This window comes from Elephas maximus, chromosome 9 (genome assembly GCF_024166365.1).
Source record: "Elephas maximus indicus isolate mEleMax1 chromosome 9, mEleMax1 primary haplotype, whole genome shotgun sequence".
NCBI classification, from domain to species: Eukaryota; Metazoa; Chordata; class Mammalia; order Proboscidea; family Elephantidae; genus Elephas; species Elephas maximus.
In genome coordinates, this window is record NC_064827.1 from 106,856,798 (window position 1) to 107,000,976 (window position 144,179).

Consider the following 144,179-nt stretch of genomic DNA (forward strand, 5'->3'; position numbering starts at 1 on the left):
AGAGTTTGTACATTTTCGCCTTCCCAGGGTTAAAAAGAACCACGCTAGGTCACAAATGGTAACTAACACACATTTCACAATTGCCCAGATAGTCACTTGTTCACTCTCTTAACACTGTTTAACGTTTTCTTTTTCTCACTGTAATTGACAATGAAAAGTGTGCCCCACTTATGTCTCAGCAAAGTTCCAGACATTATGGATTCATCACATATAAATTCTTTAAAAATATACTTCTGTCCAAAGACTTGATGACTACTATGTACACTACAAAAATAAATTTTCATATAAATAAATTATATGGCATACTTTTTATCTTTGTAACTGAAATGACACAAACCCATTTCCGCCCACCTTGGCAGACAATGAGACACAGTTTGAATATTTATTTCCTTTAAACTCCTTACACGAAAACCTACCGTGAGTTCCTTAACGTCAATGTTATATACTCTGAACTATTTAACATTAGTAAGCACTCTATACAAATAAAAATTCTGTTCAAAAGTAAAACACAGCTGTAATAGTGTTTCCAATAGAAATAAAATCCCTGCATTTTTTTTTGTTATAAACTGGCATGACAAATACTGTAGGAAAACATTCTTATGATACAAAATTATAAATATCAGCAAAGATTAAAAAAAAAAATTAAAACATCCAAATGAACAAACAAGACAGACAAAATTAAAAAAAAAAAACAAAACAGAAATTCTAGTTGCCCGCCAGCCCAAGTTCTCCCTTTGCCAATGTGACTACAGGAGAAGAGTTCTACGCTGTGTAGAAAGCAAGGGCTGGGAGGGTCGCACGCACCACACAAGCTGTGCTCAGGAAAGGAGCGAGGACACACCAAGAACTAAGGAGAAGCCAATCTCAGAATTTTGCATCATCTCCCTCCTCAATGCAGAGGCAGGTGTTAGGTAGACCGACAGTGTGGCTGGTGGAGAGGTACCAAAAACAGTAACAATGGGGATGGCCAGGGCCCCTCACTCTCACTCTCACACTCGCACATACACACACACTCCTGATAGCTGCAGGTGGCTTCCAATGAGTAGCTTGCAGTTTTGTTGGCGAGTTTCAGGGTCTGAGGTCACTATACTGCCAGTACTACTGGGCGCCTGTTGTCTTTCTATTAGGATTTTCCATGTAAAACAGGAGGAAATAACGGAGTTGCCATTAGTGCACTCCGAACAGTAGCTTAAGGTTCTTTCATGTGGGGAACGGGCCCTTCCCTTTGACTTCCCTCATGTCTGTAAACACGTGGCCAGCATGGATTTGCAAGGGGGCTGGTCTCTGGCCACGAGGTGAGAAGATCAAACCTCAGAGCAAGGGAACAGCACCCACACAGAAGCCAATCTTTAAAAATAAGTGATGCCTGGTTGAGAGACAGGCCTCCATATATGGTGCTTGAGTAGGGTTTATGCAATTAGCATCTTGCTGCTCTTCAATAAGTGTCACATGGAACCAGCGGTAATAACGGCAAGTGGAGTGAGCCCATGTTTCCCATTTCTTTAGGAAGTGTGCATTCCATAATTAACCAGCTGAGAAGGATCCTTCTGAAACTCACATCCTATACAATTTCTGACTCTGTATCAGTGTGTTGTTTATTTTCCAAGGAAGTTCCAACCAACTGCTTGATTTAGGAAGAGAGGAAGTTTCAATCTGAAGGACTCAAAACGCCATCTCTGGTTGTATTGTAGGCCCAGAATCAACAGATTTTCTACCTGTAGCAGGACCATGGGCTGCAAAGGATGTTCAGTCTACTGGTAACTTTGGGGGGTACGGGTGTGTGTTGGTCCTGATAAAGAGTATAACGAGGCTGCACAATTTGTTACAGCATGCACTCAGGACCTAGTCAGACACATCATTAGGCATGCTATCCAATTCTTTAATACCAACGAAGACGGACAGATGGTAGCTCTATGCATGGAGGTTCCAATGTCAATCACAACGACCCATGCGGAAAAAAAAAACAAAACTCATCTCCTTTGCAGCACCAGGTGGGGTATCTGGGTGACAACAATGACCTTATGAGATGCCACAGACTAGCAGCGAGTCCAGCTTTTCCTCTGCCATTTCCAAAGGATAAAGCCTGATGTTTAGGGCTGGCCCTCCACAAGCACTGAGCAATAAAGAGATCCTGACTCTTCCAGCCTGATTAGTTCAGAGACCACTAATGGTTACAGATGGTGAAAAAAACAAAAAAAGAAACAAACAAAAAATCACAGTACAGTACAAAAAAAAACCCAAAAACCACACGTGTTCACACTCACAGCCAAACAAAAGAACCGCATAGAACTACACCTAGAAAAGCCACCGAGATTAACGTGCTTTCTTCATATCTGCTCATTAAACAACAAAAAAAATTATCACGCATAGCGTGTTTGAAAGTTAACAGTAACGTTTCATACTACCACAGGGTTGTGATATGCAAACTTCAAATATTTTAAACAGAAACCTTTACAAAATAATCCTATTACACAAGCAATATTTGCATAGAATTATACAGGTAAATTATACAATATTTGAGCAGCAGCAACATATGCTGAAATTTAAGACTAAGTTAAGCTTGGTTGTGGCACAGAGATCAATGTACAAACGAGAGGGACCCACTATAGCCTCCCCACTCTGGGACAGGAGTGAAGAAACCCTCTACTTTACACGGTTCGTATATTACATGTGTACACCTCTTAAATATTTATAGGAATATTTAACAAAATAATACAATTGGTTACAGTAACAACGAACTGCTCTCCTGGGCAGTACACCTTTCCCATGTCTCCACGTTCTCTTCAAGCAGTTCTGGAAAGAGGTGGGGTGGGGTGGGGATGGGGGTTTCCAATCTTTGGCCTCTTTGCTTCAGATTTTACTCACCCTTTAAAAGAAGAAGAAGAAAAAAAAAACAACAAAGTCATAATAGGTACAAGGTGCAGGAATCCATATTTATAAAGTACAAAAACCTAATCTATGGTGCTAGAAATCTGGATAGTGACTGCCCTTTGGAGGGAGCTGGGTGAAGGTACTGGAGGGGGCTTTTGGCGGCTGCTCATGTTCTGTTTCTTCCTCTGGGGTTTGGCTACCTGGATGTGTTCACTTTGTGACCATTTTTTGAGCTCTACATTTACGATACTTACATGAATGTTACACTTTACAATTTTTTTCTTTTTTGTTTCTTCTCACGTCTATAACCCTTTAATAAAGAATACATTGACAGGCAAATGGTTTCCCTCAACAGCTTAATAATGGTGAGAAAGAGACGCTATTTAGAACCCAACTGGTTTCCCAAGGATGACAATACTGGAACAGGTTAGATTAGCCTTGGCCTTGGGGTCCTTGGGTGTTGCATAAAGTTAACATGTTTGGCTTCTAATTGAAAGGCTGGAGGTTTGAGTCCACCCAAAGTACCTCAGAAGAAAGGCCTGGCAATCTACTTCTGAAAAAATCAGCCACTGAAAACTCTGTGGAGCACACTTCTACCCTCACCTATGGGGTTGTCATGAGTCAGAGTTGGCTCGACGGGAAGTGGTTTGGGGATATGGCTTATTCTTCTAAAGGTTCACTCGGGTTTCATTTGGGCTATACCCTTGCCCAGGGCCCTCTAGAAAGTGCAGCCTAAGAAACCCCAAGGAGTTTTTCTGTCTCTGGTCCCTCAGTGGCTACTAAAGAGCAGAGACTCCCAAACCCTGCTCACCCGCCTGCCCAAGCCACACACCTCAGTTGGAGCTGGTTCCCCGGGGCCTCTCCTCACATTCCACATCTTGCAGCTCTATGACTTCCACTTTCGAATCCCTTCTCTCACACCGGACATTAAAAGGCACATGGGGGTCCTCAAACAGCCCGTGGTCAGTTTCGGGGTAGTCCTCATAGCCCGGGCAGAGCCCCCCCCGGGGGTTCCGGCTGTGCCCAGGCCCTGGTCCAGGTTGGGGGTGCACAGCAACTGTCACGGAGGCAGAAGCAGTCACAGTGGTGATGGGTTGGCAGTATCCGGGCACGGAGCTGCCCATGGCAGTGAATGCTGGGTTCCGAGGCTTGTGAGAACGGGCTCCTCGGGCGCCCATGCGGTCCCTATTGCTAGGACCAGAATGCCCTTCAGTAGGAATTTCAAAAGCGTCCCTGCGCGGTCTGTAGGGGGGCGGCCGCAGCCCTTCTCTGGGGGCGTCCCTGCGGGACTGCTGGCCTGGCCGTCCTGGTGGCAAGGTCCCCGAGTCCAGGTGGGACTGCTGGCGAGGGTTGGAGGGTGGGTGGTGTCTGGAATCGGGATGGACCACCTGTGGAGAGTGCGGGCAGGTTAAAACAGGCAAGGTGCTCACCCAGGCTGGGCACGGGCACCCCCAATCCTGCCTCTCCCACCTTGGCTCCCGCTCACACGTTGCCACCCACATGCAGCACTTTCTTAATCAAGATCTCAGTCGACCCAGCCAAAGCAAGAGTAGAAGGGAGGGGCTGGGGAGCCCAGGGGGACCTTCAACCCACGAAAGAAAAACCGGTTCTTTTAAGAACCTGCAGGATGTGGCAGAAAAGCCCTTCTTTCAGGTCCTATCTGTAGGCTTTCTCAAACACAGCCAGTTGGACACGTGTGGCAGCTGCCCATAAATACAGGGCAGCTTCCAAGCCGCCGCCCTGCCACAGTCCACCTCCCTGCCCTGTCCGGGCTAGCCAGAGCCCAAGCTCCTCTTCTCCTAGAACTGTGAAGTGTCTGGCCCTGGCTTGCCCAAACGCAGGACGCAAGCAGGACTGACAATACCTAAGCCGTCTAATAACGGAAGCCGTGAGGTACATGTGGCTATTTAAGTTTAGGTGAACTAAAATATAAAATTCTGTCCCTTGGTTGCACTAACCACATTTCACGCGCTCAGTAGCCACGTGTGGCCAGTGGCTACTGTACTGGAGAGCGTAGTCAGAGAACATTTCCATCCTCACAGAAAGTTCTATCGGGCAGCATGGCTCTATCTGATTGTTAGGAATCTGGTTTCTGGGTCTCTATACAAAGCGCAGAGCAGCACAGTGGCCACATCAATCAAAAGGACCGTGACCAACTTCAAAGTCGTTTAGCTTGTACCTATTTTTAGGCTCCCGCTGAACAAAACCAGATTCACACTGTAGCTCAGCAGGCATCGTCACGGGGGGTAAGAGGAGGAAAATTTAGGTTATTTGGTTGGCCTCTCATGCTTTCATGGACGGGCTGCTTTGGCCTGGGACTGGAATACCCATTTCCTAGAGGGACAGCAGGAGGGCTTCCCTTGGAGCAAAGTGAGCCTTAGAACCCTCCTTGGGGTTTTTTTAGCAGCCCCTGCCAGAGACCGCCGTGTGAGCACACGGCCTCTGTGAAGGGGCTGTTCCCAGCCTGCCTCTTAACACTTTCCTGAATTACTGGAAGCTAAGAACTCAGGGGTGCTTCTCAGCTTCTCTGCTCCCCTCAGCCACCTGGAATACGAGCTTAAAGCCATAAAAGCTTAGTCAAGTCTTCAACAATAATAATTAAGTTCTAAAGGCACTTCGAAATTGGTTATTTTTATAATTTAAGAAGCATCAAATATTGGCAATTTCATATGATCTGACCCAAGATATGCTTAGGAGTCCCTGAGTGGGACAAACTGTTAACGTGCTTGCTGCTAACCAAAAGGTTGGAGGTTCAAGTTTATCCAGAGGCTCTCCTGGGAAGAAAGCCACTAAAAACTCTGTGGAGTACCGTCTGCTCTGACACACATGGGGTTGCCATGAGTTGGAGCTGACTTGACGGCAACTGGTATACAGGGTATGGTATGTATCCTGTCTCTGGGACTGGCAGCTTGGAGCAGTAAGGGGCTGCCCTGGATACCCTGTGAGCACTGTGCCCATCGCCATGGGTGGTAATGACCCTTTCCCCCAGCCCTGAGGGGGACTCACAGTGGAGCGGGCGAAGACGGGGTTTTCTGTGGCTTCCACAATCACCTGGTGGGCAGGGCTGCCGCAGCCCTGCTGGGCCTCATAGTGCCGCAGCTCCTCGCTGATGCCGGACACCGTCGTCTGAGAACTGTACTCCGAGTCGGAGGAATCGGACCCGTTGTTCGTGTGACTGGGGGGAACAGCAAACCTGACAACGCTGGGGGGCGGCTCAGGGGACGGAGTAGGTAGCCGGTTCAGTCCGCTGGCTGGAGACACCTATTAAGGGGATTGCGTATTAACAGAGTTCCTGGCCATTGTTGGCCACACTCAGAGTTCAAAGCACAGTATTTATCCACAGGCTCTGACGATACACTGTATCCACCTCCCCCTTTCTGCCACGTTGAGGACCATCAGGTGAAAAAATTACCCTTTGCTTTCAGACGCTGAAAAGGCAGGGTTTGCGCTTTTTACTTCCCCAAGCCCAACATCCTTCTGCAATAAAGTGTTTCATGTGCACTTGCCTACAAGATTCAGTCTGCCTATCGGTTGGTTTTAAAAAACAATGAAACAAAACCAGTGCTACATCCCTTGAAACTATTAAGTTGAAGATAAAAAGCCATACTTATTGAGACATTTACTGGAAACGTAAACGATCAGCAAATATGCATATACCCAAGTATCTACATGAAGAGTGACACCAGGAAAAATAACATTCAGGTGGCCCGTGGGTTTTACCTTACACGAGTGTAACCACTGACCTCAGGATATGGCCCAAAGAAGGACAAAAGGACTGGGAGCAAAACCAATCCATTCAGAACACCCAGGATTGTTAAGATGGCCAGAACCGCAAAGAAATACCTGGAAGATAAAAGGGGCATGGGAATGTTGACTGAGATGAACGGGAATTATGCTACCCTTCATGCGACCAAATACATCTGCACGTCAAAACCAAAACTGAATAAAAACCACACCACTGAAAAGGCTGTTGCAAAAACTACAGTTCTAATTCAGCACAAGATTCTTTTTTTTTTTTTTTTACCTTATGACTTTGAGGACTATATTCCACAACCCAAAGTGTGAGTTCAGGGAGGGAAGGAAAAAAAACAAAAAACAATGAGTTTGTTAATTTGCTGAAATCTCCTGGCATGTAACGTTACTTATGAATGTGTAACACAAACACAAAAATATGGAATGCAGGCTGAATGCCGCACAGACCGAGAGCACAAACACAAAGCAGGGGGAGCCCCTCACACGAAAACCCAGCAGAAGCAAACAAATGAAGCAAAGGGCGTAGAATTTAAACAATTTAGCCCAGGAGGAAAAGAAGCCCACTTTTGCAGGCAGCTAATCCACTGTGAAATGCGTCTGCATCTCAGAGCAGAATCTCTAATTAAAGTCTCCGGCGTCTCAGGTAAGGCTTTCCCTGGGCTTTCATTAATCACAACGTGCTGCCTAGAATTCTGGGAGTTCCAGTTTTACCAAATAGCTCCAATTGCAACCTTTTTAGGACACAGGAACCAGCTTTCTGCAAAGAAAATGCTGCCCATTCTGTGGGAGCGCGGGCATTGTGCTGGGTGAGGGCGCTCCACAATGGCTGGGCTGCTCGGCGGGCTAATCTTTTGTTGAACAATTTAGCATCTCTGAATACACTTGTTTTGCGTCAGCCAATTCAAACATAAAGGCCACAGCACCATGGAAGAAGAGGAAAGTGCACAAGTGGCCCCGCTTTCCCACCATTGAGGGCTAAGGTCTGGGATCCTTCATGAATACCAAGGTAAACCTGGCAGCCGGGCGAGCCTCTCGGGCAGACACTCTGCACACCTGGAGTGAGCGGACTTCGAGCAAGAAGGCATTTCTGTAACTAATGATTTCTAGGGCCATTTGGATGGAAGTGGGCTGGGGTGGGGGAGAGGCTTCTGATGTTCTAGGAAGAAGAAGGGCATGATATCTATCTGCTAATAGTCCCACTGATGATAAAACGGAGCAGGCACCCAGCTTTGCCATGTCTATGTATGTTTCGCTGTTGGATTAAAGGGGAGAGGACCCCTATAAAAACACAAGTACTTTGCAGCTCTTGTAAACACCAGAGACTTCTGAGCTGCATTAGCAAAGACCAAGCAGCCAATGGCTTGCTCTAATGTAAACTGCTGGAACTTTCGGCTGAGACATATATCAGCAGCAGGCATTAAGACATTTTCATTCCATCCATCTCGCGGTAGGATAAACAGGGCAATTAGATTTCTGACGGCTTAGTGTATACAATGTCTGCTCATGGATTCGACCTCAGTGAGGACTTTATCAGGTTAATCTATCCAGTTCTAGAAAATGGGAAGTCCTTTTAAGTGCTTGAAACAGGAACCCTGATACCTCTGGGAGGAGAGGACAGTCACGGGTAAATGAGAAAACTGGAGTTCTGGCCTCCAGGTTCCTGGCCTGGTTGCTCTAATTCCACTGAAGTGTTCCTCTCTATGGCTCATGGAGCATCCTCCACAAGGCCAAGTGAGAACCTCCAAGATCCCATCAGCCCCTGTGTTTCCCACAGTTCTGGACTGCCTGTAAACTTGTCTCTCCCCTCACAGACCATAAGCTACATGACTGGAATGCTGCGTCCCTGGTACTTGGTTGCACGAAATGGCACTTAAGAGGTGCTTAGTACATTTGTCTTGAATGAGAATGGAACTACACGAAAGAAATTCTATCTGACACACGGTTTTTATACCGTGAAGAAATAATACTAATGTCTGAAAAAAATGCAGACTTAGGAAATAAAGGAAAAGTCAAATTCAGAACTTAACAAAACCAAAACCTTTATCTAAATAGGCAAATACCTATTTGGCACTAGCAGCCAAGAATTACAAATTGGCTTGTTAATTTATCAGTGTAAGGGCACCATGCTGATTAAAATGTGGGTAGAAATGCAGACACTCTGCCCTACACCAGACCTACGGAATCCGGTCTGTATTGAGAGAGTGGGCCTCAGGTGGTGTACTGAGAGCTTCATATTAAAGTTTGAGAAGCGATGGTCTACACTCAAAGCCATTCCACCTCTTCATTCCACCCTACACCAAACCACAGCGAGCAAACCCAGGTGCTTATTTTAGGAAGGCTGAGTCTCCATGATGCTGAATGGCCCAACTGGGTTTGCCATAAACCAATGAGTTGATCCTTGAAGCTTTGGCTAAACTTTGTAGCTCAAAGACACACACACACACACACAAATATATACCCTACCCAGGAAAATCTGTTTAGATGATCTCTCCAGATTGAAGTGTCCCAAACAATCCAGTCATTTCTCACATTTGGTTCTGCCCTACCATGGAGCTCTAATTCTGGGCAATCTTGTTAGCTACTCAGAGATTTTGGCCTTGCCCCTCCACAAAGTAGCAGTGTTTGTCCAAGATTAGCAACTTCAGAAACCACAAAGGCTATTTAGGAGTAGAAATGGTCTCTTTCCCTGCAGTTCTTAAATTCTTTTCAAAAGGAAAACTTGCTCTCCGTTTATACTTCATGAAGTTACTTTCTTAATTAAATTCACTAGCAACCCCTTGCCTTTAGATCCAAGAAGACTCTAAGACAGGCTTGGATTTCTAAAATCTATCACCAAAGTTGTGCATTCAGTGCTTCCTAAGTCTTAGGGAGGATGTAATAGGTAAGCTGGGCATATTACTCTTCACTCCTTAAGAGAATAAGTAGGTATTCCTGAGTTTTTCTTTCTACAGTTTTGAAGGAGATGAAGCGAAGATCAAACTGAGTTAATTAATGGAACCATGGGCTACCTCTTCCTGTAGCTATTTCAAACCTGGCATATTAGGAACTGCAATACTGGGTGATTCTTTGGCCTCACCACGTGGCTTTGCTGCTAGCCGCAAGCCCTCCACCTTCTAAGACACTGTACACGACATCTCTAGAATAGAGCTCATCTTTATCTACCTCTCAGTGTATCTCTGAGTTAGTAAGTTCAAAAGAAAGTATAGTCATAAATGAAGACCTGACTCTACTTACCTACCAGATACCGAATGACATAAGCAATGTGGGATTTTCATACCATAAATAAATAACACTAATGTCTACCAAAGAGAGAAGCAAATACACAACAAAGGTTGCACGAGCAAATAATAGTGGTTTAAAAGAACAGTCCTCTCTCACATACACTTACCTGACAATGAAATCAAATTCAGACCCTGCAAGCATCAGGACCCCAAGGAGAGTGGACACAGCACCATCCAGAACGGGTGCAAACATGTGCTCCAGGGCGAGCACTGCCCTGCGGTTCTTATCACCAATGGCTGTGAGAAAGGCCTGTGGAAGGAGCAGAGTCATAGGATCAGAATCCTTCGCTTTGGTCAAATGTTCGGCTTCGTCTTAAGTGTGAAAATTGGGTGCCAAATACATACTTTCTGATGATTATGCTCAGGTGAGATTTTTTGTCACTGTGTTCAAACTAATGTGTTGGCATTACATCTAAACATTATAAAACTTTAACATCAAAAAATGCAGGACTGTATATTCAAAGTAAGCCTATTCTATGTATGGACATATCCCTGCCCCCTTCACATTTCTAGAGCTCTTCTAGGTCAAGAATGGTGTTGATACCAAATGGGAACTCTACTGAGTAAGTTCAGGTAGATCAGACAGTTGGTTTGAGAGTCTGACCCCAGACCATTTTAATGTGAGTTAGTTATTGCTATACCCTGTCTGGTCCTACAGTGGGACCCCAACAGGGAGAGTTGAGCCTGACAGGACTTCTTCCTTTACATGAAAGTTCACGCTGCTCTGGAATATGCTGAGAGGAGAGAGCCCAGAGCTTCTGCAGGCTGCAACTCCTGCTGTCTAGTATTTTACCCTTAAAAAAAAAAAAGGGCTAAAATACATTGCAGGGTACAATCCTATCCCTTATCTACCCGCAGACAAACAGGAATCGTTATTCTAAAAGAAATAAATGAATACATAAATAAAAGATGAATAAATACATGTATACAAATGCATGCCTCAAGTTTTCATACTTCTCTCTAGCACAGGTACCTCTTCTAAGACGGGTCCTACTTATATATTTACTGTGTCAACTGGGGAAGGACATTAAGGTCAATCTAGTAGTCGTTTTCTCTTGAGATGAAAGCACCAAGATGGTTTGGAACCATATTATTCTGTGCCACATTCGGGCCATGAGGTTCAAGCTGTGTTTATCCTACTGCACACAACTTATACGTTGCTGAAACCCATCAAGCTGACAGGAACACACTGACTTCTTAAAACCTTTCAGGGAGGATTTCTTCACCAGCCATTTCCATCATTTCACAAACCTTGTAAGAGCAACGATTTCCTACTTTAAAGAGAATTTCCCATGTGGGATAGGGTAAGAATACTGTGTCCTGTATGTGGCAGTAGTCTTGATGAATGAAGACTTGGAACAGGGCACTAAGCTAAGGCTTCCACTTGCAAAGTAAAGTTGGTTCATGAGTGGATCATCAAACTCCTTAAATTCAAGGAATTCAATCTTGTATGAGCATAGAGGCAATCCTTAACTGTTCAGTAAACACCACTGTGTATTCACGTTCACACAAACTCAACCTTTGAGTGCACAGACCTGGATACACAGTTAGCATTCCCATTGTGAAAAACCTGTTCTAGGAGGCCCTTGTTTGCAATGCTAGCTACAAAAAAAAAAAAAAAAAAAAAAAGGTGGTTTTCATTCATATCAGATTGACTTGCACATTCTTAACAGATGTGCAAATTTTGTTCCTATTTGGTGAAAGGGTATGAGAACTACGTTTTTTCTAAGCTCTAGGCCAGGGGTCTCTTCTTTCTAAAAATGCATCTTCCTCCTCCCAGCTCAATGAAGGAAAATAATCTGAACAGGCTTAAACTTGAGAGGATACTTGTTTTTTTTTTATGTTAAAAACTTTTCACACGCCTTCGACGTTTGTCAACTGCAGCCCCGACCAAGGTATTTTTGCAAGCACGCTATGCTAATTTTTTTTACAGTAACATGTAAAAAAAAAAAAATTGGCATGGGGTGCTTATGAAAATACCTCCTGCTGGGAGGGTGCAGCTGGCAGACACACGTAGAAGGTGTGCGTTCTTGGTGAAAAATATGGTATACGCTGGGGAAAATGAGATAACGTCAACAAAACAGATATTCCTTCTATAAACAAAAGTTAATAATCTCAACATTGCAGAATAATAGCCCTGAAAGAGCTCTTCATAAACCTGCTGAAGGATTACAGAGGGAACAGGCAGAAGCAAACACACAGATATGCATCTTCCCTGTGTTGAGTCCAAGGAAAATCAACGCTAGAGACTGAGAAAGCAAGGCTAAAAGTACCTTAGTCCAAATTCGCTTTAAACCAATGCTAGGATTCCTAGTGAGGGCATTCCAAGTATCAATATTCATTCAGTCAATAAATATTTATCAAATGCCTACTAACAAGCCCAAGGACTTAGACTATCAACTCAACTGTAGATAGAACATTAATTTATCCACTGCCATGAGGCTTAGAAGGAGGAAACCCCGCAAAGGAACTGATATTATATTCTCAACTATATGGATTTTTTTTTTTTATGTCTAAATAATTACATCTATATAATAATAACTGCATGTAATGGACCCGTCTCTTGAATTAAAGGACTCGGCCTAAAGCTTAATTTCCTTCAACCATGTATTCATAGGACTGGGCACAGAAACAGAAAGGGAAACATTCTCTTATTGGAAACAACACCAGTTCTCTTACTTTCTGCTGTCCTGAACTCAGAGGCTGGGAGGCTGAAGGAGTCAGGTGAGCTTCCTTGGAAACGCCAGTTCCTTGAGGCTGATCACCTGCCCCTTCAGTCATGGGCCTGAAGGTACTGCTGTGGCTGCCAGCTAGCCTCATTCGCAAATATGCCATCCTTACCAGGGCTGGAAGTGTGGTCTCACACATGCCCCCACACACAGTCTGTTTTAGGAACAAATCTGACAATTTTAGAGCCTGGTGACACTAATGACACATTCAACACCAAACAAAGTCCTTCCTTCCTGGCTCACTTGCCAACAACACTGCCAACTGCTGACAAGGCCCAGCTACTTTTCCCTTCCATGTCCTTCTGTCTAGATTCCCCAAACAGAAAGGAATCCAGAAAAATTTCAGTGACTCCTAGGAAATTCCTGTGCTCTGAAGCCTTTACACTGTGACGTGTTAGGATTGCTTCTTGAAGTCGAAGAAAATTAAATGGTTCCTACATGGAGACTGAAAGAGCTACAGGAAGCGTTAATTTTCCATCAAGTTTTTGCTTAAAATGTCTTCCATACCAAAGCAACATGGACAGTGAATTCCACTCCTATGCCGACGGACGCAATCAAGATGACCACGGGCACAGCACTCAGCTTGATTCCAATGAGGCCCATCATGCCAAAGAGCTCCACTGTCATCAAAGCCAGGACCATCACCTGTGAGGACACACACAGCAATCAGTGACCAAGTACATCACACCCTAGGTGTTGAAGACAAGGGAAAGTGTCAAAGTACTAATGTGGTCTGCTCTGCAGATCAAGAGCAGAAAAATGCCAGTGACCCAAATAGAATCAAAGTACTGGTTTACCGTGACTTTGGATAACTGTCTTTCCTTCCCAATTCAACCTCTCCCTTTGGAAATGGAGACTTTGGGAAAGGCAAATCGTTTTTCCAATATACCTGCTCTAGAAAGCAAAAATTTTTTAATTACTCCCACCTTAAAAAAACAAAACAAAAAACCCAATAACCAATGAATCAACTCTGATTCACGGAGACCCCTTGTGTGTCAGAACTGTGTTCCAAGGGATTTTCAATGGCTGACTTTTCAGAAATAGATTGCCAGACCTTTCTTCTGAGATGTCTCTGGGTGGACTCAAACCTCCAACCTTTGGTTTAGCAGCCAAGCGCATTAATCATTTGCACCACCCTGGGCCTCCAGAGTAATCTATTAAGAGATTATGCAAACATGGACTCACTGCTAGCTACAACTTTAATATAGTTTAAAACAAGACATTTCCTTCTTGCTTTGATCTTAATCATGATGGACCATCCTTCAACTCACAACTGAGTTGAAACTTGGAAATTTTTGGTTGTTTCACCCACCATCCTGAAGAAAGCTGATAGAACAGGGTGATAAAAAGTTCTTTTAAGTAAAAGTACTTTTGCTTTTGTTTGGAGAGCCCATCAGCTAAGTGAAGATGACTTGGGAGCCAGTTAAGCGGGGGGGGGGGGGGGGGGGGGGCAGGGGATGCTGTCATCAGCTGATACGTGTCAGGTTACAGGGGCCCCTTCACTTTGAAGAAATGTGGGGACCGGGGTGGACAAAGCAAACAGTTCAATCCAAGGAAAAGCTTTTCTTTGCCTTTCATCCTCCTTGTAAAAATTTGCAGGGAGAGGTAGACTTTGGAGTTTCTTGGGCAAAAGGGGGAAGAAAATACAAACAAAACAATAAACTTTGGAGAAACCAAGAGTTCTTTCTTGGGGGTGGGGTGGGGAATAGTGGCGGCGGTTCGGGGAAATGTCACAGAAGTGTCTTTTGCTTTCTTTTAATAAGCTAATGAAAGATGAACAACATCAATTACTTAAGTACCATGAGAACTCATGCAGACTAAACATTTACCTTTTAACATACCTGCTGCACACACTTTCGGTGCAGAAACAAGCCCTGGTCTATGTTTTTATAATTTTGGCATTTTGAAGGCTATACCACAGTACATGGAATTTAAACACTGCCATGAGTTTATGGACTTTCCACGAAACTGAATTCAAATCTGAAAGTATTCTGGAAAAAGGATGCAAGGGGGCGGGGGGGGGGGGGGGGAAGCTAGTAATCTTAGTTTATCATTTTCTTCCAGGAGTTAAAACCTTTCTTTTTTTTTTCTGTATACTACCGTCCTGACTTCTCTAACTACCCTCCATGTTAAATAAAGAATAACCTTCTATAGGTTAGGTCTGTGATGAAGTCACAAAATGATACTTTTGAATTATAAAAAATAAAAAAAGAACTAGTTATGCTTTGATGGTTTTACTAAATGCTCAGTGCTATTATGGCAAGTGTGTTTAAAAAGCTCTCCTATCTTTACGCAGAAATTTTCAAGCTGTAGGAGAAAGGACCCAAGATTAAGGCCATTAAAGGCTCTACCTTAACCATGAACCTCACCACCTCAAGTAGAATAAATATATTATGAATGATGCAATCTATACCCTCCTCCAGAGGCCCAGACATAAACAAAACGTCCTGGCTGCAGAAAGAGCTATGCTGAAAGGAATTTGACTTCCACAAAGACCCTTATAATAAACTCACAATGATCCCGGCAGTCCAGGGGTTCAGGAGGAAGACGGCGCACACCAGAAATGTGCAGGCCAACACCACGCTGATGGACAGCAGGAGCCAGTGGCGAAGCCCGATGTACTGCTCCCAGAAGAGGAAGGGGTAGCCGTTGGGGTAGCTGGCGACCCCCAGGCTTGTGTAGTTGTTGCAGATTGTTCGTACTTTTTCAATCGCTTCCACAAAGTCCGAGGTGTCACGCAAGCCGTTGAGGTAGAAAGGGAACTGAGCGTATTCAATGGGTTCTGCTGCCGGGACTGCACCAAGGAGACAACAAGGGAGAAGGCCTGGGGTTAAGGCGCTCCTTGCAAAGCTCAGGTATTTAGCTAGGCAATACCAGTACCAGTTGCCATCAAGTTGATTCTGACTCATGGCAGGGTTTTCAGTGGCTGATTTTTCAGAAGTAGATGGCCAGATCTTTCTTCCACCTTTGGGTGGACTCGAATCACCAACCTTTCGATCAGCAGCCAAGCACATTCACCATTTTCATCACCCAGGTGTGAGATAGTTGTGACAAATTCCCATCGGAAGTCATACCAGATTTGTGTCCATTTTTATAAATAGTGCCCCAGATACTCCATAATCACAACAAAAGAGAAAGAACTCAGCAAGGAAGTTAACTTACTGAATTGGCAAAAAAAAAACCAATAATAGTCTTTGGGTCTTTACAATTTTATATTTGGTTTAAAACATTTTCAACAACAGCCAACCTCCGATTTTTCTTTTTTTTTCGGGGGGGTGGGACGTGGGAGCCTGTGAGTGACCTATTTTTCAATCTTTGACTTTAATCTCCTAGAAACAGTCACTCTTTGTAATGGGTCTAACAACTTAAAAATGAATTTGCAGAAACCTTTTTAATACAGTGGACACAAGTGAAAACACAAAGTCCAAACGGTTTTGCTCAATCACTTTTGGGAACAAAATAACTTGAAAGTCATGCTTTACTGGGGAAAACGCTTAACTTTCTTATCCTTTTAGTGATCTCACACACTTAAACCTTCCATGCTTCTTTATTTAATGCAATGCTAAGTCTTCAGCAACAGAAGAAGAAATCCTTATACAACAAGCGTTTAGTTACTGCCGTTGTGTGTTCCGACCCTTTGGGGTCATTCAGTTGACTTGCTAAACATGATTTGCCCTATTATAATCTCAACTATAAATTTTCATTAAGACAAGCCTTGGCTGCTTGCCACAAGGCTCTGGGGTTTAGATACAGTGGAGCACAACTCACTTGCTCTCCATGTTTATAAAAGGACCCGTCTCCTTTCTCACGTCTTCCCTTGGCCCAATATCCAAACTATAAGCTACAAATATCACTCACATAATTGCAAATGAAATGCACAAAGAATCACCTTTCAAACCCTGGGCTGAGAGGGGGAAGGAAGAGGACATTGCTGTATACAGACTTTTCTGTTCCCCTTTAAACAGTTCTGACAGAGTACAGGTGCTCAATGGCTTACAGGAATGACCCAACTTGCCAAAAATCCCTTCAACGCCAAGAGTTGACAAAGTTAAGATAAACATCTAATCCCCGGCGATAAAATTTTGTGATGGTAAAATAACACTCAACCTGGAGTCTTCCCCAACGTTCACACGGAACAGCTGGCATTCAAGAGCAATGCCTGACGAACGTCTTTGCGTTAAAGCTCCAGGCGGAAATTAGAGACGCTTATTTCTCAAAGTGATAGAGCACGGGATTGTATTCCATTACACATCCTCATCTGTCTCCCCGAGTTTTAAACTAAAAGAAATATATTGTTCTGTTTATACTTTTGAACCCTGGAGAGCGTCAGTGAACTGTTGCTGGAGGACAGAGCGTGGCCACTCTGTGCGCTCCCAGCCCTGGAGACGGAGGGCTACTCACTTCGCAGCCTGGTTTCTGGCATGTAGTCAGCTTTGTCGTGGACCCATTCAGGCCGATGGGGCCGGATGTTGGCCTGGGAGGCGGCGTAAGCGACGGGGTCGTTGCTGACCCATGCAGTCAGGTAGATGTAGAAAGCACTTGGATTAATGATGCCATCTGCATCCACCAGACGCTGTTTAGTCAACTGCAAAACGAGAAGAACAGAGGCCTTTCAGAATGGGGTCTGGGAAGGGGGGGGGGGACCACACTCTTGCCCAGAGAAAAAGGCAGCAGAGCTTTGCACTAGCATTTATAACAAAGAAGAGAATACCCACTGTTGGAAAGTGTAGAAAATCCCATCAGAACACCTTCGATTTCTTTCAAAATGCACTTATCAGAGGATGCCATAATGGGTGTGTTTATAACAAACACACAGTTCTGCAGATGGCCCGGGAATTGACTGAACCAATTAAATCTGAATGCTAAAAAACTGTCTGCAGCCAAGGCGGAGAATGAACAATCTGGAGAAACATATTTATAGGAGGGGAAAAAAAAAAAAAAAACCTGGCAAGAATCCCCATACACGTCTGTGTGCAGTTAACCTCTGTTGTTAACACTGAGTGAAATGCCACCCAGTAAATGGAGGAGAGCTATAAAAATAAAACAACATCTGTATAAATTTTGCTAAAACTTGCCTCCTCTGACCTGTGTATTCAAAAAATACCCATTGCCAGAAAGTGGAAGAGACTGATGCCCGATCACGGTCACGCCAGAAACCTTATTTCTAAGAGAGGTGGTCATACCATGCGAACTGAAGGCCCTCTAAAGTGGGCCTTGTGGACTGGATCTCTCTCTCTATATACATACACATACATATATATATATATATATTTTTTTTTCCCTGTTTATTTTAGATTCAGGCCAGGCTCCAAAGCTTTGGGTCTTTTTTTAACAAAATGAAAAACACCAGTGACAGCAGTTAACAGAGAAAGAGTGAAGGAAGAAAGGGCGTGGAAGAGAGGGAGTGAAGTCGATTTCAGAGGTCTGGATTCAATTAATTCACAGGATGCTAAACAACTGTGTGTCTTCAAGCCGTCTCTGGAATTACATAGTACAGCTCACGGCCTCCGAGGATGTGGCGCGCTCTGCTCCTTCCCAGGCAGAGGGAAAGCTATCCGAAGGCCTGGCCCCATCACGTTTGTTCCATAGTGGATCTGGGCCCTAAGGCCTAATCCAGCTTCCTGGGCATCACCCCGCTATCTCTCGGATGGACTCCTCTGTCCTCGGCCTTGTCAAACCTGACAGCCAACTGCATGGTGCTATAAAGCACAGGCTTTCACACTCCATAATAACTCTGAACAATGTACTGTGTAAATCTGTCACCTTTCATGCCAGCAGAAGAGGGGAGACAATAAACAGAGCTGGGGAGCAGATCAGCGTGACGGGTTCTGCCTGAAGGTGATGCAAGGAAGCTACAAAGAGCAGAGGGAACAGGATCTGCGGAAACCAGTAGTAGCATGGGATTCATCTGAAGAGTCCAAACACACCCAGGAATCAAAAGGGATAGCTAGAATCCTTTGTCACAGAGAAGGTGCAATGAGAGTTAGAGAATGATGACCAAAGAGAAACAGCTTTTAGTTCTTAGCGGGCGGGGCAGTTAGATTGGTTAGTCTACTCAGGGTCCAAGGGTTTGCATTTCCTTTGGCTTCATTCATGACAGAGCAATTTGTCTACTCCTTGGGCCAGGGTGATACAAAGCCATCAAATACAAAAAAAAAAAAAAAAAAATGATTAGTCCTTGCACCCTTCCAGTAACTTTTCCATCCAAACAAAAAATAAAAACCAAACCTGTTGCCGTCAAGTTGATTCTGACTCATAGCGACCCTATAGGACAAAGCAGAACTGCCCCATATGGTTTCCAAGGAGTGCCTGGTGGATTCGAACTGCCAACCTTTTGGTTAGCAGCCATAGCTCTTAAATGCTATGCCACCGGGGTTTCAATTTTCACCCATCCACCCCCAAATGACTGCTATGTAATGAACCCATCTTTCCAAGTTTGAATACAAGCAAGACCAACATGGTACACATACCGGAATTTGAAAGGGAACAACAGAACACCGTGCTTCTAACATCTCAAAGAGCTTTCATTGTCTCCACTACATTTTATTCTGACAATCATTCTGGGAAGTCAGTGACATACTCATCCCTGTGACAGATGAGGAAACTGAGACTTACTCGATTCATCCCTGTGACAGATGAGGAAACTGAGACTTACTCGATTGCCTAAGGTCACGCTACTAGCCAGTGGGAGGAGGTGAGGTAAAGCCAACTCAGTATTCTTTCCGGTGTAAGGTGCCATTGAGTCGGTTTCAACTCACAGCGACCTGATGTTCAACAGAATGAAACACTGGCCGGTCCTGTGCCATCCTCACAATCGTTGCTATGTGTGAGCCCATCGTTGCAGCCACTGCGTCAATCCATCACTTTGAGGGTCTTCATCTTTTTCACTTTCCACAAGACCCTAATGCCTCCCAGAACACTGGTAGGGATTGCGTGCCTTCAAAAGGATTCTTCAATATGGTGTCTGCTCCCCACACTCTGCCTGACAGCGCCCTCCGGAGTTCCCATGTGGTGGAGCAGTGAGATTACCTGACTGATGTCGATGGGTTTATCGCGGCTGCCGGTTTGCACCAGGAGTTTGTAGGCAAGGACTCCATCATCTGATCCATTTTTGTAATTGTTGGGCATGATTTTCCCAGTCTCCCAGTCACTGTCAAATGCATCCTGAAGTCCTAGAAAAGGCAAACGTGTGCAATACGTTACAGCCCTTAACTGGTATACTCCTGGTCCTAATGAGGTAGGCTGTGAATAGCCAGCAGGACATCAACACAAACACTTGGTATTCTACCTCTGCTTTAAGTTCAAGTGATACTACTACAGTTTTCATGAATGAACTGCAAGTTGCTAAAAATCACTGCTCAAAGAGGAATGGGGGGCATGTTTATTTCTAGGAAACAAATAGACATACGTTACCTAAAACAAAACCTCTCCTTTTCTCTAATGACTATTCTGAAAGAGAGACAGAGAGAGAGAGAGAGCTCCGGAGCTCTGGCAAGAGGAATACCCACGCCGCACTCATTAACTGTTTCATGCCACCGCAGGGTGCTAAGCCACGGGTTCTTCAGTACAACCAGAAATTCCACTCAGATAGGGAAAAACACATTCAAACCTCCAACTTCAAACAGCAACTCAGCTGCTTCTCGAGCCCAGGGTGAGTGAACAGGATTCTGTCAATTTGTTCCATCTGCTCAACTTGTGGAGCTAATACAAGCTGTGGGATCCGCTGCCAGGTTGTGTAAAGATCACAGCCAGCACCTATTCACTCTCGACTGTTCTCTTCCTCTTTGCCACCCTTCCTTAGGAGAGGGGCCGCGGAGGAGAGGGGAAGGGAAGGATACTTCGTGTGCCTGCGTGCGCACCGGGAAATACCTCACAGGGTAAATTTGGATCCGATTGAGAACAGGAAGCCACAGGCCAATACAAGGAGACTCTGTGAGAACAGATGACAAACCGCAAGCCCAGGGAGGGGAAGGGAAAGAGCCTTCTAGGCTTGGGGGATGGGCGAGCCCACAAGCCCACCACACACAGCTGCGCTTGGCCTCTGTAATCAAAACCATCATTACAGACCTGATGGTTTGGCTACAGCTGTAAAGAGATAAGCGTGTTGGAAGAGAAAACATGGCCTCGGTGACCCGGCCTTAGGGTCTGAGCGGTTGCTGGTTTGCACACTCTGCTCTGGCACCACACCCCCTGCCCTCCCCCTGCTCCTCCCCAGCCACCTCCCAAGTAGAAATCCCAAGCCCCAGCAGCTCAGGAAACCACATCTTTCGAACAAAGCTGTACATGTATCGGTTAGACGTGTCTACTAAGAAGGGTTGATTTCATTCCAGGACGTGACTTCAAAGACCAAAAGAAAAAGGAAAAGAATAATCTGGTTAGGTTAGTGTGCTCGGAATGGTTAAGCTCTTGGGGTTTGAAGTGGGGGAGGGGAAGCACAGGCCCCTTTCTTTCTCGTTCTCACTTTTTTTTTTTTAAACTAAACCCTCCTTCTGACATTGCTGTGGGCATTGTTTTTATATGAACAATTTGGGGATGAGGACCATGGGCTTGTGGTGAAAGAAGGCCCTGTTACAAGGCGAGTGGGGAGGGAGGAGACCACCAAACGTGGCCAAGCCCCGAACTCTCAGACAGACTGTTTTTCATAGCAAGGCATGCACACAACAAGCTGTACTGAACAGATGTTATTTTATTACCTAAAGCCTTTTTTTTTTTTTGCCTTCGTGAAAAAAGTAAATGGGAGTGGAAAAACACCCCCCCCCCCAAAAAAGAGGAGGTAGCCTGGTCTGTTTTCCTCACCATAAAAGAAATTTTCTTCCCTTTGTGACTGGTAAAAAAAAAAAAAAAAAAACCCTACTGCCATCAAGTTGACTCATAGTGACTCTACAGGACAGAACAAAACTGCCCTGTAGAGTTTCCAAGGCAATCTTTAAGGAAGCAGACTGCCATATGACTGGTGCAGGTACCTTAACCCTTTCCCTCTTGGCCTGGTAATCATAAAGAACAGCTCACCCTTATTGAGCACCTGGCTGGTTCTAAGCATTTACCTGGATTATCCTTCATTTAATCCTTACCACAACCTTGTTAGATAGGCCTATAAGTATTATTGTTCCCACTTTACAGATGAGGAAACTGAGGCTGGGAAAGGTTAAGAAACTGGAAGGAGGTCACCTACCATGTGTTAGAGCTAAGCTTTGAAGCCAGGCAGCCTGAGAGTCAGCTGAGCCACTCATTGCTCTGCACTGCCCTGAACTCACTGGCATGCCTATGAAGTATGTGTGGAAGGAATTAAAAAGATTAGCAGAGCTAACTTAGGTACCAATCACATCTGGAAGCAAATAGTGGGTCCAAAAATCTTGAGTACAGTTTTAAGATATATATACACTAAGAATTTTGGTGCACCCTAGTGTGAAAGAAAGGGAGAAAGATCAGATTTGGGGAGGTCAATCCTGCTGGAACTCAGTTCAACTCATCATCCACGCTGCCGGCTGCCACATGCCATTCACTCTACTGGGGGTTCAAAGATGAATGAGAAACACTAGCCACCTTTACAGATAAAGTTAAGTCTTTTCATAGTTAGTATAATATTTACTAATTACCAAAAACCTCAAGTAACAATGGTTGGTCTAAGTGGGTGCACAACATATAATCCTGGATGCAAAACAAAGACAAGGGTCTGCTTCCATTGCCCTTTGCCCAACTCCGACATTTTATATCGCAACACATGCATTTTAGATAGGACTTTGCTCACTATGAGTAACTTGTACTAATAATTTTCTAGTGAAATGTTCCGAACTAAAGATAATAAACTATTCTCAAAATGTAAATTGTCTTCAGATATGGCACCTTAAAAAGAAAATGTCAGTCTAAATTTTAGTTGCGTGATTTAGTGTGAAATATAAACGAACACCATTTGTACATGATACACAGCATGGTTTTCATCTTCAACTTCATCATATGTGCACATTAATTCTTGTCTCCCACTATATAGTTCCATAAGTTAAAAAAAAAAAAAAAAAGACAAAAATTATTGGAATGTTGGTATAGACCAAGAGGATGACATGGTTTTAAATGGCGATTCCATTAAAAAATGAATGAGGGTGCGATCACTTAAAAACCACACACACAAAAAAAATGGTTTAGAGGAACGCTGATTCAAGGATTAATTGCCTCTTCGGAGGAAATGTTCAAAGACCAAATCAACCACTCAATAGGCCCGAAAAACGCCTAGGCAGTGAATGGCCCCAGTATTTGGCCATTCTTTGTCAAGTGCTTCCCTGGACATGGTAATAGTTAGACGCAGTGTTCTAGGGCCAGCTGCAACCCTGCCTTGGCAGTGTAAATGGATCTAACTTGGTCTAGGTGGGTACTGTTCATTTAGTGATCAAAACATGATTTGAACATACCTTTTAAATAGAATCTCAAGTCCAGCTGCTTTAGAGATAATTTAGAACACCCTATAACTTCTGCACTGCCTAGAGTCAGACAGTACCTCTTTGCCCCTTCCCAGGCTCTGCCTGACATGCCATACTGAACATCCAAAGGAACGGCCTACGACACTGAAATAAATTCCACAATAAAATAAATTCCACAATAATCGTCCTCTGCTCAGATGCTGGCAGTGCACAGCAGATCTCTTTGTCATTGGTGGTAAGTTATTTGCATGTCTTTGGTCAATGCGGGGGGCGGGGAAAAAATGAAAAGCAGGGTATCTCTCAACTGTCTAGTCATTATCTGACAAGCACTGCTTTCAAAACTACCGTATGAAATAAAACCCAAAGCAAAATGAAGTTAATCTCATGAGCATGTTACAAAACTAAAGTAATATTGTTCTCTTCACCTTCCTCCCAAACAAAGATCAAATCTGGTATACACGTATGAACAAAATTCTCGTAACACAAGTCAAGGCCTGCATTGAACGATTTTCAGTCAAACTCAAGTTGTTTACCATTTCATGCAAACTCACAGGGAAATTGGCTGTTTAATCTTTACATACAAATGTACTGACTTATGACCAAAGAAGGCATTTAAATCTGCATTTAAACAAGCCTAATTAAGGGGGAAATTAAGACAATCATTTGGATAACTTAAGCCAAAAACTTTTGGGGGACATAATTATTTGGGTATTTCAGTAAAAGTATCTTTGCTTAAATTGTCTGGGTAATTATCTTGATTCTCCACTTCACTTTGCATGTGTCAACACAGAATAAATGAACAGCTGTTCAGGGAATCCCTGAATACATTTGTATTCAGTCAGCTAACCAGAGCAAACTTAGACGATGTTTTTTCCTCCAGTTGACTGATATTTCCTAGAAATGCTTCTAAGAGCAAGGTAAGAAGCTAAAAAAGACATTTTAAAGCAGAATTGGATTATGTATGAAATAACGTGCAATGGGATTAAGCACTGAAAGGTTTACTTCACATGCCAAATGAAAAGATGGTCAAATATGGAATTTTAAATTATATCCACTGACAATCCAAAATCTACTGGTGTAGTTAGCTGTAATTTGGCAGTGAATCAGCCTAGACATTCCAACAACACTTTGATTTCACTTGGTCACCAAAGTGGCCACTACCCAAACGAGCACACTAGAAGCGTTGGCTCCACATCTCCTGAGATACTTTCCCATTTCCCAGTGTTTACTGGTAAATGCTTACAAAAGTGCCTAAGCTGCTTGCTAGAAGTGTTTGCATTGTTTTACAGGTAAAAGGTAGGTTTCTGAGGCTGCTGCAGAAATAGTCTACATAAAGATCCTGAGCAACCCTTAGAAGTCCATGCAACATGTCAGTGCTATATGATAACCTCACACTTTACCAAGGTGAACAAGGCAACTTGTAGAAGCTGAACACAGAAAAGACCGAAGAGTGGTTGTCTGAAAAGGATGTGAGCCCTCCAGCGGCACCTTACCTTGGAGCCAATCTCTGAAGTAGTGCAGCCACATCTTGGGCAGCTGTTTATTTTCTTCCAACATGACATACTTCACATTACTGAAACTCTTGTGCAAGTCATAAAGTAAGTGCTGGATGTTTGGGTAGTCTGCTTTCTGGGTGACTATATACATGTTGTAGAAAGAGAAGTATTTGAACTGTGCAGCAATAAAGTCATATTCTCTGGTTTCTCGGGGTACAATGTCTGTAAGGTCCAGCCCATCTCTCACTCGGGTGGTCCCATAAAGGCTGACCCCTAGCAAGCCTAAGAAAAGGAAGATCACCACAACCTGAAAGAGAGTAAGGCACAAGATCAGACCCAAAGGACATAATCGACTCTTCCTTGAGAAAGATAAGGTGTTTTGATTATACCTCACTTATTATCACTACACTGGACTCCTGGTGGCGCAGTGGTTAAGAGCTCGGCTGCTAACCAAAAGGTTGGCAGTTCGAATCCACCAGCCACTCCTTGGAAACCCTACGGGGCAGTTCTACTCTGTCCTATACGGTTGCTAGGAGTTGGAGTCAACCCAACAGCAACGGGTGTGGTTTGGTTTGGGCTCTGATTTAGCATATGGGGTGGTTGTCCTAGAGATAAAACAATAAAATCATAGTAATTGCATTTTTAAAGAAGCTCATGGAGAATAAAAATGTTTAAAATGGAAGGAGATGGCCTAAATTCACGGAAAGAATTGCTGCAGAGATTCACACCTGTGGAAGATGAACTCATTCAAACAGCCCCACGCTCTAAATGGATTGACTGTTTTGGAATCCTGAAATACATCATGCCTTAGTGTTTTGTTTTTTTTTTTAATGGAAAAAGGGAAGAAAAGTAGAAGCAATCCATTCAATTTTATAGAAATCTGCTCTGTTATTCTGTGAAGAAAAGAAGAATCTCTTGCTTTGGTAGTTACCTTGGCTTTGGGTCTCAAGAGGAAAGGAGCATAGTGCTTCTCAGCAAAAGAGGAAAGTGTCCACTTGGTACAGGGAGGCTCGAGGCAGTGGAGGCTGGAGTCAGAGAACTGGGACAGCAGGTCCCTTGTAGAGCTGGTGCTCTCGGGGCTCTGGCAGCTGAGGGTGTCCTGGGTCACGGTGACAGGCTGCACGGAGATCTCGGAGCGTGGCTCTGCAGTGGTATAGTACACGTGCGTGTGGGGGTCGTACTCTGTGCGCAGCTGGACTGTGGACTGCATGGTGATGTGTGTCTCGTGGGCAAAGCTATGGCTGCTGTATGGTGGCGGGGGGCTGTAGCGGGTGTTATCATGGGTCTCTAGGTAAGCCTGAGGCTCCACCTGAATCACTCTGCTGACACAGGGGCTGAAAGAGGAAAAATTCGTTGCAATGTTATACTGAAACAGGGAAACGATACTTTCATTTTTTTCTAATGGCCATTAATACCCGCTTTCCGTATCTCGGACGTAGGAGAAAAACATTACCACTGAACTCCACAGACATAATCTGGTTTATTTGGACATGGACATGAGTAAATTCGTGGAGGCCAAATCCCAAGTTTGGCCACCAAAGCAAGTTACATGTTAATGAACCCTTTCAAAGCCTGATTCTTTAAAAAAAAAAAAAAAAGCCAACATTTTTTTTCTAGATGTTCTGCAAGGTATGACACACTCCCAACAATTAGCAATATTGTTTCCCAATAGAAAAAACGTGTCTCAGAACTTCAAGGGCTGTGAGATTATTCAGTTGAGGGAGGGGAGAACCCCAGTGAATCAGTTATTTCCCCCAGGGAAGCAGTGTCCATCTAATATCTCCCCAACCCCCATCAGACTAATGCAAACCCCGCTAACTACTGCATTTTTATGCAAGTAATGTGCACTTTCTACGCTTGTTTGTCAACTGCTGCCCCCCAAGGTATATTTCCTAAGGGTCGCTATGCCAATTTTTTTTTACCTGTTGCTGTTAAAAAAAAAAAAAAAGCATAGCATGCTTATAGAAATACCTGGGCGGGGGGGGGGGGGGGGGAGCGGGGAGAGGGCAAGGTTGGCAAAAAAAAAAAAAAAAATAGAAGGCACTTGTTATTTGTGTAAAAAAAAAAAAATTTTTCCGTTCTAAGTTCATAGACAGAAAGAGTTCTCTCAACACTACCACTCTGTACCCAATGAATAAAAGCCAGAGCTGCCTGATAATGTACCTTGTGAAACAGCAAAAAATATCCAGTCTCCTGTCCTCACGCCGATACAGATCCATGCTGAGAATTGCAGGAAAAATAAGCAGAACCATGGCAAAATTGAACACTACAACTACAGCCGCCTAAGAGAAGGAAAGAAAATTCACATCACCAATTCAACTCTTCCCAAACAGAGGACTGCCTTGAAAAGAAACATGTTTTTAAACAACTTTCTCTCACTTTACTATTGAAGTGTTTAAACCTGAAATAGATATTGGAGTTTCCCATCATTTTACCACAATTCCATCATTAAGACACCACTGGACTGGAGTTGTTGTGTGTCACTGAGTCAATTTCAACTCATAGCGCGACCCTACAGGATAGAGTAGAACTGGCCCATAGGGTCCCTCAGCTGTTATCTTTAAGAGTAGGTTGCCAAGCCTTTTCTCTTACAGAGCCACTGGTGGGTTCGAAACACTGACTTTCTAGTCCGTAGCTGAGCGCTTTACCATTACGCCACCAGGGCTCCTTATTGGACTGGAGTAACCTCCATCATTCCGATCCTCCAACCCCAATAATTCCATGAACCCATACGTTAGAATGGAACTAAACCACTAACATCTTGCCAGTAACCTAAGCAAGCCAGACCTACAAAGGCACATCAGAGAGTTTACTTGAGATGTTTTAATTTAAAACAAAAAGAAACACTTCCCTTTCAGAATATTTCGACAAGTTTGTGCGGCCCTGACTTACCACTTAGAAAATCTGTATATAGAAATGGACTGAATATATCAAAATGTCACCTTTCAAACATGAAATAAAATTTCAAACATGTCCCCTGAGGCTTTTAATAGGCATACTCCAAATAGCCTCTGGGGTAGCCTGTGGTGTGCGTGAGCGCAGGAACATAAAAGGTCAAGGAGAGTTAAGCAGGAAAGAAATTCCTGAGCATGATTATAGTATGCAGAAAAAATAAGTACAGATTCAAAAGTCACTCCATAACCTAGAATAAACACGGGGCGAGATGCTGTAGTGCTTTGGCAAGACTCCTGCTGACCTAGTAAAAATTACAAAATTGGGCTGTTAATAGCAGAAAGTCAACAGAAGACAGGGAAAGGGCTCTCCCGTTCAGAAAACATAGAAAGAAAAAAAAACACAATAGAAAACTAACACCAGATTGCTAAGTAATCAAGAAATATATATTTTATTAAATTAAAAACTCTTTTGACGTTTTCAAAGGATTGATTAGTTCTAAAATTTTCTCAATAGGATAAATGTCTCGGGGTGAGGAAAAAAAAATGTCAATCGGTGGTATGTAAGGAAGTCAAGAGAGAACCTCACAAACGGCTTTTGACGGTAATTGTGAATTTATGTTCAAGATGCAATAACAAACCCAAGTTCTACAGAGATGCCTTCAGTCATTAATTCCCTATGAAGCCTATAAATCCGTAGCAGTCAAGTTGATTCCGACTCATAGCGACCTTACAGCACAGGGCAGAACTGCCCCATATGGTTTCCAAGGAGCAACTGATGGATTTGAACCGCTGACCTTCTGGTTAGCAGCCGAGTTCTTAACCACTGCACCGCCAGGGCTCTGTGACACCTTATAGAACCATAAAATAACCAACAGTCTCCATCTCAAAATGACCTAGCCCCTATTTCTTAATCTGCCTTAAAAATTCCTTATCAATTCAAAATACATGCAACATGTTCATTTGCTGCTGTAACGGATAAAAACCCTATGGATATCACAACAGAATATTGTACAATGTAGTGCTGGAAAATAAGGCCCCCAGGCTGGAAGGCACTCAGGATAATCGGAGGCTACAACAACAGACTCGAGTATAACAATGATTGCTAATGAATGAATGAATGAATAAATAAATGAAAACCAGGTAAAATTTCTGATGGCTGCTCAAAAGGCCATTGCTTGCTTTTCCGGTTTTATTAAATTTTCTTTCCTTTCTTTTTTGGCCAGAGAATGAGCCTGAGCGTCACAGTCAGTCATTCTTTAATAAATGAGGACTTGTGGCAACTGGAGATAGTTTACAACAGTGACCCTCCAGGGTCCTGGAACAGGAATACAAACCCAACAGTACTCATTGAGCCCAGCCAGGTGCTCACCTTGGGAGAACTTAGTGGGCTGGATTTTCTACACACGTAGCTTTCCAGGCCACAACACCAGAGGATATCATTAAAGGAGAGTTGGTCTTGATGAATCACCAGTAGGTACTGAGGAAGGCAAAGAGAAAACAAGAGAGAGAGAAAGGAAGGAAAAAAGGCATGTGAGGCAGAAAAGATAAAAGACAAGGAGGAAAAAGGCAAGCAGAAAGGAAGGGAAAAAAGAAAAAGAGACAGGGAGGAGAAGGGGCTCCACTACTAAAAGGCTCTAGAATAACTTCTCAGTACCAAGATCTGCTATATAAAAAAAAAATGGGATAAAAAAGGGTGCTGAGAAGATGTGTGCTTGTGCAAAAAGACCACCCAAATTTTAGTCATAGCAATAATTAATCTTTCACTTTCTTTGATGTTACTCCTGGCCTTACATATATTTTTGCCTTCTTTGAGCTTAGATCCCAGTTTCAGCTGAATGAATAAATGAGAACTTTAGCTTTATTCATTTAGTCACTCACAATTCATGTTTCAATGTAAAATCTATAATAAATGAATATATGGAATAAATAAAAGATATAAAATCTAAAATAAATTTACAATAAAAAGAAACCTTTTTTTAAAAGCATTTTTGGGTCTGGTGGTCACAGTGATTGGTACTGAATTTTTTTTTTTCCTGTTATAGGTACCTTACGCTAAATATTCAAGAAGTCTAGTGTCCCAAACACAGACGGATTGTTAATAACTTAGAGGTGTTTAGGCCTTTATCAGTAATTAGTGAAATGAAATACAAATACATCATTGAATTCCTTCTTATATGACAAATAAGGAGACTTTTAAAAAGCTACCATGTTAACAAATGTAAAACCAGCAACCTAATTCATGATTTGTCTGTTTGTCCTCCTGATCACTCTCCTTAGAACCCTTTTGGTGACTAAGAGAGTAAAGCAATATGAATCAGCTCGGTGAATAGAACAGTTTAAAAAGTAACAACAAAAGTAAACCAAAAACCAGCCTGTTGCCATCAAGTGGATTTTGACTCATAGCTACCCTATGGGACAGAGGAGAACTGCCCCATGGGGTTTCCAAGGAGTGGACGGTGGATTTGAACTGCTGACTTTTGGTTAGCAGCTCTTTTCTATAAAAACCAATGCTTTCGTGAATTACACACCATTCTGTAAAAAAAAAACAAAGAGAAGAAGAAACAAAGCCAATGTTCTTTTCACCTGTCTTTGAAAATGTTGATTTATCGCACAACTTCAGTAATATCCTTGAGATACCAATACCCTGAACCACTTCGGGCTTAGGAAGGCCACGCTACAAATTGGTCAAGTAGCCTTCTCCCTCAGCCGCACTAATAATTTTAGGATTCCTATGAGTTTCAAGTTGGGGTCTCTGGGTGATACAAATGGTTACTGTACTCAGCTACCAACCAAAACGTTGGAGGTTCTAGTTCACCCAGAGGCACCTTGGAAGAAAGGCCTGGTGATCCATTTCCAAAAAATCAGCCGTTGAAAACCCTGTGGAGCACAGTTCTACTCTGACACACATGGGGTCTCCATGAGATGGAGTCGACTCCATCACAAATGGTTTTTGTGAGTTCTGAGTAGCTTAGGAGCAACGTCAGTAACTTACTCTAGGCCTACTGCTGACCGTAGCAGCATGCCCATTCTAGAGAATTCTCCATCCTTGTAAGTCATATAACTCTTTGTTTAGAAAAATATCTTGATGGGTAACTGGGCATGAGAGAGCCTGGTTTGGAAGGGGAGTGCAGAAGAGTGAGGGAACCAAATTGCTCTGCATAAGATAAGTGAGAGGAATTTTGAGCTTGCTGGGCAGCCTGAGAAGGAGGTGGGGGACTAAAAAGAAGCGGGACCAGGAGAGATGTGTGGAGGTTGAAATAAGGAAGGAGAGCTGGCAAGCACAGGCTGCCCACAGAGGAACACCACATGCAGACAATTGTCCCCGGCAGAAAACAGGCAATACACCTTCATACAGTGACATCTACGCTTCAATTTTAAGTCAACTGCCTCACCTGAGTTATACTGCAGTCTGAGCTTTAGACTTCGAAAAGTGTGCTGTACACAACTGCCTTGTGTTTGGGATGCTTTGGGGAAATCAACAGGTAGGGTGTTATCTTTGGGTTGAGGTGGCCAGCAAGAGATGGGAGAAGCCAAAGAAAATGAGAGTGTGGTTTAGAAGTAGGTAGCAGCCAGAAAGCTGACTGCATCTCGAAGAATTCAGAGGACTCATGATCAACTGGAGTAGGAGCTTGCTGACTTTCCATACGGGGTGGCCTCTGCTACCATTTTAATTTAACTACAAAGGAACGGTCCACCACCCATCTGTCAGTTTGTCGTACTGTGCTGGCTTCCATGTTGCTATGATGCTGGAAGCTATCTATGCCACTGGTATTTTACAAACCAGCAGGGTCGCCCATGGTGGACAGGTTTCAGTGGAGCTTCCAAACCAAGACAAAGAAGGAAGGCCTGGTGATCTACTTCAGAAAAGGTAGCCGATCAAAACTATACGGATCACGAAAGAATATTGTCTAATACAGTGCTGGAAGATGAGCCCCCTACGTAGGAAAGCCCAGGAGCCTCAACCAATGATCGCGAAGGCCGTGCAGGATTGTGCAATGTTTTGTTCTTTTTGTTTTAAGTGGGGTCTCTGTGAGTTAGAGCTGACTTGACTGCACCTAACAGCAGCATAAAGGGCAACTTCATATAGGCCCGAAGGGAAGAACCAAACCCTGGAAAAGTTCTTTTTAGAGTGTGGGATCGAGTTATTGCTTAAAGCAGCCTCCGCCCATTTTAACAGAGCCCCAAACCCTGGGATGCTACGTTACTTCACGGCTGCAATAACTGAAGGACATTAGCAGGGAAAACTAGGCTCAGGCTGCCGAGCGTGTGAGTGCAGTGCTCACAATCAGTACACATTTCGTCCCTAGAAACTCACCTGGAGGGAAAATGCCCGCAGAGCCGGAATTGGGATCAAGGCAGCCATAAAGAAAGCCGTGACGTTGCTGATGGACGTGAGGGCCACACTGGCTCCTGTGCGCTTGAGGCACTCCCCGGTCCTGTCCTGAGGAGGGGAAACCATAGTGCTTAGAGCTGTACAGGGTAGGGTCTTCGCGGAGCACGGATCGTGCGAATAGTCCAAAAATGTGGTGAAATAACACAACTGGTATTTTATAATGCTAGTGTGTCAGGGGATAAGAAAGAAATATTTGGCTAAGCCTCTAACACCAGCATTATAAAAAAAATTCAGTAACTATCTACGTAGTCATATACTCTTCATGGTTATAACCATCCAAGGCAGGAAGCCTCGAGATAATGATTTAAATACATTTTTAACATGATCAAAAACAAAAAAAACCCCAAAAAACCAGCTGCCATTGAGTTGATTCTGACTCATGGCCACCCCACATGTGTCAGAGTAAAACTGTGCTCCACAGTGTTTTCAATGGCTGTGATCTTTGGCAAGCAGATTGATAGGTCTTTCTCTGGAGGCACCTCAGGGTAGACTTGAACCTCCAACCTTTTGATTAGTATCCAGGTGTTTAACTGTTTGTGCCACCCAGGACTCCGTATTTCTGAAGATCCCAAATAGAGAAGCTCGTGGCACCTCTTATAGCGAATACGTGTCCTGAGGTTCTTCTAGTTTACTTTACAGCCAGTCATATGTCATTGGACATGGAACTGAAAATATTTACTGGAACACACTGAGGAAAATTTAAGGCCAAATACTCAGAGAACAAGAGGGAGCTTTGGCAGTCCCCAAATCTCTCTTCTTTTGTTTTTCTATTACCTCAAAAGGGATTCTTTTATTCTGTCCTGTTTCACTAAACGCATGAGCCAGGAGGAAAACATCATCCACGCCAACACCCAGAGCAAGAAATGGCAAAACCTGGAACACAAACAGAGGACAGTGACATTAAATGTGTGAGACACCCAACTGCATTAATTCCAAAGCTATTACAAACATTGCCACCAGTGCGCCCCCAACAGCTACCCAAAAGGACAGCTTACATTAACGCACAGTGAAGATATATAATTTGAGAGTTTACATCCTCAAAGTCTAGTGGTTTCAGCTCACAGGAAGTCTTGTAGATTTTCATTTCCAATAATTTTTAAAGTTAATAGATGAAAAGAAATCTAACTCATCTAGGGCAGTGGTTCTCAGAGCACGGTCCCTGGGTTGCATCCCATTTGTTAGAAATGCAAATGCTCGGGCCCCACCAGACCTGCCAAATGACAAACACTGCAGTTGGGGCCCAGCGATCAGCTTTTGCAAGCCCTGCAGGTGGACTGCTACTCTAATAAAGGGTGAAGCATCTCGGCTAATAAACAGCCCACGCAGACCTTCTGTCCACTGCCCCAAGGGGTCCATTTAGAGACAGCATCCTCGACACATGGGACAACCAAGTGGCAAAGGCTGAGGACCCTTTGGGTAAGGTGGACGCACGTGAGGCCGGCTAAGAGGGGTGTTTGTAGACAAACAGCAAAGGAAGGGCTCCTTTAGTACCTGAGTTGTTGCAGCGTTAAAGGAAATCCCGATCAATGAGCACAGGCCCAATCCTGCAGCCACTGACAGCGCAACCAACAGGACGCCAGCCAGCCCCACGGCACCCTGGGACTTGGAGCAGTCCCAGCGCAGCATGGTTAAACAGGCATAGGCAAGCTGCAAGCAGAACAACGGGGCGGGCGGGGGGCCGGGAGGGGATGAAGAAGGGGAGAAGGGGGAGAGAGGGGGTGGGGGGAAACACAAAACAAAAGCCAAACATTAGAATGTGTAATGATTCTAATGTTTTTCTCCCACCCATCCCCCCAACTCAAAAGTAGAATTCATCGAACCTCACCACAACAAAAATGTACATTACAGACGTCACACAACATGATGGGCAAACCGCGAACGGGAAAAAACGCTTTATAGGATCACTTTTGAAACCGTTATGAAGCTGATAGGGTCTATAAGCTTTCTCTGTCTCGAGTGCATGTGTAAGTTAAGAGCAGTTAAAAAGCGGAGCGGTCACGGGAAAGTATAAACTTTTAAAAAGAAACGAAACAAACAAACAAATAACCCCAGGAGCAGGGAATTGATGGTTACCATCAGTAAGTAGCCACTGGCCACTCGGATGACGCTGACATCAGAGAAGGATTTTAGGATGTCATCCAGGGTCGTCGTAGTAAAGGAAAGCACCTTCTGAGTAGAGTTGTGAGAGACGCTTTGATGAACCACCTGTGGATACAACATGAGGGTGAATTCCCAAATAGAATGAAAGGTTCAGTGAGTTTCTGGTGATGGAGATCCCACCCAACCCCCACTTGTTTATGACGCGTTAAAAAAAAAGCTTGGGGGTGGGAGGGTTTGAACTTGGGCTAACATTAAATCACCCTGGGCCTAGGACAATGAAGTCTATAGCTAATCAAGTGAGAATGTGGCGTTGTGGTGAGCAGGGTAATTGCGCGCTTCCTCAGAGGGGTTTATTTACTCAAGTCTAAGGCCACTATTCTCCTCTCCATAACTCCACCGACCATTTGCAGTTCCACGGGTTCTCCCCTAATCCAAAACAACTCATTCTTACAGGCACTCCTCCCCCCTCCATTTGCTGGCCACTTTTAAAAGGTCACATGCAGCTCGGTAGAGGTCACTGCTTGGGAAACAAAGGCCAGCTCCTGTCACATGACCTAACCAGGGGCCTGCAGCTGTGAACAGATTCTATGCTTTGCTAATGTTTTCCAGACACCTTTTCTTGTTAGCCCAGTGTTTTTAAAACACTGGTATGCCTTTACTCTGAAGTTCAGAATTGGTTACTCCAAGTGTTTTACTGCAACCCAATTAGAATTAGTGTCCTTAAAGACAGACTTCCATGACATAAATATTCTCCTAAGATTTTCAATACCAAGGAAAGGAAAAATTTCTTTTTCATCTTGCGAAGTTCCCAGAACTATCTGCTTTGAAAATAAATTCTAATGAGGAAAAAAAAAGTTGTTTTCAAATATTGTGAACAGGTAGTGCTTGGTTACTAACAGGTAGTGCCTGGTTACTAACAGGTAGTGCTTGGTTACTAACAGGTAGTGCTTGGTAACTAGAGTTGGTGCCCAGATTCAAGGTGTTCAGAATTTACCTCCACGTAGGTCCTCTGCCAGGCTTCCAGGATGGCTGCTGCTTTGTCCTCATTCCAGTTGATGTGTGAGACATACTCATAGCCCTTGAAGTGTTCATACATTTGCTTGGGGGTCATTAACTGAAACATAGTCTGCAAGGCGTGGGCGCTGTGACGGAGTTGGCGGGGTGGGAAGGCACAGTATAAACATTCCCAGGAAGCAGTTTTCACTTTGGAAAAATCCCAAATGTATCCCCCCGACCCCCCGCCCCGCAACTCACTGGCAGAAATTCTTTTCCTCTATTTCAGCACATGTTTCCATTAAAACGGGACCTGGATGGTGATTTTGTTGACTAGATTGATGTACCATATTAAAGGTGTAACCTTACCAACCTTTTACAGATATACCCCCAAATTAAATTAATAGGCAATTTCCTTTCTCAGTTTTGATTCAATGAAACAGGAAGGGGAGAGCAGTAGATAGTTTGAGCAGATATACTGGGCTCTGTAAGGCACGGTTGCTTGTGCAGAAATCCCAGACGATGGCTTTCCCAAGGGAGACATCACAGACTAAACGCCTGACACTTGACCAGAGTCCGTCAGCGCACAAAGGATAATTCTTGCTTAGCGTTGAGTTCTTAGTCTTTCCCTCTAACAGAAGGTGACTGTACTTAGCACACGCAATTTAACTCTATAAGGCATGTTACGAGTAATGTCTCTTGCCCGCTTGACATGCAGGTTGCTTTACACTTGCCCCAATTTTCTACGTAATGGGCTGATCTTCTAAAATCCAAGTCAGTAACTAGTCTTGCTGAAAACTACAAATCCATCCTTGAAAAAAGTCCCCCAAGATGCTTTTTCAAGCTGGTCTGGTCTCCTAATATGCTATTACACCAGACAGCTAGCTAGGATAACAGTTAAGTACTAATACAAAGATACTTGCAGATGTCAGAAGGGAAGTAGTTTCTGGGGAAAGCAGGAAAAATAGATGGCTTGGATTTTACTCCGTGTGTTAGATTACCTGACCAGTTTTCCAGTGCTGTTCTTGACTGTACCACCCACAATCAACTCCTCTTGCCAGTGCATATACTTTCTGGATAAGCCATGACATCCACCGTTCAAAACAAGAGCCACATCAAGAGGCTAAAATAAAAAGACAGCCACATAATTACAGGAATTAGTAGGCAGGTCACATGCCTTGTTAAAATCCAGTACATTAAGGGCTTGTTTGTTACAGAGAGAACATTAATAACAAGGCTAATGAGAGGCATATGGCAAATCTCGCAGCAAAATTTCATTCCATAAACAAACTGAGTTCCATCGACCAAAAAAAGTTGCCGAGAACAAAATCTTAGAAATGAAAATAATCCACAGAACCAAAATTGGATTTAGAAAAACGAAAAGATTATGTTTCTGTCCCTTCTGAAAAGAATCAATGACTGTACTCACTTTGGTTGCATTTTTGTTGGGGGCGGTGACAGGGCAGTCTGGATCAGCCGGATTGAGGCAGGGGCGGTCCATGTAACCATGACCAACTTCAGCCTTATTCAGCATTTCCTCCCAGCTGTCCACTTGGTAGTTTATTTTCTTTAACTCTTCTAGGAATTCCAAAGGGTCAAAGTTGGTCCACCGCAAAGGAGGCTTACCTCTGTAAAAGAAATCAGGAGACAAAACAATGAAAAAAGGCTTCCAAACCCTCGGTACCATAGCAAGTTTGCACATATATCTGTATTGTGTGAGGCTTTTTGCTACAGTTCTGGGACTCCAGGACACAGAAAATAAATGCTGCTTTCCAGACACATCTGTCTGCAAGCCTAACACTAGGAAATACTCTTGAATGAAGATGGCAGAGAGCTTATAAATGAATGAGGGAATTAAAGAATCTTTGCTTGCATCTATTTATTTACTTATTACTAATTATGGTATTAATTGTATTCAATATTCAAAAACAAAATTAGCCAATGGGTGTGTCTAAGCAGAAGACTGAGATCCAAAATGGAAAAAAAAAAAAAAAAAAAAGAGGGACTCACAGTGTCAAATTAGCACTTGCCGGCCTAATAGATGCTTTGTAAATGTCATCCATCAAAATATTTGATCTCTATTACCTTTAATAATCCCATACTTATGAGCTCCTCTGACAGCCTGGCAATCACGCAGGCAAGCCCCCCGCTGCTTCTGCCATCACCACCATCAAGGCCACTTCCCCCCACACTCACTTTTGAATCTGTGCTGTTGACAGACCAGAAAGGCTTTTGGCTGCCTGTTATGTGGTTCAAACCACACTGTAGCTGCTTAACCAGGCTGAAGTCATTATTCAGAATCTCCCAACCAGAAAACACAAAACCCCTTATTTCCCATCTAAAACTGTACACTGAAGGCCAGGGCATGGCCACTGCAAATTGCTTTTGCAGATATGCGTAAGCCAGGACAGAAACAATAACCCAAGCACCAACTCTTGCATAATTAACTGAACACGTCTACACTGATTAACAATTACTCTTTTAAAGGTGCAGCATATATAATATCCAACTGCTCCGCTGTGAAGCATCCCCAACCACTGCCTTCAGAGACAGCAGATTTCCCCCTTCGGTGTCATTAATGTGATCCATGGAAAGGTTAGCATTTTACTTCGCAGGAAGATCTTGAACTTTAACTTGAAATATTTAATTCCGATTATCTACGTCTGATAAATTCTTTCCTTCAAAAAACAAAAAGCTAACCCTACAGAAATGACCGGTCTGCAAAACTGCAAACATTTTAAAGAGTTAAAAATCCCACATGCTCCTTGATAATTTGCATTTATTTGCATATAAATAGGTTGGTAAAAGTGAATGAAATTTAATGATGCCTACAGAACTTTTTTTTTTTTTTGAAAAGAGGAAAAACATTCTGCCTCAGTACCCTCCCCCCCCCACTATTCACCCCAAAAAAATGCACATGGAATTTCAATGTTTTTATTTCTTGTTCAAAACTGAAAGGATTAAACAATGATCAAACAACACCCAAAGCATTCTGTTCTGGAAAACCAGATCATACACTTACAGGAGATAAGCTGTCCCGGATTGTAATTTTGCCCCTTCCCAGAAGCAGTCCAAAGGTGTAATAATTAAACAAGGGTAAAGATACTCTATTATCTGTCAAAGGTAAGAAAAACACGCCATGCATTAGGCTAACACAGAACACTGGAGGTGGGTGGTTTGAGAATTTTTTAAAGAAATGTTTGTAAACAAAAAGAAAATATACCTGATCCATGTAACCTGTTTCTGTGATAAGCTCTCCTGATTTATAGCACAAATGTTCCAATTTCCACTGTCTAGAAAAAGAAAAGCAGAGAGAAAAAATTTCTCATGGTAGTAAATAAACTAAGGAAATCAGCTGCAAAATCAGAAGGCTAGTGTATGGAGAAAAAAACCGCAATTTCTATCACTTTTAACCATCTGTCCAAACGAGCACAGCTTTTGCCAAGTAGAGACCCAGCAAGCTTGCTTTAATGAATAGATAATTCTTGATTGTAATTAACATGTGGGGTGTTTATGTAAATGAATGCTACCAAAGTACTTGAAAAGTCTTGTTTTCTTAAGTTGTTCCTCCAATAATCTTGTTTACACCATTAATTTGCTTTTCTACATACATTAAGAGACTTCAGGGCAGCCCAGTTGAATTATCACAAATTCAAAATAAGTGAGGACTCAATTAGTGAGGTTTTAATGTATAAACATATATTTAGGCGGGAAAACATTACTGACTTTTTTAATGGCAGCTCTCGGGATAAAGTCCTTATTATATATAACAGGTAGTGTTCAAAATGAACTTTCTGGCTCTTAACCACAAATGCTGTAAAGGACACTTGCCAGGTAGACCAAATTCCCACATTATAATGAGATTAGAGAATTACTCTATTCCTTGTCCTATAAAAATGATATTAAATATACAAAAACAAAGAACAACCCACTGCCGTCGAGTCAATTCTGACTCACAGCAATCCTACAGGATAGAGGAGAATTGGCCCATAGGGTTTCCAAGGCTATAAATCTTTATGGAAGCAGACTGCCACATTAAATATACTGATCAACAATTAACTCAGAGTTCTGTTATCTCTAGAAGAGCACACTACACCCTTGCCTTTCTCAGTGTATTAGGGAGATAAACCTAACTTGAAAAAAAGAGAGATTTGAAAGGTGAGAGAGAGAATGGGAAATGGGGTGAATACAAGAGGGGGAAAAAAAAACTCCCTCCAAACTGCTCTATTTTATTGGTCTCCTAAGGGAAGTCTGTTTTCAACCAAAGGAGCTATCCAGACTTTGTCCTCTCCCCTGTCCCTCTTCTCAGAACCTTCCCGTCCATCCATCCCTCAGAGTCCTACTGAAACACCACCTTCTTGCTAAGCTTTCTCTGGCCAGTGCTGCTGAAAATCACCCCTTTTTCTTGAACTGTAGACATTGGCTGGTGGGCTCTCCTGCTTGGAGACTGGAGCTCATGCAGTGGGGACTGCTTGTGTGTGGCTTTGCACGTGCCTACCCGTATTGATGTCTTTCCTATGCCTAACTAGACTGTCAGCTCTTTGAAGGCAGAGACCAAGTTATCCATCTATCCGTCCGTCCATCCGTCCATCCATCCCCCATCAATTTACCCATCTACATATATGTTTATGTTTTAATTCTACATAGCATCAACACTGGGTACTGATGGCCATGTGAAGATATAGGCAGAGGCTGGAGTGATCTGTAAGCCAAGGATCACCAGCTGTCACCGGAAACTAGGGATGAGGCATGAATAGATTTAGATTCTCCCTCAAAGCCTTCAGAAGGAATCAACACAGCCAATACCCTGATTTCAGACTCCCAGCCTCTAAAACTGTGAGACAATAAATTTCTGTTCTTATAAACCACCCAATTGTATGTATAAACATATACATACATGGATAGATTTGAGTAGGTTCTCAATAAATACCACTCGATCAATTAATGCTTACTTAGGCTTTCTTGAGAGGACATGATTGTGCATTAGAAAAACCACAGGGCTTGGAGCCACAAGAACAGGTTGTAAACCTGGCTCTATCATTTAACAACAGCATGCACTTGGGGAAACGCTCGAATCAATGTAATTGCCAGCTTTCTCACCTAAAGAAATGGAATGGGTCGAACTAGGTGTTTTTTAGAGTTCATTCCAATGCATAAAATTTTCTGCTTCCTTCTCAGCTTAAGAAGAATGTAGTTTTATTGTGTAAACCCATCACATCTGCCATCAGCAATCTTTAGGTGTGTAAGTGACCAATCAGTTGCCTTCGAGTTGACTCTAACTCATGGCGACCCCATGTGTGTCAGAGTAGAACTGCTCCATAGAGTTTTCAATGGCCTTTTTTTTTGGGGGGGGGGAGATAGCCAGGACTTTCTTCCAAGGCACCTTTGGGTAAACCTGAACTGCCAATCTTTTGGCTAGCAGCAGAGCACATTAACTATCTGCACCACCCAGGGACTCCCACATGACAAGCCTCCTCAAACAGGGTCCAATGAACTATATTAAAAACATGTAGGGGTGCTTACAATGGCCTTGGGACACCCATTTCTAGCCTCTTCACAGGTCCTCTATTGCAAATTTTGTGAAGCTGCCCTTGGTAGTTGCTTCCCTTATAATACTCCTTAGAGGCTGGAGGGGTCATGCTATTAAGAGTTAGGATGTGCCCTTCAGCCAAGATGGCCTAACACTGGCACGAAACTACCTCTTGACATTTTCCAAAGCCTCTTCCTACCTAGATCTGATCTTCTCCTGGAACCACACGGCCATAAACCAAGTTTACAGTGACCCATCCAGGTGATGCCAGGCCCCTGGGATCGCACACCTCAGGCTAGAATGGGTCTTAGGGTCAATCTAGTCATATCCATGGGGAATTGGAGGCAAGCGCAGAAACAAGCATAAATCTTACTTGTACTCTCACCGCTTGTTGTCCTCTGGCCACTGAGGATGTCTATGCTGCCCCTCCTCACCTCTCCCAGGTAAAAAAAAAAATCATACTGTCAACAACTCAGTTAAGAGGAGTTTGAAACCGCAGGGAGTGGGATCGGGTTAGGTAAGTGCTGACTTAGCGGTCCCCTACAGATGGGGCTTGGTGATAGCAATCTCAACAGTTTAAACCAGCTTAAATGAATCAATCCAGGCAGTCAGTCTGCCAGTCAACAAAATGTCTACTGTTAAAAATGTCAGGGTGTGACAACGAATGAGATGGGATCCTTGCCCTGAAGTACCTTAGAGTTTAGACAGACAAGAAAAGGACTGTTGGTTTTGGTCTAGAGCTCTTCCTATGCTTTTACTATGCCCACAGCACTCTGACACTACCTATAGTTAGAGGGTGATATTTTTTAAAGGTACGTGTGTGGTGTGTATGTGTTGATGTATGTGTGTATCCACTTATTCAACATATCTGTCAGCATGAATTCATACTGGCTCGATCCCCCTTTTGCTTTGTGGTACATCAAAAAACAAAAAAAAACAAAAAAAAACAAAAAAAAAAACCCACCGCTGTTGAGTTGATTCCAACTATAGTGATCCTATAGGATAGAGTCACTAGACGGCAGCGGGTTTTTTTTTTTTTCAATAGGATAGAGTAGAACTTCCCCATAGGGTTTCCAAGGAGCGGCTGGTGGATTCAAACTGCCGACTTTTTGGTTAGCAGCCGAGCTCCTTGTGGATGTACAACTGCCAATATTTGAAGTGAAGACAAAGCAACGAGCCTTATTTTTCTCCTCCCTCCCTCCTTCCCCGACCTCCCTTTCTTTTTTTGGTTATGTCTATGAATTGACTAAACCAACCCGATTCCAACTCATAGTGACCCTATAGGACAGAGTAGAACTGCCCCACAGAATTTCCAAAGAGCACCTGGAGGATTTGAACTGCCGATCTCTTGGTTAGCAGCCATGGCACTTAACCACGACACTACCAGGGTTTCCAAATGGACTAAAGGCAATTCAAAATGCAACTGCTGCAAACATATCTTAAACAATGGAAGTGTCTTTAGAATGGGTGTAGAGTTCCCAAGTGGCTGCTTGAAGGGTCATGCTCACTCGAGCATAAGTGCCAAAACATTTATTGAAAATATACTATAACATCATGTACTTGCTCTGTTGTCAATCCTCCAAAAAAAAAAAAAGAACCAAGATGGGAAGAAGGATATAATTGCATTAGAAAACTATCTGAAGTGATACTCCAGGTGTATCTCCAGGACACCCTTATCTAGTAAAGGGGCCCACACCTGCCCAACTTACCTGTTGTACATATATACATGGACTCGGCTGGCCTGGAGGGCTGAGTCCAGGTGTTGTCGGAGGGCTTCTGTGGTCAAGACATTAGCACCTTCTTCTTTCGGGGTCTGTATCATGAGTTGAGGATTAAACATGGCCTCTTCTCCAATCTTCTGACGAGTATAATTTAATTCACGACTTACTCGTCCACCAACTGACAAATATATACAGGTTTCCATTAGAAGGGTAAAACCATGGCAAATTCACGGTCTTTTATCTCACTAACAGCTTTGTGATGCACAAGGAATGAATCCTGTTTGTGAAAATGATGGTGGGTGAAGCAACATTCACTGTATTATCGTTGGCAATGCCAGCGTGACTAATAATACACACATGAAAAATACTCACCAGAAGCAATCAAGGTGTCCTTCAATAGGTATACTGTGGTACAACCATATAATGGAGTACTACTCAATGATAAAAAGAAATGAACTATTAAGCTGTGAGAAGACATGGAGGAACCTTAAATGCATATTGTTAAGTCAAAGAAGCCAGTCCAAAAAAAGCTACATACTGTATGATTCCAACCCTATGACATTCTGGAAAAGGTACACCTATAGGGACAGTAGTGGTGGTGCAGCAGTTAAGAGCTCGGCTGCTAACCAAGAGGCCGGCAGTTCAAATCCACCAGCCACTCCTTGGGAACCCTATGGAGCAGTTCTACCCTGTCTCATAGGGTTGCTATGAGTTGGAACTGACTTGAAGGCAATGGGTTAAGGCTTTTTTATGAGGACGGTAAGGAGCCCTGGTGCCGCAACAGTTAAGCACTCAGCTGCAAACCAAGAGGTCGGTGGTTCAAAACCCACCAGCAGGAGAAAAGACCTGGCGATCTGCTCCCATAGTAAAGATTTCACCCCATAGGGCACTATTAGCAGGAAAGATTTCACCCCATAGGGTCACTATTAGCAGGAATTGACTTGACAGTGAGTGGCAACAGCAACATAGGGACAGTACAAAGATGAGTGGGTACCAGAGAAGGGGCATGGGGAAAGAAAGGGTGGAGCACAGAGTGAAACTAAAAAAAAAAAAAAATGGTATTACAAAGGTGGATATGTTACATTATAAATGTGTCAAAACCCATAGGACTGGACAACACAAAGAGTGAACCCTACGTAAACTGTGGGCTTTGGTTGATAACGATGTATCAATATTGCTTCATCAATGGTAACAAATGAACCATATGGATGCAAGATGTTAATAACTGTAGGAGAGAAAAAATACTCACTAAACCCATTAATGCCTGCCCACCAGTCACATACACAAACCTAATAGACACGCGCTTTGTCCGCATTATAACGGATATACCATATGGATAAAGAAGGAGGGAAAACTTGAGACACCTTTTCCTTGCAGACCAGACCAAATACCCCTGTTACAATTTCTTTCACTTGTATAAACAATCTGCTCCTGCAGCACATTTCAAGATCAATGGCTTCAATTTACACTCCTCTCCTAAATAATCTGGCAAAGGTAACAGAAATGTTTCTCCTCCGTCCAAAAAGAAACAAGGAAAGTTGGCAAATGTGTGTTCAGTGCAAAACTTGCCAGGAGAAGATAAATAATAAGATTCAAGTCAGATCCACGTGGGGAAGCCCCAGTGAAGAGGAACGAAACGTATGAGCCACATATCATCCCCGCCATCATGCATAGCCCCAGAACCTGGTTCTATCAGACGCACCTGGAAGCACCCAGAAAACACAGATGCCAGGTTCTGAGCCATCCCAGAAGCTCCCTAGGTGATTCCAAGCACGCAGCTCAGGCCGAGAACTGCAGTCCCAGAACCACACAGGCTCCACCCTGGTGGGCCAAAGCCAGGCATGCTCAAAGCCAACACAATTAGGCACAGGCGAGCACACCAGCAAACTTCCGACACTGCTGCTGCAAAGTGCTTCCCTCCTAGCTTTTCTTCTTGTGAAATCCTCAGGATCAAGGCTGTATTTCAATTATGGCTTTGGACCAAACCTAGCTCGGAAAGCTGCACCTGGCTGGGGCTGACTGCAGCAAGGGAGTGGCATTTTTCTCTAGGGTGGTGTGATGTGTGTTGGATGGGAGGGAGATGCTGACACCTTCAGAGAGTCCTCCTATCCAAGACTGTTCCAGAGCAAGGGGCTGTGTAAGAGTCCATGAGGGAAGGAGCAGCAAGACAAAGAGGATCCTAGAAGCACACCTTTCTCCACCACAAACACTCACACACACACACCCATATACACACTCACAGACCACACACATGCACAGACACACACACCCCTCACCCCAAACACACAACACAAACACTCCAGGGCAAAGGAAGTGAGTGTAACTGGTTCCCTCAAGTCACTGTTTACGGAGAAGCCGGCCTCCAGCTATAGTTTAGAAAGAACCGTCAGTGATCTTAGCTTTCCCACGAAGGGGAATCCTTTCTCTTCAAGTTTAGTATTCAAGGACATAAACATTTGGTTTGGGCAAGTAAATAAGTACTGGGAACAGCGGGTTGTTTAGCCCTCTTGGCATATTTTATAAACAAGGGGCAGGCTAAAAAGCAACTAGTGCCCTCATTAGGAAAACTTGCCAGATTCACGGCCTGGCTGGCGAGTCATCTGCGCAGGTCCGAGCGGACACGCATAGGCTCAGAGGAAGGCTGTGAGAAGATGTTTAGTGTGGTGTGTGGGAGGGGGCCTCTGGGTGGTGCAGTTAATGTAGTCGTTGCTAACTGAAGGATTGATGGTTTGAGTCCACATACAGGTGCCAAGGAAGAAAGGCCTGGTAGTCTACTTTCAAAAAAAAATCTGCCATTGCAGAAAACCCTATGGAGTACAGTTCGACTCTGACATATATGGGGGTGCCATGAGTCCAGGTCTGCCAATCAATTTGAAGTTAAGGAAAGAATGACCATAGGAAAACATTAGAAAACAACCTGCAGTAGAGGCTCTCGGTCCTGAAGCTGCCTGCAGACAGGGCCTTGCCCCTCCACAGGAATCACGGCACTATACCTTGCTGATTTTCAGCCAAGGAACTAGTGAACAGAAGTAAACTCAATCCCCCTCCTCTAGAGATGGACAAGCAGTTTGAGGCTAAAAAGCCAATTACTACGTCCAGAGGTCACATTGGAAAAGCTGCAGAGCTGCATACCAAGGGGCTCGAACAGCCTTTGCTCAGCACCTTCCTTTTTTCTGGCTATGTCACAACTCAGGCACCAGATCTATAAATCATCTATATTTCCAAACCGCCTCCTCAAGCCTGGGCATAAAAACAAACAAGCGAACAAAGCAAAAACCAGTCGTCATCCCGTTGACTCTGGCTCTTGGCTACCCCATGGGTGTCCAAGCAGCGCTGCGCTCCATGGGGCTTTCAATGGCTGATTTTTCAGAAGTAGATCACCAGGCCTGTCTTCCGAGGAGCCTCTGGGTGCTTCGAACCGCCAACTTTCCAGTTAGCAGCTGAATATAGTCAGTTGTACCATCCAGAGGCTCCCAGGCATTGGCATAGCAGTTTCTTTTACCTTTGTTGAAGCTTAACAATCCAGGTGAATTAAAACCATAAGATTAAAAACAAATAAGCAGGACTAGAGAAACCCCTGTCTCCCCCTTTGCAAGGTGACTCAGGTGTTGTCCAGGTGAGGAGCCGCCCTGGTGCAGACAGGCAGCCTCAGCTCATCAGGATTCTACCCCCTTCAGGCCTATGAGGGCCTCCATAATGTAACCTTTTAAAGCCCTGGTGGCGCAGTGGTTAAGAGCTCCACTGCTAACCAAATGGCTGGCATTTTGAATCCACCAGTTGCTCCTTGGAAACCCTATGGGGCAGTCAGTTCCACTCTGTCCCGTAAGGTCACTATGAGTTGAAATTGGCTTGACGGCCAGCAGGTATGGTTTTTGGTTTTTTTTGTTTAATCATATATATTTGAATAAACACACATATATTTTTATAAAGGTGCATATTTGTCATGTCTCTGGAATCGAAAACTTCTTCCTCTTCTATCGCTTGCTCCAGTGAAAAATAAGAATATTTTGCTTCTGTGACAATTGGTTTCAACCAAGACAAGACCACCATAAGTAGACTGAGCAACTAGAGTTGAAAGACTGAATTCTTTTCAAGTTTCTTCAACCCCCATGCTATATCCTGCATTTCAGCACGGTTAAAGTCAACTGATTCTTATATATTATATGGCTATTATTTCACTGAACATATCATCTTATATTTTATCAAGTTGTGAACCTGTCTTTGCAAAGCTACTCAATAGCATTTTTTAAAAGTTGAGTTGGCATCCAGCATCCATCTTATCTGACACACACAGTCTTACCATGATTCTGTCATCGAGCAAATATTTGTGGTGCCTACTATGTGCTGGAGTCCCTGGGTAGTGCAAACACTTAAGGAGCTTGGATGCTAACCAAAAGGTTGGCCGTTTGAGCCCACCCAGAGACTCCTCAGAAGAAAATCCTGGTGAGCTACTTCTGAAAAATGAGCCACTGAAAACCCTGTGGAGCACAGTTCTACCCTGACACACAGGGCATCGCCACAAGCCGAGCCAACTCTACATCAACTGGTACTATGTGTTAAGCAATGAGGATGCTGCGGTGGGTGAGATTGGCGTGTTCCTGCTCAAAGGGCCTCGTGAAGAGAACAGGCAACGGGCAAGCAAGCCAAATAAGATAATTTCACGGCATGACAAGGGCCATGAAAGAATGAAGGGTGGTGTGATTTATTGGGGTAGGGAAAGAGGAAGCCTACTTCAAACAGGGTAACCAGGGAAGGCCTAAACATTTAAGATGATTTTGCAAATAAGAAGGTACCAGCTAAGTGGAGAGTTGGAGGAATAGTGTCTTGGGCAGAGGAACCAGCACGTGCAAAGCCTCAGGTCTGGCTTGTTGCAAGAAAGGAGGCAATTGTGGCTGGAGCCTGGTGAGGCCAGGATGATGTCACTCCCTTGCTTGCACTGGTCGACTTAGCTCCTTCTCGGGTATACTTGTGTCATAAACTGCACAACATTCATATGGTCTTACATCAGTATTCACTCAGGGAGCTCTGGAGCAAGCTACCAGAAACAGGCATCCCTCTGGACAGAGGAGCTTATACACTCGCCTGTCTTTTGCTGCCCTAGCGAACGCCTATCCTAAATCACAGCTGAATGACAGCCCAAAGCTGTTCACTACCTTGCCATCTCCCACATCATCTGGTGTGAAGCTCTGCTCTCAGGAAGTCCCAAAGAACCCGTGTCGAAGCACTGAACTTGGCGGGGGCGGGGGGGAGGGGAATGGTTTTCTCCTTTCCCTTCCCTTCCCTTTTTTTTCATTTTGAAGGTCAGTGCCCTTCTTATATACTTAAAAATTAATCTCATGAAATACTGCAGAGAAAAATAACCAATATCCAATTTTGGTTACACAGACCTAGACACAGGCCACCATGTTAACAGCTGCTATTGTTGTGCGATGGTTTTTTGGATAATATTTACCTGTGTCCCTTTTTTGCGTTTATCTCTATTTCCTAATTTTTCTGCAACAAACTCGTATAATTTAAAACTATGTGACAAAATGGAGCCCTGGTGGTGCAGTGGTTAAGAGCTTGGCTGCTAACCAAAAGGATGAAAGTTCGAATCCACCAGCTGCTCCTTAGAAACCCTATGGGGCAGTTCTACTCTGTCCTCTAGGGTCACTATGAATCGGATCGACTTGACAGCAACAGGTTTGGTTTTTGGTTTACGTGACAAAACAACAGCAAAAGCCCTATAAATGTGAAAGCTACTTGGTAAGGCTCTGAATTAAAAACAAGCTCAATGCAAAACTATGCCATCTCCATCGTATCCTAAGTCCCTCTTATATTCTTCCTCTTCATCCCATGAATCCAACAACTTAATAAAGTTACACCAACCCCTTTGAACCAGACTCAGGATAAATGTTATGACAGGATCCTGGGACACAAAATAACCTTCTGCATTTGTGTGGGGATCAGAAGACCTGGGTCTCATGTCCCAGCACTGCTTCATGTAGCAGGGAGAATTTAGTACAAGTACCTTCACTGCTCCTCAGGAGATTTCTCTGTAAAATGAGAATAACAACCTACTACTAATGTCATAGGATGGGATGAGGATTAACTGACAACATATGTGAAAATTCCCAAACCTTAACCAGAAGCTGAGCAGATGTCCGTTCATTTATTCATTCATTTGCATGGTGTGCTATCACTGCCCTTATTTTACAGAGGAGGAAAAGCTGTTGCAGAGTTTGGGTGACTTGCCCAAATTTACCTGGCTAATAACTGGCAGAAGTGACCCTTTAACCCCAAGTTCAGCACTCTTTCCATCTGCCCTGCTGGCCTTGTGGCATCTGAGCGCCAGCCGAGGGGTCATGTATGGCACTGGTAAATGGGCTTATTATTGTTCATTGCCTTTGAGTTTGCCACTGACTCGTGGCAACTCCATGCACAATGGAATCGGACCTTATCGTGATCAATAAGCTTTTTACTGACTGGTTTTCAGAAGTAGATTGCCAGGCCTTTCTTCCTACTCCATCTTAAGCTAGAAGCTCTGCTGAAACCTCTTCAGCATCATAGCAACACACAAGCCTCCAGATTCAGATGAGTGGTGGCTGCCCATGAGGTGCCTTGGCTGAGAATTGAACCCAGGTCTCCAGCATGAGAGGCTAGAATTTTACCACTAAACCATCAGTACCCTCTAGGAGGTACCCTCTAGGAGGTGGGCTAGGAACACCAAATTCCATAGACCAGACCACATTAAGCTCACGTCTAGAGCTTTTGGAATGCATAAAATAATTACACAGGACAAACAATTGGGGGACAAGATTGCCTCACTGCCACTAAGGAGGTACAGCCTTTTCAATAGGGCACCATGGTGGCAGCGGACAGGTTCCAATTTCCTTGTTGTGCCCAGAGGGGTCTCTCAGAGGGAGCAGAGACAGGGACCAGAGAGGCAGGCACTAACCAAGTACAAGTAGCCCTGAGTCTCTTCGCCAACAAGTTCCACTATCTTGTCCTCTAGAAATCTGAGGCTTAAACCATTCATTAAAAGAGGCAGGATAAAAAGCATCACTCCTGAAAAAGAATTTCTTGAGCAAGCTCTGTTGATCCTCCCCTTCCCAAGTCCAGCCAAGTGTGGTTTTCCAAAGCAAAGAAGGGCCGGCACAGTTGGGCAACCAGTAGACCCAGGAGTCCATCCGCACCTCTGAGCCAGGACTATTCTAATCCATTCCAATCCATTGTGGACCAGAGGCTGCCTCCCTGAGATCTTCCCTGCTGGATGACTCTTTAGCTCAACCTTCAGCACACAGCTTAAATGTTTGTGGCATCCACGCAAAAAGCTTTCCCAAAAGCTTACTGAAAGCCACAGAAAGATGATTTGAGGGACCAACCAAAGTTTTTTTTTTTCCCCCAATACATTTCAAGTTATCTAAGGGGGGGGGTACCATCCCTGTCCACCCCCTCTGTATCTGCGGCACTTAGTGCTGCCCCATGCTAGGGGCCCATTCCCTGTCTGCTGACTGAATGAATGAATGAGTGGTCTCAGTACAGAGCCTTGGGAACAGGCAGGCATCTGTAAAACAGGATAGTAATTCCCCTCAAAGCCTCCAAAGGTCAATCAGTCCAAACAAATGGGACCCTTTCAGCCTGAAAAGTACCCACTCAGAGTCCAATTAGGAAAAAGGAGTCTGTGTGTATGCAAGTTTGGCATTTGTGTTTGATTAATCTGATGAATTATCTAACAACTTCTACAGAGATTTCCTCCCCCCTTTAGTTGCTTCTGGTCCTTCTTTCAGTGTTGTGATTGGTGATTGTGAGGGTAGAAAAGTGTAAATCTTTAAAAGGATGCAAATGCAAAATTATTGGCACCAGGCACTTTCTAAACTGAGGGAAGAAAAAAAATGAAGCTTCATTGATTTGGCCAACTGGCTGAAAAACCCATGGGCTGTGAGTTTTTAGTCACCCCTCCACCCACCTCCCTTATCTGTAATGAGCAAAGGGCTGCCGAAGCTTCTGGGCTGTTTTTCTCCTTGGGAGATTGTGCCCTTGAGTCTTGGTGTGGGAAAGTACTAAAAACGATTGCCCAAAGAGAAGTTCCCTTCATGAAGTGAGCCCAATGAGATGAAAACCACAAACCTCTGACGAGAGCAGGACCAGTCAACTTCCCTCACCATGCACAGCACAGGCCAAGAGGAGGGATGCTGGAGGTCAGGAGCCTGAGCCCACATGCTGCTCCATTCCATGTCTGCCCTGCGGCAGGGTACCCATCCCAGCTGCTTGCTGTGCCAGCTGGGACTGCCAGCTCCCTCTGCATGGCTCTCCACTGAGTTGGCTGCTGGACACAGTCAGGCCAACACTCTGCCTGTACCGGATCTGCTGCCCATCAGAGCCCCCCACCCAGGTTGTCTTATGGGGCCCACCAGCTCCCAAGGCAACCCTACATCTGTCAGAGACCCATTCTTCATCAGACAGCAGACAGCTGTGGACCACCTCACCTATGGCAGGCTTAGCGAAGTCCCAGCCCCCAGAGCCAAGGATGCTCCAGCTTCCTGCCACCTGCAGAGTGGCAATGGCCGCCATCCCTAGCTACATACTCTGCAAGCTGCAAACAGCCCCAGCTTCTACCATGACTTAACCTGAGCCCTCATGAAGTGAGCCCACTACAAGCAAGCAGGTGCACACCTATCTCCCATCATTCTGCAGAAGGAGGGCACACACGCAAAGGGTCTTCACTCTGAACAGATGGGAAAGCAAGCAACATGCTGACCTGGAGCCAAGGCTCGACCAGGCACCAGAACCCAGGTACCAAATGCTGCGTGCTTTCATCAAGCTCTTGGCAGAGGCCTGCTAAAGTCTCCATCAGGCCAGCAATGTCTGTCAGAACTGACTCAAGGCACCCAACAATAACAACAAAGTCTACACTAAAAAAATAAAAACAAAAAATAACCCGACAACAACAAAAACCCCAATTACTTGCATGGTGGGCTCTCTCCGATAGCATTCAGGCTGTTGCATAACATTAACCCCTGTTCCCTTCTCCCAACTTCAGTGGGGCTGACATCACCTCTTAGCTCTCAACAGTCTCCTCACCATTATCCTGGGCCTCTTCTGATTGGCCTCTGCCTGAGCACACATCGGAGAGAGGACAAAGGGCATCCCCACCTTGGCACGCAGGCTGCCGGGTGGAACCCCACGCTGGCCTGATTTATCTCCAGCACTGCCCCTTCCCTTGCGTCTGTGCAGGGAGACACACGTCACCGGGGACCACTTTCATGATTTTGTTGCCATCAGGATTAGCTGGATTAGGGGCCGATTCATAAGGACCCCCTGGTGCTATGAGGAAGTTTCATCACGAGGTCAGCGTAGTGTGAACTATATATTCTGTCAACACCATCACTCCTTACAGCGGACAAGCAAAAAGGGGGGGAGGGGTTCAGAAAACACCCCTGCAAATGCAAACTGTATGAACACGTTCCGGCAATCCACTCCCTCAGCGTGCATTTAAAAGGGCATGAGCTATTCAAGACTGCCCTCTCAAAACTTGAGGTCCATGTTATTATTATTATTATTTTTTTAATGCATGCAGTATTTAGTGGGTCTGGTAGTAGGGGCTGGAGCAAAGTCTATCTATACCCACAGACAAAACCACAAAGAATCTTCTAGCCCTTTTTTAAAAGGAGTCAGGTAGTGAGGGAAGACAGCCACGCTACTGAAATTGCCTATTTTGTTCAACGCTAACTAACGTCTCCAAGATGGTGAAGTTTCTATTCTTTTAAGGGCAAAACCCTATCCCATCCAGCAGGGTTTCTCTTCCCCCCATTAATTTGAAGAAAAACAATGTGGGCAGGAGAATAGCCTGGGGGGTAAGAAGATGGGGATGAAAAACAAAGGCAGAACTTCTAACTCCTTTTAAAAATCCAGGGGCTGACATTTTCCTCCCAGGAAATCATGTGGCCCATTCACCTACCCAAATCCCCCATATCCTGGCCGCAGCCTGCTTGGACCCTGCATGAAGTCGACACAATTTATAGGGAAAGTAATGGATTTCTGCCTGTGTGTGCAAGTGTGTGTGCAAGTGTGTGTGTGTGTGTGTCAGAGAACAGCCCCTCGTGCACAGAACTGAGCTGTTCCATCAAAGCCGTATCTGTTATATTTCTGTCTTTCTCTTCTGTTTGGCGTATTCACCAACAAGAAAAAGGAGGTAAGCTTTGGCGGCCCTGACCTGCAGCTGGAACACAATACTTTCGCACAGCCCTGCCGACCCCTGACATAAATTTTACACCGCAGCTGGCATTTACACACTCAGCATTACCATATGTATAGCTGCTCGGTGCTAATTATGCTAATCACCTGTCTAACTCGCTGCTGCGAAAAATGGTTGTATTTAGCAGTCCAGTGCTTACCAATGCAGCTTACTGTGTGGCTGAAATGTACATTCAGACGGCCCTGAATGGCAAGATTTTTCCACGTTGCTGGCTACATTCAGGCCTCAGAAAAATTTATTCAAGTCAACTGGTTTCGGTCCGCAACAAAAAAGTTACGAGAAAAAAGTGAGTGTGTTCTTGCCCTAACATTCTGGATCTGCTTGCAAGCAAAATGATAAATCAATTGGTGTGGGAAACAAAAAGGGAGAGAGAGCTCTTTTTGGAGCCATGTGAAACTGTAACCTATTTAAAAAAAAAGGGGGGGGGGAAGGGTCATCTTATTCCCCAAATCTCTAGAAAGAGCAGTTAATAGATATTTAGCCCTAATCCCAATTCTCTCAAATTGCAAGCTTTGTTTGCAATTAAGCAAGGTATTAAACATGTGCAACTTTTTTCTCTGGATCAAGGGCAGACTAAAACCATGGTATCATATGTACTCTTTCTTCTTCTTCTTCTTTTTTTTTTTTTAACACTTCTTATGACAACAATGCAGGAACTTCATTGGGGTTGGGGGGGAATCAGGTAAGAGGAAAGAAATAATTTCTCAGACAGCTGGGGGAAATGCTTTTGTTATTTCCTTTTAGAAAGCCCCAATTTAAAAAGACCCTGTGGGATGTTTACATTTATTCTGTGAAGAGGTTTCTGGTTTCCCCCAATGGAGCAAAGGCAGTCAGAGAATGGGGGAGGGGAAGAATTCAAAAAAGGGGGGAAAAAAGTGGGGGGGGGGCGGAGAGAGGCAGTCAAGAAGCCTATGTTTCCCTTCACCTCCAAGTTCCTGTTTTCACCAGCTCCCTTTTTTAAAACCATCTTCTTGGATCACTCTATACAACAAATATCTTAAATTGGGATGGTATTATTTGCTGGTATTTTAACAATTCCCTAAACTCAAATGAAACCCCATTTCCTCTTAATTCACAAAACATGTTCATATTGATTTTTAAGACCCTGAATTTGGACAGTGTTAGAACAGCTTAAAAACAAAGAAAAAAACAAAACCCACACCCACTGCCATCAAATCAATCCCAACTCATAGTGACCCTAGAGGACATGACAGAACTGCCCAATAGGATTTCCAAGGCTGTAATCTTTATTGGAAACCCTGGTGGCGTAGTGGTTAAGTGCTATGGCTGCTACCCAAGAAGTCAGCAGTTCGAATCCGCCAGGCGCTCCTTGGAAACTCTATGGGGCAGTTCTACTCTGTCCTGTAGGGTCGCTATGAGTCGGAATCAACTCGACGGCAGTGGGTTTAATCTTTATGGACGCAGACTGCCACAGCTTCTCCAGAGGAGCGGCTGGCTAGTGGGTTCGAACTGGCTAGTGGGTTCGAACTCGCTGACCTTTGGAGTAGCAGCTGAGCACTTAACCACTCGCCACCAGGTTTCCTTAAGGGCAGTGTAGGATGAGATTATTTGGAAGTACAGATAATGTCTAGGAGTTCCAATTTCCTTTCATCACCCACTGCACCGTAAGACAAACACCTCTGTGGGGCACCTTCTGTCAACTGCAAGGCCCAGGTATTTCTCGCCTCCAAATGATCTTCATTAGTGGCCTCCTCACTTACGAACCAGGAGCAAACTGCAAGGCCATTTATTTTGCAGCCTATCTTGGGCCACCCTCCAGTGCTACAGAACACGACTGCAGCTTTCTGGTAAGCCTTAGGTTTATGCACAGAAGGTGAGCATGGGAGGTCACGAAGAAAGCTCTGCCCCCTTGCCTTGCTTCCTACTGCCTTTCAATGGAACAGCCAGCAGATGAAATGGATGACGTTCACAGTTCACTTAAAAAACGCTCCGGTGAGGATAACAGCTTTCTTCCTTATCTGCCGCTCCCCACCCGCCCGCCCCCACCCCATTCAGCTCAACATTTTTAAACTTATCTGACCCAATGAAGCAACATTATCCAAGCCACATCTTGCTCTCTTTGGCATCCCCATTTCAGCTGCTATTCTTTGGCAGTCCAAAGTATTATTTTATCTGGGGTTTTCTGCTTCCAAATCTTGACTGTGCAGCCAACAACAGAAATGACACTACCACTACTGTGTTCTCTGCAGAGCTGGTTCCTCTTTCTCTCTCCATCTCTCGCTCTTTTTAAATGGACCACCCTGCTTCGTGGCACACAGCAGTGTTGACATTGCAATGCTTGACTGTGTAATACATCTGGCATTTTTGGGCAGGATTCCTGAGCTCGGGGCCAGAAGCCCTTAAGCAATGATTTAAGGGGGAAAAAATCATGCACATTGATTTGACAAAGCTCATTTCCAGTTCCTTTTGCTTACTTTCTACATGTTTCATCAATAACTGAGAACTATCTTAGTTGCTCCATTGGGGAGGTCTGCTGTTTCTTTTCACTGATCCTAACCGTAATAAATAAAGCTGGGGTTGGGGCATGGGGATGGCTTCTCTCTGGCCTCACCTTCACGTCCAGTGTCGTTATGAAACCCACATGCCATGGGGACTACTTGGGCCAACTCACACCTGGGTTTCTGGATGAGAAATAAGGTGTTCCCTCTACATTATAAATCCCTCCAACAACAAACTTGTCATTCGTTAGGAGGTCTTTGACTGCCCACTGATGAGACAGCTTTCCTAACACAGGACAGCTGGTTTTCCAACTTTGCACCAAACCCCAAATACAACAAAACAGAGTCTTGAAAGGATGAAGGAAAGCATGTGTTTTTCTGTGCACCAAACTCCCAGTCAAGTGAGGTTCTCAATGGCAACATTCTAATGTTTTGGAATGCTCATTATTTCTGTCAAACCCAGTTAAAATATACATGTATAAAAAATGAGATATCGTACTGTAAAGGAAAAAAAACTGGGAATATTTAAGGGTGATGGTTGAACAACATGATGAACCTAAATTCATGTCACTGAACCATATACGGGAAGGATGCTGAAATGGTAAATGTCCTTATATACATATTTACCATTACTGCATACACATATACACACAAATCACAAAGAAAAAAAAAAAAAAATCCACCCTAAATCTACTTTAAGAGAAAATAAAATCTACTAAGTATTACCATAAAGCACCCAAGCCCAGAGTTTGGAAGCAAAGAACATGTAATAAAAGTGTTTATATTTTGATGACCCTGATTATATCTGTGTAGTCAAGGAATTTTTCCCACTGAGAAAGGTCCCAAAGAGCTTTCCTCGTTCTGAACAGCCATAAATGCCTTCCCCAGCAAAGTCTGCCGCTCTCTGGGATGTCAGCTGAGAATTCCTCTGTGCTTACACTAGCTAAGGCCACAGAGTTGGCCAAAATCTGTGCTCTTCAGATCTCTATCCAAGATCCATATTTCCATTGGCTTTGGTGGGACTTCCAGCCACAGAAAGTCTGAAGGAGGGTACCTAGGTTGGAATGTCATCATTCGCCGCCTCAAAAGTGCCACTGGACCCAATTCCTCCATATTCCAAATGTTCATTAAGCAGAGGGGACCAAGACTTATTTCCCACTCGCTTGGATGATTTAGTGTAGATTGGGTGTCTTCAGTTACCTTGGAAGTCCACAATACTGCCATGATTCTTCAACAGGGGAAGCATCTCTTTGGATGACAAGACCTCATCAAAGAGTATGGTCTTTGGGACCAACCTGAAGCGAGATAAGAACCTCAGGGATGCAAATGGGAGCTCTGCACCTAACATCTCCCACAGTGGGCTGGAAATAATAAATTTTCTAATACCCTCCTGTCAGTTTGTGATTAAACAGATTTACTACCATTTTAGATTTCACGCTAGTAACTCCAGAGATCCACTTGGATGGAAAGAGTCTGGGCAGTTTAGGGGTAGGAAGGGCTGGAGGGAAGAGGGAGAGATGGAGAGAAGGGAAGAAGGAGAGGAAGAGGAGTTAAGGGCACTGAGAGAGGGAAAAGTAGAGATTGGAGGAAGGAGGAAGTAGAGAGGTTCAGGGAGCCAGGGAGGGACAAGGGAAATAGCATTACAATCACAGAATCATACATGTATGGCGATTTTTAAGGGATGTCTTACACAGCTGGAAATTCCTCACCTTTTTTGCCCAAAATAGTGTCAAAATCATGCTAAGAGTAAAATACTCTATTCATGCAAAAATGGCCTTATTAAACCTGATCCCCTTTAAAATAATTTTAAAATATCTCCACACTTATTTTAAACATGGAAAAGACCTTTTAAAAATCAAAACCAAACCAAACCAAACCCACACCTACTGCCGTCGAGTCGATTCCGACTCACAGCGACCCTATAGGACAGATTAGAACTGCCCCATAGGGCCTGTGAGGCTGTAAGTCTTTACACAGAAGCGGACTGCCACATCTTTCTCCCATAAAAATCAAACACATCCCCCTAAGTAGAAAAGAACAGAATACCCTTCAGCAACTAAATCTGGGTCGACCATAGACAAGGACGAAACAGGAGGTATCTGCGTAAGCAGCCCCTTCAATGCTGGATCGCGGGCCCCACTCACATGAGAAGGCAAAGGCAGACAAGTCACAGCCTGCCCCAAGTGGACAGAGCTCCAGGGGGTCACAGGGAGGTCAGCTTTGAAGGAGAAATCCAAATAAAATATAAACATGGCATTGTGGAAACCAGACAAATCTCCCATAGCTTGTCCAGCCAGCATTAATCTCGGCATCAGCTGTGGTGCATAACCTAAACAAACGCATCGGGCGGTTCATACATCAGGAAGCTGTCATCTGGAGCCTCCAGGCAGCGGTGTGTAGATCTGAAACACCCCACTGCATGTCCCGGCTTTTCAACTTGTTGAAGGGTCAAGAATGGCAGGCAACGCAGAGACCCTGAGGGTTCACAGTTTCAACTGCCCTGTGTGGCGGGCACCTGAGGCTACTTGTGATTTCCAAAGCAACTGTTGTTGGGTTTTAATTGTTGAATCATTTTTCTCCAGATATGAAAGCAATACAGCCGCTTCCACCTAGACTACATGTGTGTGCATGTGCGCACTTTGGGAATCTAATAAACACTTTTCCATACAAGTATCCTTTATTTCTAAAAAAGGGATAGGGGACCAGGGAGCTGAAAGGAGCTACATTTCCTTCCACGTTTCTGTCCCTTGTAGAATGTAATGAAACTCACAGTCCCAGGATGCAAAAGTGGGGCTGACTTGCAGAGCAGGTAGCAACCTTGAGAATGGCAGTAAAAGCTGAGCCCACTCTGTCTTTTTGGCTAATATGCTTCCGTCCCTCGCTGTCCAGTTCGTCTCCAGTTGTATCCTGTAAGGGCACCTCCGGGAAACGTGGTTTGTGACGGGAACATCTGGAGGAGAATAAGCCCACCAAAGAGCTACCGTGCTATGCCAGCTTCTGAAAGGAACTGTTATTTCAATATGAAAAAACTCCAGTGGCGTCTTTTATGGCTTTTTAAAACATCACCTTCATGACAAAAACTTTCAGCTGACTGTAGCTGAAGTGCAGCAAGGTCTTTCTGCAAAATTAGTTACCTGAGTTGGTAAATGTGGGGTGGGGGGGAGGTTAACTTATTTAAGGAAAAATTTAACTCTTTTACATTTATGGCAGAGCCCTGGTAGTGCAGTGGTTAAGAGCTTGGCTGCTAACCAAAAAGTCCGCAGTTCAAATCCACCAGCTGCTCCTTGGAAACCCTATGGGGCAGTTCCACTCTGTCCTATAGGGTCACTATGAGTCAGAATGCACTTGATGGAAACGGGTTTGGATTTTTGTTTCTTTGTTCGGACACTTATGGCTATGCATTTGCAGCCACAGCGCCATCATAATGAAATCCTTCCATTTGCCCGAGACAGACCTTCCATCGAAACCAGTGGTTCCCGATTTCCCATTTGAGGTGATTGCGCCCCACTCCCATCCTACCCCTTGACCTCACCCCTACCCCTGCCCACCATTTGCCAATGTCTAGGGATATTTTTGGTTGTTACAACCTGGGGCAGGGCAGGAGAGGTGTTTTATTCTCAGTGCCAGAGAGTTCCAGAGAGACCCTGGGGCAGGGTGTTAGTGGCATCTAGTGGGTAGAGGCTAGGAATGCTGCTAAACATCCTACGATGCCTAGAACAGCTTCCCCCCCCCCCACACAAAACAAGGAATTATCCAGCCCCAAACAGCAAGTGTGCTAAAGTTGAGGACACGCTGCTCTAAACGAAAAGGATGGCGAAACTCAATTATCTCCTAGGAATGCCTGGGTTCAAACCAGGACCACTGAAGTCGTAGTATCAGCAAGGTACAAGCTTGAGAGAACTTAGAGACACCAAGAATGCATTTAAAAAATAAACACACTTCTATTTCTCTTTTTTAAAAAATCAACTTCTGTCCTCCTCCCTTGATGCTGGCCTTGTGAGACGTTAATGACCAAACACAAAGGCGAGATGGGTTCATTTCAGGGCTGTTGCCTTTTTTCAGAAAAGGAGGGCAGGGGCTGGGCCAGCTTTTAGAAAAAACCAAAAAGCTCAAAGAGATAAATAAATGAACATTCTGTCACGGGAGAATCTGGACAACAAACTTGTGTCTGAGAAAAGGTTGGAGTGGGGTAAGTATGAAGGGAAATAGGTATTAAGGGAGATAGGAGAATAAAAGTGCTGAACAAAAAGGAAATGCCAGCAGAGAAATGGGCAAGGTTAAAAATAAAGCATTTCTCTTCTCTGCCCAGCAGAACGAGACTCAGATGAAAGCACCTGAGGTACCAGGGAGGCCACCAACTAAAACTCACTGCCACTGAGTTGATTCCAACTCATAGAAACCCTATATGACAGAGTAGAACTGTCCCACAGGGTTTCCAAGGCTGTGATCTTTACAGATGCAGACTGCCACATCTGTCTCCCAAGGAAGGGCAGTGGCAAACCTGGTGACCCAACCAAAGGAACCCACGGCAAGGCTTCCGGAGGCCACGCCCCTGTTCTCTGAGCCTCTGCCCATGCTGTTCCTTCTACCTGGAATGCAGCCCCACCCACCTCTCCAGTCTCTGTGCTTCCTCCTTCCAGGACATCCTGGAAGGCTTCCCTGCCATCTTTGCACTGCTGCACTGCATTCTAGCTGGTCTGTGTATGCCTCTGGATGGGGGTTCCTTGAGGGTAGGGATTGCGGCTTTTCACCAACAACTCTCTGGAACTCTGGCACTCAGAATAGGTGACCAAGGAATGTTTTCTTCTGAAATGAAAATCAGTCTCTCCCCCACCTTGCTGCCACCACCATGTATTTAATTAGTAGCAGATGTCCTGATACACTACATCATTCCCCATATTCTCTTACCAAGCCTCAATGACTCCATTCACAAATCAGCTCCATTTGGCATTTTCCACTTGCAAATATTATCACCCTAAAACCCCAGCTGGCACCCATCGTGTACTGACAACTCCTTAAAAGGCAATAATCATATAAATATTTTAACAACAGAATCAAAGAATTCTTATCACCAGTTACATAAAAAATATGTTCAGAGAGTCTTTCTTATGTAGCTCGTTTGGTCTGCACACTGTGGCTAATGTATTCAAAGGTCTTTATATAAAGTCCCATTCCCCAGGATGTTAAGCAAAGTGGGGAAGTCCAAGATATAGTCCAATAAGTGAATCCCTTTTATTTGCTGACTGTATTCAAAAGATAACACCATTTTGGCTGCTAGGAGCATATGTACAGTAAGCCTATGTGTACACATATGCACAATGGCAACTGGGTATTTTAATGTCATTTTTTTTAATCACAGGAGAACTAGCATTTTCCCAAACTGCCCCTCAGCATCTCTCTCCCCTTAAACTTACTCTTTCTATCTCCGGTTGCTTTTTAACTAGGGAAATATGCAATCCTTATTCATTTGCTTTATTTGTATAGTAAGCACCCTTGTTCATGCCCAAAATGTTCATAGTATTTAAGAAAACACCGTCTAACAGACTTCTTTGCTGACAGTGACGAGGACATTATCTAAGGGATTGAAGCACAAAATTACCTACATTTGGAGCTGCTGCTTCATTTTAATCCATTGACCTCTACTGTAATCTCTACAACAGCAGGGAATTCTTGCTCCTGAAAATAAGTACTCACACTTCTTACTGTTGACACAATGTTCGCTATCAGAAACAAGGCCTCTGCATAGCTAATTCCATTTCAAAATCATGTTTAAATTATAAAATAGTATGATGGCCTCCTTGGTGAGGTTTACTTGGATTTATGAAAGTGTTGCTTCTATAGAAGAATCTAGCATTGAATGAATGAATGATAGCTAAATCGAGGTCAAGGGAAAAGGGGGCCAAGTGACTTAAGTCATTAATTAATAGGCAAAGTGGACAAGGACAGAGAAATAGATAAGCCATAGCTTCTCATTTATAAAACGGGACATTTTAAATATTCAAACAAACAAAAAAACCCAAACCCATTGTCATCGAGTTGATTCCAACTCATAGTGACCCCATAGGGTTTCCAAGGAGTTGCTGGTAGATTCAAACCGCTGATCTTTTTGTTAGCAGCCAAGCTCTTAACCACTGTGCCACCAGAGCTATTATTAGTGCATATAAAAAACGTTATACAAACTACTGTGTTAGAAAAAAAATAAAGATAACAATAGCTACTTCACTGACTGGTAAGTGATAATGTATAATAAATGCCAAGGACGTGGCACTTGCTCAACAAGTGGTACTGTTAATATTCATTAAATCATATTCGATCCAAGAACCAGTGCACCACAAGGAAAGTGCCAACGAAGAAATGAGAAAATGCCAGCTCAGAGGCCACAGTAGGCAGAGTGCGGCTCTGTCTCAGGTGTGTTCCACATCCTGTCTCACTGAAGAAAAATTCTGCTGCCCCCCCCCACCCCCCCAAACTCACTCTCACTAAGCCAGCTGGAGCACCACAAGACAGTGTAGCATGTTTCTCTTCCTCCCAGGAGCAAAATGAGTTGTGTAATGCAGAAACAGTTGTTTCTAAAATATGCAAGGTTATGAAAATAAATCACATTACCTCTGTTTAAAAGAAAGTCTACCGAAAATTCTTGCTCAGAACAACAAAACCATCTTTTCTCATCAGCATCTACACCTGACAAGGACCAGTTGGCCCAAGTGGCGGAAAGCGCACATATGGCCAACCAGGAAGCTCCCTCTGCTCATACCCTGCTCTGTTCTAAAGCCCATGGGAGCTTTAGACATCTAGCCAATCACACTGTGTCCAGACGACAGCCCTGCTGTCCAGGCCCCACCTGAGCTCCTAGCCCTATTCCCACTCCACGTGGGGCCTCAGGCTGCCGGCCTGCTCTGAAAACAGAGTCCCTGCTGGTGCCCCTGCCTAGAACAAGTGCCTTCCTCTTCTTTCTCCCCAGGTCTCCCCAATTTGCCTTACCACCTCCAGGAATTTTTTTAAACTATTTTTTTTCTTTCTCATTTCACTGTAACAGCCCATTTCAACAGTGAATTCAAATTTAGTGCAAATCCATTCAACTCTAGTAGTTTTAAGGGCATGAATTATCCACACTCTCTTCCACTAGCCGCTCCTGCCCCTCACCCCTGGGCTGGGAGTGTCTCACACACTTCAGAGTCCCTTACAGGGCCTACTAACATAGTGCTAGGGGCATCACAAGTGCTCAGCAAACTTGTTGCTAAGGGCATTAAAAAAAAAAAAAAAAAAAGTTGCTGTTGATTTTGACTCATGTGTTAACAGAGTCAAAGTGCTCCACAGAGTTTTTGCCTTGGGTATAATCTTTAGGGAAGCAGTCTGCCAAGCCTTTCTTCTCATGAGCTGCTGGGTGGGTTGGAATTGCCAAGCTTTAGGTTAGCAGCCAATCACAAACTGCTTGCACCACCCAGGGACCTAAGTGATACTATAAAAAACCAAAACCAAAGCCACTGAGGTCAGGTCGTTTCGGACTCATATCAACCCTATAGGACAGAGTAGAACTGCCCCATAGAGTTTCCAAGGAGCGCCTGGTGGATTCAAACTACCAACTTCTTGGTTAGCAGCCATGGCACTTAACCACTACACCACCAGGGTTTCCAGTGATACTATTAAGTGCTCAATAAAACTCTTTTTTTTAAATCTACCAATGACATTGACAGGCTGAACTGAGGTAAATTATCCCACGAATTCAATTCAAAGAACACTCTTGTATTTATTATCAGGCTACTTAAGGCAGGAATGTTTTCTGGTCTTAATTATTTGGGCTACTATTTTAATTGTCCCTTCTCAATTAAAGACTCTGTCATTGGTTCGCAGAACACTGCAATGAAGCTTTATAAACAAACCAAGATTAACAAAACATTCTCCAAGGTTAGGCCCCAATTGCACCTTGAAATAAGTAACTTTAGCAATTATGCGTATAGTTCTTCAGCTTCCCAATTCTCTTAGGTAGCTTTCACTAGCCATGTCCCAGATATTTTGGTTAGAAATAGCTACATAATTACCCCAATCCTGTCCTCCCACCCTCTTAAGAGATGACTGAAGCAGTATTTAGGGGTTAAAATGTTTCCAAGCAAGACTAGTTACTTTCCAAAAAGATAATTAAGAAACAGCCAACTTAAAAAAAAAAAAAAAAAAAAGCTGTATTACTAAAGAAATGTAAAATGTTTCCATCTTCAGGACAAAAAAAAATCTAAGTTTACAACTGTTTATAAAAGCGGGGGCTCAAAAAACCCCAAATTATGGAATGTGGATAAAAGACTGGCAGAACCCCTTGGACAACTCCCGTGGCCCCTCCCTCCAAACACGCATCCTTAAAACACATTTCTTCTTTCTGCCCGTAAAACGCAGACTTCCCCCAGAATAATTCCATTAAAAAACCCCCACCCTCAAGGAAGCATTAATCCACTTTGCAAACATGCGTTCCAGTCTGTGCTTTACTATTTTTTTCCAACTCCTTCTCCCCCCCCCCCTTTTTTTTTGTATCTTGAGACAAATGTTTTTTTCCCCCAGAGTTGAAAGCTGTCCAAAAACAGGACCACACACGCGGCCGCCTCCGCAGGCCCGCGCTCCGCCCGCCCCTCCGCCCTCCCCCGCGCGGCGGCCGCGGCCGCCGGGGGCGCGCACACTCCCTCCTGCCGGAGGGGTGGCCTTCCCTCCTCCCCGCAACTCCTTTCTCTTTAGACGCGGTGGGTGGGGGTAGGGGAGGGAAGGAAGCCGAGGAGGGGAGCCAAGGCCGGAGAGTCCTTCCTCTAGCCGCGTCTCGGGGCGCTGCAGAGCCGAGCCTGGGCGGCTGCAGGCCCCCCGGGCGCGCCGAGTGGTCCGTCCCGCGGAGGGGCCCCGCGCCCCCGCCAGCCCGCCCTCGCCACTCTCTCCCACAACACCTAGCAAAGCGCAGCGCCCCGAGTAGATTACAGCGCGGGCTTTGTCGGGCGGGCCTGGCTCCCTGCCAGGAGCCCAAACAATAAACAATTCCCCCTGGTGTGGGCAGGGGGGTTTCTCTCCTTACTGAAAGGCTCTAGGTGTATTCGGGTAAATATCTTTATCAATTGAAAGCAGGGGAAGGGGAACGGGGTGGGGGTGGGGGAGTGGAGGAAAACAGGGCGCAGCAGCCAGCGCTGGGTCTCTTACCTTCCACCCACAGCTCCTCCACGTTGGTCTCGAGATTAGCTGCCTTTAATCCTACAGCAAAGGCCCCAAATATGAGGAGGCCCACAACCAAAAACTTGCCGCAGTTTTTTTGAATGTAACAACCCAGTTTAAATAAGAGTCTCTGAAACTTCGCTCTCAGCCACAGCGGCGCTTTCCGGCCAGTAGCCTTACCCTGGGGACGAAGCAGAAGGAAGGAGTGAGTGCAGGGGAGGCGCGGCACACGCACCCACACCCACCCGCTCGCGGGCTCCCGCCGGAGGAGCCCCCGTCAGCCCCAGGGTGCTGCAGCCCGGTTCTGGGTGGCTGCAGGTCGGGGACTCTCCCTCGGGGCTGGAACCCATCCGGTCCGCAAGCGGCGTGGGGCGGGGGGCGGGGGCTGATCATAAATCAAAGTCGGCCTGCACCGTGGGAGTGCATCGCGGCAACAGGCGGGCCGCCCCACGCACGTCCAGCGCAGCACCCCTGAGTGGCTTGAGGCGCTGGGGGAGGGGCTGCAAGGACAAGGGCAAAGACGAGGTAAGAGGAGAGAAATCACTCAACACTGGCAATATTTGCCAGGGACTTGGTAAGGGATGGGGTGCGTAATCTCTGCGGGTAGAGCCCAACATTTAAGAAAGAGCAAACCAAATTCCCCTTCGCCGTAAATCCTGCTATATCCTTCACCTGAGGGTGCCCTGGCGGGGACCGGTGCTAGGGGGCGAGCGCGCTTTGGGAACAATGTATTGTGGGTTTCCCTATCCGGACCCCGCCCGGCGTGGTAGTAAATGGGGATCCACGTGGTGAGCGCGGTCGCGGAAGCTCACTCGCGATGTATTTCCAGAGCGTTGGGGGACGCTGTGTGAGCTGAATTAGGAAGCGGGGGCAGCCATCTGCAACTTACGACAATATTTGTGATCGGAAGAGGGCAGCCACATAGATCTTTCCCTCCTCTCCCTTCCCTTCTGGTTAAACGTAAAAAACACCCGAATGCGTCGGGGAAGGGCCCAGGCCGGTGCAGGCGGGGGTCCCGGCTGGGCGCTGGTTGCTCCTGGCGGCGGCGTTTACCCGGCGCTGGCCGCGGCCCTAGCGGGCCCCCGTCTGGGTGTTCGCCTTCCCCGGATTCCACACATTTCAGCGAGCCTCGTAAACACAATGAACCCGGCCGCACCACGGATTTAAGGTGGCAATTTGTTTACAACTTTCCCTTTTCCCCCAGGCTCTGAGGATAGGCGGTTCAAAACCGTAAAAGAAATGAGGGTATGCCCTCGCCCGAAGATAATTTTTAAGGGAGCAGAAATTTCAGGCTCAACAAAAGCAAAACTGGCTGCCAAAAAAGGAAACCACCTTTATTTCGGTTCCCTCCCCCCCTCCTCTCTCCGCCTCCCTCCACTCCGCCTCCCCCTCCAAGATGTTAAGAAATGTGGCAGCATTATCCGGGTTTAAGCTGCAAATAGGGGCAAAGAGTGCAGGAGGAGGGGGCTCCGTGGCAGGGGGTACGGGGGCAGGGCAGTGTCGTGGACGCCCTCGAGGTGGTCCACTGGGGACCGCTTTCTAGGGCTCCAGAAAGGAAAGCCAGGGAGGGCGCGTGCACACACACACACACACACACACACACACACACACACACAGACACACACACACACCTCCACCCCCTGCGGACCTCAGACAGCCCTTTCCTCCCAGGACCGGAGGGAGGGTTTGAATTTTTCAATCCCCACTTGTCTACTTTTCCTGGAGGGGTGTGTGTGTGTGTGTGTGTGTGTGGCGGGGCTATCCCAAAGAGGAAGAGGAGGGAAGAGTGTGGGAGGAGAGGCGAGGAGAGAGTCTGAAATGCACCTTGGAAATCTGCTCCAGAGCGAAGGCGGCGTCGCAGTAGCTGGGCCGGTGCAGATAGTCCAGGTCCGGCGCCGCGGGGCGGCGCAACCCTGCGGTCCGTCTGCGCCTCCCGCCGCCACCGCCAGCCGGCCGCCCCACGGCCCCGCTGCAGCCGCTGCCGCCGCCGCGGTCCTGGGGCTCCGCGGCGTTACCAGCCGAAGCCATGTTGCCGCCGCCGCCGCCGCCGCCGCCGCTGCCGCGGGGACCGAGGCTTCCCCGGCGGCCCGGCGCGCTGCTGCCGCCGCTGCGGACTCTCGGAGCGCCCGGGCGCTCGGCTCGCGAGGACGCTGCTGGCCGCGGGCTGCTCCGGCTCGGGCTCGGGCTCTGGCTGACAGATCTGTTGCTGCTGCTGCTGCTGCTCACACGGCGGGCGCTGCTGCCGCTGCTGCCGCTGCCGGGGAGTCAGACCCTGCGCCTTCCATTGCCACATTGCGCGGGGGTCCCGAGGTCTCTGCGGCCGCCGCTGCCCACATCCAGTTCCCGGGAGGGCGAGAGCCGGCGCGCGGGGCGAGCCTGTCCCTTCGGCGCTCCCTCGGCGGTTCCTCGCGACCCTCAAGTCCCCCTACCCGCCCCCCGCCCCGCGCTCCGACCCCTTCACTGCAGAAAGCGCGAGCAAATCCCCGCCGCTCCTGCCGGCCGCTCTGGCTCCCTCGGCGTCTCCCCGGTCGCCCGAGTTGCAGCACAGGGCAAGCGCAGAGCCGCCGCTGCGGGGTCCGAGGGTGCCCGGCGGGACTCAGCGCTGCCTGGCCGGGACAGCCGCCGTCGCCGCCGCCGCCTCTGCTGCTGCTCCGGCGGTCGCTGGGGCTGCTGCTGGCGGTGGCGGCTCCTGAAGCTGCTGCTGGGGCTCTGGCTGCTGGGTTCGCGGTGGCTGCTTGGTCCCGGACTCTGCTTTCTTGTACTCCTCACCGACCCGCTGGACCATTCTGCCCCCGTGCAGCGCGCCGCTCTCGCTCCCGGGACCTGGGGACTCCGCTCTGTGTGTGTGCAGCGGGCAGCGGCCGCAGCAGCTCCTTGATTCAATAGATGAGATGGAAGAAGAAAAAAAAGAACTCTCTCCATTTGGAGAAAGAGGAGGAGGAGGGGAGGGGGTGGAGGGGGAGAGAGCGAGCGAAAGAGAAAAAGGCTGGAGCTCCCGCCCCCGGGGCTGTCAGATGGCTTGGGTTTCTGCGACGCGATTGGCTCGCGGAGGGCAGAAATTACTCAGCAAACATGACTATTATTAGCTGCTTAGCAACAGCTCACCAAAGTAGAGAGACCACCCAGGTAGGCAACCCCAGTGTGTGCATCCCCGGCTTCGGGGGGAGCCTCCAAGAGCGCCAACCCTCTCGCATGCAATACTTCCATTAAGGAATGCTCCCCCCCCCTTTCTTTCTTATTCCTTTCCTTTTTAACAGTGTCTTCTTTTTGTGAGACGCCTTTTGCGCGCACAGACCCACACACACGCACACACACGAGCGTTTACTTCTCGATAGACACGTAAAAAATGTAATTTTTTTTTTTAAGCGCTTAAACAATTTCTGAAATTCCTCAAAGAAAACCCTTTCAGAGGCACCTTGGCCTCAAGCTGCAGCAAATACTGGGAGGTCCGGCTTGAATTCCCAGGCCTGCACCAATAATGACAGGGTGGTGGATAGTGCGCCAGTGTGTGCCAGATTTTTTTTTTTTTCTCCTCTCTTTTCTTTTCTAACTAAAGGGAAGAGTTAGGCTCTCGCAGGGAACAACGCCTCGCATTAAGATAAACAAAATGGAAAGTTAAAGAGGAAAGCAAGGGCGTCGGGAAAAGCCACCCCTTTTTAAAGTTCGCCCCCCCAACCTTCTCCCCCCCCCCAAAAAAACGACCGCACAACCAGTATGAAGGAGTCAGTGTTCTTTCTATAAACGCAGAATCCAGACACCGAAGCAGACTCGTGAAGGCAGAGGCGTTTTTATTTGAATCTTAGATGTGACACAAGTAAAAGAGAAACGACATAATCCTTTTAACAGCCCGGAGTAACAGACTTGTTCCTTGAGAAAAAGTTTTCCAGCTTATTTTTTTTTTCCTTTGAACGTCTCCCTTTTTTATTAACCACATATCCTTATTTATTTAAAGTCAGTTTTAACTTTTTTTTTTTTTTTTTACAAAAACCGGTACGCATCCTGTTATATTTAATAGCAGCGTGACGTAGGGAGGAATACTTTGATGTTGGATTCTTTCGAAACAAACTGTGCTGATCCTAAGGACTTGTCCCAACACTGCGGCCAGGGTTGCCAAGACATCCCGAGGATTCGCTTCCCCTTGGGGAAGAAAACCCGGGACCCTTTGGGGTGGATCCTGGGGCCCGAGACAAATTATACTGTCTATACAGCTGTGCTTTTTGGTTAAAAAAAACTGTGGAGAGTGGAATTTGCTTTTCTTACGTTTGCAAGTTAAGTTCCTCCCTGCAGTAGAGACCAGACTCACAAACCCTCGATTCTGCCTCATTTTTTTTAATATTTATATTTTTTCTAAAGCGGGGTTGAACTGCAAAAGGACCCGCGGCAGCGAAGAGCCGACTGAGGCCATGACATGGGGCGATGTAGCTTTAAGATGCACACGGTGTGTGTTCATTGAAAAAAAAAGAAGAAAGGAAAAAAAGAAACCCAGATGGAGGGAAAGGGGGAGGAGCGGGGCGAAGGCGGAGTCTCCGCGGCCACGTGATCCTGGGCCGGGCTAGGCGCGATCCGCGGCCAGGAGGCCTGTGCGCGCGCGCGCGCGTGTCCGGGTGCGTCCGGGTACGCGCGCGCCCGGGCTCCTGGGTTACCCACGTCCGCGCGGCCAGGCCAAGCAGGTAGGAAGAGAGGTTGGAAGGCAGAGCGCACCCGCCGGCTCCGTGCCACTAGTCGGCTCCCCCCGGGTCCTAGGCCAGGCGTACTCATCGCCGGCGCGGACGGACGTGCCGGACGCGCCGTAGTACATTCCTGAAGGCGGTCCGGCCCCCTTACGTTGCCCAATGTCCGCGCGGCCTCTCCGCAGCTGACCAATGTCTGCGCGCACGGGTCCCTTCCCATTCACCACCCCGCGTCGGTGGTGCAGGCCAGCGCCGTGCTGCGGCGGACGCTCGGGCCATCGGGGCAGTTCTTGCTGGGGGCTCGCCCGCCAACCCTCCCCGCCCCCTTTCTTCCTCTCCTCCCCCAGCCTGCGGTTCCCTCCTCCCCGCTTCCTTCCCTTTCCCCTTTCCCTTCATCCTTCCTCTCTGGCCCCTTTCTCTACCTCCCCCATCTTTCTCCTCCTTTCCTAGCCTCGCCACCTTCCCTAGAGCGTTTACTCCTTCCTGGTTTCAGTTGGGAGGCCCTGCCCCCTGAATCCCAAACCAGCAACATGTATGTAGTACCCCGGGAGTGGTAGGGTGTCCTGGAGAATAAGGAGAGACAAAGAGAATAGAAGTGTCTGGGGGTGTTTACGGGATCAGGAGGAGGACCCGAGTACCGGGCCAGCGCGGAGATTCAAAACTCCTAATTCGAAAGGAGCACGTGATTTGATGCGCCGGCTCTGGGAAGGGCTGCAAAAACCCAGAAGGGAAGACAATCACCGTGCAATTACAATTACACTACATTAGTAAATAGCATCACAGTAAGACTGGGCTCGACGCATAGCCAGTTTATTCTTTCAGCAAATCCTGATCCTTATTACGTTTGATAATAGCATAAAGCAGGAAGGGTGACTTCTGATTCTAGCTTTTCTTAATTGAAAGACTCTGCAAACATCTCCAGTCAGGCCATTTCCTGCTTGCTGTTGGAGATAGCTTTTTAGAGACTTGGGGGATGACACCCCTAATTTTAAATGTCAGCCTTTTTATATTTGAGGCTAGCTGTATGGCTAAGGTAACCATATAGTCATAGACACGTTGCTATATTTCTCTTTTCAAATTTCTTTACAACATTTTAGACCAAAATACAAGTTTTTCCTCCCAATCTTTTATATGTTAGAATTTCAGTATAGCTACTCGGATTATGGAGTTCGAGAATGAAATTACAGGCTATGTACCAATAATGGCTATGTATTCATCTACACTGGCAGCTGCCCTGTAAAAAAAAAAAAAACTCTCCTGTAGCACCATTTTAGTGGTAAAGCGTCTTCCACTCGGGCTCATTTCCCTCAGTTTGACTTAATTCCTAAACGTTCTGAAGATTGATCCTCAAGGTTTTCAGTGCCCCTCGCCCCCTTGCCTGCTGTTGGTTAGGCTAACTTTTCAGCATCTCAGACAATGGTCCGGGCCTGTAAATTCTACCCATTGGTTCCAGAGCTCAATTCCAAGCCTTGGCTCTAACAAGCGCTATCTTAATCTCCCCAGCCCCCACCGCCGCTTCCCCTGTGGTCTGCTTTTTTCATACACAGAGATGAATTACTTTGAGGATCTAATTGGCCTTGTTTCTGTAACGTTTTAAGAAAGGGAAGAGGAGATAGTGTAAAAGCCTGCTCGACTTGGGTGGCCAGAGCTGAGGCTGCCCCCAATTTGCCTCATTGCTGATGCATGCGAGTGTGACATTCCCAGCGATAATGTTGCCCCTAATCAATCTGCCCTTATTTACATTTGTAAGCATTGTTGGCTTTAATATGCATGCCCTGTGCAGGGGACCGCTGCACCACACCGGGCTTGTCAACTTCAACGAACCACAAGGATTCCATAGACCTGATATGGGGCTCTTCGGAGAAGCCAGGCCTGCTAAGGTGTCTGCTGGGAAGAAAGTTCTCTTTAATGGCTTTTCTGGGTTTAGCTCTTCTTATAAGTTACCAAATAAGTGAGAGCTTGAGGCCCGATCAGCCATCAGGAGTTGCTAGTCTCTATGACACAACTGATTTTTCCCATTTCCCCTTTCCTATTAAAGTTGTATGGATCGTCTTTTTTTTTTTTTTTTTCCTTCTCTTTCTGCCATGATCCAAGTCTTCATTGCAGCCTGTCATTTTCAAAATAGATTCCTTCAATTCTCTGGCTTCCCTTCTTTGTTCCAATACTTCAAATACCCATGGCCACACTACACACATCTCTAAAATGACATCTGATTATCCAGATGATAAGATGACATTGAAATAAAACATCTGCCCTTTGTGTTTGGATGTTCCAATGATAAGCGCTTGTGGGATCCAGACTTGGTGAGGTTTGGAAAAATCACAGGGAGATTTCACTTTTCACTGGCTTTGCAGACCAGACTAAATGAGTCTTTAAGATCCAATGTAATTTAGCTAATTTTTGCAGTGTGTAAATGCATAAAGAGGTAAATGTATTCTAGTAATTTGACCCTTGGGCCATGTTATAATTGTGTCTACTGAGTTTAATACTCTCTTCCAGAAATGCAAACCATTGCAAACATTACATCGAGTCTCACAGAATTCCTGTTGAGAGGGTGGATGCAGAGAAGAACTGGGGAATTGATGTAATATTCTATTTATGAATGGGGAGTCCAGGGTAGGGTACAGGATGTGAGTGATGGGCCAGGGCCTGAGCAGTTCAAAACAGATACCTTGGGTAAGAGTCGAGTCTTAACTCAAGCCAGTATGCCACCATCCACCACACTTTCTTGGCGCCCTAAGAATGCCTTATTATTTTCTCACTGGCAGCTTTTGTATTTACCTAAAAGGTGATAGTAGAAAATGAGTCTTACAGGTTTCAGGGGGGAGGAAAAAACAGATTCAGCAGCCACAATATAAAACCACTGGGCTTGACTCCCCTCCCCTTCTCCATTCCTCCTCTGTCTCCTCCCCTTAGCCCCCCTCCCCAGGACTGGAGTAAAGGGAACAGCTCAAGCCAACTTGTCAAAATAATGCTGCTAATTATTCCTGATCTCCTTTAATGGGAAGCTGCTCCCAACTCCACAAAGGAGTAAATGAGAGCACTGGCATTTTTGGAGTTTACAGTGAGCTTGGGGTGGGGGTGGGGGGATGTCCTGAGAAGGTCCCAGACATCTCCACATTTATTACTCTGGGTTCAAACACTAGCTTGAAAGAGGAATTAGACTTTATACAGTCCCAAAAGCTATGGGTACTCTCCTGCAGGGCAGAGGGAATATTCACAGCCTACAAGGAACTGGAAAGAAAACATAGCATTGGCCCTTGGATTGATTTTTCCCCTTTATCTAAATATCTGCTTAGCCACACTACTTAACTCTAATGGATAGAAATGTGTTCTGTAAAGACTCAGACTCTGAAGATTTTTTTCCTCCATCTCTTTCTCGCCTTTTCTCTATCTCCCCGTCTAATAGATCCCTATCAAGCTTTGCATTTGGCAGAAGGCATATCATTCATTTCAGTGATCTCTGCCATTGGGTCTTGCATGAAAAAGAAGCTGAGTAACATGATCCCTTTGACCCACTGCTGGAGCAACAAATTTATTAGAGATATAGGCATAAGAAATGAAAGGGAAGTAAAACAATTCCAGCTTATTGTGTGTCTTTCTTTCATACTGCTAATCCGGTTTACACATCACGCCTACATGTCTCAATAGGGCTTTATACACTGTGGCAGAGGCGGGAGAAAATAAAAGGTGTGTGTGTGTGAGAGAGAGAGAGAGAAGGATAAAAACTGGAAAGACAGATATTTTAATCCATACTGATATCCCTCACCAGTTTTTCTATCTGTAGAAAGTTGAGGACAATTTGTAAAACAGCCTTTTTTCTTTTCATAAAATAATTCCATTTGATGCTAACTCCTGTTCAATAGCTTGTCAGATTATGACTAGATTATAACCAGAAATTAGATACATCTCTCACTGTGAGTTTGAAATGAAGCTAATACCCCAAATTGAGAATGGGCATATTAGAGGACAGGCCTATTGGTATCCACCTTGATCCAACATTTTAATTTAAAAAGACCATAGACTCAAAGGCTTTTACAGCCCTGTTGTGGAAGGAAGCTGGGTGACAATTGGAACACCCACAAACTCACAGCTGAAAGCCCCTTGTTTTACAACATGAGTACACAATGCACCTGAGGCAAGCAATTTATCCTGCGGTGCCACCCAGAAACAATAAGTTACAGTAACAATGGATGACACCAAAAAGCATTGTCTTTCTTTGTGGAGGCAATTAATTGCATGTTGAACTACTGGAGCCAAAACAATAATAATAATAATAATTTTTTTTCCGAGCACACACAGAATGATGAAAAAAGGACTATTGTAGCGGTAAGACCTCGGTTACCCAATTATATATTTAGAGCCACCATTGTGGGTCTTTATTATTTGTGTCTAGTTCTTTTCTATTTCTCCTCCCCAGGGAGGAAGGAAGGATGAAAAGGGAGGAAGACAGAGGTCTCCGGTGTCTTTTACAGACAACAATCCATACGGTTCTTCTTTGGTGATGGGAAGAAGTTAAGATGAAAACACTTTGAATTTATTGCTTATCCACACACTAGGTGTCATTTTTCACATGAATTTAAAAGCGTGGAGACATGGCCTATATCACCCAGAGGTTCAGTCTGTGGGGCATCCTGGGGGACTTGGAACCTTGTCTCTAGGATTTAAAACACTTGGGCTCTGCTGAGGTCGCACTCACAGCCCCCTGAGCACTGGGTCAACCACTCACCTCTTCAATGGGTGGTAGGCATGAGAATGCCCGAATCCGTGGGTGCAAAAGTCACCGGATACATCTCCACCACCCCGGCGCCTTCCTGAACTCAGAAAGCCCCACGGGCACTTTTTTCCCACCATCGGTGTGGGCGAGGATACTAGACCTCTGGGTTTGGTGAGGTGGTTCTCCTAGCACTGGGTATCCCACCCAACCGAGCGTCCGGGCCCGGGCTACGAAAGCGCTGTGTGTGGATGCGAGAGGCGTGCGCCCGGCATCCCCGGGTGGTGCACCACGAAGCTCCACCGAGAGGACAGAACTTGCTTCTGTGCGCGCACGCTCTTCAAGCCCACCCCCTCCCCCTGGCGCTGTCATTCTCTCTGCACCAGCCCTTCCATCACCAGCTCTGCCTCCACTGGCGAGTCAGTAGCCACCACCAGGCTGATGAGCGGAAGCCAAGGTGGCGACCCTTTCAAGCGTGAAAATGGGACCCGAAACGACCCCCTCCATGAGAATTCCCCCTCCTGGAGCGCTTCCCCGGCCCCGACCGCCACAGCCAGCCCCCCTCCCCGCCCCGCGGGGCCACCCCGGGGGCGGGGGCCCCGCAGCGAGCGAGCGAGCGAGGGCCGAGACGCGGACCCGCGCTCTGGCGCCCCGGCGCAGCCCACCCCGGCCCGCCGGCCCGGCGCAGCCCGCCCCTCCTGCCCGGCGGCCGGTGCCCGCGCCCTCTGTCCCCGGCGCCCGACGTCCCCGGCCCGCGCCCCCGCGCCTCCCCGGGCGCACGCCGCGCGAGGGCGAGGTCGCGGAGCCCGACTGCACTCACCATCGCGGGCCGTCAACCCCTGCCCGGAGCGCGGGTGCCGATCGCGCGGACGCTTGGCTGCGGTTTCACATCAATTCCTTTTTTTCCTTTGCCCCCCCTTTCCTGGTCCTCCGCTCCTCTGTCTTCTCTCCGTCTTCCCTCGTCTTCCCCTTGCCTTGTCGCTGCGGGTCTCTTTGTCTCCCCTGTCGTCTCCTTTTTCTTCGTTTTCGTCTTCGTCTTCTCCTCCTCCTCCTCCTCCTCTGTCTTTACCAAAGGAACGGAAAGTGTAAAATCCCCGGCGCGCTGGGCCGCCGCAGGCTTTCGGCGGAGTGCAGCGCGGACTCACAATTACAAGGCAGTTTCTATTAAGCAGTTCCATGGCCCTCGGCGTGGGTGGTCTGCCGCGCCATAGGCAGGACCTGTCAGGGTCACGTGACGGATCCGAAAACTTTACCCCTTTACAATAAACTCAAGGAAAGCAAAGTAAACTCGAGTAACGTGCTATCAGCACAGCCCTCCTGGGTAAACAGGCGCTCCCCTCCCCAGCTTCCTGGGAGGCGCCGGGCACAGTGAGCTCCCGCGCGCCCCGGCCGCCCCCTCCCGCCCCCTGCGGCCCTGTCTGCGGGGGGCCGCGGGGCGGGAGCTCTCGGTGTGCTCCCTCGCCTTCCCCACCTTGTGCCCTACCCCACCACACACACATTATTTGCGAACATTTCGCCTTCGTGCCAGAGCCGTGGGGTGGGAGTGCAGGGGAGCTGGGAAGCTCCTTTCAGCATCCCCAGCGCTCAGGGAAATGGGGGGTGGGGAGGAGGAGATGCCCAGAGGGTTACAGAAGAACACCACCTTTCTTGTCCTCAGTTTTCAAAGCCTTTCCTGCTGGTATTCCCACGGCAGGCCTGAGAAGCTGGGAGCATTCTGGTTGACAGGCCCACAGTCTGACAGGGAGGCAGAGAGCCAGGGAAGCCAGGCAGATAACAAGAGCTTCCCCGGGGAAATGTTCAATACAGTAAGATGTATGTGGCTCCGTGTCATTTCTGACGGAGGTCTCTGGGAAGCCGCTACTTCTAAGAGACCAAGGTGGAGTCCCTTGGAAACCAAGATTGGTAGCTGGCTGAGGAATCGCTAATTGATATTTGCTTCTTTTTCCCTTCCAATTACTGTGGTTTTTGGGGTATGCCACCCAAATGCTCCCACCCACGCTGCCTTCCCGGACTGGGCTAGTTTGGGTGGATGGGCTAGACTGAGATGCTTGTGGGTCCGAGGAGAACGGTCTGAGCCTCTAGCCCTGAATTGAAACGTCCTATTTTTTTTTTTTTTATTCAGGAGAGACCCCACCACAATGTTTAACATTTTATCTGCTCAAGCCAGGCAGCTGGACCATGTTTCACACACGGCTGAGAGGGTGGTGTTTTCAATGGACCACTTTAGGAATAAAGATGAATTACAGACACAAGGATGGAAGCCCTGGTGGCGTAGTGGTTAAGTGCTCCGGCTGCTAACCAAAAGGTCAGCAGTTCGAATCCGCCATGCGCTCCTTGGAAACTCTATGGGGCAGTTCTACTCTGTCCTGTAGGGTCACTATGAGTCGGAATCTACTCGATGGCACTGGGTTTGGTTTTGGTTTTTGACAGACACAAGGAGAGGGAGGAAAATCCGTTGCCATTGAGTGGATTCCAACTCACAGTGACCCTATAGGACAGAGTAGAACTGCCCTGAAGGGTTTCCAAGGCTCTAAGTTTTTAGGGAAGCAGACTGCCACATCTTTCTCCTGGGGTGTGGCTAGTGGGTTCCTACCACTGACCTTTCATTTAGCAGCTGAGTGCTTGACCACTGTACTACTAGGGCTCCTCGGAGAGGGAGGAAGGGGGAGAAAATTTACCGAAACTTTCAAGAGTTAAGGAACTCTGGTGGTGCAGTGGTTAAGCACTGGGCTGCTAACCAAAAGGTTCGCGGTGGTTTGAACCCACCAGCCACTCCACGGGAATTGACTTGATGGCAGTGGGTTTTGATATCAAGAGTTAACTAGCTGGTCTTCAAATAAAGCCAGGCTTTCTCTTCTCACCAACATCTGCGCTGACAATGTGATTAGGCATGTGTGCGTTGTTAAAAAAAACAAACAGCAACACAATCCTAGGTGTTATGATTCGTCCCCCTCCCCCAAAGATCATAGATGTTCTTCACTGTAGAGTTATTTGAGTTTCCAGAGTGTTTGTCTTTGAGACACGTTAAGCAATTAGACAGTGGAATGCCGGGCAGTCCTATGAATTAGGCTGAACCAGAAAGTCATTTCACACCAATTGGCTTTAGTAAAAAAAAAAAATGGATTCAAGTGAGTCCTAAGAGTTATGATAATTATGAAGAAAAATTAGCATTTTCTCAGAAACATTTCCCCCTATATTTTGGTATCATATCAAAAGATCCTGTTTATACCCTGCTGTGAACTCGGGTGGATGAGGAGGAGGAAGGCATGATACACCTCCAAATAGAGTGGTTTAGGATGTGAAGGAGAAAGGGGGATAAGAAAAAAAGAAAAAACAGCTTAGCCCTTGGTGTTTAGGTCCTTCACAATAAAAAGTTGCTAGGTATGCTAGTTCTGTGGGGAAATTCCAGCGGCAACCTGTAGCGTTTGCTTTTTCTGAATCAAAGTGAAGACCCTTGGTGCAAGCACTCTAGCATACATGGCCACCATGCATCTTGAGTGGTGGCCGAGGCTGGTATTCGGGGGTGGACCCAGGTGCTGGGGGGCCTGAGGCTTATGTAGCTTGATGGTGCTTTCTTTAGGAATCCAAAATTATAATTACAAAATTACTACAGGGCCTTGGAAGTGGCCTGTGCGCCGAGGGGCCCTGAAGCTTCATGAGCTTCTTGGCAAATTTGCCTCTCTTGATAATGCAGCTGGTCCCTGGGTAGTGCAAATGGCTTATGCTCACCCACCAACCTAAAGGTTGGCAGTTGGGACCCACCCAGCAGCATCAAGGAAGAAAGGCCTGGTGATCTGCTTCTGTAAAGACTATGGCTAAGGAAATCCTATGGAGCAGTTTTACTCTGTAACATATGAGGTCGCCAAGAATCAGTGTCAACTTGACAGCGACAGGTTTGGTTGATAATGCAGAGCCAGGAGACTACAAAACTATCCAGTTTTTGTGGTCTTGCTGGTATACATGATCTGTTAGTTTGAACTTAGAGTTTTTGTAGGAATGTGTTAATATTAGTCATGTTTCAGTTAAAGGCTTTACAATTGGCAACAAAGACAAGCTTGGTTTGAGTATAAATAGCTGGAGTTGGGCAGGCGCCAGGTAGTTGGGTGGGGAGAGAAAACCTTTGGTATTGGAACCTAAAGGGTCAGCAAGAAGGGGAACTCACTGGAAATGCTCTCTCCCAGGAGCAACAGGACCACCTTTTCCTTCTTCTGGAATAAATTTTTGCAAATTATGTCAATTTCATGCCTCTCTTCCCATCTGCTCTCAGATGCTAGAAGAGTTAAATCATCAAGGTGATAGGTGTTCCCCCTTGGGATCCAGTGCCCTTAGGTTGTTACCTTCTGGTGTTTCTCTGAGACTTTCCACCAGGGTGGGCCCTCTCCCATCGAACAGCTGCCCTAACCTTTCTAAAATTGCCTGTGCCGCATTCCATCCTGCAGAACCAGCTCCAGGTCAGTTCAGTCTGACAAACCACTTGGCACCAAGGTGTTAATGGCTGTCTAAGCTACCGGATAGTAGAACTCAGCTCTAGCCTGCCCTGTCTGATAAACCAGTTGGCATCAGGATGTTAACGGTTGACAAGACAACTAGACAATACTTCTGCAACTTAACTTGGAATTTTAGAGGAGAGTTAATTCCAAAATTGGGGGTTTCAGAGTACTAAGGCAGGACCAACCAAAAAACCAAACCTGTTGCAGTTGAGTACATTCTGACTCATAGTGACTCTACAGGACAGAGTAGAACTGCCCTACAGGGTTTCCAAGGCTGTAAACCTTTACAGAAACCGACTGCCACATCTTTTTCCAGAGGAGTGGCTGGTGGGTTCAAACTCCTGTCCTTTAGGTTAGCAGCTGAACGCCTAACCACTGTGCCATCCGGGCTCCCCAAGGCAGGACCAGATGGGGATGTTTGGGGCATTGGAAGAGGGAGCAATAGAGGGACCTTACGGAATACTTTAAAACAGAACACATGGGCATGAGCAACTCTGTTGATGGGCAAGGTCATCCTTGGCTCTGTCATTCTAAACTGTTTGTGGCTCCTTGAGACATAGTGTTACCCTTATACCACACATGCATACCACATACACACTCTCTCTTTCCATTCTACTGTATCTTCTTCTCTGGCTCCCACTAAAAGTCAGTGTCTAAGTGCTTCCATTCATCCCCTCCTCCATGCCAAAAACACAAAAAAAATCAAACAAGTTGCCGATGAATCGATTCCAACTCATGGCGACCGCGTATGTACAAATTAGAAGTGCACTCCACAGGGGTTTCAAGGCTGTGACCTATCAGAAAGATTCATCCAGTCTTTCTTCCAAGGCACCTCTGGGTGGGTTTGAAATGCTGATCTTTCACTTAGTAGCCGCTTAACCATGTGCACCTCCCAGGGATGCCTTTCTTGATGCCAACACCCAGCAATTGGAACACTTTCAGTCAAATAATCAAGGGTCAGAAAAAACATTTGTCCACATTTAAAAAGCTGTCCACATTCATCCTCAGGATGAATGCCACTTTTGCACATGGTCAGTGGCCTTGCCACACTGGCCATACCTTAAAGAAAAAAAAAATACCTTAGCAGGGCAATTATTTTATATCATATCAAACAGATCTTCACACAAGCTTTCACATAAAGCCATTTTGCTTAATTTAGGAATTCCAAGTGCTAAAATGAAATTCCTCTGCCCTTTCCTGTCAGGAAGATACACACCAGAAAACCGAATTGTAGAATTAGGGCTTTGAGGACTGGAGGGGTAAAAAATACCTTAAGTCGTGTAGTTGTTCTAACAGGGAATTAGGAGGCCGAGTGAACAACTGAATTACAATGGTAAGATGCGCTGAAACAACAAAAGGAATTGTTGAAACGGCAAGCAGTAAAAAAGGATTGCAGAACAAGGGTCGAACATACTTCTCTGATAGATACAAAAGGTAAAGAGAGGTGGGAACAGAAAAACCTGAACAAATAGCTTGGAGACAAGAAGGGTGGAGGAAAACCTGGAAAGTCATAAACCAAAGGCTCCCAGGAAACCATGTACCAAGAAGGAGGGAAGCACACGGCAGTTCAAGAGACTGGATGACAATCTCAGGACAAGATGAAGCAGACAGAGAGAGAGAGATACCTGTGGACCTCCCCCACTACCAAAAAAATGGAAAGTTACTTCAGTTGCTTACTCCTGCAACCGATGTACACACAGGACTCCCACTGATGAGATTCCTGTATGTAGAAATGCAGGGTCAGGCCCGTAAACAAAGAATGTGCTAAGAAAATGAAATGGCAAATGAGCTTTGAAACTGTGGGAGGTAGGTGTAGCCAGGGTGGCTGATGGTGATGAGTGAGTACAGGGAGAAATGCTGTTGTTAGCTGCCGTCAAGTCACCCACAGAATGAAAAGGTGCCCAGCCCTGCATCATCCCCATGATCGGTTGCAGATTGAACTGTTGTGCTCCATAGGGTTTTCATTGGCTGATATTCAGAAGTAGATCGCCAGGCCTTTCTTCCTAGTCTGTCTTAGTCTGGAAGCTCTGCTGAAACCTGTTCAGCATCATAGCAACACGCAAGCCTCCACTGACAGATAGGTGGTAGCTGCTCTCGAGGTGCACTAGCTGGGAATTCAACCTGGGCCTCCCACAAATGTCGTGGTTAGCTGCCATGGAGTCATTCCAACTCACGACAACCCCATGAGTGTGGAGTAGAACTGCTCCACAGGATTTTCAAGGCTATGACCTTTCAGAAGCAGATCCCCGGGTTTATCTTCCGAGGCGCCTCTGGGTGGGTTCGAACTGCCAACCTCTCGGATAGTAGCCGTTTGTACCTCCCAGGGACTCCCTCCTGCAAATAGGTCAGAAAAATTATCATAAGGTTCTAATTGCGCCTAAGAGATAGTAGAGATACTACAGATGAAAACGGTTTGTACTCGGCTATCAACCTAAAGGTTGGTGGTTAGAACCCACCCAGTGTGCCGCGGAAGAAAGCCTGGCGATCTGCTTCTGTAAAGATTACAGCCAAGAAAACCCTATGGAGCAGTTCTACTCTGTAACACATGGGGTCACCATGAGTTGGAACTGACTCAATGGAAAGGTAAAAAACAGCTTCTGTTTAACAAAAAGCGCTGTTTTGCACAACTGGCATTGTTGCTGTTTGAAATTCATCATTTGTCTCGACTAGGTTACATGGAAAATGTACAGAACCAAACTTCACTGTAGTTAAAATGAAGTTAAGTTAAATCAGTTATGCTACATGATTCAAAATTCGAAGTGGTGAGCCAAAATTCGTTTTCACCCTATGAGGAAGAGGTTGTATGAAGCCAAGTCTCCAAGTATTTGAGTTTTTGGGGGGAAGGTCTGAGCTATTTGGGGGAAACTGATGCCTTGACGAGTCTTTCCCTTCTGCCAAGCTGTGAAGGCCCCTCTGGAGTGCAGGACCTGTTGGTGGTTCTGAAGACCCCCCATGTACACAGACACCGCCACTCCTGTGATTGTTGGCGGACCTGTCTCTGGAGAACAGGGGCCTGGAAAGGTGCATGTTTCTGTTTTCTACCAGGCCCCTTGAGGAAGGCACTGGGGACCATAACCACTTCCTCCAGCAACTCTTACCAGCTGTCAATAGAGGCCTGGTTTGAGGATGCAGAGGGGTGGGGGGTTTGGACCCAACTACTGACCCTGCCTAGTCTTCCTACCCCCAGGCTGGCAGTTGGAAGAAGCTGGCTTGGATCTGAAGGACTAGCTTATCTCTACCTGGGTGTTCTGAGGGAGGACACAGGGCAGATCGAAGTCCGGTCAGTCCCTCTTGGCATTTAGTCCAGAGAGGACCTGACCTGTCACCTCCTACGAACCCATCATGCCTCCACAAAATGATACTCGGTGACACATCTCCTAGGAATGCTGGTGGTCTGAGAAAATGGCTTTAGGCACCCAACAGAACTGCTCCCCCCCCCACCAAAGAATGAGCACTGCTAGGCTAATTACAAACCTACTTTATTTATTGCAGTGAGTTCCTTAAGGCACTGGTTTCCAGGCCCAGCTGCTCATCAGAATCACTTGGGGAGTTTAGTAAACAAAAACAAAGAAACAAAAATAGATTCTTTGCCCTCTTCCTAAAGCTATAGGATCAAAACCTCAGCCCTGGGGAATCAGTAGTTTTAAAAAGAATCCCCTAAAGTTAAGTATCGTAATGCTAATGAATGATAGGATACACATGGTGGGTATGCTGGTGTTCACTGCAAAACTCCAGCTTTGCTGTATGTTTGACATTTGTCATAATAAAATGGCAAAATAAATAAATAAAAGGATGTATAGGTGATTCTGATGTGCAGCTAGATTTGAAAATCTAAGGGACACTTGGTTACTTTGTGAGTATGTTTTTTATACTCTCCTCTATTAGGGTACTTGTCACGTTGAACTATTGCTCTTCATTCATCAAATAAAAATATTTGTGAGCTTCTACTATATGCACAGGAGCTCTGCTGGCACAAACAGTTAAGCGCTCAGCTGCTAATTGAAAGGTTGGCTTCCACGCAGCAGCTTTGCAGGAGAAAGATCTGGCAATCTGCTCCCATAAAGATTACAGCCTAGAAAAGCCCTATGGGGCAGTTTCACTTTGTCATGCGGGGTTGCTATGAGTCAGAAATGATTTTATGGCACTTAACAACAACAATGACAAGAACTAAATGCCTCTGCCTGGTGCTGGGAGTTTGGGGGAGGGGGCGAAAAACCTGTATTCCTTTAAAAACACCATGAGATACAATTTCATACCCATCAGATTGCCAATATTTCAAAGTCTACCCATAGCAAGTATGAGCAAAATGGTGAAAGAATGGAAATTTGGGGCACTGCTGGTTGGAGTACGGATTGGTCTGAACACTCTTGGAATATTTTGGTATTATCTAGGAAGACTGAATCCTACTCCTAGGTATGTCTCCAGGAGAAACCCTGCTACATATGTCCCAGGAGATGCATACGAGAATGTTCATGACTGTTGTTTGTGGTGGCATAAAACTGGACACAACCGAGATGTCTATAGAACTAGAAAAGATAAATAAAATGTGGAGCCTTTATACAACATTTTCAGAATGCTACAAAAGGGTGAAAATAAACAAGCTGCAGCTATCTTATAGCAACGGGGCAAATCTCACAAACATAATATTGGGTGAAAAATCTAGGTCAGAAGCAAGTCATATATAAGAATGCATATATAAATACTATTTATATAAAGGTCAAGACTGGGCAATGGAAAAAATATATCAAGCAAACAACAATCAAAAAAGAGCAGGAGTGGCAATATTAATTTCTGACAAAATAGACTTTAAAGTTAAATCCACCACAAAGGAAAAGGAAGGACACAATATAATGATTAAAGGATCAATATACCAGGAGGATATAACCATATTAAATATTTACGCACCCAATGACAGGGCTGCAAGATATATAAAACAAACTCTAACAGCATTGAAAAGTGAGATAGACAGCTCCAAAATAATAGCAGGAGAATTTAACACACCACTTTCAGTGAAGGACAGAACATCCACAAAGAAGCTCAATAAAGACACAGAAGATCTAAAGGTGATAATCAACCAATTTGACCTCATACATATACAGAACACTCCACCCAACTGCATCCAAGTATACTTTCTTTTCAAGCGCACATGGAACATTCTCTAGAATAGACCACATATTATGTCATAAAACAAGCCTTGACAGAATCTGAAACCTGGAAATATTACAAAGCAACTTCTCTGACTGTAAGACCATAAAAGTAGAAATCAATAACAGAAAAAGCAGGGAAAAGAAATCAAACACTTGGAAACTGAACAATACCCTGCTCAAAAACGACTGGGTTATAGAAGACATTGAGGATGGAATGAACAAATTCATATAATCCAATGACAGTGAAAACACTTCGTATTAGGACCTTTGGGACACAGCTAAAGCAGTGCTCAGAGGTCAATTTATATCAATAAATGCACACATACAAAAAAGAATAAAGGTCCAAAATCGAAGAATTATCCCTACAACTTGAACAAATAGAAAGAGAGCAACAAAAGAAACCCTCAGGCACCAGAAGAAAGCAAATAATAAAAATTAAAGCAGAATTAAATGAAGTAGAGAAAAGAAAAACAATTGAAAGAATTAACAAGACCAAAGCTGGTTCTTTGAAAAAATAATTCACCATGACCAAGTGGGATTCATACCAGGTATGCAGGGATGGTTCAACATTAGAAAAACAATCAATGTAATCCATCATATAAATAAACAAAAGACAAGAATCACATGATCTTATCAATTGATACAGAAAAGGCATTTGACAAAGCCCAACACCCATTCATGATAAAAACTCTCAGCAAAATAGGAATAGAAGGAAAAGTCCTCAACATAATAAAGGGCATTTATACAAAGCCAACAGCCAACATCACCCCCTAAATGGAGAGAGCCTGAAAACATTCCCATTGAGATCGGGAACCAGACAAGGATGCCCTTTATCACCACTCTTATTCAACATTGTGCTGGAGGTCCTAGCCAGAGAAATTCAGCTAGATAAAGAAATAAAGGGCATCCAGATTGGTAAGGAAGAAGTAAAATTATCTCTATTTGCAGATGACATGATCTTATACAAAGAAAACGTTGAAGAATCCTCAAGAAAACTACTGAAATTAATAGAAGAGTTCACCAGAGTATCAGGATACAAGATAAACATACAAAAATCAGTTGGATTCCTCCACACCAATAAAGAGAACATCAAAGAGGAAACAACAAATCAATGCCATTTACAGTAGCCCCCAAGAAGATAAAATACTTAGGAATAAATCTAACCAGAGACGTAAAAAACCTATACAAAGAAAACTACAAGACACCACTGCAAGAAACCAGAAGAGACCCACGTAAGTGGAAAAATATACCTTGCTCATGGATAGGAAGACTCAACATTGTAAAAATTCCTATTCTACCAACTGTAGATACAACGTATTGTACAGATACAATCCAATTCTGATCCAAATTCCAATGACTTTTTTTAATGAGATGGGAGAGATAAATCACCAACTTTATATAGAAGGGAAAGAGGCCCCGGATAAGTAAAGCATTACTGAAAAAGAAGAACAAAGTGGGAGGCCTCACACTACATAATTTTAGATCCTGTTATACCACCACAGTAGTCAAAACAGCCTTGTACTGGTACAACAGATACATAGACCAGTGGAGCAGAATTGAGAATCCAGACATAAATCCATCCACACATGAGCAGCTGATATTTGACAAAGGCCCAAAGTCAGTTAAATGGGGAAAAGACAGTCTGTTTAACAAATGTTGCTGGCATAACTGGATATCCATCTGCAAAAAATGAAACACCATGCAAAAAAACAAACTCAAAATGGATCACAGACCTCATTATAAAATCTAAAGCGATAAAGATCATGAAAGAAAAAATAGAGACAACGTTAAGAGCCCTAATACATGGCATAAACAGTATACAAAACATTACTACCAATGCACAAACACCAGAAGAGAAACTAGGTAACTGGGAGCTCCTGAAAATCAAACACCTATGCTCATCCAAACACTTCATCAAAAGAGTAAAAAGATTGCGTACAGACTGGGGAAAAGTTTTTAGCTATGACATTTCCGATCAGCGTCTGATCTCTAAAATCTACAAGATACAGCAAAAAGTCAACAACAAAAAGACAAATAACCCAATTAGAAATGGGCAAAGGATATGAACAGCCACTTCACTAAAGAAGACATTCAGGCAGGGATGGTTCAACATTAGAAAAACAATCAATGTAATCCATCAGGCAGCTAACAAATACATGAGGAAATGCTCATGATCATTAGCCATTAGAGAAATGCAAATCAAAACTGCAATGAGATTCGATCTCACTCCAACGAGGCTGGCATTAATCCAAAATCACAAAGTAATAAATGTTGAAGAGGTTGTGGTGAGACTGGAACACTTATACACTGCTGGTAGGGATGTAAAATGGTACGACCACTTTGAAAATCGATTTGGCGCTTCCTTATAAAGCTAGAAATAGAACTGCCATACAATCCAGCAATCCCACTCCTTGGAATATATCCTAGAGAAATAAGAGCCTTTACACTAACAGATATTGCACACCCATGTTCGTTGCAGCACTGTTTACAATAGCAAAAAGATGGATGCAACCAAGGTGCCCATCAATGGATGAATGGGTAAATAAATTATGGTATATTCACACAATGGAATACTATATATTGATAAAGAACAGTGATGAATCTGTGAAACATTTCATAACATGGAGGAATCTGGAAGGCATTATGCTGAGTGAAATTAATCAGTTGCAAAAAGAAAGTTATTGTATGAGACCACTATTACAAGAACTCAAGAAGTAGTTGAAAGAGAGAAGAAAATATTCTTTGATGGTTACAAGAGTGGGGAGGGAGGACGGGAGAGGGGTATTCACTAACTAGATAGTAGACAAGAACTATTTTAGGTGAAGGGAAAGACAACACACAAATACAGGAGAGGACAGCACAACTGGACTAAACCAAAAGCAAAGGAGTTTCCTGAATAAACCAAATGCTTTGAAGTCCAGCATTGCAGGGGCAGGGTTTGGGGACCATGGCTTCAGGGAGCATCTGGGTCGATTGGCATAATAAATTCTATTAAGAAAACATTCTGCATTCCCCTTTGGTGAGTGGCATCTGGGGTCTTAAACGCTAGCAAGTGGCCATCTAAGATGCATCAATTTGTCTCAACCCACCTACAGCAAAGCAGAATGAAGAACATCAAAGACACAAGGAAAATATGAGCAGAAAATAAAAAAGGGCCACATAAATCAGAGACTACATCAGCCTGAGACCAGAAGAACTAGGTGGTGCCCAGCTACAATCGATGACTGCCCTGACAGGGAACAGTACAGAGAATCCGTGATGGAGGAGTGGAGCAGTAGGATGCAGACTTCAAATTCTTATAAAAAGACCAGACTTAATGGTCTGACTGAGGCTAGAAGGACCCCAGAGGTCATAGTCCCCAGACCTTCTGTTGGCCCAAGACTGGAACCATTCCCAAAGCCAACCCTTCAGATAGGGATTGGACTGGACTATATGATAGAAAATGATACCTGTAAGGAATGAGTTCTTGGCTCAAGTAGACACATGAGACTATGTGGGTAGCTCCTGTCTGGAGGGGAGATGAGAAGGCAGAGGGGGCAGAAGCTGGCTGAATGGACACAGGAATACAGGGTGGAGAGAAGGAGTGTGCTGTCTCATTAGAGGGAGAGCAACTAGGAGTACATAGCAAGGTGTATATAAATTTTTGAATGAGTGACTGACTTGTTTTGTAAATTTTCATTTAAAGCACAATAAAAAAAATTTTTTTTTAAGTAAAGGAAGCAGACCCTGATGGCTTCAGCAAGCTCCCCAAACAAAGACTCAAGAAATCTTCCAGATGAAGAGAACTTCCTGGAATTAGAAGAGGAATACAAAAGAATAGTATACAGAACTCTTCAAGAGATCAGGAAGGAGATCAGGCAAAATGCAGAACAAGCAAGCAACACACAGACAAAACGATAGAGGAACTTAAGAAGATTATAGAAGAGCATAACGCCAAATTTAACAGGCTGCAAGAATCCTTAGAGAGACAGCAAACAGAAATCCAGAAGATTAACAATAAAATTTCAGAATTAGACAACTCAATAAGAAGTCATAGGGGTAGAATTGAGGCACTGGAAGTAAGAATTAGTGAGATTGAAGATAAAGCACTTGACACTAACATATTTGAGGAAAAATCAGATAAAAGAATTAAAAACAAATGAAGAAACCCTTTTCTATCAAGAGGAATAACCTACTCGTGATTGGAATACCAGAACAGAGAGGGATAACAGAAAATACGAAGGGAATTTTTGAAGTTTTATTGGCAGAAAACTTCCCTGATATTGTGAAAGATGAGAAGATATCTATCCAAGATGCTTATTGAATCCCACACAAGGTAGATCCCAAAAGAAAGTCTCTAAGACGTATTATAATCATGATTTGAAATAGCCTACCACCCTGCCCTCCAGTAAACAGTCTACTGATTACAAACCCCCCTCCTCATATGTGGTATTACCCCTCACCACCACTCACTTTTTTCAGAGATACAATTCTTTTACCTCTATTAGTCACTTCTTAAATGTCCCTGTGTGGCACAAATTGTTTGCACTTGACTACTAACCTAAAGGTTGACAGTTTGAACCCACGGCGCATTGTCTTGGAAGAAAGGCCTGTCAGTCTGCTTACATGAAGATTATAATCAACAAAACCCTAATGAGCAGTTCTATTCTGTAACACATGTGGTCGCTATGAGTCAGAATCAAGTCAATGGCTGAGGGTAATCTCTTCTTCGTATCCTCACTTCTAGTGCTTTCCAACTTTTGATGTCATGGTACACATAGAAAAGGGGGGCATTGGTGGTTCTGTGGTAGGATTCTTGCCTTCCATGTGTGAGACGTGGGTTGGATTCCTGGTGGATGCACTTCGTGCACAGCCACCACCTGTCTGTCAATGGAGGTTTGCATGTTGCTATGATGTTGAACAGGTTTCAGCAGGGTTTCCAGACTAAGGCAGACTAGGAAGAAAGGCCTATGATCTACTTCTGAAAATCAGCCAATGAAGACCCTCTGGATCACAAGGTCTGATCAGCAACCTATTATGGGGATGGCATAGGACCAGGCAGTGTTCGTCCCACTGTGCATGGAGTCACCATGAGTTGGGGACTGGTTGGACAGCAGCTAACAACAACACACACAGAAAGAATGATGATATTGGTACAGCACAGGGGAATGACCTGGAGGAGAGATGAAGGGGCATAAGTGGAAAATTTACATCTTTTTATATTATAAAATTATAATAAAAGTAAACACAAAGTATTATGAAAAATATAAAATACAAAATTTGTATAAAACTTCCAAATAAAACCTTCTGAAATTTTTGAAAAAAAAAATTATCATTGTAAAATATAGATAACAAAAAATGTGCTATTTTAACGATGAAACTCAGTGACATTAATTACATTTACCATGTTAAACAACCTTCCCTACTATATATTTCCAAGAGTTTTTATCACCTCAAACAGAAACTCAGTACCCCTTCAGCAATAATTCCCTTTCTCTTCTTCCCCCAGGCCCTGGAAACCACTAATCTAATTTTATCTTTATGCGTTTGCCTAGTCTAGATACTTCACATAAGGCGTACTATACAATATTTGTCCTGTTGTGTCTGACTTATTTTACTCAGCATACTATTTTCAAGATTCGTCCATGTTGTAGCATGTATTAGAACTTCATTTCTCTTTTTGGCTGAATAATGTTACATTTTTGTGGACATACCACATTTTGTTTATCTGTTCATCTGTTGATGGACACTTGGTTTGTTTCTACCTTTTGGCTGCTGTGAACAATGTTGCAATGAACACTGGTGTACAAATATCTGTTTAAGTCTCTGATTTCAAGTCTTTTATGTATATACCCAGGAGTGGAATAGCTGGGTCATATGATCATTCTATGTTTAACTTTTTGAGGAGCTCTGAACAGTTTTCTGCTTTGGTTACACCATTTTACATTCCCACCAACAATGGATGAGGGTTCCTTTTGTACTGATAATAGCCATCCTAGTGGATGTGAAAGGAACCCTGGTGGTGCAGTGATTAAAATGCTCAGCTGCTAACTGAAAGTTCGCGGTTTGAACACACCAGCCACTCCATGAGAAAGATGTGGCAGTCTGCTTCTGAAAATACTTACAGCCCTAGAAACTCTATAGGGCAGTTGTACTCTGCCCTACAGTATTGGTGAGTCAGAATCTACTTGATGGCAGTGGTATCTCATTGTATGCTGAATTTGCATTTTCCTAATGACTAACAAATAATGGATAACATTGTGAAGAATGGGAATTTCAGAACACTTAATTGTGATCATGAGTAACCTGTACATAGATCAAGAGGGAGTCATTCCAACAGAACAAGAGAATACTGCGTGATTTAAAGTCAGGAAAGGTGTGGATCAGGGTTGTATTCTCTCACCATACTTATTCAATCTGTACGCTGAGCAAATAATCAGAGAAGCTGGCCTATATGAAGAATAACGGGGCATCAGGACTGGAGGAAGGCTCATTAATAGCCTGCGATATGCAGATGACACAACCTTGCTTGCTGGAAGTGGAGAGGAGTTGAAGTACCTACTGATGATGATCAAAGACCACAGACTTCACCTCAACATTAAGAAAACAAAAATATTCATAACGACCAATAAGCAACATCATGATAAATGCAGAAAATATTGAAGTTGTCAAGGATTTAATTTTACTTGGATCCACAATCAACAGCCATGGAAGCAGCAGTCAAGAAATCAAAAGATGCTTTGCATTAGGCAAATCTGCTGCAAAAAACCTCTTTAAAAGTGTTGAAATGCAAAGGTGTCACCTTGAAGACTAAGGTTTGCCTGACCAAAGCTATGGTGTTTTCAATCGCCTCACATGCATGCGAAAGCTGGATGATAAGTAAGGAAGGCTGAAGAAGAATTGACGCATTTGAATTACGGTGTTGGTGAAGAATATTGAATATACCATGGACTGCCAAAACAACTAACAAAGCTGCTTTGGAAGAAGTACAACCAGAATGCTCCTTGGAAGCAAGGATGGTGAGACTATGTCTCACATGCTTTGGACATGTTATCACGAGGAATCAGTCCCTAGAGAAGGTGAAGGGCCAGCGAAAAAGAGGAAGATCCTCAATGAGACGGATTGACACAGTGGCTGCAACAATGGGCTTAAGCATAACAATGATTGTAGGATGTCACAGGACTGGGCAGTATTTCACTCTCTTGTACGTAAGGTCCCTGTGAGTTGGAACTGACTTGACAGCACCTAACAACAGCAATGACTAATGATGTTGAGCATCTTTTAAAGTGCTTATTGTCAATTTGTGTACCTTCTTTGGAGAAATGCCTATTCAAGTCCTTTGCTCAAGTTTTTAACTGAGGAAACTGAACTTTCAATGCATATAAATTTTTATGTCATCTCTTATGCCTAGAATGGCTACACATCTCTTTAAGATATTTAAATGATAATCTCTTCAAATTCTTTTTAGTTATGATGTGTGATGACTAAGGTTTTGTGTCAACTTGGCTGGGCCGTGAGTCTCAGTGTTTTGGCAGTTATGTAAAAATGTAATTTGACAGTTATGTAATGATGTAGTTTGGCACTTATGTAATGATGTATTTTGACAGTTATGTAATGATGTAATTTGGCAGTTATGTAATGATATAGTTATCCTCCATTTTGTGATAATGTAATCACCTCCACGATGTGATGTGAAGTGATAAGCCAATCAGTTGTAAAGGGAGTTCCCCCTGGGGTGTGACCTGCATTAAATATATGTGGATGTTCTGGCAAAGCTCACTGGCTTTTGTTCACTCTGAATCCTACATTTGGCTTGTCATCATCTGACCTCTGATTCCGGGAACTTGAACCAGCAGCCTGCTGTATTGCCTACCGATCTTGGATTCATCAGCCTTTACAGTTCATGAACCAGCAGCCTGTTGACTAAACTGCCAATCTTGGGTTTGTCAGCCCTTACAGCTAAGTGAGTCAGGAAAAGCCTCCAGCCTCCAGCCGCACGTGGGACTTGCCAGCCTGTACAATCACATATGCCATTTCCTTAAGATGAATCTCTCTCTCTCTCTCTCTATGCTTCGCTGGTTTTACTTCTTTAGGGAATCTAGCCTAAGACATATAGTATTGAGAGTGGTTCTAGAGAAATAAAATTGTAAGGATGAATTTTCTAAATTGGTTCTCAAGTCTGCTTAGTCTTAAAAATGTTGATGACTCTGCTTCCGGTAGTAAAAAGGGCACAGCTAATCCATGGCATTTATTGACTATGCAAAGGCATTCGACTGTGTGGATCATAACAAACTATGGATAACATTGCAAAGAATGGGAATTCCAGAACACTTAATTGTGCTCATGAGGAACCTTTACATAGATCAAGAGGCAGTTGTTTGGACAGAACAAGGGGATACTGATTGTTTTAAAGTCAGGAAGGGTGTGCATCAGGGTTGTATTCTTTCACCATATCTATTTAATCTCTATGCTGAGCAAACAATACGAGAACCTGGACTATAAGAACAAGAACGGGGCGTCAGGATTGGAGGAAGACTCATTAACAACCTGTGTTATGCAGATGACACAACCTTGCTTGTGAAAGTGAAGAGGGCTTGAAGCACTTACTTACTAATGAAGATCAAAGACCACAGCCTTCAGTATGTATTACACCTCAACATAAAGAAAACAAAAATCCTCACAACTGGACCAATGAGCAACATCATGTTAAATGGAGAAAAGATTGAAGTTGTCAAGGATTTCATTTTACTTGGATCCACAATCAGCAGCCATGGAAGCAGTAGCCAAGAAATCAAAAGACACATTGCATTGGGCAAATCTGCTGCAAAGGACCTCTTTAAAGTGTTGAAGAGCAAAGATGTCACCTTGAAGATTAAGGTGCACCTGACCCAAGCCATGGCATTTTCAATCACGTCATATTCTTGTGAAAGCTGGACAATGAATAAGGAAGACGGAAGAATTGACACCTTTGAATTGTGGTGTTGGCGAAGAATATTGAATATACCACAGACTTCCAAAAGAACGAACTAATCTGTCTTAGAGGAAGTACAACCAGAATGCTCCTTAGAACCAAGGATGGCGAGACTGCATCTTACATACTTTGGACATGTTGTCAGGAGGGATCAGTCCCCGGAGAACGACATCATGCTTGGCAGAGTACAGGGTCAGAGGAAAAAAGGAAGACCCTCAACAAGGTGGACTGACACAGTGGCTGCAACAATGAGCTCAATCATAACAACGATTGTAAGGATGGCTCAGGACCGGACAGTGTTTCGTTCTGTTGTACACAGGGACGCTATGAGTCGGAACCGACTCGATGGCACCTAACAACAACACAACAATCCATGGCATGAGGTAGCAATAGAAATACACAAAATATCACCACCAATAGATCAATTATTGGTGACAGGCAAGGCTCTGGGTGATGCATGTTTGATACTTTACTACAGTATTCTCATAATGAGAAGTATAAGGAAGCTGGTTGGTTAGTGCTACTTTTGCTAGACGAAGTGATGAAAGAAAGAGATGAGCTCAGGGCTTCACAGTCAAAGCTCAAGCATCACATAAATGACCTCAAAGTTGCCACTTGTATTCTGAAAGAAAGCCTTATTTCTTGTAGCAACAAAGCTGGTATTGCCAAAAACCAAACCCAGAGTCTTATTGTAAGAGTGCCTGAATTACAACACCAATAGAATTCCCAGCCTCAATGGTGTCTGAAGTTAAAATGTAGGCATTGATTGAGAAGAAATGGGATCCTGAATCTTGGGATGGGACATATGGGCAGATAATCAGGAAGCTGGTAATACTAAGCCCCTAAATTCCATTGAGTCACCCCTGCCAACAGAACCAGCCCTCTCACTCCTATCTGAAGAGATCAATCTATCTTTGTCTGCTAAGCCACCCTCTCCAGTAAAACCATTAGCCCTCCACCCCATCAGATGAGATTAACTCAGTTCTGTCTGAAGAGCCTTTGTTTGAGTTATTGCCTAGGGAAGTGCCTGAGTCATTGCCTAAGGCAGATGCCTTAAAAGACATTGCCGAATGTTCTCAGAACACATTCCCACTACCCACTTTTGCTTCTAGACCTATAGCTAGACTTAAGTCTCACTGAGGCCCAAAGGTGATAGGACAAAGTGCGACCCTGGAGGAGATATGCTACGCTCCAAAATAACTGCTTGAATTTTCAAATATGTACAAACAGGAACCTGAAGAATATGTGTGGGAGTGGTTATTAAGAGCATAGGATAATGGAGCAAGGAACTTAAAGTTGGATCAGCCTGCATTTATTGATATACACTAATGCTGATTCTTCATTCAATGCTTCAGCTTGAGAGATTAGGAAAGGGTCTAATATTTTATTTGTTTGGTTGGCTGAAGCACTGATTATGCAGTGGCGTAGTGGTTACTAAACAAGTTGAAGTACTACACCTGACTTGGTGTACCATAGAACAAGGTATCCAAAGGCTTACAGAAATTGGCTCGTTAGAGTGGATTTATCAGGTTAGACCCACAGACCCATACATGGAGTTCCCCGAGTACATACCTTTTACCACAACGGTGAGAAACACATTTGTGAAGGGAGCCCCAGCATAGTTGAAGACTGCTGTGGTTGCTATTTTATGTAAATCGGATTTGACAGTGGTAACTGCCCTAACTGAATTAAGACACCTAACTACCATGGGGCTGATTGGACCCTGTGTGCTAAGAGCCAAGTGGCAGCAATCAATTGACAGAGTCAAGGGAGGGGGGTGGGGCATGGACAGCAGGATCAAAGCAGTAATCATAATAGCCTGACTCATAGACTTACGGTGTTGGTTACTTAGTCATGGTGTCCCTAGGAGTGAAATAGATGGGAAATTTACTAAATATTTACTTGATCTGTACAAGTGGAAGGATTCTAGGTCAAGTGAATGCCAGTCTAACTCGAATCATCAGAATAGTCACAGCCACTCAGTAAATTCTCAGACTTGAGCAGGTTTAAAAACCCACAACCCCTTGAATAAAGAGAGGACAGGTCCCCTTGAGGAAGGACCCCACTACACTGCCAAAAATTTGTATTATGAATCCTTCTCCCATCCTTCCCCAAATGGATCTACAGCTTTTTATGAGAGTGACTGTTCATTGGAGAAAAGGAAATAATCAGACTTTCAGGGGATTACTGGATACTGGGTCTGAACTGACACTAATTCCAGGAGACCCAAAGCATCACCATGGCCCACCAGTTAGAGTGGGGGCACATGGAGGTCAGGTTATTAATGGAGTCTTAGCTCAGTGTTGTCTCACAGTGGGTCCAGTAGGTACCTAAACCCATCCTGTAGTGATTTTTTCAGTTCTAGACTGCATAATTGGAATATGCTCAGGAAAAGGCAGAACCCTACATTGGATACTTGACAGGTGGAGTAAGGGCTATTATGGTAGGAAAAGCCAAGCGGAAGCCATTAGAACTTCCTGTCCCTAGGAAAATAGTCCACCAAAAGCAATACCGCATTCCTGGAGGGATTTCAGAGATTACTGCCCCCATCAAGGACTTGGAGAATGTACGGGTGGTGATTCCCACCACAACTCCAATCAACTCACCTACTTGGCATGTGAAAAAAACAGATGGATCTTGGAGAATGACAGTGGATTATGGAAAACTTAGCCAGGTGGTATCTCCAGTTGCAGCTGCTGTTCCAGATGTGATTTCACTGCTTGACCAAATTAATGCATCTCCTGGTCACGTGGTATGCAGCTATTGATCCGGCCAATGCCTCTTCCTTAATTCCAGTGTCAAAGGGACATCAAAAGTAGTTTGCCTTCATCTGGCAAGGCTAGAAATGCACCTTCAGTGTCCTACCTAGGGGTACATCAACTCTCCAAGCCTATGTCATAATTTAGTCTCCAAGGACCTTGATCACCTTTCCTTTCTGTAAGATGTCACACTGGTCCGTTACGTTGATGACATTATGCTGATTGGACCTAGTCAGAAAGAAGTGTCAATGACTTTGGACTTATTAGTAAAACATTTGTGTGCTAACCAAACCCAGACCAAACCCTTTGCCGTCGAGTTGACAGATGGTTCCATGCGATATGTAGATGCCACTTGAAAGTGAACAGTGGCAGCACTATAGCCCCTTGCTGGGACTTTCCTGAAGGACAGTGGTGAAGGGAGATACTTCTAATGGGCAGAACTTTGAGCAGCTCACCTGGTTGTTCACGTTGCTTGGAAGGAGAAATGGCCTGTTATGTGACCGTATAATGACTCACGGGCTATGGCCAACGATTTGTCTGGATAGTCAGGGACTTGGAAGGAAAATGATTAGAAAATTGGAGACAAGGATCTATGGGGAAGAGGTATGTGTATAGACCTCTCTGACTGGGAAAAAGAAGTGCAGATATTTGTGTCTCATGTAAATGCTCACCAAAGAGTGACCCCAGCATAGGGGGGTTTTAACAATCAAGTGGATACGTTGATATTTTCTGTGGTAACCAGTCATCTTCTTTTCCCAGTCACTCCTGTCATTGCCCAATAAGCTCATGAGCAAAGTGGCCACGGTGGCAGGAATGGAGGTTGTGCACGAGCTCAAGAACATGGACTTGCACTCACCAAGGCTGGCTTGGCTACAGCCACTGCTAAGTACTCAATATGCCAGCAGCAGAGACCAACACTGAGTCCCTGATGTGGCACCATTCTTTGATCAGCCAGCAATGTGGTTGCAATGATTGCAATGGACCACTTTCATCATGAAAAGGGCAATGTTTTGTCCTTACTGGAATAGACACTTACTCTGGGTATGGATTTGCCTTCCCTGCACACAATGCTTCTGCCAAAACTACTATCATGGGCTTACAGAATGCCTTATTCACCATGATGATATCCCGCACAGCATTACCTCAAATCAAAGGACTCACTTTACAGAAAATGAAATATGGCAATGGGCCCATGCTCATAGTATTCACTGGTCTTATAATGTTCCCCATCATCCTGAAGCAGCTGGCTTGATAGAATGATGAAGTGGCCTTCTAAGGAAACAATTATGGCTCCAGCTGAACCTTGCAGGGTTCAGGCAATGTTCTCCAGGAGGCTGTATAGGCTCTAAACCAGTGTCCAATGTAGGGTGCTCTTTCTCCTGTAGCCAGGGTTCGTGGGACCAGGAATCAAGAGGTGAAAATGGGAGTGGCACCACTCACTATTACCCCTTGTAACCCACACACAAAATGTTTTGCTCCCTGTACCTGAAGCCCTATGCTCTGTGGGTCTATAGGTTTTAGATCCAAAGGGAGGAATGTTCCCACCTGGAGACACATCACCGATTCCATTGATTCAGAAAGTAAGAATGCAACCCAGTCACTTGGGGCCCCTCATGCCTCTGGATCAACAGGTAAAGAAGAGAGTTCCTGTATTGACTGGTGTGGTTGATTCTGCTTACCAACAGGAAATTGGATTGACATTATGTAATGAAGGTAAAGAAGAATATGTCTGGAATACGGGAGATCCCTTAGGGTATCTCTTAGTGCTACCATGCCCTGTGATTAAAGCCAATGGAAAACTACAGCAACTCAATCCTGATATGACTATTAATGGCCAAGTCTCTTCAGGAATGAAGATGGGTCACTCCACTAGGAAAAGAACCATGAACAGGTGAGATGCTTGCTGAAGGCAAAGGGAATACGGAATGGGTGATGAAAGAAGGTAGTTCTAAATACGAGCTGTGACCACGTAGCCAGTTGCAGAAACAACTGTAATTGTTATGAGTATTCCTTCGTTGTATGTGTACATCAAATATTTTTGTTTTCTTCACTTATAAAATATAAGTGGTAAATGTGGCTGGTGCGTAGCATGTTAGGCACAAGTATAACTTTGTAGTTGTCTTTATTTAGGGAGAGTGTATGGCTTAAGGAGATGTGAACAAGTGCCTAGTTGACAAGGTGTAGATTCTGATGTTTAAGGTTCTCTGTCAACTTGGCTGGCAAACATGATTCTCAGTGGTTTGGCAGTTATGTAATGATGTAGTTTGGCAGTTATATAATGAGGTAATTTGTCAGCTATGTAGTGATGTAATTTGCCAGTTACATAAAGATGTAGTTATCCTCCATTTTGTGACATAATGTAATCAACTCCATGATATGATCTGATGTGATCAGCCAATTAGTTGTAAGAGGAGTTTCCTCAGGGGCGTGACCTGGATCCAATACATGTAGATGTTCAGCACAGCTTGATAGCTCTTGCTTGCTCTGGATCCTTCTTCTAGCTCATCATCATCTGTGCTCCAGTTCTTGGGACTTGAGCCAGTGGCTTGTCATATTGCCTGCCGACACTGGGATTTGTCAGCCACCGCACGCAGCCTGTGAGCCAGCAGCATGCCATCTGACCTGCCAATCCCCCGTCGCTATGTGACTCAGGAAGAGCTTTCAGCCTGATGCCTGACCCGTGTACTTGGGACTTGCCAGCCTGTACAACTGTATGAGCCATTTCCTTGAGGCAGATATCTCTCTCTCTCTCTGTACATGTACGCTTCACTGGTTTTGCTTTTCTAGAGAACCCAGCCCCGGACTCTATGATTTAAAATATCGTGCTATGTTTTAAAACACTTGCATTATCAGGTGATAAAAATTTAAAGCCATTTTCAACCACTCAGATTTGCACATTACAAATTTACAAATTTGAAATTATATTCAAAGAATCTAATAGCTCTAACTTTTCATGCTTTGATAAATATCATATTGAAATGTCTTATGATAACATAAACATATTCCTAGTCTGATGGACTTTTTTTGTATCAAGTGTTTCAAAATAATAGTGATGCTTTAATTTGTAGAATATCATGCATGGTGAGTAGTCACCCTGAGCCAGCTTGAATATCATTGAAATGGTATACCATTTGCAAAGGACAGATGTATCCAATATGTGCGAAGACAGAAAATTGGAATCTCTGGAGTCATTTTCTGCCTACTGGCCCCATCACCAACCAGTCACACTTTGAGTACCTGAAAAATAACCTGGTCTAGCAGCCTCACTGAGCCTTCTTTATCGAGTGCATTGTAGTCAGGCACCCTTTGAGTGTGTTACACCTTCGTGAGGAAGCAGCAGGTGCTGGAGTCTGATAGATGCTCCAGGATCACTGCCTGTGGGGGCTTCTGTGGTCTGACCCCACTCCATGGTCTGACTCCTTTCAGGCCTCTTTTCAAGGAGTTTCAAATAAGGCTGCTTTGTGGATAGAGATTCCTGCCCCTGGGGCTTGAGCCACCTGAGCCAGCAGGGTTGCCCTGAGGGTTGACAGAACTGTTATATTGAAGCATCCTTAACATTCACCTCTGACCCACTTATGTACTTTAGTACCTGGGGGCAAAGTTCTGTTCTGGTCCCTTGGCTTCTATTCTCCTTCTTCTCGGACTGTTCCTCCCCAGGTTCGTTTGCTGGTTCCTGTTCTTCCACTTGCTTCTGAAAGGTTGATGTTTCTAAGCGTCCATCTCTGACCTCACTTCCTCTTGCTGGCTTGTTCTTTTACTCCTGTGGGTTTGACAATAAGTTCACTGGTACCTAAACCTCCGTCATAGCTACCTGCTCTGAACTTTAGACTCTATATTCAGCTGCCACCTGGACATGGATGTTTCACAGGTACCTGAAGTTTAACATGTTCTCTGCCCTATGCTGTCAACTGAATTCATGATTGCCTCCTCATTTGCCAAATCTGCTCTCCTGACCTCACTTAATGGATCTTCCATCCACATGAGTTAGTGAGAGATTCAGCATCACCTTTGATGGCTCTCTCTATTACCCAAAGAAGTTAGCTGGTCACCTTGTCCAGATTCCCTTGGCATGGTTTACAAGGCCCTTAATTTGCCCATCGCCTGCCTCTACAGTCATATCTCCAACTGCTTAGCCAACTCTTCCTTAGCCAGACAGGATTATGTGTAGGTTTCTGATTCTCTCACTCCTCTACACCTCTGAGTCTGTCCTTCTATCTCCTTCCTAGGCCTTTTGCCTTTACACACATCCTTTAAACTACAACTGAAATGTCACTTCATCCACATCCACAGAGGAGGTGAGCATCAACTCTGCATAAGGGGGGTCAGACAAGACTTCACAGAGGAAGATTTTTCTTACAAAATTTAAATCTCTCAAGTATTATTGGTCATTTTGGTGTTGAAGTGTAGAGCACTGATACTCAAAGTGTGTTCCTTGGACCAGCAGCATCAGCACTACCTGGGAACTTCTAAGAAATGCAAATTCTCAGGTCCTATCCCAGATCTACTGAACCACTACCCATCTGTCAGTTTTTCGTACTATGGTGACTGGTGTCTTGCTACGATGCTGGAAGCTATGCCAGCAGTATTTACCACCAGGGTTACCTATGATGGACAGGTTTCAGCAGAACTTCCAGACTAAGATAGGCTAGGAAGAGAGGCCTGATGATCTACTTCTGAAGATTAATTAATGAAAACCATATTGATCACAATAGGATATTGTCTGATATATTGCTGGAAGATGAGCCCCCTTGGTTGGAAGGCATTCAAAATACACAGTGGCCTCCAAAATGGATGTGAGCATACCAACGATCATGAACATGGCGCAGGACCAGGCAACATTTTGTTCTGCTCTACGTGGGTTAACAATGAGTCAGAGTCAACTGAATGGCAACTAACAAAGACGACCCAGATCTACTGAATCAGGAACTGTGGAGATGGGGCCCAGCAATCTGTGTTTTAACAAGCCCTCCAGGTGATTCTGGTGCCTGCTAACATTTGAGAGCCACTAGTCTGGATGTAAGGAGCCCTGGTGGTGCAGTGGTTAAGAGCTTGGCTATATTAACCAAAAAGTCGGCAGTTGAAACCCACCAGCCATTCTGCAGAAGGAAGATGTGGCAGTCTGCATCTGTACAGATTATAGGTTTGGAAACCTTATGGGGCAGTTCTACTCTGTCCTATAGGGTTGTTATGAGTTGGAATAGACTCAATGGCAATAGGGATTTAGTCTGGATGTAGCACAAAGGGAAACAAAGATGAAGCTGCATTGTGAATTTGGCTTCTGTAGGTAGCTCAGAGGGGCTTCCCCTGGTCAGGATATGCATGCACTTCTCTCTTGTCTCTTTCTCTGCCAGGTACAATCATTCGTCTAACTGGCTCACACATATTGCAAGATTGGTTCATTACCTATTAGGAAGATAGTATAAGATGCTCCCTGAATGGGACAGAAATTGATCTCAGTATCAGAAGGTTGGTGTTTACGGACCAGACCCTTCATCTCTTCTTGTCTCACTGCTGGGGTTTTTCTTGTTTAAAAATATTGGCCTAGTCTTTGACTGACTGCTTTACCTAACTTCTCCTTCATGTCACACTAGCCAGTGCCAGACAACTGCTTCCCCAAGAATACAAAACTCAATGTCACCTAACTGCCTATATTTCCCCACCCCTAAACTCACTACTCACATGTGTCTGATCCTCTTCAGCCCTACTTATCTTCCTCTGGACCTAAAGACAGATTCTCTAGACATAACCTGACCTCACGCTTGCCCTCCAATTTGCTTTTACAGTTTTGTCTTGTTTCTTCTAGTCATGGAAAGAGTTAAATAGTTTAGTCAAATGGAATAGAGAACACAGGAATAGATCCCAGTAAAAGTGGAAACTGAATTTCTGACAAAGGAAGTAATTTAATTTAATTTAATTTAATGGGAAAGGGCAACTTATTTAATAAATGATGCTGGCCCACATGGATATCTTTCTGGAAGAAAATACAGTTGGATCCCTATCTCCATTTATTTGCGATAATAAATTCTAGATGGAATACATGTTTACAGGTTGTGTTGGTTTCCTAGGGCTTCCATAACAAATCTCCGTAAACAGAGTGGCTTAAGACAACAGAAATGTATTCTCTCACAGTTCTGGAGGCCAGATGTCTGCAATCAAGGTGCCAACAGGAAGACGCTCCCATTGAAACCTCCAGAGGAGAATCTGTTCCATGGCTTTCTTTTTAGCTTCTGGTGTTGTTGGCAGTCCTTGGTATTCCCCCGCTTGTAGATGCATCACTCCTCGTCTCCTCTGTTGTCACGTGGCATCCTCCCTGTGTCTCTTCTCCTCTTACACTGCCACTGGTCACATTGGAGTAAGGGCCCACCCTACTCCTGTATGGCTTCATCTTAACTAGTCACAACTGCAACAATCCTATCTCCAAACAAGGTCCCATTCTGAGGTTCCGGGAAGGAATGGATTTTGGGGGGATACTATCCAACCAGTACATATGTAGAAAGTAAAATGATAAAATTCATATAACTTAGAAGATATAAAAAGATAACCTAGGCATTGGGAAAAACCTTAAGAGATAGGAGATAGGAAATTCAAAGTCTATAAAACAAAAGAAAGGCATATGTTAGCCAAAAATATTTAACATTTTTGAGCAGTAAAAGATATAATAAAGTAAACAGACAAAGACAAGCTTCACACAGGGAAACAATGGCGGTATTGTGTAGTGTGGCAAATGCAGAGCCTCATCCAGAGGGATCAGAAGCTACTTAGCTCCAGCAGATGGATTGGTGCCATACAGGGGTGGATGCCGTGTGGCCAGATGTTCTGTTCTTTAAATTTTCTTGTAACTCAGAAACTCTATAATTGCTACGCTAGCTGTCTACTTCTACCCCAACTCAAAATGTCAAAATGGAAACTATCATCTCGCCAAAATATCATTCCTTTTTCCTTTTTCTCTCTTTCACATACTCACACCGACAGGCATTCATACACACCCACACATACACACTTACATACACTGATACAAGCTTTCATAGACACACACTCATTCATATACTCACACTGATACAAACTCATGTACATGCACACACAATCACAGACATCCACACACACATGCATACACACATACTTTCTTGCACACAGGCATCAACATTCACCCGTACTTTTCACTTTATGTGTATTTTTTTCTCTTGCCCAGTTCACCCCCCTCCCCCATTAAAAGGTGTCATTAAGCTGTCTCCATCCCTCCTCTTCCCCCACGTTACTCATTTCCCTTGGCCCCAGGTATTCAGGACTTCTCACACGGATGATTATAACAGTCTCCAAACTGGTTGCCTGCTTTGAACCTCACCCATGTCAATGCACCTCATGCATGAGGCCAAAGCCCCTTTCCTAAAATACAGCTCTCTTCAACTCACTCCTGGGCCAGAAAAAAAACCTTCAGTACTTCCCCATCACTTATTGAATGAAGACTGAATCACTAGCCTGGCTGCCAATCCATGTCCTCTGGTCTTCTCTACCTCAGTTCCTTTTCATACACTGTGAAGCTCCAACCAAGCTGAGGCGCTCTCTGTCCCCCAATGTCCCCTCTTTCTCTCCTTTGCTTGTGCTATTTCTTTCATCTAGAACATTTTATTTCTCCACTCAGTTAAATGTCACTTACTCCAAGACTTCTCTAGTCCTTCATTTGAAAGAAGCTTCCCTGTCTCTTTAATACTCACAATACTCACCTTATCAAATTCTTTATTTTCCTTTAAACAGGCTATAGTGGACAGCTGTTATTTTTGATACCCAGCACCAGGGCACTCTGCTGTTTACACCGCTTCACTTGCCTCCTGGTAGACCACTTTCTCCCTCGCATTCCGTGGGCTTCAGGATGTGTTGACTTTACCCTACCGCTCTAGCACAGGTCATGAGACAGGTCTGCCCAATGAGACCGTCCATTCCCCTGGCCACAGTGATTGGTTCAGAAATGGACAGAACACGTAAGACTGGTGCTCACACCACTGAGAACCAGGCATCCTTTTTTCACTGAGATTACCTACTCGTTACCGGTTGCCCTAGAGTTGACTCTGACTCTTGATGACTCCATGTGTGTGTGAGAGTAGAACTGTGCTCCCCAGAATTTTCAGTGGTTGATTTTTTTTGGAAGTAGATCTCTAGGCCTTCAAGTGGACTCAAACCTTTCAGTTAGCAGCCTAACTCATTAATGGTTTGCACCACCCCGGAATTCTTCCCTAACTATAAAACTGACTAAATATGGAGCTGCTGGAAACACCAACTGGAACCAGATAACAAATGAAGCCAATGTTGTAGAAGAAAGAGCAGAGAAATGGAAAGAAATCCCATCCCGATTACGTTTCAGTCCAGGCTTGGATTTTTTCATTTAAAATGGCACATTACCTTCCTGTTTTTTTGAAAGCAGTTTGAAGTATATTTTTCTGACATTTGCAACCTAAAAAATCTTGGACAATATGAAATTATCTCTTCTATTAGTCTGTAAGTTTCTTGAAGATAGGGGCTATCTTACGTTTCTCTGTATCACTGGTAATAAAACACCTTGCTCGATAAATATTTTTTATTGAATTAATCAATGATTAATATCTTTCCAGGATTTCTCTCTCTCTCTCCTCTCTTTCCTTCTCTCTCTCTGCTTTCCTTGGCCCCATTTCACCTGCATTTAATCGATGTACAACAGAAGGACATAGCAGAAACCACTGTCTTAGGCTGGGTTCTCTAGAGAAGGAAAACTAGTAAAGCACATAAATACATACATATATAAAAAACAAAAAACCCAAACCCATTGCCATCGAGTCAATTCCGACTCATAGGGACCCTATAGGACAGTAGAACTGCCTCATAGAGTTTCCAAGGAGCGCTTTGTGGATTTGAACTGCTGACCTTTGGGTTAGCAGCCACAGCACTTAACCACTATGCCACCAGGGTTTCCATATACATATATATAGAGATTTATATCAAGGAAATGGCTCACATGGTTGTAGAGGCTGGAACATCCCAAGTCCATGGGCCGGGATACAGGCTTCTCCTGATTCACACAGCCACGGGGGCTGGTGAACCCAAGAACGGCAGGTCAGAGGGCAGTGCTCTTGCTCACAGGCTGCGAAGTTCAATGAATCCCAAGATTGGCAGGCAAGACCACAGCTAAGTTGCTAGCTCAAGTCCCAAAAACCAGAGGTCAGATAAACAGGAGCCAGCTGCAGGACCCAGAGCAAGCAAAAGACCATGAGCCTTGCCAGAATGTCCACTTATATTCGATGCAGGCCACACACCCAAGGAAGCTCTCTTTCAGCTGACTGGCTACTCACAGCAGATCCCATCACTGAGGTGATCACATTATATCAAATCTCATCATGGAAGTGATCACAACATCACACGACTACCAAACTACATCATAACTGCCAAACCACTGAGAATTATGGCTCATCCAAGTTGACGCACAACATTAACCATCACACCAACAGTTACTGTGTAGATGTCAAATCTGAGCCTATAAACTAACAAAACCCTAGGACTTCTGGGGCTTTCTCAACTCCCTCTGTGTGAAGGACAAAGGAGGTAGTGTAGGGATGCTAATAGTAGTTTCTCTCCAGGTTGTTAAGCATTTGAAATGTATGTGAGTCTTGCTTTCTGGTTTCTGGGTTGCTGAAAAGTGACTCCTCGGGGGAAAGAAATTTCTTAACTGGTATGATAAACCTGCTATAGTTTTATGAAGAATTTTAAAAAGCCATTAGGCTTAAAGATACGTTATGTATTCGTCGATGTTAGTTTTCATCAGTCCAGTGTTTGTCAGTGTGAGCCCCTCAATGTTAAATCTAATTTTAGAAGATAAATTCTGACTCCATCTACATATTCTTAGGAATTCTGTCTGCTCTGAACAATTAGGTGCCTCGAAGTTCCAGCCCTTGTATTTGGGAGTTAGTCTTCACAATGTATAGCTTCTGCCTAAGAATACTTCTGCCTAGGCACTCAGAAACAGCTTTGGTGGAAATTTTATGCCACAATATGAATGTCACAGAAGTCAAACTTCTCTGAGAAAAGAAAGTGTAGGTCCAGGCAGTGCCATCACTAGGGTTGGTCTCACCTAGTGTAGTAACTCATGGTGTCATGTCACCCCTCCCCTCGCCCCATGGGCCTCTTCCCGTATCAGACCATACAGAACCCTTAACGTGATCCTTAAAGTTGTGTGTCAACTTGGCTAGGTGGTTACCACATAGTTTGGTAGTTGTATGATGTTGTGATCACTTTCATGATGACTTTTGATATAATGTGATCACCTCCCTGATGGGATCTGCTGTGAGTAGCCAATCAGCTGAAAGGGAGTTTCCTTGGGGGTGTGGCCTGCATCCAATATAAGTGGACTTTCTGGCGAGGCTTGTGGGCTTTTGCTTCCACTGGCTCCTGTAGCTGGCTCCTGTTCATCTGACCTCCAGTTCTTGGGACTTGAGTTAGCTGCTTACCTGCCGTCTTGCCTGCCGATTTTGGAGCTTGTCGGTGTTTGCAGCCTATGAGCCAGAGCCCTGCTGTCTGACTTGCTGATCTTGGGTTTGCCAGCTTCTGTGGCTACATGAATCAGGAAAAGCCTCCAGCCTGACCATGGGATGTTCCAGCCTCTACAACTGCATGAGCCCTTTCCTTAATATAAATCTCTTTCTATATATATTTATATGCTTTACTGATTTTGCTTTTCTAGAGAGCCCAGCCTAAGACACTTAGTAATGTTTATCATAGAATAATACATGATGTAGTTGTAAATTACTTAAATATAATATTTCTTAGATTATATGAATACTAACAAAAATGGTTTTGTAAAATCTTTCTACATTGAATTACAAAATTACTAGTTATAACATTATTAGCAACTGAGCAGAAGCTTTTTTTAAATTTTTCTCATTCTTTTCCTTTAATTACTACTTCATATTCAACAGAGTTATTGATATAGATTCACAAATACAAATTACCACAATATTATAGCTAAAAAACATCAGAAAATTTGACAATATCAGTGACAATAAAAACACCGGCAGCAATGAAAACAACAGCACGTGTTTGTAGCACGTGCAGAAGAAACCACGTGATTCAAAGCATCATTGTAATTGGGTAATAATGACAGCTCTGACCCTAGCACATCAGAAGGTTCAAAAGTAAATTAGCATATAGTTTTAGCCTTGTATGTTTCTGATACATGTAAGCTGGGCTTCTGAAAAAAAATTTTGTTGTTATAACTAACTACAGGGATATTTTTATAAAAAAGAATAAATTTCTGCTAAAACACTGCACAAAATTTTTAGATAGTCATTTTGCTGTCACTCCCTCTGACAGTGTCACTTGGGACAGTCCACACCCCTCATATCCCCCTAGTGAAGCCACTGGGCCCAGGAAAAGCAAGGCCAAATGCAATCTGGTCTACTTTTGCAAATTTGAGGCAGAAAACTGGAAAAGTTGCCTGTGTTAGTTGTCTGTATAGAAATGCTCAAAAAAGTTCTTTGGCTTGAATCACTTAGATAAATTTCTCTCTTTATTTGTTTTAGATAACATGGCACTGGTCTTAACTGAGTTTCTTTTAGTTTTTCTAAAAAAAGTGGTTCCCCATTTCCATTTGCCCAGCTTCCGTGTCCCCTCCTGCCTTCTTGTCCTTGCCCCTGGGCTGGTGTGTCCATTTAGTCCTGTATACATGGTTGAACTACGTGTATTATTGTTTGTTTTATGGGCCTGTCTAATCTTTGGCTGAAGGGTGAACTGCAGGAGCGACCTCGGTACTGAATTAAAAGTGAGTCTGGGGGCCATACTCTCAGAGTTTCTCCAGTCTCTGTCAGACAGGTAAGTCTGATCTTTGTTTGTGGGTTTGAATTTTGTTCTACATTTTTCTCCAGCTCTGTCTGGGGACCCTTTACTGTGGTTTCTGTTCAAGTAGTCGGTGGTGGTAGCCAGGCACCACCTAGTTGTGCTGGACTCAGTCTGGTGGAGGTAACCTTAAAATTGCAAAAAAAACACAACCCAGTCTTTTATTTCTTAGAGTCTTTAACACAGCCCAGGGCTTTTATTACCATATCTATGCTAATTTGAACAGTTGGTGTAATTTGGTAGGCTCAATTCATAATCAAGATAATAACATAAACGACAGTTATGCTAATACTTCAGGATTTTTTCCTCACAGCACAAACACTCTTCACACATGTTTGTTTACTCTGACCAATTCTTCAGGAGTCAGGAGTTATTGTGTAACCTAAACACTATCTAGTTCCTCTCACAGTTATAGCTATTCCATTGCTTTATTTCTGAGAATGCTTTAGAAAGAAAAAGGCCATCCTTTTAAAATGAACAGGAACCACGGCACCTTTGAGTCAGTCTTCAAAGAAGAATATTTCTAAGGTTGCCCACTAACACCTGGAGACAAGGAGGTGGCTGGTTGTTTACATGGGGAAGGTCCCTGCAGAAACCTCAGAAGTCCCGGCCACTGGGTTTATAAAACCATCGTTACCAAGGCTGCTTTTTGGTGGTTTCCTCTCGGGGGTACCTTAAATGTTCTTTCATGCTACTATAAATTGGCCCTTTTACAATGTCTGTGTTAAGGGCACAAGAAACCAAATTCCCTCCAGATGAGGCTACATCAGGGGACTCTTTATCTGCTGGACCACAGAAGAGCCTCAAGTTTCGTGTTCTCATGATTTTCAAGTTGTTCCAGGTGCCTGTCTCTAGCAACACGTCTTTTAATTAATTGTTGCAGACACTGGAGTTAGTTCACACATTTTTCTGTTGTTGTTGTTGCCTCCAGAGAATGTAAAACATGGCAGATAACTTCCACGATAATTAATAGACATGAGGGAGAACCTGGAGGATTTGTGTCAACTGAGATCCTAGCTCCTGCATCTCCTCCTAAATATTTGATCCGATTTGGTACAATTGCCTTTTGAGTATCTTTTAATATTTTTTATAGTTTTTAGAAAGATTAGGGGACTAATGATTTTGGCTTTCCGTAGAATCGAAGCAGGTAAGGGGATTCTTTGAAAAATTATAAAATAAAAAACGAGGACCTTAAGAAGCTAGGAGGTCCCTGAGTGATGCAAATGGTTTGTGCTTGACAGCTAACTGAACAGTTGACAGTTCAAATCTACCCAGAGGTACCTCAGAAGAAGGCCTGGTGATCTCCTTTAGGAAGGTCACAGTCATTGAAAACGTATGAAATGCAGTTCTACTCTGAAACACACGGGGTCGCCTTGTGTTGGAACCACCATGTGCTGGAATCGACTGGACGACAAGTTTGTTCATTATTTTTGAAAAAGCTAGGAACGTAGCCTTTAAAGATTTCAGGCGTTTTCATGACACAGCGAAAACGTTTTGACTTTAATGAATGAATATCTAGGAGATGATTACTTTCTCGGAGGATGGGTATTCGGTTGGTCCAAATTCACTGCGTTTACACAGCAAGTTCCATAAAATAAACCCTCATTAGTACAACGGTCTAGTCTAGTACAGGGAGTTTTTCCTGGGAGGTGGATTTTTCTCTGTTGGAGGCAAGGTCTGGGAAAATAACTTCATGGTCTAGATCAATGCCCTAACTGGTCCAATTTTGTTCTCGTGATCAAGGACTAGGGGGTAGAAAGCAAGCTTTTATGATGTGCTTCATTGTACAATCACCAGCCATTCAGGAAATTCCTTCCAGCTTCAGATAACCATCACTTTGTGCCCCAAAAAGCACTGGGACGAAGCCCTTATAATTGTATTCAAGCTCAGGCAGTTCAGGCGCCTTCTTTTAGTCATAGACCATGGAGATTCATTAGACCTTCTTTCTCACTGAGCGCTTGGCCACACGGAATGTTCATTTGGAAGTTTCACTCAAAGGCCCCTAAAGCTCCGCTCCCCTGCACAAAGTTGTCCTGTATTTGGTCAACTGACTGTTGAATAATTGGCACAGCTCTCAGTGCCAACGTGAAAGAACCACTAAAGGCAGAGAATGTGATACCCAACAGTTAACAAGGATACGTTGCTCATGGTGAATTCCACTGCGTATGGAATGGATGGTATTTATGTATTTATTGAGGGGCAGAGCTAGTCCTTTCGACATAGGCTAGTGGTTGGGAACGTGGATTTTGGAGCCAGGCGGATTGTGTGATGCGCTAGTGTGTGACCTGGGAGAAGCTAAGGTCTCTTTTCAGTTGTAATTGTAAACGGTCGAACAGCTACCTCACAGAGGTGTTGTGAGTTTGAAAATAAAATAAATGTAAAAGATTATGAAAAAAAGAAAACCAAACCCGTTGCCGTTGAGTTAATCCCGACTCATAATGACCCTACAGGACAGAGTAGAACTGCCCCGTAGGGTTCCTAAGAACAACTGGTTGATTCAAACTGCAGACCTTTGGGTTAGTAGCCAAGCCCTTAACCATTGTGTTACCAGGGCTCCTTTTGACTAGTAGTCTAAGCTCTTAAATGCATACAATAAGCACTCAGTAAATGAGTTATTTTTGTATAGGAGTCCCTGCATGGTGGAATCGGTTAATACAATCAGCTGCTCACCAAAAGGTTGGAGGTTCGAGTCCACCCCCAGGGTGCCCCAGAAGAAAGGCCTGGTGTTCTACTTCCAAAAAATTGCAGCCACTGAAAGCCTCTGGGACGGAGTTCTACTCTGACACAGATAGGGTCATCATGAGTCACAGCAGAGCCGACGGCAACCGCTGGTAATTTTTGTACGGCTTGTCACAGTTGCTGACACTCTTGGTGCCGCGGCTGGTCCCCTCTGCCTCTACTACTTCGGAACAGGCTGGCCCAGCGTCCTACTGGCAGCATCTGCATTTCCTTGCCTAAGGGCTCTCTGGCCACCAGAGCTGCTTAGGTGCCCTCACATAGCAGCCTGGAAGAGCTAGGAAATTAATTACTCTGAAAGCAGCCATCCAGCAAGGTCTGATGGGGTTGGTGTGTAAATACCCCAGCTTTTCTGCCTCTTGAGGGGAATAACTGAATCCCATGCTTTATGCTGGTTCCCAGAGTTTCCCTGTGGAATCAAGCTTTTTATCCCCAGGGTGACTTTCATAATGGACCTGTTACTGGCTGTCTTCTCTTCCCTTTCACCCTTTTTTTACTTCCCTACAGCACAATGGGATTAGATCATTGTGATCCATAGAGATTTCACTGGCTGATTTTTGGAAGTAGATTGCCAGGGCTTTCTTCCTAGTTTGCCTTACTGGAAGCTCTGCTGATATTTGTTCAGTATCATAGCAACATGCAAGTCTCCACTGACAGATGGGTGGTTGCCCGCACAAGAGGTCCGCTGGCTGGGAATCAGACCCAGGTCTCCCGCATGGAAGGCGAGAATTCTACCACTGAATTACCACTGCTCGCTCCCAGATAAGCTAAAAATCAAAACCCAAACCTGCTGCTGTCGAGTCGATTCCAACTCATAACGACCCTATAGGATGGATTAGAACTGCCCCATAGGGTTTCCAAGGAGTACCTTGTGGATTTGAACTGCTGACCTTTTGGTTAGCAGCCGTAACTCTCAACCACTATGCCACCAGGGTTTCCCCCAAATAAACTACTTGCTCTCAAATCCTTCCTCAGGGTCGCTTCTGGGAAACTTACGTTAAGATAATCACCTTGAACATGAGGAAAGAATTTTCATTATGAATGTTGAACTTAGTCATGCCTATTGATATGGGCCCCCCCCCAATAAAAACCATTGCCATTGAGTCAATTCTGACTCATAGCCACCCTGATACGGGCCCAGGTCCCAAAATTCCTATAAGGAATCTTCTTCAAAGCAAGATTTGAGGACTTTGAACCCACTGAATCAACCATAAATGGCTTCTTTCTTCATGGGCACAGCTGAGGCAAAAGATAATTCTCTAGGAGATGCTGGAATAAAGACTACATATTTTAAAAATATTTATAAGTATTTTTTCCTTCTGTAGCGGTAATTCCTAGTGCTTGGTCTGCCATACTTTTTACCTTTCAACAGAGGATTGTGGTGCCATGCAAAAAAATCAAAGCTCTGTCTTGGACTAAACGTAAGTATTTTGAGGCGAAAAAGAATAATGATACGTAAAAACATTGGAGACGGAATCTCTGGACAGTGTTTTGAACTGGATTCCTCCAGTTGAAAAAAGAGGAAATATTTAATGAAGGTTATGAAGCTGGCAGTTATTTACTCAAGGAGGATTCATTGCTATTGGATGGCAGGTACGTGGGCCTGAGCCCGGCAAGAAAAGCATCGGTAAGACTTTTTTCCTCTGTGGTTGGGGAAACGGAAAACATGTAAAACACTAGCTAAAATACAACAAACAAACTGAAATACCAGGACCGGCACCAGCACCGGTTGCAGTGGAGTCAGACCCAACTCAGGGGGACCCCATATGTGTCAGAGTAGATCTGTGCTCCGTAGGGTTTTGAAGGAGTAGATTGCCAGGCCTTTCTTCTGAGGTACCTCTGGGTGGACTTGAACCTCCAACCTTTTGGTTAGCAGCAGAGTGCATTAACATTTGCACCAAAATACATTTACGAAGCTTGTCTAACCCTTTGGAAATCTATAATATTTAATCAGCAATATCCTGATTAACTTTCCATAATATATGGATTGTTCGAAATAGCATTTTAAAAATATTTTGGCTCAATTTTCAAAAAGTGTCTATATTATACGTAAAGGATAGGATGAAGCAGCATTGGGTTTGCTGTTTCTCATTGAGTCCTTCTTTTTCGTGGTAGTATTTCTAAGAGAGGGACTCAACTTAAATTTTTTTTTTTGTTTTTAGCTTCAAAAATGCAAATTTATTGTCTTACAGTTCTGAGACTGACTTTTTTTTTTGTTTTGTGTGAGTATTGTTCTAGGTTTTCAGTTCAACTTGGCCATGTGAATCAGACAAGTCTTCAATAACTAAACGTTTTGTTAAGCAGTATGTACAGGCATATGATTTTTCATTGCCTCATTTTTTTTTTTTTTTTTTTTCATGTACTAGCTAGGAGTTTGGAGCAAAAAACACGTACTACTTATGTTTTAGGAGATGTTTTTTGGTTAACAATTCCAAAGCCTTTGGAAAGAGACTTTTCAGAGAAAAATGCACACACGTATTCATGCATCAATAATTCATCATACATTTATTAAATACCTACTATGTGCCAGAGCCCTGGTGGTGTAGTGGTTAAGAGCTCGGCTGTTAACCAATGGTTGGCAGTTTGACTCCACCAGCCGCTCCTTGGAAACCCTATGGGGCAGTTCTACTCTGTTCTATAGGGTCGCTATGAGTCGGAGTCGACTCGATGGCAACAGGTTTGGTTTTTGGTTTACTTTGTGCCAGGCACAGAACTAGGTGCTGCGGAGATAATGGTGATCAAGAAGCAGATATAACTCCTGGGGCTTATGGCCCAGTGGAAAGGAAACAGATATTAAATACATAACGATACAAATAAATGTATGGTGAAGAATGTATATGATTGCAAAGCGAGATTTTGCCTGCTGATGGAAAGGAGCGAAGTTCTGTGAAATCAGCTAACAGTGGAATCTGACCTCGGCTTGAGGAAGGAATGTTTGAGCTGAGACACGATGGATGAGTGGCATTACCTAAGCAAGGTGGGTTGGTTTGGAGTGTGGGGGCTGATGAGAAAGAGCATTCCAGGTGGACAGAATAGCAAGTGCAAAGACCCTGTGGTAGGAGGAAGAATGGCCTATTTGAGAGCCTGAAAGAAGGCCTGAGTACAGAGAGAGTGTTGGAGAGTGGGGCCAGAGGAGCCTGAAGAGAGAAGTAGAGGCCACCACATCATGAAGGATTTATAGACTATTTACAAACTTTATCTTTACGCTGTGAGCCACAAGAAGCTAATGAGGGGCTTTACAGAGGAGGGAGGAGTCCCTGGATGACATAGATGGTTAGTGCCTTTCGTTGCTAACTGAAAGATTGGAAATTCAAGTCCACTCAGAGGCACCTCAGAAAAAAGGGTTGGCAATCTACTTCTGAAAAATCAGCCACAGAAAACGCTATGGGACACAATTCTACTCTGACACACGTGGGGTTGCCGTGAATTATATTCAACTGATGACAACTGTTTTATATAGAAGGGAAATATGGTCATATTTACACTTTGGAAATAAATACTAAGACTGGCATCAGAGTGCATTGCGGGCAGGGCCAGAAACGGTAGGAGAGTAGATCGCCGGTAGGCTACAGGAGAAGTACGAGAGAGATGGCAGTTCCTTGGACTAGAGTGTGGGTGATGGTAACAGAAAGTGACTAGATTCTAGAGGCGAATAGTGTGTAAAATTGACGGGACTTGAGGGTGGTGTAGCTACGGAGGATGAGGGAGAGAGAGGTGACAGGGAGGGCTCCTGGTGTTCTCACTTGTGTTTCTGCGTGGAGGGTGGTGCCATTCACCAAGATATAGGGGAAGATCATAAATTTGCTCTTCAACATGTTAAACCTCAACATACTGAGTTTGAAGTGCCTAGGAAGCATCCAAATAGAGATGTTGAGTGGGCACTAGAATTTGGATCTGGAGACCAAGGTGTGCCCCTTTATTTTTTTATAATCCGTTCCTTCCAAGTTTTTAAAAATTAGATGAAATATACAAGGTTTCTGTTTGTATGTGCATATCTGTGTTTCTCATCCACTTTCAGTATCCATTTTAGCTCATAAAAATCAGTTTAAAATATATAAAATGGACTCATCCCACTCCTCCCCCCACCCCAGGAGATTAAGAAAATACTCTGCTTTTGCTCTATTACTCTGAAGATAATTGCATGAAGGTAAGTACTGAAATTACGATGTGGAACCAGCTCAGAACTCTTTTGTAATATAAATTATAATTGAAGTACAGATAGCTGGTGTTTGGTGTTGACAGCGACAGCAGTGGAAATGCCCAACAAACTATCTCTTTCTATGCAATTTTATGTCCTCTGACCACTTCTCTTTCTCATTCTACGCTTCTACCTGGGCAATTTCTTTCATTCCCATGATTTGAACTACTCTTCATCTAACAAATATTCTAGGTGCTGGATAAATAGCAGCGAATACAACAAACAAAAATCTGTACACTTGTAATGCTTGATTTTGCCGATGACTCCTGAGTCCATGTTTAGCTCAGAGTTTTCTTCTGAGATTTAGACTCACACCTCTACATTTAAATTTCCCTTGGGTCCTTCAAACTCTAGGTACCTAAAATCAAACTCCTTATCTGTTTGACCTAGACCTGCTCTCCTGAATTCTCTGTCTTATCCATCCATCCATCCATCCATCCATCCATCCATCCATCCATCCATCCATCCATCCATCCATCCATCCATCCATCCATCCATCCATCCATCCATCCATCCATCCATCCATCCATCCATCCATCCAGCCATCTAGCCACTGCCCGATCCAAAGACCTAGGAACCATACTGCATTTCTTCTTCTCCCTCACTCATAAATCCCATTAGTAACCCAGTCCTTATTGCTTCTAAAACAGTCTTCAAATTTGTCCCCTCCTCTATCTCCCAAGTGGCCCTGCCTAATGAGATCAGCTCTCACCATCTCTTGCCTGGATTACTGTAAGAACCACCTTACTGATCTACCTGGTTCTGTCTTGTCTCCTTTAAATTCTTCCTCTGGGCAGCCACCAGACTAAGTAGTTTAAAATGCATATCAGGCCATGTTACTTTTCAATAACTCCAAGCTACTTGACTTGGTTACCCAGTGTTGCTGTAACAGAAATACCACAAGTGGGTGGCTTTAAATAATAGAAATTTATTTTCTCACAGTTCAGGAGGCTAGAAGTCTGAATTCAGGGTATGGCTCTCGGGAGAGGTCTTTCCTTGTCTATTTCAGCTTCTAGTAGCTGCTGGCAAACCGTGGTTTTCCTGGGCATGTTGATGCATCTGCCTTCCCCCCGTATGTGTCTCAGTCTGGTTGGCTCTTTTTATAACTCAGAAGTGATTAGGTTTAGGACCCACCCTGCTCTGATATGATGTTGTTAACACAACAAAAGAAAACTCCTATTTCCAAATAGAGTCATATTTACAGGTACAGGTGTTAGGATTTCTGTACATATTTGGGGGGGACACAATTCAGTCTGTAACATTCCTTAATATGCTATTCAAAGGCCTCCATGGTTGTTTTCTGCCCACTGCTCCAGTTCATCTTCTTCCTCCCTGACCTTTCTTTTACATACAGCAACACAGAGTGGCCTGGAGTTACCTTTCCCCAAGCCTGGAAGGTCCTTCCCAGGACCCTTTACCCATCTAACTCTTGCTCATCCTTTAAGACTAGGCTCCTGCACCATTTCTTCCATGAAACCTTCCCTTAGGGTAGGATTAACCAGTAAGCAAGGTATGCACCGGCTTACAGTAAGCAAAGTACATACAGGCTTACTTGTGTTTACGGATTAGTCTGTAGTGCACAATTACACATGGGTTTTACCACATCTTTGATGTGATGAAAAACAGGTGCAATTGTGCACTACGGATTAGTAAGTAAGCACAAATAAGCCTGTGTATACCTTGCATGTTGGGTAATGAGTCCTGGCAAGTTTCCCTCATCCTCTAGCCCTTTCTCCAGGACTGGGGCAGTACCCAAAGCATTTGTATCATCAACCCTTTTACGTGCTGTCTTGGAATTTTCTGCTTAAGATTGAACTTTTCCAGCTCCCTCACACTTTAAAAGTAGGCAGTGCCTCCTAGGCATGTGTGCACTCTCACTGCCTGCCACGGACGCACACGACGGTCAACGATAAATATATGTGGAACTCAGTTGCCAAAAAGAGTTCCTGGGTGGTGCAAACAGTTAACACGCTCTGCTGCTAATCCAAAGGTTGCAGTTTCAAGTCTACTTAGAGGTGCCTCAGAAGAAAGGCCTGGCGATCTACTGCAGACAAATTAGCCATTGAAAACCCTGTGGAGCACAGTTCTGCTCTAACACACATGGGGTTGCCATGAGGCAGAGTTGGCTCAATGGCAGCTGGTTTGGTTTTTCGTTTTGTGTTGCTGACTATGTACTATGTTGAAATACTTTTCAGCTGGGGACATTTTAAGAGCATAGCGTGTGATTTTTCTTTTCCTGTGAGCACTAGGATAATGTAGCGGGAGTCCTTTAATCTAACCATCACTTGAAAGAGAGTAGGAAAGAAGGCGAAGGAGGACTGCCTGTGGAGAGAAGCTCCTTCTGCAGAAAAAAATTGTGTGATATGTGAGACTCATCGGGAAAATGCTTTGGTATCTCTAAGTCAATTCAATGTGCTGTCGTTTTTCTTTAAAATAAAACTGTCTTTTACACGTCTCAGATGTAATAACAGCGAAAGATGTCTCAGGCAAGGGGGTGCCGATTATTTTAAATTCGAAAGCTTTGGCTTCACAGTGTGCTGAGTTTGGAGTCTTTCTCTTGACGATGGTATGTACACAATTGATTCTATCACCTAGTTCTTTCCTGTCCTCAACTTATTTTCCTATAACAAAGGACAGAAAATATTCACAACTCAGAACACATGTATATTTGGAATTGTCGGTTCTTTCTGGTTTTGTTTTCTTCTTTGAAAAACTGTTCTTTGATCTTCAGTGTGCTGCATGAAGGCCTTTTGAGTTCAGTACCTAATAGGGAAAATAAATAAGCTAAGAGCTGCTGTAACTTAAGATGTTCGCCTCGAAAATGATTGGTTTTTCTGTCAGTCTGTCAGCCTGCCTGTCTCTGGGTGTGTGTGATTCTCCATTTTAAATGCTATTTTCTTGTATAAGTGCCTTGGAGGTTTTCTGTTCATATCTAAACATTAGCTCCTCAGTGTTCATTCATCACTTAGCGAGGTCACTTTTTCTTTTTTGCTTCTTATATTCAGCTTCGCTTGCTAAAACTCCTTAATAGCTAGGGAGGGCCTCCTGTGTTGTGGTAGTAGGTCAGAACTTGTCTAGACTCCTTAGGGATAAGAACCAGGATCAGCCCAAACCTGGTTCCTATGAGGTGGGGGTTAGACATACGTCCGTCTCCAACTTTACCATTTCTGGTGATAAAGAGTAGAGCTGACTGTCCCCCCCACAACACCTTCTACTTCCCTGCTGGGTTCGATAATTTGTTGCAATGACCACACAGAACTCATAGACCACACTTACAATTAAGTGGTTTATTAAGGAAGTAACAGGGATCAGGATCAGGCCTGGGAATCATTTAGTCAAGATCTGGAAGACTCTCCCAAAGTGCAGAGCACATCACTCCCTTCTTCAGTGCAAGACAGCTCTCTCAGCTCCTCTCAGCCTTGCAAGCAAGCAGGCCCTTCTCTCTGCCACGCACACTCCCTCTCAGCTGTGCAGGCCTCCTCTCGGCCCCTTCAGGACAGGCCTCTTTGCCATGCATGCCGCTTCTCAGCTGTGCAGGCCTCGCTGCCTTTGGCCTCCCAGCTTATAGCCAGTGTAGCAGCTTTGTTCAGTTCTCTTGGCTGCTTCCTGGCAGCAGCTTTCTGCTGTCACCAACCGACTTTGCTGCCAGGCCCCTTCTGGGCCTGTTGCTGCCAATTCTGCCACAGGGTCTGTTCTAGGCCTCTCACTGTCTTCAGTGTTACAGTTCTTGACCCATGTTACAGTTTTTTAGGCGTTCCTTGCCTCATCTCTTTCTGCTTCTTCTCTCTTCTTTTGCCTTTCTTTTCTTTTTCTCCTTTCTGAAACCTCTGTGGAGTTGTCTACTTGTATAAACAAACTCCTTGTCAATTTCAAGGCATGGCCCTCCCAGTAGGGCCACAAACTGACTAATCCCCTCTGTGGACCATAGTAACTTCGTTTGCATACCACAGTCACTTCATTTGCATACCGCAGTCACTTCATTTGCATAGTATATTGACCAATCCACGCAAGGTGTGTATTAAGCACAGGGCAGGCTGCAGCCCAGGGCCAGACAAAATGTATTATCAACCCATCAAGTAAATTCTGATGCCGCTTTTGTTGTTGTGTGCCATTGCATTGATTCCGACTCATAGTGATCCTATAGGACAGAGTGGGCTATAATCTTTACAGGAGCAGATCATCAGATCTTTTCTCCCACAGAGCTGTTGGTGGGTTCGAACCACCAACCTTAACCATTGCGCCACCAGGGCTCTCTGAAATTCTGATCCATGCTATGATATGGATGAACCTTGAAAACACTATGCTTAGTGAAAGAGCCAGACAGAAAATGCCACATATCATATGATTACATTTATGAGAAATGTCCAGAACAGGCAAATCCATAGAGACAGAAAGTAGTTAATGGTTGTCTGGGACTAGGGTAGAGGATGCGGAATCGGGAATCAGGAAGACTGCTAGTGTGTGCAGAGTTTCTTTATGGGGTGTTGAAAATATTTTAAAATTAAATTGTGGTGATCTTATTCAGTATATCTCAGAATACACTGAAAATCATTGAAAGGTACACTTAGGGTGACATTCATGGTATTGAAAATATATCACAATAATGTTGAAAAAAAAGAAAAGTTTGTGTCACATCCAACACAATGCTCTTTTTAGCTTAGTTTTTCAGAACGTCAAACACAAATAATGCCTTGGAAATCATCCGGTAGCTTTCTGACCAGGAAACCATGTATTGGGTGAGTGGTCAACTGTTGAAAGGCTGAGAAGATAAGGATTGAGAAATGACCATTGGAGTATCCTCAATTTTAAGGTCATTCACACACAAAAGCACTTTCAACTCTGAGTTTGCTCTAGCTTCTTCACCCCTCTAAGTGGTTACAGAGAGTACAGGTGGACATAGCCTGGCAGGAACAGCACAGAGCCTGTCAGTATGAGAAGGTGCTATGGTTTCCAGTATCCTTCCAGATAGAATCTTTGACTTTGTTGGTCCTCTTAGCTGTAACAGCATATTGAACTAATATGTTCAAGGAGTAGTCTACTATAACAGATGTCTTTTGATTACTTACTATGGGCCAGGCCTACTACCTATCTGTCAGTTTGTTGTACTGGGATGGTTTGTGTGTTGTTATGATGCTGGGAGCTATGCCACCAGTATTTCAAATTTTAGCAATGTCACCCATGGTGGATAGGTTACAGCAGAGCATCCAGACTAAGGCAGGCCAGGAAGAAAGTCCTGGCAATCTATTTCTGAACATTTGCCAATGAAAACCATGTGGATCACAACAGAACACTGTCTGATTCACTTGGTTTGGACACGTCATTAGGAGAGATCAGTCACTTGAGAAAGACATCATGTTTGGTAAATTAGAGGCCAGCATGGGCGAAAGAGACCCTCAGTAGGATGGACTGGCACAGTAGCCATAACAGTGGACTAGAACATGCCAGCAATCCTGTGGATGATGCTGAACCAGCAACTTTTTATTCTGTTGTATGTTAGGTTGCCATGCGTCGGAGTCGACCTGATGGCAGCTGTCTATCTCTATGTGCCAAGCACTACTCTAGGTGCTGCAAACTTGTGGTAAACGAGTTTGATAATCAGTTTTGGATTCAACGTCCATTTATCCAAAAAGCATGTATTGAGAACCAACCGCTTTAAAATATATATATTTTATTGTGTTTTAGAGCTGAAAGTTTACACAGCAAACTAGGTTCCCATTTAACAATTTTTGTACAAATTGTTCTATGAAATTGGTTACAATTTTGGCAGTGTGTCAGCATTTTCATTATTTCCATTCTGTTTGTTCTGTTTCCATTTAATTAGCTTCCCTGCCCCTCCTTGCCTTCTTTTCTTTGCTTTTAGGTTAATGTTGACTGTTGGGTCTTGTCGAGTTGATAGTTTAAGAGAACACATTCCACATGGTGATATTATTTATTTTATAAGCCAATCTATGGTTTGACTGAAAGGAGACCTCTGGAAATGGCTTCAATTCCAAGTTAAAAGTGTATCTTGGGGCTATATTCTTGAGGGTTTCTCTAGTATCTATCAGTCCAGTAAATCTGGTCTTTTTTAGGAATTTTAGTTTTGTTTTATATTTTTCTTCCATTCTATCCAGGACCTTCTATCATGTCCCTGGTCAGAACAGTCAGTTGCAGTAGCCCGGCACCATCTAGTTCTTCTGGTCCCAGGCTAGAGAGGCTGTGGTTTGCATGGGCTGTTAGTCCCGTGGACTAGTTTCTTCTTTGAGTCTTTGGCTTCCTTCATTCTCTTTTGCTCCAGACAGTCAGTAGAGACCAATAGTTGTATCTTAGATGGCTGCTTGCAAGCTTTTAAGACCTCAGATGCCATTCACAAAACTAGGATGTAGAACGTTATTTTTATCAACTACAGACTTTATGGCAACCAACTGAGTTGTCCAACCGGACTGTGTTTGCAAGCCCTTTAACTCAGTAAACCAATCCCTTGAAGTGTTTGAATATGTCTAGGAGGACTTCGTAACTGAGCAGCAACTAACTGCTTTTCATGGGTTGTGCTAGGTCCCAACTAATGATAAAAACTCATAAAAAAATAAAATTGCAAGTATAGCGGAATCGTGTTTTATTTTTTTTTTAGAAATTTTATTGCAGTAAAATGTATATAACAAAACATTTGACATTTAAACCTTTTTTTTCATGTTCATTTGGTTTATTATTTTAATTTTATTGTGTTTTAGGTGAAAGTTTACAGCACAAATTAGCTGTCATTCAAAAATTTATCCATAAATTATTTTGTAACATTGATTGCAATCCCCACATTGTGTCAGCACTCTCCTCCTTTCCCTTTCCATTCCACCTCGGGCTCCCCATTCATCCAGTTTTCCTGTCCCTTCCTGCCTTCTTGTCTTTGCTTTGGGGCAGGTATTGCCCATTTGAACCTATATATTTTTTAAGAAGTCCATTCCTCACGTGTGTTAGTCATAAGTCTGCCTAATCTTTGGCTGAAAGGTGGTTTGGGAGTGGCTTTAGTTCTGAGTTGGCAGAAAGTCCGGGGACCATAGCCTTGGTGTTCCCTCCAGTCTCTGTCAGACCAGTAATTCTATTCTTTTTTGTGTGTGTGTGTAAATTTGAAATTTGTTCTACATTTTTCTCCCACCCTGTCTGGGACCCTCTAATGTGATTCCTGTCAGGGTAGTTGGTGGTGGTAGCCAGGTACCATCTAGTTCTTCTGGGCTCAGGCTGGTGGAGGCTGTGGTTCATGCCGTCCATTAGTCCTTTTGACTAATATTTCCCTTGAGTCTTTGGTTTTCTTCATTCTCCTTTGCTCCGGATGAGATGGGACCAATAGATGTATCTTAGGTGACTCTTGCAAGCTTTTAAGACCCTAAACGCTACTTACCAAAGTAAGATGTAGAACATATCTCCTGAGATCATGGTCCCAGCCCTTAGCTCCAGTAACTCAGTTCCTCAAGGTGTTTGGACATGTCTAGGAAGTTTCTATGACTTGGTCTTGGTCAAGTTGTGCTGACTTCCCCTATATTGTGAGTTGTCTTTCCCGTCATCAAAGATTGTTTTTTTTTTCTGTGTGTAAACCTTTTCTTGGGTTTTTAAAATAGTGGTTTCATACAGTATTTTTCTTTTGTGATTTACTTATTTCCCTCAGCATAATGTCCTCTAGATTTATCCATGTTGTTACATGTTTCATGGATTCATCATTGTTCTTTATCATTGCATAGTATTTCATTGTACATATATACCATAATTTGTTTATCCATTCATCTGTTAATGGGCATTTGGGTTGTTTCCATTTTTTGCTGTAGAGAATAATACTGCAATGAACATGAGTATGCATATGTCTATTCCTGTGGCAGCTGTTATTTTTCTAGGATATATTCCTAGGAGTGGGATTGCTGGATAGTATGGTATTTCTATCTCTAGTTCTTGAGGAGGCATCGTATCATTTTCCATGGTGGTAGTACCAGTATACATTCTCGCCAGCAGTACATCAGAGTTCCAATCTCCCTGCAACCTCTCCAACACTTGTTATTTTCTGTTTTTGTGATTCATGCCTGTAACGTCAAGGTGAGATGGTATCTCATGGTAGTTTTGATTTGCATTTCTTTAATGGCTGATGATTGCAAGCATTTCCTCATATGTCTGGTAACCGCCTGAATATCTTCTTTGGTGAAATGTCTCTTCATATCCTTTGCCCATTTTTTAATTGGGTTAGCTGTATTTTTATTGTTGAGGTGTTGAAGTATTCTATAGATTTTGGAGATTAAACCCTTGTCAGATATGTCCTAGCCAAAAAATTTTCCCCGTTCTGTAGCTTCTCTTTTTACTCTTTTGGTGAAATCTTTTGATGAGCATGCATTTAATTTTTAGGAACTCCCAGTAATCTAGTTTACCTTCTGGTGTTTGTGCATTGTTAAATATGGTTTGTATTCTATTAATGCCATATATTAGGGCCCCTAGCATTGTCCCTATTTTTTCTTCCATGATCTTTATCATTTTCAGTTTTACATTTAGGTCTTCGATACATTTTGAATTAGTTTTTGTGTGTGATATGAGGTATGGGTCCCGTTTCATTTTTTTTTTTTTTTTTTTTTACAGATGGATATCCAGTTTTGTCAGGACCATTTGTTAAAAAGACTGCATTTTCCCCATTTAATGGACTTTGGGCCTTTGTCAAAGATCAACTGGCCGTAGGTGAATAGATTTATGTTTGGGTTCTCTGTTCTGTTTCATTGGTCTATGTGTCTGTTGTTGTACCAGTACCAGGCTGTTTTGGCTACTGTGGCTGTATAGTAAGTTCTGAGGTCAGATAGTATGATGCCTCCTACTTTATTTTTTTTTCTTCAATAATTCTTTGCCTATCTGGGGCCTCTTTCCTTTCAATGTAAAGTTGGTGATTAGTTTTTCCATCTCATTAAAGAATGCTGTTGGTATTTGGATCAGGATTGCATAGTATTTGTAGACTGCTTTGGGTAGAATTGACAATTTCACAATATTGAGTCTTCCTATCCATGAGCATGGTATGTTTTACTATTTATGTTGGACTCTTGGTTTCTTGCAGTAGTGTTTTGTAGTTTTCTTTGTATAGGTCTTTTATGTATTCCTAAGTGTTTTTTTTTTTTTTAGGGGCTATTATAAATGCTATTGTTTTCCTGATTTTCTTTTCAAAGTTCTCTTTGTTGGTGTATAGGAATCCAACAAATTTTTGTATGTTGATCTTGTATCCTGCTAGTCTGCTGAATCTTTCCAGTAGTTATCTAGTGGAATATTTGGAGTTTTTTATGTACAGGACCACATCATCTGTGATTAGGGATACTTTTGCTTCTTCCTTACCAATTTGGATGCCCTTTATTTCTTTTTCTTGCCTTATTGCTCTAACTAGAACTTCGAGCACAATGTTAAATAGGAGTGGTTTTTATAGGGCATCCTTATCTTTTTTCTATTCTCAAGGGAAATGCTTTCAGCCTCTCTCCGTTAATGGTGACTGTTGTTATGTATAAATGTCCTTTATTATGGTGAGAAGTTTCCCTTCTATATCTGTTTTATTGAGTTTTTGTCAGGAATGGATGTTGAACTTTTTCAAATGCCTTTTCTGCGCCAATTGAGATGATTATGTGATTCTTTTCTTTTGTTCTATTTATGTGGTGGACTACACTGACTGATTTTCTAATTGTGAACCATCATTGCATACCTGGTATGGATCCCACTTGGTCGTAGTATATTATTTTTTAGATATGATGCTAAATTCTGTTGGCCAGAATTTTGTTGAGAATTTTTGCTTCTATATTCATGAGAGATATTGGTCTGTAATTTTCTTTTTATGTGGTGTCTTTGCCTGGCTTTGATATCAGGGTTATGTTGGCTTCATAGAATGAATTCTGGATATCCCTTCTTTCTCTATACTCTGAAATAGTTTGAGTAGTACTGATGTGAGCACTTCTCTGAATGTTTGGTAGAATTTTTCAGTGAAGCCGTCTGGGCCAGGGCTCTTTTTTGTTGGGATTTTTTTTTTTTCTTTTTCTGATTAATCTTTAATCTCTTCTCTTGTTAGTGGTCTGTTCAGATTTTCTATCTCACTTTGTGTTAGTTTAGGAGGTAGTGCATTTCTAAAAATTTGTCCATTTCCTCTAGGTTCTCAAATTTGTTTGAGTACAATTTTTCACAGTATTGTATTATGATCCTTTTTATTTCTGTTGTGTCTGTTGTAATGTCCCCCCAATTCATTTCTTATTTGGATTACTTTCTTCCTCTCTTGTTTTACTTTGGTCAGTTTGGTCAGTGGTTTGTCAATTTTTCAAAGATTAACTCTATTTCATTTAATTCTGCTGTAATCTTTATTATTTCTTTTCTTCTGATGCTTGTAGGCTTCTTTCGCTGTTCTCTATTTGTTCGATTTGTAGGGCTGGCATTTTGATTTTGCTCTGTTCTTCTTTTTTGTTGTATGTGTTTATTGCTATAAATTGACCTCTGAGCACTGCCTTTGCTGTGTCTCAAAGGTTTTGGTATGGTGTGTTTTCATTCTTATTTGATTCTAGGAATTTTTTGATTCACTCTTTGATTTCTTCTATTACCCAGTTGTTTTTAAGTAAGGTGTTATTCAGTTTCCATGTATTTAATTTTTTTTTTCTCTGCTTTTCCTGTTATTGGTTTCTACTTTTATGGCATTGTGATCACAGAGAATGCTTTGTATGATTTCAATGTTTTGGATTTTATTGAGCATTGCTATGTGGCCTAAAGTGCGGTCTATTCTGGAGAATGTTCCATGTGTGTTGGAAAAGAATGTATACTTTATTGCTGTTGGGTGGAGTGTTCTATATGTGCCTACAAGGTCAAGTTGGTTGACCATGGACTTTAGATTTTCTATCTTTGCTGAGTTTTTTTCTAGATGTTCTGTTGTTTACTGAGTGTGATGCATTGAAGTTTCTTACTTTTATCCTGGAACTGTCTATTTCTGTTTCAGTGCTATTAGAGTTTGTTTTATGTACTTTGGAGCCCTGTCATTGGTTGCATAGATATTTACTATGATTATGTCTTCTTGGTGGATTGTTTCTTTAATTATTATATAATGTCCTTCCTTGTCTTCTATGGTTGATTTTACCTTAAAGCCATTTCAACCATCTTTATGTGTTCATTTTAGTGACATTAATTACGTTCATCATGTTATGCAACCATAACTACTATCCATTTCCAATTTTTTTATCACCCGCAACAGAAACTCAGTATGCCTTAAGCAATCACTCTCTATTTCCTCTTCCTCCCAGCCCTTGGCAACCACTAATAAACTCTGGTCTGTATGCATTTGCCTATTCTAGTTATTTCATATGAGTTGGATCAAACAATATTTGTCCTTTTGTGTCTGACTTACTTTGCTCAGCATAATGTTTTCAAGGTTCATTCATGTTGTGGGATGTATCAGAACTTCATTTCTCTTTATGGCTGAATAATATTGCATTGTATGACTATATCACATTTTGTTTATATATTCATCTGTTGATGGACACTTGGATTGTTTCTATCTTTTGACTATTGTAAATAAAGTTGTGATGAACATGGTGTACAAATTTCTCAGTCCCTGCTTTTAAGTCTTTTGGGTATATACCTAGAACTGGAATTGTTGGGTTATATATATATATTTTTTTATGATACCAAGCCAAAACCAAACCCAGTGCCATTGAATCAATTCTGACTCATAGTGACCCTACAGGACAGAGTAGAACTTCCCGATAGAGTTTCCAAGGAGCCTCTGGTGGATTCAAGTTGCTGACCCTTTGGTTAGCAGCCATAGCACTGAACCACTACGCCACCAGGGTTTCTGGGTTATATGGTAGGCCATTAAAAATGGAAGAAAGAAAGAAAGGACCAAAATGGATGTCAGAAGAGATTCTGAAAGTTGCTCTTGAAAGTAGAGTAGCTAAAGTGAATGGAAGAAATGATGAAGTAAAATAGCTGAACAGAAGATTTCAAAAGCCAGCTTGACCACTTCCCCAGTCTTCACAGCTGCAGTGGTGGGATCCCTGGGGGCTTTTTATTTTTTCTAATTTTTATTTATTATTATTATTTTTCTTTTCCCCATTTTCCTTTTCTTCCCCTTTTTGTTTTTCTCCATTTCTCATTTCTCCACTCCAATGGCAAGCTCCTTTAGCACTTTGTTTGTTTGTTTGTTTTTGGCTCCTGTTTCTCTCTCCTCTCTCCCCTCTTTCCCATACACATCTTATCTCCACACATCACAACTTTTCCCCTCCCTCCTGCCTGAACATCACACCCCCTAGCAGCACAGGCATGGCCTACCAGAACCTGCCCTGCGCTGATTCCTGGCCCACCCTATCAACCTTAGTATATGCCACAACTCATCCCAGACCCTCTGTTCAGCTGGACCTGCCATGCAGCACCATAGCTGAGCAACTTGCCCTGCCCATTAGACAAGGTGAAAAGTATTGTGCCTACAGATGAGCAAATGATAAGAAGGTACAGCCCACCTGCTCAGACATGATCAAAAAAAAAAAAAGATGAAACAAATCTACAGTCAATAAACAAAGAAAATAGCTACTAAATGTCCCAAAGAGAGCAGACAATATCAAAACATAAAAGAAAATAAGACAGGATGGTTCCAGTAGGAGTACAAAATAAGATACCAGATGGCTTTCCAGTAGGAGAAAAGGCACTAGAACTACCTGATAGGGAATTCAAATCTCTAATTTGAGTTGAAAGAACAATCAAACAAAAATGAGGAAAAAATAGACAACTTCATGGAAAAGGAAGACATATTCATGGAAAATACAGACAAAAAAATTGGAAGAATTCAGGAAAATAATACAGGAACAAAATGACAAAATAAATTCACAACTAGAAATCACACAAAAACAACAACTAGAAATCCAAAAGATAAACAAGAAGATTTCAGAAAAGGACAGTATCATAGAAGGGCTGAGGAAGAGGTTTGAAACAATGGAAGACAGGATCAGCAAAGTTGAAAACAAACACTTGGATACAACTCTGTTTGAGGAAAAATCAGAAAAAAGGATGAAGAAAAATGAAGAAACCCTGAGAATTATGTGGGATACAATCAAAAGCAAAAATCTGCAGGTGATTGGAGTTTCAGAACAGGGGGAGAAAATGGAAAACACAGAGGGAGTCATTGAAGAATTGCTGACAGAAAACTTTCCTAATATCATGAAAGATTAAAAGCTGACCATCCAAGAAGCTCAATGAACCCCATATAGAATAGACTCCAAAAGAAAGTCACCAAGGCATATCATAATCACACTTGCTAAAACCAAAGACAAAGAAAGTCTCCTGAGTGCAGCTCAAGAAAAACAAAAAGTTACATACAGGGGGGAAACAATAAGACTAAATTCTGATTACTCAGCAGAAATCAGGCAGGCAAGAAGGCAAAGAGATAACATATATCAAACCCTGAAAGAAAAAAATTGCCAACCAAGAACAATATATCCTGCAAAACTCTCATTCAAATATGATGGTGAAATTAGGACATTTCCAGATAAACAGAAATTAAGGGAATAAGTAAAATCTAAACTAAGCTTACAAGAATTATTAAAGTGAGTCCTTCGTTCTGAGAACAAAAAACATCAGACCACAGCCTGAATCTAGGACACAAGATCATACCAGGCAGATACCAACTTAGGAAATGAACTCTCAAAGACTATCCAAAACCAGAAGAATTACAACAGAGAACCAGAGAGGTTAATCTATAAATGATAACAACATTGGAACAATAAAAGAGGGAATAAACTATAGAGGTACAGAACTTTCTAATGGAGTGGAAGGCAAGGCGATACCAAGTAATAATAGACTGGTTTGAACCTAGGAAGATAAAGGTAAATTTCAAGGTAACATCAAGGAAAGTTAACAAACCTGCTCATCAAAATAAAGAAAAGAAAAAAAAAAAAATTAAAGTCTCAATAAAAACAAAATCTACAAAAGCAAAAGAAATGAAAAATAAACCCACAAAAGGAATGCAGCACAGGACAGTAAGATGAACAAAGAAAATGTCAGCATCACAAAAAAAAGTACTACAAAAAGTCAGCAATAAACTCACCCCTATCAATAATTACACTGGACGTAATTGCCCTAAATGCACCCATCAAGAGAGTGACAGAACGGATTAAAAAAATTGAATCTATCAATATGCTGTCTACAAGAGGCATACCTTAGAAACAAAGATGTAAGTTTATTAAAAATCAAAGGATGGAAGAAAATATATCAAGCAAACAGCTACCAAAAAAAAAGCAGGAGTGGCAATTACTAATCTCAGATAAAATAGACCTTAAAACAAAATTCACCATAAAAGACAAAGAAGGGCACTATATAATGATTAAGCCCATCGTGAAGATATAACCATAATAAACATCTACACACCCAGTGACAGGGCTCCAAAATACATAAAACAAACTCCAACAGCACTGAAAAGAGAAATTGACAGTGCCAAAATAATAATTAGACACTTCAACACACTACTCTTGGTAAAGGACAGAACATCTAGAAAGAAACTCAACAAAGATAAGGAAGAGCTAAAGGGCACAATCAGCCAACTTGGCCTCATAGACATATATAGAACACTCTACGTAACAGCTGCAAAGTATACATTCTTTTCCAACCCATATGGAACGTGCTCCAGAGCAGACCACATCTTAGGCCACAGAGCAACCCTCAACAAAATCCAAAACATTTAGATAATACAAAGTACCTTCTCTGACCACAACATAGAGAGGTAGAGGCAGAAATTAACAACAGGAAGAGCAAGGAAAAAAAAATCAATTACGTGGAAACCGAATAACAGCCTGCTTAAAAACCTCTGGATAATAGAAGAAATCAGAGACGGACCAAAAATTCCTAGAATCAAATGAGAATGAAAATACATCATACCCAAACCTTTGGGACACAGCAAAGGCAGTCCTCAGAGGTTAATTTATAGCAACAGATGCACACATCAAAAAAGAAGAAAGGGACAAAATGAAAATATTAGCTACACAACTCAAACAAATAGAAAGAGAATGGCAAAAAACGAAACAAATAAACAAAAAAAACCCCACAGCCACAAGAGGAAAGGAAATAATAAAGATCAGAGCAGAAATAAATGAAACAGAGAATAGAAAAACAGTAGAAAGAATCAACAAAGCCAAAAGTTGGTTCTTTCAAAGGATCAATAAAATCGACAAACCACTGGCCAAAAAGACAAAAGAAAAACAGGAGAGGGCACAACCCAAATAGGAAACGAAATGGGGGACATTGCAACAGATCCAACTGAAATAAAAAGGATCGTAACAACAGTATTTTGAAAAACTGTACTCCGACAAATTCGAAAACCTAGAGGGTATGGACAAATTTCTAGAAACATACTACCTACCCAAATTAACACAAAATGATGTTAAAAATCTGATCAGGCTCGTAATAAGAGAGGAGATTGAAAAGGTAATAAACTCACAACAAAAAAAAAGCCCTTGCCTAGATGGCTTTACTGGAGATTTATACCAAACATTAGGAGAACAGCTTACACCGATACCACTCAAATTATTTCAGAGCATAGAAAAGGAAGCGATACTTCTGAATTCATTCTATGAAGTCAGTATAACTCTGATACCAAAGCCAGCAAAGACACCACACAAAAAAATTACAGACCAATATCTCTCAAGAATATAGATGCAAACAGTTTCAACAAAATTCTAGTTAAGAGAATTCAGCATCATATCAAAAAAATATACCATGACCAAGCAGGGTTCATACCAGTGATGCAAGCATGGTTCAACATTGGAAAATCGATCAACGTAATCCACCACATACACAAAAGGAAAGAAAAGTATCATGATCGTCTGAATTGATGCAGAAAAGGCATTCGACAAAGTCCAACACCCACTCCTGATAGAAACTCTCAACAAAACAGATATAGTAGGGAAGTTTCTCAACATAATAAAGGGCATCTATGCAAAACCAATAGCCAACATCATTATTAACGGAGAGAGGCTGAAAATATTCCCCTTGAGAAAAGGAGCAACACAAGGATGCCCTTTATCATCACTCCTATTCAACATTGTGCTGGGAGTCCTAGCTAGAGCAGTAAGGCAAGAAAAAGAAATAAAGGGCATCCAAATTAGTAAGGAAGAAATAAAACTGTCCCTATTTGCAGATGATATGATACTGTACATAGAAAATCCAGAAGACTCCACAAGAGAACTACTGGAACTAATAGAAAGACCCAGAAGAGTAGCAGAATACGAGATAAACACACAAAAATTGGTTGGATTCCTGTACACCAATAAAGAGAATGCTGAAAAGGAAATCAGGAAAACAATACCATTTACAATAGCCCCTATCAAAATAAAATACTTAGGAATAAATCTAACCGGGGATGTAAAAGACCTATACAAAGAAAACTACAAAACACTACTGCAAGAAACCAAAAGAGATCTACATAAAAGGAAAAAAATACCATGCTCATGGATAGGTAGGCTCAACATTGTGAAAATGCCAATTCTACCCAAAGCGATTTACAAATACAATGCAATACCAAATCAAATACCAAAAACATTCTTTAAAGAGATGGAAAAACTTATAATTAACTTTATATGAAAAGGGAAGAAGCCCTGGATAAGTAAAGCACTACTGGAGAAGATGCATAAAGTAGGAGGACTTGCACTACCTGACCTCAGAACCTGCTATACAGCTATGGTAGTCAAAATAGTCTGGTACTGGTACAAGGACAGAAACATTGACCAATGGAACAGAATTGAGAACCCAGCTGTAAATCCATCCATCTATGGCCACCTGATCTTTGACAAGGGCCCCAAGTCCATCGAATGGGGAAAAGACAGCCTTTTTGGTAAATGACGCTGGCAAAACTGAATGTCCATCTGCAAAAAATTGAAACAGGGCCCGTACCTCACACCATATACAAAAACTAATTCAAAAAGGGTCAAAGACCTAAATAAAGCCAAAAACTATAACGTTTATAGAAGAAAAAATAGGATCAACACTAGAGGCCTGTCATGAATTGAATTATGTCCCCCCCAAAATTGTGTATCAATTTGCCCGGGCTGTGATTTCCGGTATTGTGTAATTTTCCTATATGTTCTAAATCCTGCCTCTATGATGTTAGTGAGGGAGGATGGGTGGCAGTTGTCTTAATGGGGCAGGACTCGATCTACAAGATTGGATTGTGTCTTGAGGCAGTCTCTTGAGATATAAAAGAGAGAAGCTGACAGAGAGACAGGAGGACCTCACACCACCAAGAAAGCAGTGCCAAGAGCAGAGTGTGTCTTTTGGACCTGTGGTTCCTGCGTTGAGATGCTCCCAGACTGAAGAAGACTGATGCAACACATGGAACTTCCTCCAGAGCCGACAGAGAGAGAAAGCCTTTCCCTGCAGCTGGCGCCCTGAATTCGGATTTCTAGCCTACTGGCCTGTGAGAAAATAAGTTTCTCTTTGTTAAAGCCATCCGTTTGGGGTATTTCTGTTATAGCAGCACTAGATGACTAAGACAATGCCCTATACATGGCATTAACAGGATCCAAACCATAACCGACAACACACAAACTCCAGGAGATAAGGTAGATATGTGGGATCTTCTAAAAATTAAACACTTGTGCTCATCAAAAGACTTCACCAGAAGAGTAAAAAGAGAACCGATAGACTGGGAAAAAATTTTGGCTGTTACAAATCAGACAAAGGTCTAATCTCCAAAATCTGCAAGAAAATCCAACACCTCTACAGCAAAAAGACAAATAATCCAATTAAAAAACGGGCAAAGGAAATGAACAGACACTTCACCAAAGGAGACATTAAGGCAGCCAACAGACACGTGAGGAAATGCTCTCGATCCAAGGCATTAAAAAAAAAAAAAAATAGAGAGATGTAAATTAAGATCACAATGAGATACCATCTCACCCAGGCATTACCAGCACAAATTAAAAAAAAAAAAAAAAAAAAAAAAACAGGAAATAACAAATGCTGGAGAGCCTGTGGGGAGACTGGAACTCTTATGCGCTGCTGGTGGGAATGCAAAACGATACAGCCATTTTGGAAAACGATATGGCACTTCCTTAGAAAGGTAGAAATAGAAATGCCATATGATCCAGCAATCCCACTGCTAGGAATATATCCTAGAGAAATAAGAGTTGTCAAATATACACACCCATGTTCGTTGCAGCACTGTTCACAATAGCAAAATGATGGAAACAACCTAGATGCCCATTAACAGATGAATGGATAAACAAACTATGATACATACACACAATGGAGTATTACACAACACTAAAGAACAATGAGCCAGAACGCTCCTTAGAAGCAAGGATGGCAAGACTTCATCTCACAGGTTATTAGGAGGGACCGGTCGCAGAGAATGACATCATGTTTGGTAAGGTAAGAGAGTCAGCAAAAAAGAGGAAGACCCTCAAGGGGATGAAGTGACACAGTGACTGCAACATTGGGGTAAGACATAGCAAGGATTGTGAGGATGGCACACAACGGGGCTGTTTCATTCTGTTGTACACAGGGTCACTATGAGTCAGAACCGACTCTAAGGCACCTAACAGCTACAACAACAACACCATGGTAGTTGTATGTTTAACTTATAGTGGCTGCGCCATTTTACATTGTACTAGCAATGGATGAGGTTTCAATTTATTCGCATCTAGTGGAATTATATTTTAATATACCGTGGAGTCAGATAAACCTGGTGGGCAACCCCAACTTCACCACTACCCATTGTGTGACTTTGGCTGTATTATTTAATCTGAGGAGCCTCCGTTTTCTTAATTGTAAAAGGGCTAGAGGGAGTGGGGATACTACGTATGTCATTATTTGGTGTTAACATTTGTTGTGATAACAGATGTGAACACCCACTTCAATGCCTGGCTCTTAGTATGTAAAAATAAATATTCATCCCCGTCTAACTTAAAGCTCATTTCAATGGATTTAGATTATGGTTTATGTAGTAAGCAATCTTTGTTTTTCTTAGGTACTGTTAATTTGGCTCCAACTCCTGACGACCTTATGAATGGCAGAACTAAGCATTGCCTGGTCTTGCACCATCTTAATGACCTTGATATGTTTGAGCTCATTGTTGTGGCTATTGTGTCGATCCATTTCAGTGAGTTTCTCTCATTTTTGCTGCCCCTCTAATCTTAATAATGCTGCAATTTGCCTTTCTCATTTTGTGCATGAGAAAACTTGGGCCCTGCATATCTAGTTAATGGCAGTCCCGTTGCCGACGAGTCAATTCCGACTCATAGTGACCCTATAGGACAGAGTAGAGCTGCCCCATAGGGTTTCCAAGGAGCAGCTGGTGGATTCGAACTGTTGACCTTTTGGTTAGCAGCCGTAGCTATTAACCACTGCGTCACCAAGTCAGCACTAAAAGGCAGCTTTCCCAATTCCCAGTTCAATGCTTTTCTTCACATCACAATAGTTTAAGAGATTTGTTTGTTTGTTTGATTTTTCTTTTTTCTTTGCATCCCCAGAAACGTTTAGCATTATCTTTAAACCTAGAGATTTCACTGTGGGCTCCCAGAACAGTTTTTAAAAATGTCACCCAAATCTCACCCCAGTATCAGTTCGAGGAAACTCCTACCACTACCACTTCTATATCACAGGAAATGTTCATTTATTTTTTCTTTTCTGTCTTCAGTCAATTATACATCCTTGACAGGTTATCCTATTCCCAAAGTAACTCGGTTTTTAGTGAGTTTGGTATTTTGAATGTCTAAATAAGATGGCAGGGCCACTTCCCAATGGAAGACCTCCTTGGCCATACTCTGCATCTCACCTCAGAGTAGGGGATGTTGGTTGTCACTCATTTTGCTCACATCACTTCATTGTTGGGAACAGAGGGCATGCTGGGACACTTTGCCCTCTGAAGAGCCACACACAAGGCAGCTTTCGGCCAGGAGGCTCAGACTGGACAGGTCCCACATGGCTGCTCATTCCTGGCCCACTAGTATGGCAGGACACACCTGTGGCTACAAACACTGGCTACTTCCTCGAATAGGGCAAAAGAAAAAGATAAAATAGAGGATAAAAAGAAAACTTTCACTTTAATATCTCGTGATATTACACGGCCACCCATAACACTCTTCCAAACCAAAACCAAACCCACTGCCATCGAGTCAATTCTGACTCATAGCGATCCTATAGGATAGAGTAGAACTGCCCCATAGAATTTCCAAGGAGCGCCTGGCGGATTTGAACTGCTGACCTCTTGGTTAGCAGCCATAGTACTTAACCACTAAGCCACCAGGGTTTCCCATAACACTATTAGGTAGGTAATAAAACTTGAAGGTCTAGGGATGGGTAACTATCGCAACACAAGAAACACTGCTGAGTTTATGTCTCCTTCCTTTCAAAAAACTAGAAGAAAGTGAAAGAATTTCTCTCTCTGCAGCACAGTTCAGATCCCAGAAGAGAGGGTGCTCAGAGTAGAGGGAAAAAGTAGAAAACCATAACATTTGGTTGTCAAGGGAGTGGTGGCCTTTGAAATACCTGTAGCAGGCATTTAGAGAATGCTCTGAAGAAACACAAGTACCCTTAAATATAACATTAGATGAATTCATGGTTCTGCTGAGGACCCAAGGCCAGTTGCTTGAACTGTTAAATCCTTATAAAAACTTGAACGACTAGTCATGTCCGACAGTCCTGAGGCATGGCAGAATCATTCAAGTCATGTAGAAGCAGATGGAAAGCAACATCAGATCAATGTGTATTCAGGGAAGGTCTCAAAACTAGCCTGGCAGCAGCAGCAAAACTAGGATAGTCATATAAAGAGGGTGCTTAATTAGCATAGCAAAAAGAAACCTTGGTAGATCCAAGTGAATTCCAATCAAAATTCTAGTAAGTTACTTTTTGGACTCAACAAACTGACTCTATAGTTTATATGGAAAGGAGAAAGACCCAGAATAGCCAACACAACACTAAAGAAGAGCAAGTCAGAAGACTGACAGTACCTAACTTCAAGACTTACTGCAGTGATCAAGACAGTGTGGTACTGGTGAAGAAACAAACAGACAAATCAATGGAACAGAAATAGAACCTTGCAAATATCGTCAATGATCTTTGACAAAGGAGCGAAAACAATCCAATGCAGAAAGGATAATCTTGTTAACAAATGGTGCTGGAACAATTGTACTGGCAAAAAATGAACCTAGACACTGACCTCATATCTTTTACAAAAATTAACTCAAAATGGATTATAGACCTAAAAGGGAAATGGAAAATTATAAAATAACATAGGAGCAAATGTAGGTGAACTTGGGTTTGGCAATGAGTTTTTAGATGCAACACCAAAAGCACAATGCATTAAAAAAAAAAAAAATTGCCAAGCTGGGTTTCATTAAAATTAAAAAACTTCAGCTCTGCAAAAGGCACTGTTGAGAGAATGAAAATCCACAGACTGGAAGGAAATGTTTACAAAACTCTTACCTGATAAAGTACTTATATATAAAATATACCAAGAACTCTTTTAAAAAATTGTTACTATTATTTTTGGTGAAAATACACTCAGCAAAACGTACCCCAATTCAAAAATTTTTACACATGTACAATTCAGTGACATAGATTATATTCTCCAAGTTGTGCAACCAGTCTGCTATCCTTTTCCAAATTATTCCACCACCGTTAACATAAACTCATTGTTCCCTAAACTTCTCATCTAACCTGTCCAGTTGTTGTTGTCAATTTGATCACATATACATAATTTGTTAAAACAGCACAATGCTCAAGGCAGTTAAAAAAAAAAATGAAAAAATGTCATTTTTTTTTTTTATCTCTTTACTAATTTGGTTAAACTATTGTTTGGTTTAAAGATGACTCCATGGGGTAGTTTTGGTTTAAGGTTTAAAGATAATCTCAGGGCAATAGTTTCTGGGGGGTCATCCAGCCTCGATGGTTCCAGAAAGTTAGGATTCCATGAGAATCTGAAATTCTCAGTTGCACAGTTTTCTTCCTTTTGATCATGATTCTGCCATAGGATCAAAGAACTCTTAAAACTCAAAGATAAGAAAAGAAACAACCCAATTTTAAAAAGTTCTGAATAGACACCTCACCAAAGAAGATATACTGATGGCAAAGAAGTATATGAAAAGATGTTCAACATCATATGTTATCAGGGAACTGCAAATGAAAACAATAATTAGATACACTACACACCTCCTCCAAAAACTCAAACCCACTGCCATCGAGTCGATTCTGTCTCAGAGCAACCCTATAGGACAGGGCCCCATAGGGTTTCCAAGGCTATAAATCTTTATGGAAGCAGATTGCCACGTCTTTCTCCTGTGGAGCAGCTGGCAAGTTAACAACTGTGCCATAAGGGCTCACACATACCTAATAGGGGGCCTAATACCCCAAACACTGACAACACCAAATACGGATGAGGGTCTGGAGCAACAGGGGCTCTCATTCTCTGCTGGTGGGAATGCAAAATGACACAGCCACGTTGGAAGGCACTCTGGCTAACCTCAGTTTACCGTTTAACCCAGCAACCTCACTCCTAAGTATTTCCTCAAGTGAGTTGAAAACTTATGTCCACACAAAAACTTGCACACAAGTATTTATAGCAGCTTATTCCTAACTGCCAAAAATTGGAATCGACCAAGATGTCCTTCAATAGATGAATGCTTAAACAAACCATGGGACCATCATACAATGGAGTATTTATTATTCAGTAACAAAAGAAATGAGTTATCAAGCCATGAAAAGACCGAAAAAGTCACATACTGTATGATTTCTACTGTATGAAACTTGGGCAAGGCAAAACTATACAAACTGTGAACAGATCAGTGGTTGCTGGGGGTTTGGTGAGAGGGCGGGGTGTGGAGGGATGAACGTGTAGAGCACAAGGCATTTTTTGGCCAGTGGAATTGTTTTGTATGATTCTGCAATGGTGAACACTTGACATTATGCATAGGGCTGGACAGCTCAAAGAGTGAACCTTCATGGAAACTATGGACTTTCGCTAATAATAATTTATCAATGCTGGTTCATCAGTTGTAACCAATGTACAACCTCAGTGGAAGATGTTAATAACGCGAGAAGCAGCGTCCAGGGGAGGGGGATATATGGGAACTCTCTCACAATTTTTCTGTAAACCTAAAACTGCTCTGAAAAAATAAAGTCTACTAGTTTTATTTAAAAAAAACAAAACAAAAAAGAAACCTTGGCTGTCATCCCTGATGTCATGCCCACAGCCCCACCCGAAACATGACTTTACTTGTGCAGTACGAGCCTCAGAGCCTGGAGCAGAACCCAGATCTCTGACTCCCCGCTCAGTGCTCTTTCGGCTGCCAGTGGTTCCCCACCCTGGCTACACATTAGAATTCCCTGAGGACCTTTTAAAAAGTTCTAATGCTCTGGCACCAACCCAACCCCATTAAATCAGGATCTCCAGAGAAGAGGCCTTGGGGTTAGCATTTTTTAAAAAGCTCCCTAGGTGATTCTAACATGCAGAACTACTGTGCTACACTGACCTGTTGCTTCCCCTTGCCAGCCACATCCTCAACCGCTGGTCATGTCATACCTGCTCCTGTAGCTTCATGAACCCCCATCCCAATGCTTGCTTTCTGGCTCGGTGCCTCTGCCTGATTCTCCATGCCTGTGAGTCTGCGTCTCCCCAGTCCCTGAGGCTGTAACACCCACCCAGTGTGGTGTGCCATCATCATCACCCCTGGGAGTGCCCCCAGGGATACTGCAGTGGGTTAAGTGGTGGCTCCCTTAAGGTATGAGCGCGTTCCAGCACCTGTGACTGTGACCTTATTTGGAAAAGGGGTCTTTACAGATGTAATTAAGCCAAGGATCTTTAAATGGGATTATCTCTGATTATCTGGGTGGGTCCTAAATCCAATGACCAGTGTTCTTATAAGAGAGACACAGGGAGACAGAGAAGAAGGCCATGTGAAGACATAGGCAGAGATTGTGGTCATGCAGCATTGAGCCAAGGAACGCCTGCAGCCACCGGAAGTTGAAAGATGCTAGGCAGTATACTCTCCTACAGCATTTAGAGGGAACATGGCCCTGCTGACACCTTGATTTAGGACCTCCAGAACTGTGAGAGAATACATTTCCGTTGTTTGAAACCACCCAGCTTGTGGTAGTTTGTTACGGCAGCCCCTGGAAATGAATACAGATGCCCTCCCAATACCTCTGTTTCACATGGTTGTATCTACGCAGAATGCCATCCAATCCCTGACACTGCCTTTGAACTCACTCAGTGAGCTCACCAAGGCTTGGTTTTTCTTATAATCCCATTTAGAAAGTTTTGGGGTGTCTCAGAGGGCAGGCCTAATCCTCTTTTTCTCTCCCAGCCAGTCTTCTCTACTCAGGCTAAATAGCACCCACCACAACCCCCCTCAGCCTGGTCATATCCCAACCTCTGCCAATTATTTTACAGGCTTTAATTTTTCATATCATGTTTCTTTTAAAATGAGCAAAATTTATTCCCGGTTATTCACCACCAGCCTTCTTCCATCCTACGTCCCTTACCGGTAGTAACCACTGATAACTCACTAACTGAAGTAAATATCCTCCCAGTCCTTTTTTCCCAGGTATATACTCTTCAAATGTTAACTTACATAGAACAGAAAGGAAATGAAAGCTATGGCCTGGTGGCACAGTGGTTAAGAGCAATGGCTGCTAGCCAAAAGTTGGCAGCTCGAATCTACCAGATACTCCTTGGAAACACTACGGGGCAGTTCTACTCTGTCCTGTAGGGTCATTATGAGTTGGAATTGGCTTGAGAGCAACAGGTTTGGTTTTTGGTTAGGTGAAAACAGAATTGTGCTTGCTGAAGCAGACAGCAGTGGCAGGCTTAGAGCCCACCCACTGTTTCTCCTGAGGTTTCTCTGGGGAACTTCAGACCATGAGGAACAAAGACAGAGCCTTCTTGGGCTGCTGTCCTTGGGGGCCAAGGTAAGGACTAAGGTGAGGCAAGCCAGGCACCTAGGACATGAAATTTAAGGATGTGCTTACTCTCAGAGTGTGCACAGCTCATGAGATCAGGTTGGATGGTCGAGACCCCAACAATGGTGAAGGAGGCATCATGGCTCTTTCTATATCAGAAAGTGGAAGAAGCTGTAGTGGTTATTTCCATAGCTACATCAGTAGGTCGGATCAAGTCACAGTTCTGCTCAAACTCCTCAAATGTCTTCCCATTTCCCCTACAATGGAAACCAAATCTTTACCAGACACACCACCTGCTCCTCCACCCTTCCTCTCTGACCTCATCTCCATGTCACTCTTCCCTTCACCTACCTTACTCCAGCCACACTAACCTCCTTCTTCTTCCTTAAACACATCAAGCATGGCCTACCACAGGGCCTTTGCACTTGTTCTCTTTACTGGGAATGCTCTACATATCCATGAGGCTTGCTCCCTTACTTCCTCCAGCTCTCTGCTCAGATGCCACCTAATCAAAGAGGTCACCCTTAACTATCCTATAAAAACAGCACATGTCCTCACCCCTACCACTCGCTGTCCCTTAATGCTGCTTCCTGTTCCTCCACAGCGCTGATATCCACCTGACATGCAGATATTGATTCATAACAGCTGTCTGTCTCCACTAGAATGAAAACCTAGTAAAGCAGGAGCTCTGTGGCTTTTTCCCCACTGCTGTACCCCAGCCCCTGGGTACAGTGCCTGGCATATAACAGGTGCTCAATAAATATTTCTGGAATGAATTTTCCAGGCTCGCTGGAGAGGCCAACACACTATGGGGAACTGGAGGGACTTTCTAGCCACAGGCAAGCAGTCAGACTGTACCGAAGGTCTTCATGGTGGCGCAGAACTCAGCCAGATGCTTCCTTCCCCTGACCTCACTGTGGGAATGTTGCTGGGTACCTGGCCCACTTTGTTGTTTGTCGTTCCTATAAGAAGAGCTCCATTAGACATATCTTTTGGAAATTGGGCACAAGGAAGCTGTATGGAAGAATTCTTGCCACACACCTGCTACCTGGTGGTCACCATCAGCTTGAAAGCCATGTGGAGAAGTGTCTTGGTCATCGAGTGCTGCTATAACAGAAATACCACAAGTGGATGGCTTTAAAAAAAAGAAATTTATTTCCTCCCAGTAAAGTAGGCTAAAAGTCCACATTCAGGGGGTCAGCTCCAGGGGAAGATATTCTCTCTGTTGGCCTTATTATCAATGTTCCACTGGACTAGGAGCTTCTTCACACAGGGGCCCTGAGTCCAAAGGATGCCCTCTGCTCCCAGTGCTTCTTTCTTGGCGGTATGAGGTCCCCAACTCTCTGCTTGCTTCCCTTTCCTTTTATCTCTTGAGAGATAAAAGGTGATGCAGGCCACAGCCCAGGGAAAATCCCTTTACACTGGATCAGGGAGGTGACCTGAGTAAGGGTGGTATTACAATTCCACCCTAATCCTCTCAACATAAAATTACAATCACAAAATGGAGGACAACCACATAATACTGGGAATCATAGCCTAATCAAGTTGATGCACACATTTTTTGGGGGACATAATTCAATCCATGACAAGGAAGAAACCAAAGTCTCAGAGAAGAAACTAGTCTACAGGGCTAATAGCCTACACAAGCCACAACCTCATCTACCCTGAGACCAGAAGAACTAGATGGTGCCCTGCTACCAATACCGACTGTTCTGATCAGGACCACAGTAGATGGATCCTGACAGAATGAGAGAAAAACAAGAACAGAATTCGAATTCTTAAAAAGCTCAGACTTACTGGACCAGTTGAGACTGGAAGACTTCCTGAGATTACCACCCTGAGATACTCTTTAAACTTTGAACCAAAACTATCCACTGAGGTCACCTTTTAGCGAAATAACAGATTGGCACACAAAATAAAGGCTAGTACCTGTGAGTATGGGGCTCCATTAAAAAGCCGTCTATGTGAGACCAAAAGGTCAACAATTACTCTACAGCAAAGATAAGAAGACAAGGGGGTCAGGGAAACTAGAGTACTGGAACTGAAACAACCAGAATGCAATTAATGAGAATGCTGACACATTGTGAAAAAGCAACAAATGTCACTGAACAACTTGTGTAGAAATTGTCAAATCAGAACTTAATTTGCTGTGTGAACTTTCACTGAAAACACAATAAAATGTTACAAAAAAACAAATCACAAACCTAAAAAAACAGCAACGCTGTGGAGGCCTTGAAGACCCTTGCAGGCACTGTTGGAAACTCGATATTGCCAGGGAGAGAGGGAAAAAGATGGGTGAAAACAAACAGTGCAATCCTGTCCTGAGATCACGTTTTTGCTCACATAGTCCTTAGGTATAAGGTGATATGGATAATAATATGGACCCATAATTTATAGAACTTTCAAGCTGGAAGAACTTGCTGGTTAATCTAAATACTTCCTTACAGAAAAGAGAAAACTGAAAACCCAGCAAATTGCTTAAGGCCTAGAGCTATTTATTGGCAGATTTTTTTAGGGGACTAGAATCCTTTTTTTCTCTCCTCCTAGCTCAAAGCTTTTTCCAGGATACCACCCACCAAGCTGCAGTTCTTCCCATTTTGTGTATTAAGCTTTTTTTTTTTTTTTTTTTCATTTGAGCTCCTTGGAAAATGTGTTAAGAGGTTATGTCTGCATATGTCTAATTCTTTTTCCCCCCCAGACTTTCCAAATTCAATAAACTAATGGAAGGAAAGCACCCCCTGATCATTTTCCCCAAAGCCCACCCTGAGGTTAACGCTACGTTCCAGCAGCCTCCCGCTCAGCCCCAGGGGCCTCAGAGCTTGTTGGAGGGCCGGTGAATGTTAAAACGCAGGAGGTGCTTGCTGAAAAAAATCGGGCTAGGAAGTTTGGGGCTGGGGGCTGGCCGGTGGTGACTGTCAGGTGGCAGGTGGGATCATAGGGTAGGGGGCTTTCAGAGAAATTTGCCTGCTGAGTCCAGGAAAAGAAAGATAGAAATTCCAGATGTCTCCCAAACATGTCTGGTTTCATTCACCATTGGAAGAATCCTTAGCGTAGGTTCTCAGAAATTCATACAATCGTGGGTGAGAGCAGGCAAAAAAGAAAGCGAAGACCCCACTTCATGCAAATATCCGAAGTCTCCAGGGGGGGCTTAAACCAAATATGACAAAACACAGGCTTCTTTGGCGGATAGCATTGGGGATTAGGAGCTAACTTTAAGAGGAAAATCGTTCTGATGAATGGGTATATTTGGCTAGTTCCGGCTGAGTGGCTTTCAATGGTGACTTCAGCCCAGAGGGTGGCAAAGCAGAGCTGCAGCCTCCTGGTGTCACGGCTGCTTTTTTACCAGTCAGTCAAGCACAGAGCCCTGCGGGGGGAAGGGCTCCTCGGAGGAGTTTGGGGCCCCAGGAGCTGCCGCCCGAAAGAAAGCCCAGCAAAGTTTGCGGTCAGAAGATTTTGCTCACACTGTTCTCTGGCATTTGCAGGTGTGCCTCCCTGGAAAACAGGTGGCTTTGCAGCAGGGCGCATGCGCGCAGGGTGGGCCCCTTTTCCTATATTGCACATTGCAAAATGATGGCCACTGGTCCGTGAAAAAGAACCAGCAATGATCCCAATCTGTCCATGCAACCGTCTTTAAAAAGCTAAGGAAAGTGATCAAATACAATGAAGGAAGGTTACAGTGGTCTATTTTTTCAATAGACACACAGTGGCGACCCAAAAAACGCTATCATGCAATTTTGAGCTTCATTCTTCACTTTGTCCCCAACATTTACTAACACTTTTCCGGTTGAGAGATGTTTGTACCTCCGACTCTTTGTATCTCTGCACCTATCTTCTGGCCCCACGCCTGAACAAGGAAGGAGTGGAGGGTACCAAGGAGAAGAATCTGAGCGATCATGCCAGGGCAATGCGTTGGAAATCAGGGTAAACTTTCTGGTTCTCCCTTCAAACTCTTTCCAGCTATGAGGCTGTCCATCATTATTTTCCCAAGCCTGGCCTGAGGACCAGCTGTACCAGAATCTCTCAAGTTCATCATTAAAAGTGTGGCTTCCTGAGCCCAAAAGCCACACTAGTTGGACCAGACTCCCTAGGATGTGGGCGGAAGAATTGTTGTTCTCAACACAATTCTTATGTATATTTAGTTTCTTAAAAAACAGTTCAGTATTTATCACTCACTCACGTAGATATTATTCCAGCCAACAAATAGAACTTTATTAACAGTGCAGAGACTCTCTCGTACCCCCTCTTCTCCCAAAGATAACTATTATTATGGTTTTACAGTCTCTGGGTGGCACAAGAAAACCCTGGTGGTGTAGTGGTCAAGAGCTAAGGCTGCTAACCAAAAGTGGGCAGTTGGAATCCACCAGGCGCTCCTTGGAAGCTCTATGGTTCTACTCTGTCCTATAGGGTCGCTATGAGTTGAAATGGATTCCACAGCAACAGGTTTACAAAGGTGGCAAAAAAGGAGTCCTGGTGATGCAGTGGTTAAGCACTTGTCTGCTAACCAAAAGGTTGGCGGTTGAAACCCACCAGCTGCTGTGCAGGAGAGCTATGGCAGCCTGCTCCTGTAAAGATTACAGCCTTGGAAACCCTATGAGGCAGTTCTACTTTGTCCTGTAGGGTCACTATGAGTTAGAATGGACTGGAAGACAATGGGTTTGGCTTTTTTGGTTTTTGGGTGGTACAAATGGTAATGCTGTTTTATAATAATCTAAAGGTGGGCAGTTCAAAACCACCAAGAGGCGCCTTAGAAGACAGGCCTAGAGATCTGCTTTCGTAAAGATTATACCCAGAAAACCCTATAGAGCACAGTTCTACTGTGTAACACATGGGGTCGCCATGAGTTGGAATCAAGGTTTAATTTGGTTTTTTATCCTAATTTTATGGCAATCACTTCTTTGCTGTTCCTTAGCATGTATCCTAAATTTAGGGATATTTTTAAGTATGTATACCTAAACACCATAGTTTAATTTTGCTTTTTTTTTTTTTAGTTCTGTATAAATAGAGGAGCCCTGGTGGCACTGTGGTTAAGAGCTCAGTTGTTAACCAAAAGGCTGGCAGTTCAAATCCACCAGCTGCTCTTTGGAAACCCTATGGGGCAGCTCTACTCTGTCCTATAGGATTTGGTATTTGGTTTCTTATATAGATAGAATTAGACAGTATGCAGCTTTTGCATCTGACATTTTTACCCCTTTGCCATTATGTTTGTGAAATTTATCCATGTTGCTGTTTGTAATTATACTTTCATTTTCATTGCTGTCTAGCAGTATTGCATTGTCTGACTCAACCACAAGTATTTATCCAGTTTACTGTTGGTGGACACCTGGGCCGCTTCCAGTTCGGGACTCCTATGAATAACGCTGCTATGAGCCTCCCTGCACATCTTTCTGTTGGTTATACAGTAAGAGTGGGCCTTCTGAATGGACAAATCTTCAACTTGCAGAAGATAAAGCAAACTGTTTTACAAAGTGGTTATAGCAAACCCAATTTTAAGGACCTTTATATTTCCACAGGATAGTAGGTGGAAGGAAACCCTGGTGACATAATGGTTAAGTGCTATGGCTGCTAACCAAACAGTCAGCAGTTCGAATCTGCCAGGCGCTTCTTGGAAACTCTATGGGGCAGTTCTACGCTGTCCTATAGGGTCGCTATGAGTTGAAATTAACTTGACGGCACTGGGATTTTAGTAGGTGGAAACTTTCAAAGGGTGAGCTTTGCATGTAATTAGTTG

At 43.7% G+C, this 144,179-nt stretch overlaps 1 protein-coding gene across 4 annotated transcripts; it reads right to left on the reverse strand.

The window, feature by feature from the left end:
• Positions 1-680: 680 nt before the first annotated feature.
• On the reverse strand, positions 681-66,106 carry PTCH1 (patched 1). 4 transcript variants are annotated; one of them, XM_049894854.1, is made up of 24 exons: positions 65,871-66,106; positions 64,035-64,227; positions 42,162-42,351; positions 38,146-38,215; positions 37,945-38,036; positions 36,352-36,550; positions 35,924-36,045; positions 34,924-35,071; positions 33,903-34,034; positions 33,321-33,476; positions 32,604-32,702; positions 31,752-31,877; positions 26,706-26,824; positions 25,474-25,876; positions 24,540-24,849; positions 19,664-19,806; positions 17,036-17,219; positions 15,148-15,428; positions 13,142-13,279; positions 10,013-10,155; positions 6,615-6,714; positions 5,923-6,132; positions 3,704-4,259; positions 681-2,866 (listed from the first exon to the last, which is right to left on the reverse strand). In XM_049894854.1, exons 1-23 carry the CDS (start codon positions 66,072-66,074, stop codon positions 3,705-3,707), a joined length of 4,317 nt encoding a protein of 1,438 aa, XP_049750811.1. In that variant the 5' UTR covers positions 66,075-66,106; the 3' UTR covers positions 681-2,866; position 3,704. The 4 variants fall into 4 exon arrangements, with proteins under 4 accessions (XP_049750811.1, XP_049750810.1, XP_049750813.1 ...); XM_049894853.1 differs by having other exon boundaries at positions 5,878-6,132; XM_049894856.1 differs by lacking the exon at positions 65,871-66,106 and adding an exon at positions 64,936-65,208 and having other exon boundaries at positions 5,878-6,132.
• Positions 66,107-144,179: the final 78,073 nt, after the last annotated feature.

What these genes read in the sequence shown, in the direction of transcription:
- PTCH1 (XM_049894853.1), bottom strand. Translation starts at nt 66,074, where the DNA reads ATGGCTTCGGCTGGTAACGCCGCGGAGCCCCAGGACCGCGGCGGCGGC. An exon ending in CTCTGGAGCAGATTTCCAAG is followed by an intron (nt 64,228 to 65,870) that starts GTGCATTTCAGA and finishes CTTCGTCCCCAG; the next exon opens with GGTAAGGCTACTGGCCGGAA. An exon ending in CATGTATATATGTACAACAG is followed by an intron (nt 38,216 to 42,161) that starts GTAAGTTGGGCA and finishes TTCTTTTTCTAG; the next exon opens with ACAGTGGAAATTGGAACATT.